This window comes from Heloderma suspectum, chromosome 3, assembly GCF_057233095.1.
Source record: "Heloderma suspectum isolate Gila_16-S chromosome 3, 16-S_ref, whole genome shotgun sequence".
NCBI lineage: Eukaryota > Metazoa > Chordata > Lepidosauria > Squamata > Helodermatidae > Heloderma > Heloderma suspectum.
Genome location: NC_139460.1, coordinates 21648710 through 21792888, shown reverse-complemented (window position 1 = coordinate 21792888; position 144179 = coordinate 21648710). Strand labels below are relative to the sequence as shown.

Sequence of the window (144179 nt, the reverse complement as noted above, 5' to 3'; positions counted from 1 at the left end):
CTGTAATGCACTGTATATGGGACTGCCTTTGAAGATGGCTCAGAAACTTCAGCAGGTGCACAATGCAGCCGCCTAAGTATTGGAGGGGGTGAGGCGATTTGACCACATAATGCCTAAACTGTGCCAGCTACACTGGTTACCAGTGTGTTTCTGAGCCCAATTCAAAGTGCTGGTTTTGTCCTTTAAAGCCTTAAACAGTTTGGGACCAAGTTACTTGAAGGCCACCTTCACCCATATCAGCCTGCCCACTCATTAAGATCAGAAAGAGAGGCCCTTCTCATTGGCCCACCTGTGACAGCAGTTAGGTAGGTGACCATACATAAGAGGGCCTTCTCTGCAGTGGCCCACAATTTTGGAACAAGTTGCCATCAGAGGTCTGCCATGCTCCGTCATTTTAAGAAGGCCTTGAAAACATATGCCATGACCATGGCCTTCTCTTGATATGACAGCTATGATTGCTGTTACTGCCATTGTTGTTGCTGGTTTTATTAGTTTTTATTGTTGTTTTTATTGCTATTTTATTGTGTTTATGTTTTCAATATTTAACTGTTTTTACGTATTATATTGAAGTAAGCCGTGGGGAGGGGGGGCTTCTGCCCTAAAAGGCGGCCAAGAATGGTTTAAATAAATAAAAATAAATAAATGTTTAGACAGAAAAAAGTCCTACAACTCCCAGCAGTGCTAGCCCGGGAATCCTGGGAGTTGTAGGACTTTTTTTTTTGCACCCTTAATTGCATTTAATTTCTGCATCTAATGAAGTGGGCTATATTCCACGACAGCTTATACCAGAATGAATTTGTTAGTCTTCATAAAGGGCCACAAGACTCTTTGATACACCCTTACTTAAGCCTGGTTACACTTGGCAATCAGGATTAAGAGGTCAGAGAAGGAAAAAGAATGAGGCACAAGGTGTGAGCAAGGAGATCAAGTGGCAAAAGGCCCAGGGAACAAATGGATCTTCAGGCAGAGGAATGAGGGAGTAGACGGAAATGGGAGAGTAAGAGGGGAAGGGAAACTCAAAGAATGGGCAGTGAGGAGAAGCACTCACAATAAGGAGCTGCAGAGATCAGGCAGGCCAAAGTTCACTTGCCGGTATGAAAAACCCAGCCAAATCTTTGACTGCAGCCTTCCTCGTTGCTGCCACAGTGTGTAAATAAAGATTCAGATTGCAAGGTTCTTGTCTTCCTGTAAAATGCTGTGGTAATATCAGCACAAAACAGGAAAAAAAATAATTCACATAGTATCTTTATGGATTTTTTCACCAGCCTGCAACAGGAAAATCGAGTCATGGATCTCCTAAAAATTTTTGCTTGGCATAGGATAGATAGATTTCACATTTTGGAAATGTGCAGGAAAAAGGCAGTAGGCCTATGCAGAGCTTGGATAGGCAAGAGATGGGCTGGGTTCAGAACCCACTTTCATTCATTGCCAGTTGTAGGCTTGACGCAAAAGGAACGAGAGGAGAACATAAGAAGAGCCCTGCTGGATCAGACCAAGGGTCTATCTAGTCCTGCATTCTGTTCACACAGTGGCCAACCAGCTGTTGGCCAGGAACACTCAAGCAAGGCATGAGCGAAACAGCACCCTCCCACCCATGTTTCCCAGCAACTGGTGTACATAGATTCACTGTCTCTGGTACTGGAGGTAGCACATAGCCATCAGGACTATAGCCATTGCTAGCCTTTTCCTCCAGGAATTTGTCCAACCCCCCAAATTGGTGGCCATCACTACATCTGCTGTGTGAAGAACTTCATCCCTTTCTCTCCCGCCAATCAGCTTAATGGGAAGACCCCGAGTTCTAGTATTATGAGAGAGGGGAAAAAATGTCTCCCTATCCACATTCTCCACACCATGCATAATTTTGTACATCTCTATCTTGCTCCCCTTATCCTCCTTTTTTCCAAGCGAAACAATCCCTGGTGTTGTAACCTTCTCTCATAGCGGAGATGCTCCAGCCTCTTGATCATTGTAGTTGCCCGTTTCTGTACTTTTTCCAGCTCTCCAACATATTTTTTTAGGTATGGTGACCAGAACTGGACACAGATTTCCAAATGTGGCCACACCACAGATTTGTATAGGGGCAGTATGATATTGGCAGTTTTATTCTCAGTTCCTTTTCTAATTATGCCTAACATGGAATTTGCCTTTTTTACAGCGGCTGCACACTGGGTTGACATCTTCATTGAGCTGTCCACCACAACCCCAAGATCTCTTTCCTGATCAGTCACCACTAACTCAGATTCCATCAGGCTATACTTGGTTGGAATTTTTGCCCCAATGTGCATCCCTTTACACTTGCTTGCATTGAACAGCATTTGCCATTTAGATGCCCATTTTCCCAGTTCGGAGAGATCTTTTTGGAGCTCTTCACAATCCCTTTTTGTTTTAACCACCCTAAATAATTTGATATCATTGGCAAACTTGGCTACTTCGCTTGTTGTTGTTCAGTCGTTCAGTCGTGTCCGACTCTTCGTGATCCCATGGACCATAGCACGCCAGGCCTTCCTGTCCTCCGCTCTCTCCTGGAGCATGCTCAAGTCCATATTCATTGCATCAGTGATGCTATCTAGCCATCTCATCCTCTGCCGTCCCCTTCTCCTTTTGCCTTCAGTCTTTCCCAGCATCAGGGTCTTTTCCAGAGAGTTTTCTCTTCACCAAAATATTGGAGCATCAGCTTCAGTATCTGTCCTTCCAATGAGCACTCAGGGTTGATTTCCTTTAGGATTGACTGATTGGACCTCCTTGCAGTCCAGGGGACTCGTAAGAGTCTTCTCCAGCACCACAGTTCGAAAGCATCAATTCTTCGGCGCTCAGCCTTCCTTATAGTCCAGCTCTCACAGCCATACGTTACTATTGGGAAAACCATAGCTTTGATTAGACGGACCTTTGTCGGCAAGGTGATGTCTCTGCTTCTTACTATGCTGTCTAGGTTTGCCATAGCTTTCCTCCCAAGGAGCAAGCATCTTTTAATTTCAGGGCTACAGTCACCGTCTGCCGTGATCTTGGAGACCAAGAAAATAAAATCTGTCACTGCTTCCATTTCTTCCCCTTCCATATGCCAGGAAGTGATGGGGCCAGATGCCATGATCTTCGTTTTTTTAATATTGAGTTTCAAACCAGCTTTTGCATTCTCCTCTTTCGCCCTCAACAAGAGGCTCTTTAGATCCTCTTCGCTTTCTGCCATTAGGGTGGTATCATCTGCGTATCTGAGGTTGTTGATAATTCTCCTGGCAATCTTAATTCCGACCTGTGATTCATCCAACCCGGCATTTCTCATGATGTACTCTGCATATAAGTTAAATAAGCAGGGTGACAATATACAGCCTTGTCGTACTCCTTTCCCAATTTTGAACCAATCGGTTGTTCCATCTCTGGTTCTTACTGTTGCTTCTTGATCCTTGTACAGGTTTCTCAGGAGACAGGTAAGGTGGTCTGGTACTCCCATCACTTTAAGAATTTGCCACAGTTTGTTGTGATCCACACAATCAAAGGCTTTAGCGAAGTCAATGAAGCAGAAATAGACGTTTTTCTGGAATTCTCTTGCTTTCTCCATGATCCAGTGAAAGTTGGCGATTTGATCTCTAGTTCCTCTGCCTCTTCGAAACCCAGCTTGTACTTCCGGTAGTTCTCGGTTCGCATATTGTAGGATTTTGAGCATCACCTTGCTGGCATGTGAAATGAGCGCAATTGTGCGGTAGTTTGAACACTCTTTGGCGTTGCCCTTCTTTGGAATTGGAATGTAAACTGATCTTTTCCAGTCTTGTGGCCATTGTTGAGTGTTCCAAATTTGTTGGCATATTGAATGCAGCACTTTAACAGCATCATCTTTTAGGATTTTAAATAGCTCAGCTGGAATACTGTCATCTCCGCTAGCTTTGTTGTTACTAATGCTTCCTAAGGCCCACTTGACTTCACTCTCGAGGATGTCCGGCTCAAGTTCAGTGACCGCACTATCATGGCTATGAGGGACATTCAGATCTTTCCTGTATAGTTCTTCTGTGTATTCTTTCCAACTCTTCTTAATCTCATCTGCTTCTCTTAGGTCCCTGCCTTCTTTGTCCTTTATCATGCCCGTCTTTGCACAAAATGTTCCCTTGAGATCTCCAATTTTCTTGAAGAGATCTCTAGTCTTTCCCATTCTGTTGTTTTCCTCGATTTCTTTGCATTGTTCATTTAGGAAGGCCTTCTTGTCTCTCCTTGCTATTCTCTGGAACTCTGCATTCAGTTGGGTATATCTTCCCCTTTCTCCCTTGCTTTTCGCTTCCCTTCTTTCTTCAGCTGCTTGTAAAGCCTCATCAGACAGCCACTTGGCTTTCTTGCATTTCTTTTTCTTTGGGATGGATTTCATTGCTGCCTCCTGAACAATGTTACGGACCTCCGTCCATAGTTCCTCAGGCACTCTGTCTATCAGGTCTAACCCCTGAAATCTATTCCTCACCTCCACTGTATATTCATAAGGGATATGGTTTAGGTCATACCTGAATGGTTTAGTGGTTTTCCCGACGTTCTTCAATTGAAGCTGAAATTTTGCAACAAGAAGCTCATGATCTGAGCCACAGTCAGCTCCAGGTCTTATTTTTACTGACTGTATAGAGCTTCTCCGTCTTTGGCTGCAAAGGACATAATCAATCTGATTTCGATATTGCCCATCTGGTGATGTCCATGTGTAGAGTCGCCTCTTGTGCTGTTGGAAAAGAGTGTTTGCTATGATCAGCGTGTTCTCTTGGCAAAACTCGATTAGCCTTTGTCCTGCTTCATTTTGTACACCAAGGCCATGCTTGCCTGTTACCCCGGTGATTTCTTGACTTCCTACTTTAGCATTCCAATCCCCTATGATGAAGAGGACATCTTTTTTTGGTGTTAGTTCTCGAAGGTGTTGTAGGTCTTCATAGAACCGATCAACCTCAGCTTCTTCGGCCTCAGTGGTTGGGGCATAGACTTGAATTACTGTGATGTTGAATGGTTTGCCTTGGATTCGTACTGAGATCATTCTATCGTTTTTGAGATTGTTCCCCAGTACTGCTTTTCTCACTCTTTTGTTGACTATGAGTGCTACTCCATTTCTTCTAAGGGATTCTTGCCCACAATAGTAGATATGATGGTCACCTGAATTAAATTCACCCATGCTTGTCCATTTTAGTTCGCTGATTCCCAAGATGTCGATGTTCAATCTTGCCGTCTCATGTTTGACCACCTCCAGCTTACCTCGATTCATTGACCTTACATTCCAGGTTCCTAAACAATATTGTTCTTTACAGCATCGGACTTTCTTTTCACCACCAGACACATCCACAGCTGAGTGTCCTTTCAGCTTTGGCCCAGCCACTTCACTCTTTCTGGTGCTACTTGGAAATACCCTCTGCTCTTCCCCAGTAGTATACTGGACACCTTCTGACCTGAGGGGCTCATCTTCCAGCGTCATATCTTATGCTCACTCCTAATTCCAGATGATTTATGAATAGGTTGAAAAATATTGGTCCTAATACAGATCCCTGATGGACCCCACTATTTACTTCCCTCCATTGGGAAGTACCATTTATTCCTACTCTCTGCTTTCTGTTCTTTAACCAGTTGTTGATCCATATGAGGACCTGCCCTCTGATTCCATGACTGCTAAGTTTCACTGGAGTCTTTGGTGAGGGACTTTGTCAAAAGCCTTTTGGAAGTCCAAGTAAACAATGCCTACTGGATCACCCCTGTCTACATGTTTATTGACACTCTCAAAGAACTCTAAAAGCTTTGCGGGAGCCATGTTGATTCTTTTTCAGCAGGGCTTGTCCTTCTATATGCTTACTAATTTTTATCTTTAATAATGACTTCAACTAATTTACCCAGAACAGACGTTAAGCTAACCGGCCTGTCATTCCCCGGATCCCCCCAGATCCCTTTTTGAAAATTGGTGTTACATTGGCCATCTTCCAGTCCTCTGGTATAGAGTCTGATCTTAGGGACATGTTACATATTTTTGTCAGAAGATCAACAACTTCATATCTGAGTTCTTTGAGAACTCTTGGATAGATACCATCTGGGCCCGGTGATTTATTTGCTTTCAATTTATCAATAAGGTTGAGAACTTCATCTTTTTTTGCCACTATATGCCTCAGTTCCTCAGTCTCCCTTCCTGAAAACATCAGTTCAGGTACAGGTATCTGTCCTACATCTTCTGCAGTGAAGACAGATTAAAAGAATTCATTCAACTTCTCTGCAATCTCCTTATCCTCCTTCAGTACTCCTTTAACTCCATTGTCATCCAACGGTCCAACTGTCTCCCTAGCTAGTTTTCTGCTTCTGATATATTTAAAGAATTCCTTATGTTGGCCTTGATGTTGTTAGCAATATGCTCTTCAAAATGCTTTTTTGCATCTCTTATTGTCTGCTTGCATTGCCTTTGTGCAAACTTGTGCTGCCGTTTGTTTTCCTCACTTGGGCAAGACTTCCATTTTCTGAAGGAAGCTCTCTTTTCTCTAATAGCTCCCTTAGCACTGCTTGTTAACCATGCCAGCAGCATCTTGGACTTGGTGCTACCTGTCCTAACCTGTGGTATACCTTTTAGCTGGACTTCTATTATTGTGGTTTTGAGTAATCTCCAAGCGTTTTGAAGGGATTTAATCCTCTTGACTCCCCCTTTTAACTTCCTTTTCACCAGTTCCCTTTTTGAAGTCAAATGTGACTGTGTTGGACTTCCTGGGCAATTTTCCACTTAAATATATATTAAATCTGATAGCACTGTGATCGCTGTTTTCAAGTGGTTCAACAACATTTACACCTCATACTAGGTCCTGGGTGACGTTTAGGATTAAATCCAAGGTCGCCTCCCCTCTGGTCGGTTCCATGGCCAGCTGTTTTAGGACACAATTATGTAGGGCAGCAAGAAATTTAACCTCTTTGTTGTGGCTGGAACACGCATTTATCCAATCGATGTGGGGGTAAATGAAGTCGCCCATTATTACAACACAGGTGATGAAGCTCAACAGGGGACCACAAAGGCACCAAAAGAACATGGAGACTTGCCTAGAATCAAGGAAGGGAAGCGTTGCAAGCATTTTTGAAGTGAAGACCTGCCTTTCACTTTGACCACTCAGAGCCATTTTAGTAGGCTGACAGCAAACATCCACTCCCGCCACCTCAAACAACCCCTTCCACTTACTCCCTGTGCTGAAGCAAACAGAGAAGTGGAATCTGAAGAAACAAGAGTGGGATTTGAACCCCTAACCCACCAAATAATTCAGAGCCCAATAATACTATTTTGCATTCCATATTAACTGAAACTTCTCCATGGCAGCTTCAGGATCAGTTTCCTTTTGTACTAGAGAACATCATAAACTTTATTGTATTTTTGTAATATTGATGTAGAAGTGTACAGGGTTGAGCAAGTCACAAGCAAGCAGCCACTGTTGATCATATAAAAAAAAGATATTGAAGAAGGTGAAGGCATTCTTACCTCAGGTCAGAGGCTGGTCAACAAGCTTATGAAATAGCTTAGAATTCTGTTTTGCCAGTAACTCAAAATTGCATTGCTTGGGTTTGCATGGGTCAAAATTGCATGGGTTTCAACACACCAATCCTTCCATTCTTGGATATTTTTCTTATTATCTAGAAAAGCCCCAAATGTCTACTGCAGAAGAATACAAGCAGGAGGTGCTTTCGGTGCACCCATTTCCAGATGTGAGGCTCAGTTGCATGTTCCTTGCTGTTGTCTCTAGTGACAGAGTACCGTGGGTTTCGGACATAAGAACATAACAGGAGCCCTGCTGGATCAGATCAAGCATCCACCTAGTCCAGCATTCTGTTCACACAGTGGCCAACCAGCTGCCCACAGGAAACCCACAAGCAGGACACGAGTGCAACAGCACCCTCCAGCCCATGTTCCCCAGCAACTGGTGTACATAGGCATACTGCCTCTGATGCTGGAGGTAGCATATAGCTATGGACTAACAGCCACTGATAGCCTTCTCCTCCAGGAATTTGTCTAACTGCCTTTTAAAGCCATCCAAATTGGTGGCCATCACCACATCCTGTGGTAGCAAATTCCATAGTTTAACTATGCGCTGTATGAAGAAGTACTTCCCTTCATCTGTCCCGAATCTCCCACCAGTCAGCTTCATGGGATGACTCTGGGTTCTAGTATAATGAGAGAGGGATCAGAGCCAAAACGTAATCACATCCATCGTTGTGGTACTGAGCCTATGAGCCTATTTATCACACAGCAGCCTCTGTACAAGCCCTAACATGGGATAACAGACTACTTTGGCCTTCTTTGAAAGAAGCAAACATTTGGCAACAGAGATCTCACGTTTTAACATATCTTTCATTTTACAGTTGCTGAAACAAGTGACAACTCTCATCAAGCTTTCACAGAAGCAGGACCAGGCTTGCATCCTTTGTATCACACATACATTGAATTCTGGGAAAGGTCTGGAAGGAGACATTGCTAAAAGGGCAGGGCCGAAGCTGCTGAATCAGAACAGGTTGGGTTGCTTCTTTCCTCCCCACGCCTCTTCGAAAACATTTGTGCATGCTCCATCCTGAACTGGCAATAAGCAGGAAAAATGAAAACCTTGTTACTGTTCAAACCTTCCACTTGACTGTCCCAGTTATGCACACTCACATATATTTGCTGGGTGGAAGCATTTATTTAAGAGAGTTGCTACGAACAGTAACTGTGTTAGCTCATTGCAGCAAAGTGCATGCACACATAACCACAGAATCATGCGGCATTTTGAAGACAAACATGTTTATTATGCCATAAGGTTTAGCAGGCAGATGCATAAAGTGGTCTAATAAGCTGATATAGATGATAGATGATAGATAGATAGATAGATGATGGATGATAGGTGTAAAGCAGCACAACTGCAAAGCAACAAGGAGTCTCTGGATCTACTGTGGATGCAGTCAGTCTTAAGGTAAAATGTATAAAAAAGATAGAAAGATTAACAACAGAGTATTATAAACATGTATTTTAAGCAGAATGTTTCGGGTTCCGCCCTTATCTGTAGCTGTGCTGTTAACTGGGTATCAGGAGTGACAGTTTGGAATGCTTGGAGATGAAAGTTCCTTGGGAGAGAAAACAGAGGTATGATTGGTGTAATGCCTACAAATGTCTGCTTTATACCGAGTCAGAACGCTGGTCCATTTAGCTCAGTATATACCCCAAGTATAGAGGTGAGGGCAAAGAAATAAAATAAATGCAAGAAATGCAACAGCAGAGGTGTCATAATTCTACCTAGAACATAAATTGAAATGAAGTGTTTGTATTTTGCATCCACATAGCCAGTGCAGAACTGGACTATTTAACGAAAGGCAAAGTAAATAGCAACATTGAAAGCTGCTTTATGCTGAATCAGAACATTTGTCCATTTAGCTCAGTACTGTCTACCCTGACTGGCAGCGGACCTCCAGTCTTTCAGACATGGGTCTTCCCAGCTGTCCCTAGAGATGTCAGAAATTGAACCTGGGACCATCTGCATGTAAAGCATGTGCCCTACCATTGAGCTACAGCCCTTCCCCAAGTCTTTCTCACCCTGGATAGGTCTTCACCCCTTGTCTGAAGGAGAGCTGTGTCTGCTCCTGGCAGACCCCCTCCCCAGAATGCTCTGTGGGTGCTGTAATTGGATCGGCTCCCAAACATCAGCTGGGAAGCTGACCAGGCCAGAAGCGCAATTGACCAACGGTGCCTACCTTTCACTGGATGCTTTTACAGCCTGAGAGGAGGGAATAACTGTTGTGCAAGATGTCATGAGCACAGCAGGTGGCATATCAGACAAGCCCTAACCACTGAACTGTGCTGTGGTTCTAACTGCCTAAAGAGGTGGTTATCTATAGCCTCCAACCACAAGATAAGCCGAGCTTTACACTTCCCTCTCCACTTTAAGGGTGATAGGGCTCGCCACAGCTTTTAAACAAGATAGTTTAATAGCACTTCTGCATTCACAGATGGCATATCCCTGAATGCCCAGATGCTGAAGACAAACAATTCTGAGTCCAATTGAAAGTGGTGGTGTTAATCTTGAAGGACTGCCTTCTCCTGTACTGTGCTGGCTGGGGTGCTGGAAGTTGTAGGACATTTTTCTGTCCAAAGATGCATAGGATTGTGTCCTTAAGTGCTTTTTTTTTTTTGACAACCATAGAAATGGCTGTGAAATATATCTTTATACAGCTAGTTCACACATTACTTTCTTCACATCATTCTGGGCACGTGCAATGATGGAGAAAATCCAGCTCTGAAAATAACTATGCAAACTGACCATGGGCTGCAAAGTTTTGTTGATTAATGGCTTATAGTAATCAGTTAAAATAAGTTGGTCCTAATAAATACTTTATTTTAAGCATATTTAAAAAAACATGGCAGGCACTATGGGTGGCAGGCATTATCTTTGAAAATAACATTTTTCTCACAAACAGGATATGCCTCTTCCTGCTGTGACATATGAATGCACCATTTAAAAACAAAAGTGTTTGTTTCTTCAGAATTGATTTCATTCATATGCACATTTAACTGCTCAGTTAATGTACAGTTAGTTAATTATGGCTGCAGTCCTATGCGCACTTACTTTGGAGTAAGTCCTGCTGAACAAATTGGACTTACTTCTGAGTAAACGTGCAGAAAATCAGGCTGCAATCCTTTGCACATTTATGTGGAAGTAAGTAGCACTGAACTTAGTGGGATTAATTCTGAGTCAATATGCATAGGAGTGTACTTTAAGATTTCTTTAAGCAGATGACTGACTGCTCTGCTATAAAGAGTACAGGGTGATGTGCGTCTTGCCAATATGTTGGGTGATGTGCCAAGGTGCTACAATTGATCATGGCTCCCGAATGTGCAAACACCACCTTCAGACATGTCTTTTTCGTACTTCAATGGCAAACATGTTGGCCATATAAAATTTGAACTGTTTCCCATGTAAACACAGCAGTTTACCTAATTTCCCACATTACAGTATCTCAATGACTCTATTTTGAAACTCTCTGGGGACCTCTTGTGGCTTCAGTGACTAACTGAATAGATTGGGAGGTTGCCATTGTTATTTTAGCATTTTGCATATTTTAAAGCTTTCTATGAAACACTATGCAGAGGAAAATCTGAGATAAATTCATGTATTAAACTATTTTTAAAGTAGGCTGTAGAGAGAGGCACAGAAGTGTTAGACACTTGAAATTTTAAGCTCCCACCTGAGTTAGCTAATTCAGTAAAAGCTGTTGGGTCCTTTGCGTGGCATTTCTTACTTGTTGTTCTTGTTTATTCGTTCAGTCACTTCCGACTCTTCATGACTTCATGGACCAGCCCATGCCAGAGCTTCCTGTCAGCCGTTGCCACCCCCAGCTCCCCCAAGGTCGAGTCCGTCACCTCCAGAATATCATCCATCCATCTTGCCCTTGGTCGGCCCCTCTTCCTTTTGCCTTCCACTTTCCCTAGCATCAGCATCTTCTCCAGGGTATCCTGTCTTCTCATTATGTGGCCAAAGTACTTCAGTTCTGCCTTTAATATCATTACCTCAAGTGAGCAGTCTGGCTCTATTTCCTGGAGTATGGACTGGTTTGATCTTCTTGCAGTCCAAGGCACGTTCAGAATTTTCCTCCAACACCAAAAGCATCTATCTTCCTTCGCTCAGCCTTCCTTATGGTCCAGCTCTCGCAGGCATTGGTTACTACGGGGAATACAGTTACTTTAACTATGCGAACCTTTGTTGTCAGTGTGATGTCTCTGCTCTTCACTATTTTATCAAGATTTGTCATTGCTCTCCTCCCAAGAAGTAAACGTCTTCTGATTTCCTGGCTGCAGTTAGCGTCTGCAGTAATCTTTGCGCCTAGAAAGACAAAGTCTGTCACTGCCTCCACGTTTTCTCCCTCTATTTGCCAGTTATCAATCAAGCTGGTTGCCATAATCTTGGTTTTTTTGAGGTTTAACTGCAACCCAGCTTTTGCACTTTCTTCTTTCACCTTCGTCATAAGGTTCCTCAGCTCCTCCTCGCTTTCAGCCATCAAAGTGGTATCATCTGCATATCTGAGATTGTTAATGTTTCTTCCAGCGATTTTAACTCCAGCCTTGGATTCATCAAGCCCAGCCCGTCGCATGATGTGTTCTGCGTACAGGTTGAATAGGTAGGGTGAGAGTATACAACCCTGCCGTATTCCTTTCCCAATCTTAAACCAGTCCATTTTTCCGTGGTCTGTTCTTACCGTTGCTACTTGGTCGTTACAAAGGTTCCTCAGGAGGCAAACAAGATGACTTGGTATTCCCATCCCACCAAGAACTTGCCACAAATTGTTATGATCCACACAGTCAAACGCTTTAGAATAGTCAATAAAACAGAAATAGATGTTTTTCTGAAACTCCCTGGCTTTCTCCATTATCCTGCGAATATTAGCAATTTGGTCTCTAGTTCCTCTGCCTTTTCTAAACCCAGCTTGTACATCTGGCAATTCTCGTTCCATGAATTGCTGGAGTCTACCTTGAAAGATCTTGAGCATTACCTTACTGGCATGTGAAATAAGTGCCACTGTTCGATAGTCTGAACATTCTTTAGTGTTTCCCTTTTTTGGTATGGGGATATAAGTTGATTTTTTCCAATCAGTTGGCCATTCTTGTGTTTTCCAAATTTGCTGGCATATGGCATGCATCACCTTGACAGCATCATCTTGCAAGATTTTAAACAGTTCAGCTGGGATACCGTCGTCTCCTGCTGCCTTGTTATTAGCAATGCTTCTTAAGGGCCATTCAACCTCACTCTTCAGGATGTCTGGCTCTAACTCACTGACCACACTGTCATATCTATCCCCAATATTACTATCCTTCCCATACAGATCTTCCGTATATTCGTGCCACCTTTTCTTGATTTCTTCTGCTTCTGTTAGGTCCTTCCCATCTTTGTTTTTGATCATACCCATTTCTGCCTGGAATTTACCTCCGATGTTTCTGATTTTCTGGAAGAGGTCTCTTGTCCTTCCTATTCTATTATCTTCTTCCGCTTCTGCACATTGCTTGTTTAAAAATAATTCCTTATCTCTTCTGGCTAACTGCTGGAATTTTGCATTTAATTGGGCATATCTCCCCCTATCACTGTTGCCTTTGGCTTTCCTTCTTTCTTGGGCTGCTCCCAGTGTCTCTGCAGACAGCCATCTTGCCTTCTTGGTTTTTTCTTTGGGATGGTTTTTGTTGCCGCCTCCTGAACAATGTTGCGAACTTCTGTCCATAGTTCTTCCAGGACCCTATCTACTAAATCTAGTCCCTTAAATCTATTCTTCACTTCCACTGCATATTCATTAGGAATATTAGTGAGCTCATATCTAACTGATCTGTGGGTCTTCCCTATTCTCTTTAGTCTGATTCTAAATTGTGCAATAAGAAGTTTGTGATATGAACTACAATCACCTCCAGGTCTTGTTTTTACCGACTGCATAGATGTCTGCCACCTTTGGCTACAAAGGATGTAGTCAATCTGATTTCAGTGTCGACCGTCTGGTGAAGTCCATGTATAAAGTCATCTCTTAGGTTGTTGGAAGAGAGTGTTTGTTATGCACAGTGAGTTGTCTTGGCAAAATTCTATCAGCCTATGTCCCGCTTCATTTTGTTCTCCCAGACCATGCTTGCCTGTAATTCCAGGTGTCGTTTGACTACCCACCTTAGCATTCCAGTCTCCTGTAATGAAAATAGCATCTCTTTTTGGCGTACTATCCAGTACGTGCTGCAGATCCTCATAGAACTGATCTACTTCTGCTTCTTCAGCATCTGTGGTTGGGGCGTATATTTGGATCACTGTGATGTTAAATGGCTTACCCTGAATTCGAATTGAGATCATTCTATCATTTTTTGGATTGTATCCAAGCACTGCTTTAGCCACTTTATTATTAATTATGAAGGCTACTCCATTTCTTCTGTGGTCCTCTTGTCCACAGTAGTAGAACTGGTGGTCATCTGATGTGAAGTGGCCCATTCCAGTCCATTTCAGTTCACTGACACCCATAATGTCTATATTTAATCTTGACATCTCCCCAATAACCATATCCAATTTGCCCTGGCTCACAGATCTTACATTCCAGGTTCCTATGGTGTGTTGATCTTTTTTTTTTAATATATTTTTATTTATTTTATCTTTATAAATGAAATATACAATACCAAACATACCAACAACCTGATCAATACTAAAATTTCCCAACAATACAGTATTCTGATGAGGACACCATAATAACAAAAAGAAAAGGAAAAAGAAAGAAAAAGGGAAAAAGGCAAAGGGAGGAGGAAAGGAGGTGAAGAAAAAGGAAGAAGATTCTTTCCCCTTCCCCTCTCTCTCCCTCTCCCTCCCCGTTAAAGAATTAAATTTAAACTCCAATACCCCCCAGCCTCCAATGCCATTCTATTATACAAACTATATCTATGACCTTAACAATCTCACAGTTTAATAAACAACCTTTAATAGTTTAATAAACAACAGAGAGCTTCGGCTATTGGGCGGTATAGAAATGAAATAAATAATAAATAAATAAACCTTACATTTCAATATCATATCATCAATCTTATATCCAAGAAACAGGTCTACAGTTCATTCCCAGTAGCGTAGATTATTATTATTAATAATAATAGGAATATAGTGTTATATAATAATAAAAATTAAAATAAACCTTCAACAGTCAGTAATATATTTTATATTTTATACTAGATATATAAGTACACATTGTACCCTCAAACATTTAATTTCAATACAGCATACCATATCTATTTTGAAATAAAAAATATATTGAAAAGCAAGAAAAAAAAAGAATAAAGGGGAATATATATATATATATATATATATATATAAATAAATAAATCATTTATCTTCTGACCTAGCCTGGATCATGTAGACTAAACACAAACAGTTAACAAAGCTTGTTTAAAGATTCCAGTTCATGGGGTTTTAACAGGAATCTCGCGGATTTTTACGTCCAGCCATGCCTCCGCCATATCATGATTTATAAACTTCTTCATCTGACATTCAGACACAATACAAAATGTAGCAGGATATTTTAAGTAATATTGTAAGTTCATTTGTTTTGCCATATTTTTTGCTTTGATAACTTGCCTTCTTATATTCGCCACCTCTTTAATGTAATCTGGAAATAACATAACTTTATCTTGTTTCCAGGAAAGGCTTCCACCCTTTCTTGCCAAATGCAGGATATAATTCTTTGTAGAGACTTTTGCAAATTGGACTATGATGGTATAGTCAGTCCCTTTCGCATTTGGCACACGAAATGCCTGCTCAATATCAAGTAAATAATCAGATGGGATAGGGAGTATCTCATGCAAAAGTTTATCCACAAAAATAGGGAATTTTACATCATTAGACAGATTTTTAATTCCAATAATACGTACATTGGATCTTCTTGTGAAGGCTTCCAGTTGAGAAATTCTGTCAGAGGATTTGTCAAATTAAAACAAATTTGTGTCGAAGTTTCATTCAATGCTACTCGGTCTTCTAGCTCGTTAATTCTTGTCTCCATTTTTTGCCATGACGCATTAATTAAATCGACGGCTCCTTGCAAGGCGGTGATGGAATTTTGGATTAAATCCAACCTTCTGGCTTGCTCCGTAAATTGCGAAGATAAAGTCTTTATCAGAGTAACTAATTCCCCTATATCTTCTGTTTTCGAAACTTTTGACACAGGAGGCACGGGGGGAGTTGCCGGTGAAGCCATCCCCTTTCTTCTCCTCAGTGCATTCATGTTTCTCTCAGACAGATCTTACAAGTCCTCAGATGTTTTCAGATGTTGTTAATATTTCTTAAATTATTCCACAGGAGTTGTTGATATTTCTTGAAGCATATATTATTATGGAACACGTCAGCCTTGTTTTCTCCTATGAAATAGGAGTCTCATCACAGCTTTTTGCGTTGGTAAAGCTCTGGGGAGATAATCCTGGAATCCAGCCCCCCCATTATCTCAAGGGGGGTACTTTTCTCCAAGATGTTGTCCAGTGCCGCCTTGCCCCCCTTTAATTCCAGGGGGGAGATGAAAAGGTTTTTCAACCTTTTAAAAAGCTGTTTGAGAAAGCTCCCACGGGAGAACCTGCCAGAGTGACACTGGTTCCAACCGGAAGTCCGGTGTGTTGATCTTTAGAGCAACGGATTCATCGTTCACCACCAGCACCGTTGGCTGCTAGCTGTCCTTTCGGCTTTGAACTAGCTGCGTCATCACATCTGGGGCTAGTCGAACTTATCCTCTGTTCCTCCCCAGTAGCATTTTGACCATCTTTCGACCTGGGAGTCCCATCTTCCAATGGTATACCGACATATCTCTGGTTGTACTGATCCATTTAGTTTTCACAGCAAGAATACTGGGGTGGGTTGCCATTACCTTCCCCAGGGATCGTTATTTAGTCTGACCTCTTTGCCATGGACAAAAACAGTCATACTAACACTCTGTAAAAAATAATTCAATACATGTTTAAGATGATTCAGTAGCACAGCAGAGCCAGTGTGGCATAGTGGTTAGAAAGTTGAATTGGGACTTGGGAGATCCAAGTTCTAGTCCCCACTTGGCCATGAAGCTCACTGGGTGACACTGACTTTGGGCCAGTGACTGACTCTCAGACTAGCCTACCTCACAGGTTTTGAAGATATAATGGAGAGGAGGAGGATCATGTAAGCCAGCTTGTGTTCCTTGGAGGAAAAAAGGCAGGGTATGTAATAATAAATACAATTAATTAATTAACAGAAAGAAGAAGGCATTTCTCAGAGGTCCATTTCTCACAAACACACATCAGGCCTCAGTTTGGAATCCTTCCAATTGGAGTGTCTTTTAGATGCCTTCTCGTTGTTGTTGTTGTTCAGTCGTTAAGTCGTGTCCGACTCTTCGTGACCCCATGGACCATAGCACGCCAGGCCTTCCTGTCCTCCGCTCTTTCCCGGAGTGTGCTCAAATTCATGTTCATTGCATCGATGATGCTATCTAGCCATCTCACCCTCTGCCGTCCCCTTCTCCTTTTGCCTTCGATCTTTCCCATCATCAGGGTCTTTTCCAGTGAGTTTTCTCTTCGCATTAGGTGGGCAAAATATTTGAGCTTCAGCTTGGGAAGCCCCTGCTCAGCAAGTAGGCTCAACGGGTCAGCGGCTCTGTAGCAGCTACTTATTTCTTCAACTCCCATCATCCCCAGCCACCAAGGCCAATGGTCAGGAATGCTGGGAGTTGTAGTCCAAAACATCAGGCAACTACCAAGTTGGGGAAGGGAGGCCTAATCTGTCCTCTGCAAGATTGCCTGGTTAATAAGATGGCACAATATAAAAACCTTACCTTGGGATACGCAGGTCTACGACAATACTGTTCTGGATGCCTAACTTCCCTGAGTAAAGAGATGACTGCCCTGAGTGGAAATTCCAGGGGTACAGTGCTTACCCAGGTTGGTTTCCTCTGGAAGAAGAGATCACTGGACACTTACAGTGCTTCTGTAATATGATGTAAAAATATATACATCAAGCATAGCTAAAGGCACAGCTAAATACCCCAACAGCAAGTTCACGGCTCCCATATCAGAGCTCCAAAGAGAGAGAGAGAGAATCACCCGGGTATCACCAGATGCTGTTAGTTTACAGAGCCCAGAACTCAGCTCGGGCCCCTGTCTAATTCTCTCAAACTGTTCCTGTACACCAGAGGTGGGCAACTTGTGATCCCTCAAATGTTTTGGCCTACAACTCCCACAATCCCTCACCATTGGTTATGGTGGCTAGGGTTGATGGTTATTGTAGGCCACAAATTGCCCACCCCTGCTGCACACACATACACATACCTGGATGACATCATCCTTAGCTGGCAGGGGGGATGAAAGTTATGCTCTCATTCAGAACAGTCCAGGACCTTCAGTTACTTCCTAGCTATTGAAAGACCATCAACTCATCAGCAATCTCCCTAACAAAATGAAAGTTCAACCAGACTTGGCCAGCAGGGTTGAATTTTTATTTATTTATTTATTACATTTATATCCCGTCTTTTTCTTCCTTAAGGAACCCAAGGCAGAATATATGATCCTCCTCCTCTCCATTTTATCCTCACAACAACAACCCTGTGAGGTACGATGGGCTGAGATGCGCTGTGACTGGCCCAAAGTCCCCAGTGAGCTTCATGGCCGAGTGGAGACTAGAACCCTTTGCCCCATTAGCTTTTTCCAATCCAAACCCCCCAAACAGTTTTTTTAAAAATTGATGGATTAAATGCTGGGAGCAACCTTTTGAGTTACACAGAACAGTTCTTCAAGCAGAGGGATTCCAAGGAAAGCAATACAACTGAAAGATGATATACTATATCTTAAGCTCTAATTAACCACGGTTTACTGTTGGAAACAGAAAGCTAGATTATACGGAGCCAGCAGAGCTAGAACATAAGAAGAGCCCTGGACCAAGCCAAAAGCCCGTCTCTTCCAGTTTCCTGCAGTAGCCAAACAAATGCTTCTGGGAAGCACACAAGTAGGACATGAGGGCAATAGCCCTTTCCTCCTGTAGTTCACCAGTGACTGGTGTACATAGGCATACTGCCTCTGATGCTGGAGGTGGCATATAGCCATCAGGACTAGTAGCCATTGATAGCCTTCTCTTCCATGAATTTGTCAGAGAGAGCAATCCTATGGCTGCTAGACAGTGGATAGACAGCCATAGGATATCTGGTTTTCCGGGAACCAACCTTCCCCCACTTCCGTGCTGCCTCCAGTGTTCCGCGCTGCCTCCATGCTCCATGCTTGCAAGAGGACTGCGGAGTGGCCGAAAAGGGGCATTCCAGGGCAGGGAGTGTGGCAATGCCTATATGACACATCCAATGTGTCATACAGCAGCCTCCTCCCCCACTCAGCCCTCCTGCGGCTAGACAGCGGCAATCGGCTGTCTAGCCGAAAATGCAGGGCAGGAGAAGCGCGGAGAGAACGATCCCCTCCGTGCTTCTCCTGCCCTGCACTGGATAGGCAATCGCCTATCTGAAAAGGCTGTTGTTCAGTCGTTTAGTCATGTCCGACTCTTCGTGACCCCATGGACCATAGCACGCCAGGCCATCCTGTCCTGCGCTCTCTCCCGGAGAGTGCTCAAGTTCATATTCATTGCATCGGTGATGCTATCTAGCCATCTCATCCTCTGCCGTCCCCTTCTCCTTTTGCCTTCAGTCTTTCCCAGCATCAGGGTCTTTTCCAGAGAGTTTTCTCTTCGCATTAGGTGGCCAAAATATTTGAGCTTCAGCTTCAGTATCTGTCCTTCCAATGAGCACTCAGGGTTGATTTCCTTTAGGATGGACTGATTGGACCTCCTTGCAGTCCAGGGGACTCGTAAGAGTCTTCTCCAGCACCACAGTTCGAAAGCATCAATTCTTCGGCGCTCAGCCTTCCTTATAGTCCAGCTCTCACAGCCATACATTACTACTGGGAAAACCATAGCTTTGATTAGACAGACCTTTGTCGGCAAGGTGATGTCTCTGCTTCTGACTATGCTGTCTAGGTTTGCCATAGCTTTCCTCCCAAGTAGCAAGCGTCTTTTAATTTCATGGCTACAGTCACCATCTGCGGTGATCTTGGAGCCCAAGAAAATAAAATCTGTCACTGCTTCCATTTCTTCCCCTTCTATATGCCAGGAAGTGATAGGGCCAGATGCCATGATCTTAGTTTTTTTAATGTTGAGTTTCAAACCAGCCTTTGCACTCTCCTCTTTCACCCTCAACAAGAGGCTCTTTAGATCCTCTTCGCTTTCTGCCATTAGGGTGGTATCGTCTGCATATCGGAGGTTGTTGATAATTCTCCCAGCAATCTTAATTCCGACCTGTGATTCATCCAACCCGGCATTTCTCATGATGTACTCTGCATATAAGTTAAATAAGCAGGGTGACAATATGCAGCCTTGTCGTACTCCTTTCCCAATTTTGAACCACTCGGTTGTTCCAAGTCTGGTTCTTACTGTTGCTTCTTGACCCTCGTACAGGTTTCTCAGGAGACGGGTAAGGTGGTCTGGTACTCCCATCACTTTAAGAATTTGCCACAGTTTGTTATGATCCACACAATCAAAGGCTTTAGCATAGTCAATGAAGCAGAAATAGACGTTTTTCTGGAATTCTTTTGCTTTCTCCATGATCCAGTGAACGTTGGCGATTTGATCTCTAGTTCCTCTGCCTCTTCGAAACCCAGCTTGTACTTCCGGTAGTTCTCGGTTCGCATATTGCAGCATTTTGAGCATCACCTTGCTGGCATGTGAAATGAGCGCAATTGTGCGGTAGTTTGAACACTCTTTGGCGTTGCCCTTCTTTGGAATTGGAATGTAAACTGATCTTTTCCAGTCTTGCGGCCATTGTTGAGTGTTCCAAATTTGTTGGCATATTGAATGCAGCACTTTAACAGCATCATCTTTTAGGATTTTAAATAGCTCAGCTGGAATACTGTCATCTCCGCTAGCTTTGTTGTTACTAATGCTTCCTAAGGCCCACTTGACTTCACTCTCGAGGATGTCCGGCTCAAGTTCAGTGACTGCACTATCATGGCTATGAGGGACATTCAGATCTTTCCTGTATAGTTCTTCTGTGTATTCTTTCCAACTCTTCTTAATCTCATCTGCTTCTCTTAGGTCCCTGCCTTCTTTGTCCTTTATCATGCCCGTCTTTGCACAAAATGTTCCCTTGAGATCTCCAATTTTCTTGAAGAGATCTCTAGTCTTTCCCATTCTGTTGTTTTCCTCGATTTCTTTGCATTGTTCATTTAGGAAGGCCTTCTTGTCTCTCCTTGCTATTCTCTGGAACTCTGCATTCAGTTGGGTATATCTTCCCCTTTCTCCCTTGCTTTTCGCTTCCCTTCTTTCTTCAGCTGCTTGTAAAGCCTCATCAGACAGCCACTTGGCTTTCTTGCATTTCTTTTTCTTTGGGATGGATTTCATTGCTGCCTCCTGAACAATGTTACGGACCTCCGTCCATAGTTCCTCAGGCACTCCATCTATCAGGTCTAATCCCTGAAATCTATTCCTCACCTCCACTGTATATTCATAAGGGATATGATTTAGGTCATACCTGAATGGTTTAGTGGTTTTCCCGACGTTCTTCAATTGAAGCTGAAATTTTGCAACAAGAAGCTCATGATCTGAGCCACAGTCAGCTCCAGGTCTTGTTTTGACTGACTGTATAGAGCTTCTCCATCTTTGGCTGCAAAGGACATAATCAATCTGATTTCGATATTGACCATCTGGTGATGTCCATGTGTAGAGTCGTCTTTTGTGCTGTTGGAAAAGAGTGTTTGCTATGATCAGCGTGTTCTCTTGGCAAAACTCGATTAGCCTTTGTCCTGCTTCATTTTGTACACCAAGGCCATGCCTGCCTGTTATCCCAGTCATTTCTTGACTTCCTACTTTAGCATTCCAATCCCCTATGATGAAGAGGACATCTTTGTTTGGTGTTAGTTCTCGAAGGTGTTGTAGGTCTTCATAGAACCGATCAACCTCAGCTTCTTCGGCCTCAGTGGTTGGGGCATAGACTTGAATTACTGTGATGCTGAATGGTTTGCCTTGGATTCGTACTGAAATCATTCTATCGTTTTTGAGATTGTACCCCAGTACTGCTTTTCCCACCCTTTTGTTGACTATGAGCGCTACTCCATTTCTTCTAAGGGATTCTTGCCCACAATAGTAGATATGATGGTCACCTGAATTAAATTCGCCCATGCCTGTCCATTTTAGTTCGCTGATTCCCAAGATGTCGATGTTCAGTCTTGCCATCTCATGTTTGACCACCTCCAGCTTACCTTGATTCATTGATCTGACATTCCAGGTTCCTAAACAATATTGTTTTTTACAGCATCGGATTTTCTTTTCACCACCAGACACATCCACAGCTGAGTGTCCTTTAGGCTTTGGCCCAGCCGCTTCATTCTTTCTGGCGCTACTTGGAAATTCCCTCTGCTCTTCCCCAGTAGTATATTGGACACCTTCCGACCTGAGGGGCTCATCTTCCGGCGTCATCTCTTTTAGCCTTGTGATATGTTCCATGGGGTTTTCTTGGCAAGAATACTGGAGTGGGTTGCCATTTCCTTCTCCAGTGGACCACATTTTGTCAGAACTCTCTGCCATGACCTGTCCGTCTTGGGTGGCCCTGCACGGCATAGCTTATGGCTTCACTGAGTTACGCAAGCCCCTTCGCCACAACAAGGCAGTGATCCACGAAGGGGATCTGAAAAGGATTGCGCCCTAAATCCCTTTTAAAGCCATCTAAGTTGGCCACCATCATTACATCTTCTGGTAGCGAATTCCATACTTTATCCACTGTGTGAAGAAGTCGTTCGTTTTATATATCCTGGATCTCCCACCCATCAGCTTCATGGGATGACCCCAGAGTTTTAGTATTACACAAGAGGGTTTTTAATATTACACTTCCTCCATATGCCATGCATAATTTTACACACCTGTCATGATTCCTCTTCCTTGCCGTTTGTCTAAGCAAAAAGCCCCAACTGTTGCAAGCTTTCATATGAAGCTGTCTTCTGCTGACTCAGACCATTGGTCGATCTAGCCCAGTATTATTAACACTGAGCAGCAGTGGCTGACCTGGGAGCTTCTGCATGCAGAATACACGCTCCACCGCTGAGCTTGGGGCCTTCCCTCATAGGGGAGTTGCTCCAGCCCCTCAACCATTATGGCTGCCACCCAACCCCTTTTCCAGCTCCACAGTAGCGTTTTTAAGGTGTGGTGACCGGAACTGTACACAGAATTCCAAGTGCGGCCACTCTCCTTATGACACCTAGGGTGCTCTGGTGTCTTACTTCACCAAGGACAGGCCTCTATTTGAACAGCTGTCACAGGACGGTCCTCTATTTGGTGAGTTGCCAAACCAAGGCCTGGTTTAAAGGGCTAAAGCGTTGGCCCCTGCGGACAGCAGACTGGGCAGGAACACAAGGCACCTCGTTGTTTACTCGGTCAGCCGCTCCCGACTCTTCGTGGCTTCATGGACCAGCCCACGCCAGACCTTCCCGTCGGCTGCCGCCACCCCCAGCTCCCCCAAGGCGCCTGCACACAGTCTTATTATATTTCTGTTGCCATTATCACAATCTCTGCATTTGCATTTGTTCACATAAACTATCCTATGCAAATGGGTGTCCTCTGTGGTGGGAATGCAGTTCCTGTCTTTTGGCCAGCTGACACAGGCCACCCTGAGGTGAAGAGGCGGGCTGAGATTACTGAGCGAGGACGGAAAGGCCTTCCGCGCGCAGTCAGGACGGCTGGTGGGGGCGCGGCTCCGTTGCTTCGGGGATGCTGGGAGTTGTGGTCCAACACACCCGGAGGGCAATAGCGAGTCACGCACCGTTACGCACAGCGCACTCCCACATCCGGGATACAACTTGCTCTCCTCTATGACTTCCAATACGAAGTCGCGAGGGCTTCCGCCATTGAGGCGCCTACGCTCAGAGCGCCGCAATCCGGCTTTCCATGCTGACCGGAAGTTCAGGCAGCGCGTCACTCTACCTTTTTTTCTGAGGTGCTGCGTCTTCCTTCTCCGCCCGCGGGTGGTTCGAGCGTCTATGTTTTCGGCGCGCGGTGGGTGCTGGGAGTATGGAGGAGTAATGGCGCGGCGGGCCTAGCGGCGCGGCGCCAACGACGGTGGGTCGGCACGGACTGTGGGGCCCATGTCGCGGCGGTTCCTCAGGGAGCAGGGACGTAGCCGGAGCCATTCTGGCTAAGGAAGCGGCGCTGGGAAGGGTGGTGGCCAGGTCGGTTGCCAGAGAGGTCATTGCTGGGTGTCACTATATATTATTATTATTAATAATAATGATAATAATAATAATGATATGTGTATCCCTTCAAATGTTGAAAGTGTTTGACAAGCATTATCTAGACGTAATCCTTACAACACCCTTGTAAGGTAGGTCAGTGTTGTTCCCCACCACCACCCTCCTCATGTGCAGATATGGGGGGGGGCACTGAGCCTGAGAGAGAAGGCCACCGCGTGAGTTTACGGCAGAGGGGAGATCTGAACAGGGGATTTCCTGATTCATAGCTTAGTGTTGTAGAGCAGCTTTCCTCAAGCTGATGCCCCCCAGATGTTGTTGGACTACAGCTCCCATCAGCCTCAGCCAGAATGGCCAGTGGTCAGGGATGGTAGGAGTTGTAGTCTAAAGCATTTGGAAGACACCAGCTATGCTGCTTCAGCTTACTTCAGCATAGACATGCACGGCATTATTTCTTATGAAGTACAGAATAGTGGTATTTAAAATGCTATATGAAATAAAGGGGATGGGATGTAATTGTAGTCTAATTTTTTTGAGCAGCTGAAGTGTTAAAATGTAGTTACAGTTACAATGCATTTCATGTTGTTTTGTTGACAAAAACAGAGACAAAAATGATTGTCTTAAAACATCTTGCACATGCCAGCTGTGCTAATTCTGAGGTTTATTCAGAACTCTACTTCTTAGGTGCTAAGTGGGGCAGTGATAGGCCCAGATTGATGATGGGTAAGCAGAGCCAAAGTTGTCTTGAGTATGAATGGGGATGGCAGAGGGGCCCCAGGAAGGGCTGGGTGGTACCAAGAAGACCTGAGTTTAAGATGCATCTTTCCAACAGGCGTCAGATGTGCAATCTTAGGGCATGGAGGCATAGGGCACGGAGATGTGCAATCTTAGGGCATGGAAGCAACCCTGTCTGCAAAATGGAAGTAACAGTGACCTACTTTGCAGAGCTATTGTTTGTTTTTTTGTGATTGTTCTAATTACCTGTGATTCCAAAGTCTAGTTTATGGTGGTGTGTGCTTTTGTAAGCAGGTGCTACTTCATTGGATACAGTATGAAGTAGACAAGAAGTGTTAGAAGTTTCTAGGTATATACACAGACGTACAATGTAGCCAATTACAGCCTACTGCTCTTCTGCAATTTGGCTTATAGGTGAAAGCGATCTATTTATTTATTCTTTTAATCCCACCCTCTCTCCAAGGAGCTCAGAGTGGTGTACATGGGGTCCTCTTCCATTTTACCCTCACAACAACTAGTCCACGATCAGGTAGAATACAGGAGACGGTGCAAAACATGCATGCACCTGATGCATTTGCAATTCTGGTATGGTCTTTGGCCATGGTTGTCATTGTCTTGTATTTATCTTCTGGAGACCCTAACTTCTCATTGGACAACTCAGAAAATTGAGAGAGATGAATGGTGAAAGATCATTTCACATTAGAAACCTTTTAGTTTTTGTTCTTTGCATCATTTCCCCCTTTTTGTCTCTGTAGATTAGAAGCAAAAGTGTAGGGGTGCTTCCAGACGAGCCTTTTTATTGTGCATTTGCACTGCTTCATTCATGGAATTGTATGGGGGGTCCAGACTACAACATTTTCATTTTCTAGCCTTCTCATGGTTCCCGCTGCTTCTTCTGTCATTTCTTATCAGAAGAAATCTATTAAGGAATAAAAGATGGAAGGAAGGAATAGCTGCACAATGCTTTTAATTAATAATGCTAGAAGCCTTTTATCTGGAAGCACCTTTTATCTGGAAGCACCTTTTATCTAGGTCACTTCAATTACATTTCATCTTCTTTTGGTATATCATTAAGGGCCTTTGGGTGAAGAAGTTGAATGAGGATATAAGCTTAAGGCTGCAAACCTATGCATCCTTCCTTGGGAGTAAGCCACCATTAATTCAGTGCAGCTTAATAAACCTTAGTAAACTTGCTTGGTTTGGTTTGAAAAGGTACATGGTTTAGTTTAATAAGACTTACTGTGCTTATTGATTAATGCTTTTTTGCTGTGCTAGGCTGTAACCTCCATCCATGATGTGCATTTGATCCCACGGTAATTAAGATGACTACCGCGGCTAGACCGACATTTGAACCTGCAAGAGGAGGGAGAGGGAAAGGAGAAGGTGACCTAAGTCAGCTCTCCAAACAGTATTCCAGCAGAGATCTTCCTTCTCATACTAAAATCAAATACAGGTAAAGGCCAATTTACATTTCTTGTGGTAACTGATTTTGGCAATAGTTGTTTGTTTTTGCCCCTAGCAGGCAATGGTTTTCTCCTTGGCTTGCAAACTACCATCTGCCCAGTCCGTTCGGCAGATAGGATTTGCTGCAGGTGAACTTTTGCAAACTGAAAGAGATTTGATTCTTTGTATTCTTTCTGACTGTGTGCCACAAATGCCAGATGTGCTGGCAAGCAGACTAATAAAAATTTGTCTGAGCCAGTACTTCTGTGGATTTCTTTGCAAGGTGGGTTTTACTGGCTATTACAGAATCTCTTCTGTGCATAGAGCTTCACAAATGTGTAATAGAAGGCAAAGCACCTGCCATGACCAGAAGACTGTGAGCATGCAATCTCAATGACCTAGCAACAGAATCCCCTTTCCTCTATTAGTGTGTCATGACAACTGGGAAAGGCCTTCAATGAGATTGGGCTGATAATAAGCTTTTTGGTCCTTCTCCCCTTTCCCATCCCTCATGTACATTTTGATGTCAAAGCAACACCTGTAAGTTGACTGAATTTCCTACCAAATCAAAAGTTGAGATCTAGTAGTTACTGTTAGCATTATTATCCCCATCCTGCAGCAGTGGGTTGAGTGTTACACTAGCTTGTAGCCCACAAGTAGAGCATGAGTGCAATAGCACCCTCCTGCTCATGTTCCCCAACAACTGGTGTACAAAGGCACACTGTCTCTGATACTAGAAGCAATATATAACCATCATGGCTAGTACCCACTGATAGCTTTATCCATGAATCTTTTAAAACCATCCAGGTTGCTGGCCGTCACTACATCTTGTGATAGCGAATTCCCTACGTTCTCCCACATGGACTTGCTTGGATATTCAGATCATTATCTGAGGCCCTTCTCTAGGCCCCCCTGCCTTTGGAAGTGAGGCAAATGATGACAGAGTTTTTTCTGTTGTGTCACCCTAGGTCTAGAATGCTTTCCCCAGGCAAGCTTGCCTGGCACCAAGCTTGATGTCTTTTTGGCGCCAGGTGAAGAAGACCTTTTTAGTTGGTCAGGCCTTTTGGACTGTTTAATCTTTTTTTTAATATTAACTCACTGTTCCTGCTGTTTTTAAATAATGTTTGTTTGATTATTATGTTAAATGCATGTAGTGATCTAGAAGTCTGTGGACTCAAGATCAGGATAGTAATTTGTTGTAATTAGTAAATTGTGAGTGGGTGGCTGAAGTGAGATTTGAAGTGGGGGCTTCTCCTTTTGCATTCTTGGCTGCTGTGCTGCACCAGCTCTAAGGGAATCTACACACATCCTTTAGTTTCTGTGCTTGTTTATTCTTTCAGACAAACCACTCAGGATGCTCCTGAAGAGGTACGCAACCGTGACTTCAGAAGAGAGCTGGAAGAGAGAGAGCGAGTTGCTGTGAGAGAGAAGAACAGAGACCGGCCTGCACGAGGTCTGTGCCACCTTTGCACGTCGCTGTTGCCTTTGTGGGGATAGTCAGTCCACGCCTTGGAAACCACCTGTGTCTCAAGGGCAGTTCCAGGGGATTTGAGAAAGTTATTCAAAGTAGAATTAAAAGAATGCCTTAAGGTGTGTGTGTGTGTTCAGAGAGCAAAAGAGAAACTTCCAATCCCTGGATTGAAAGAGTTGAGCAGGAAGATGCTTTAGTAGTAGTAGGATGCATGGTCCCCCTTGTAGATGTGCCCTGGAGAAAATATAAGGCAGGGGTGGGAACCTGTGGCTCTCCAAATTATATTGGACTCCAGTTCCCATCAGTCCCAGTGGTCAGGAATGATGGGAGTTGTATTACACCAACCTGTGGAGAGCCATGGGTTTGCCACCCCTGATATAAGGGGAGAGAGAAGCAGACAGTTGTCTGTCCGGGGTGGTGTTAGTGGCAAGGGACATGTTGGCAGCAAAAGGTGCAGGGAAGGTTATTGCAAAACAGTAGCAGGAGAAGCAGGGGTAACGGCTTCTGTAGCTTTTGAGACTCCCTCCAAAAGCAAGGTTCGCTATATCTGCTTAACGCAGGGGCCCTGGGAAATCCAAGACAGTTTGCTTCCAGGGGCAAGTTGGTGTCAAACTGGCTTGTAAATGACCATTTGCTTGTGGCACATTGCCTGCAGGCAGCCAGACACAGAGATCTTTATAAATTGTTGTTGTTGTTGTTCACATTTTTATACCGCTCAATAGCCAAAGCTCTCTGGGCAGTTTACAAAAGATTAAAACCTTAAAAATACAATATAAAAAAGAATAACCATTTACATACAAAACAATTTAAAACACTCAATAATAAAAATCCCAAGACCAAGATTTGAAGAGAATTGGCTCCTTTCCTCCCTGCTCTTTTCATTCCAGCTGTTGATATGCAGCAAATGACTTACTCTGGTATGGTATGTGTTGGCATTTAGATTAGTTACAAGATTTCTGTGAGGTAGTAACTTTTTTTTTTTAATAGTCAGTTTTGTAGTAAGTTCACCTCTGGTGACTCCCTTTCTGTGACGCAGTCACTTTTCCTTCATTGATGCTGGTCATGTCTGAGTTCTTCCATTTTTTTCCTGTCTTCCCCAGAGCATACAACTTCCTCTTCAGTTTCAAAGAAACCCCGACTAGATCAGATCCCTGCGGCTAACCTAGATGCAGATGATCCATTGACTGATGTAAGTATTCTCGGCTGTTGCGAAAGCTGCCTTATACCAGGTCAAATTACAGCCTTCCCCAACCCAGTTCCTTCCAGATGTTTTGAGCTACGACTCCCAGCATTCCTGACCATTGGCCATATTGGCTGAGGCTGATGGGAGCTGAAGTCCAAAACATCGGAAGGCACCAGGTTGGGGAAGCCTGGACTAGTTCATCTAGCCCAGTGTTGACTACTCCGATTGGCAGCACTTTCCCAGGGTCTCAGACAGAGGTCTTTCCCAACACCTGTTATCTGTTCCTTTTTTTAACTGGTGATGCCAGGGTTTCATTTCATTTATTACATTTCTCTATCGCCCGATAGAGCTCTCTGGGCAGTTTATAGCGATTAAAAACCTTTAAGATATAATATTGTACACAATATAAAAACACTTTGCATACAAACTTATAAACAGGCAGCGCGCGCACACACACACACACACACACCTACCTATATCGAAACAATTTTAACAATCAACAATAAGAAATCCCATTACCTGATTAAGAAACCTTATCATATGCTGCCATAGAAGAACAGAGGCTTTCAAGTGCGATGGGGAGGTCAGCATCATCAAGCACAAACATCTATTTCAGCACCACAAAGATAACAGATTTTTACCACTTTAATACAAATCATAGAATAGTAGGGTTGGAAGGGGCCTGTAAGACCATTGAGTCCAACCCCTGATTTGTATCACTTTTGCCTGACTAAGTGAGGTGATCTGCCTTAATTGGAATAAAACTTAATACTGTTACTTATACAGCACCATCTGTGGCCATGGCACTTGACAAAGAAGAGGTCCCTAACCCAAGGGGCTTATGATTGCATGTGCTTCCTGATAGTGGAAGCCAGTAGGCAGAGGAGTCTGTGGAGCATGGAGAAAGGCCTTCTTCGTGGTTAACGACTGGAAATGCCTGGAGTCCCTCAAGTCTAGGGCATCTATCATTTAGGGTAGGACTGCATGATCAGTGACCAGCTAAGCCAAATGCTGCCCAGCAGCCATGTATTGCAACCCACTGAGCCAGCCTCCTTTTTTTGCCCCCTGTCTAGAGCTGCCAGGGGCTGTCAGGCACCTGGTTGACCGCAATACATAACTGGTGGGCGCCATGCAGTTGGTGGGTCATGCCTGGGGCAAAGCTTGAATGTTAGGAGATGATGACTTAACTTTAAAAAGGTAAAGCCTTGGGCATGTAGAGAGAATGTGTGTGGTTTTTAATGGTTGAGTGCTTAGGGACGTGATGGATGCACTGAGCCATAATTCTTTTGATTGAAAGCTTTCTCATATTGGGATGAGTTAGGAAGCTTGGGAAATGTAGTTCTGTCTTGGAGGGTTGTGATCTGAATGAAGGAAAACATCGCAGCTTACAACGCCCATGACAGTGTATTAGCATGTTGCGCCGGTGTGCAGGAACTGCAAATGGCATATGTTTGTGTGTAAGGTGTTCATATATGCCCAGACGATGTTTAAGATCTTGTTGGTCGTTCCAAAATGAATGGAATGTCGCCATGAAGAACCTCGACAGCAGCCTTCTCTGTAGGGGCACCCACCCTCTGGAAAACCCTCCCTTGTGCAGTTCGGGAGGCAGAAAATGTGGCATCTTTCAAAGGCCTCCTGAAAACACACCTTTTCACACAGGCTTTCCCTAGGCTGTAACTGGTGCTGGGTTGTACTTTGGTTTTACATGGTACTTCTAGAAGTTTATTATGTCTTGTTAAGTTGCATTTTATAGTGTTAATTGTGAACTGCCCAGAGAGCCTTGGCTGTTGGAAAGTATAACAATGCAGTAAATAAATAAAAAATAAATAAAATAAAAATATAGAGCAGGGGTGTTGCACCTGAGGCCTGTGGGCCAAACTTGGCTCACATAGGGTCCCCAGATGTCCCTGCACCTTTTCTCCTGACTGTAGATTGTTTGATGGCTTCCTGGCTTTTGCACAGTTTTTCCCCCCATTCTGAAAGGTTGAAATGCCTCTCCTAAGGCTTAGGTACTGGCAGTAAGAGTTTTAAGGTAAAATACACTGATTTTTGGTTCCGGCTCTTTTGCCTTCAGCCCCACCTGCCACTGGAATGGGACTCCCAAGATCTTCTTGGGCTGAAAGTGTTTCAAGACCCTTTATTAGAGGTTTGCCTGTTCAGTTGCGTGTATGCTATGTACAAAACTCTAACTGAATGTTTCTGTGACGGGTAAGGAAGAGGAGTTTGTCAATTTTGCTGTCTTTTTAGGAGGAAGAGGAAGAAGAGGACTACGAAGAAGAGAGCGACGATGATACAGCTGCTCTTTTAGCTGAGCTGGAAAAAATAAAAAAGGAACGAGCTGAAGAGCAGGCTCGAAAGGTAAATGTACAAATTAAGTCTTATCGTTGAAGAAGTTGCCCTAGATGATGACAGACCAGTGATCCGCTTAACTTAGTGCTGTCTGTTCCAGCCTTCCCCATCCTAGTGCCCTCCAGAATCTATGCATTACAACTCCCAGCATTCCTGATGGTGACCATGCGGGCTGTGGCTGATGGGTGTGTTCTGATTGGCAGTGGTTCTCCTGTGTTTGCAAAAATCCTTCTAAGTCAAAGTGCCAGGCAGTGACCATACAGCTATCTTAAAAGCAAAATAGGCTCTGTCATGGAGCTATGGCCATCTTGTGAGGATTGGGGTTAATCATTACGTATTTAGAATCATGACCCATCCTAGCCTGGGTGCTGGTAAATGCTGAAGGCATTTTTCACACAATGCTGCAACCAAATAATGTCTTCATGCTACCCATCTTGTCATGGAAGCACTAAAGGCCTGTCTGCTCTGACTGGTTGCAGCTCTCTCAGGAGCCCAGGCAGAGGCCCCGGTTAGCTGTACTACTTCAGACCCTTGGGGTGTCTCTACATTAAGCGAAACCCGCATCCTTTCCAGGGCGTTCTGCGATCCCTTTCTTTGTAAGTCTAGGATGGGCTTCTATACACAGCAGACACATGGTTTGTGTAGAGGAAGTGCCTCCCTTCCTGGCATGTGTGCAAAGGAGTGGGGGTGGGGGGGAGACTTGCTTTCATTGCTTAACTTGTGCTGTACTGTTTCCTTGCAATCATAGGCACACTTACTTGGAAGTAAGCCCCACTGAAATCAATGGGATGCTCTGAATCAACAGAGGATGCTGATTCTGAGCTTTCTGTCTCCCTTAGTTGCAGGGAGGTATTTTACCCTCTTCTTCCTCCAATCAGTGATCGAGAGACATGTGGCTTGAACTAAGGAAAGTTCTTCCTCAGTAAGTTAATGGAGCTAAGCCGGCATTACACACTGCCAGTATGGCGCCATTAACTTTTATTAGTAGTTTATCTCCAACCTTTTTGAAAGCGCACTAAAGGGGAAAATATACGCGAGGAATCCTGGAGGTTGACGAAGTCACGTAAAGGACCTGCAAAATTCCATGAGTAATCAATCACGAGCATGCAATAAATAACTCGTGTAGATATATGCTTGAAGCCAGTGGGTGGGAAACCCTTTTCTTACAAATGCCCACTGACTCACAGGAAGAGTCAGCTCAGAGCTGAAGCTGATTTCCAGCGGATAGCCAGAGAGCTAGAGTGAGCCTTCGGCATCCAGAGAGCTGAATGACAAGCGAGGGCCAAATGAAACTAGTCTGGGGACTGCAGGTGCCTCAGCTGCAGGTTCCCCACCCTATCTTTAAGCTGACACGTTTTAAGGATTGAGGGCTGTATCAGCTATGCCCCAGAGCCTCTTCTGATTATGTGGCGCCAGCAGTACCTGGCCAGGGCTTCTTAGGGCGATCCTGGAACGAGCCCAAATGCTCGTTTCCAGATCAAGACAGGCTAGTAGAGCTCCCTTCTGCAAGCTATGCTGACCTGTTCCAGAAATGAGTTTTCGGCTCATTTTTGGCTGCTCTAGGAAGCACTCCTGTTGCACCGGCACATGGGCAGCATTGGATACTCCCCTGAACGTCCTTCATGCCAAGGATGCTTTGCTGATGCTGATTTTGTGTAGTGCTTAAACTGGCTTAAACTGTTTAAAAAAAAAAAAAAGATAAATCCCTGCCTAAATTTACAAGCAGCAAGTCTTTGAAGCAGCAGACAAAATGAATGGATTCTGTTACATAGGCAGGTATAACCCTTTCTTGATAATCCACTGGTATCAAAAGTGAATCCTTAGCCCAGGTTGGTGTACCTCAAATCAAAGCAGAAGGTTGTCCATGTATACAAACATTACAGGGAAACAATTTCTAGAAATGACCATTTGGTGCTACTAGAGGCCGCTGGAGATCATTAGAGAACCCTATCCTCTCAGTCTTAATGGCGGCCTTCATCATTACATTTGCGATGCCCCTTTGCGCATAGGAAGCTGCCTTATCGCATGTCAGATCAATGGTACGTTGAGCGTGGGACTGATGCTCTGATCGACAATTTGGAGAGTGGCTGCCAAACACAGGTCTTTCCCCTAGCCTTGCTTATTGAGTTTTTTTCAGTGGGTGTTGAATCTGGTTCCCTTCTGCATGCAAAGCATGTGATCTACCACTGAGCTATGGCCGCTCTGGAATTTTATGCTTGTCCTGAACCTTTTTGTGCATCAGGTAGTATGTATCAGATGTGGCAGTACGGTTCAGCAGGACAGTGTGCCTCTCTTGGATGTAGCAGAGGTGGTTAAATGCAGCTTGTCCATAAAATTGCTGTGTTGGTTTTTTAAAAAAACTTTATTAAAAAAAATTCAGTGCTGCCTTCCAGACATGGTGGCTCACAAAACAGTATAAAACACAATTTTAAAACAACAACAACAATATCCAAATTCAGTTAAAATTATACCAATAGTAACAAATACCAGCTGAAAGAAGACGCAAATGCAGCCATAAAACCAGCACCAGGAAAAATCAAACTGTTAAGAGGGATGTTATATGGAGTGGGGGGCGGGGGAGATGGCTGCTCCCATCAGTATATGGGGCAGCCCTCTTTTTTGGTTCAGTGATCCAGGAAGAGGCAGCACATAATGACATACCTTTGCCTCTTGGATCATTTTCACAAGGACTTTGAATCAGAGCCACAGGCACTATACGTTTAACTGCTTCAGGCAGCTCAAACTTGTGTAAAAAAGAAGAAAAAATTGAGGGCAGTCCTCGAACCACCTCATATACTGTAGATAGACAACCTGTATAGTGGAAACTCCGGAATAAACTGCCCATCTATGTTCTGATCCACATGCTTGTTCAAGAGGAGCAAATTGGCTAAGGTTGCCTCCAAATGCAACGACATTCTCACTCATCCCTACTCACCCTAAGAGGCTGCTGAGTATTTAAAACAATAAAATGTCCTTGAGATGTGGCCAGAAATGACTCCTGCTCTTTTGTCTTAGACAGGGTAATCTGGGTTTGCATCTCCATTAAGTCACAAAGCTCAAGTCACAAGCGATTAGGACGTTAAGTCACAAGCGGCGCGAGGGTGACCTTGCGTCGCTTGCTACCTTGCAACAGCCCTGTAAGGTAGGTTAGGTGAAAAAAAGGATAAAGTAGGGTAATCCCATGTGCACCTCTTTGGATGAAGGGCAGGATATGAATGTGATTAAATAAAGCAAGTGTACTGCTCAGTTAGAGGATACATACTGTTTTCTTTATCATTTCTATGGAGGTTCTCATCATACGAAGGTTTCCTAAAAGTCTTACTTGTCTTGTGGAGCAGTGAGCGTGAGAAGGTTGAGGTGGAGGCCATGTCCTAAATATAACTTTCTTTTTTTAAACTTGGATCTTTGGTGCTTACCTTGCAATATTTAAACTTGGCTGACCTGCCCCCAGCTCTAGGGAATTCTTTCAACCAGGGCAGGTATGTACTCCATTTCTGGATTACACAAGTGCATTCTGTTATCATCCAGGCAGAGCAAATTAGATGGCTTGCATTCTCCAATTTCATCCAGTGGACAAGCAGTCCAGCCAGTGTTTCTGTTCCAAGAAAGGAAGGGCTAAAAGTTGAATCTGCTGCACAAGGAGCTGAAGGGTTCAAACTCGCTGCTCTGAATCCCTGGGCCATCTTTTTGTGTACTTGCATCACCATTCCTACTGAAGACAAGCCTGATAACCTAGCTCAGCCTTCTTCCAAGCTGGTGCCCTCCAGATGTGTTGGACTGCGACTCCCATCATTCCATCAGTTCCATTCCAACACATCTGGAAGGCACCAGCTTGGGGGAGGGCTGCCCTAGCTCCCCTTCTGCTGTGTCAGCGTTCTGTGGTGGTTTAAAATACCAGTGGAGGTTTTGTCATGTTCCTTACAAAGATTGGCATTTAGAGTTACAAAGAGCCTTGTAAATAAGCCCAGAAAAGTTACTAGCTTGGAAGAAATGTAGCCTGCCAAGAGGCTAGTAACCTCCATTTCCATGCTGCCTGTGGCCAAGGGGAAGCCTCTTTCTTGCAGCCAGCACGGGAAAAAAACATGCTGCTAAAAAAACTGCCTTCTGCCAAGCAGACTGGTGGAGGAGGGATTGAGCAATCTGTCACCTACACACACACACACACGCACGCACGCACGCCTCTGCCAGCTTGCTGCATTTCCATGCTAGTTGTGGAACCTAGTACCCCCCTCTGCACCTAGCATGGAAATCAAAGAGATCCATCCCTCTTCTACCACCTCACTCGCCTGCATTGAATTCCTGGCTGCCTGTGGCCACCAGGTGAGCTGTTAAATACAACTTATAGTTGTATTTAAATACAGTCCATCTGTAAACTAAGGAATTTGCTACCACAAAATGTAGTGATGGCCACCAATTTGGATGGACTTAAAAGGGGGATTGGACAAATTCATGGAGGGTAGGGCTATCAATAGCTACTAGTCCTGCTGGCTATATGCCACCTGAAGTACCAGAGGCAGTGAGCCTATGTACACCAGTTGCTGGGGAACATGGGTGAGAGGGTGGTGTTGCACTCATGTCCTGATTGTGGGTTCCTGGTTGACAGCTGGTTGGCCACTGTGAACAGAATGCTGGACCAGATGGGTCCTTGGCCTTATCAAGTATGGCTCTTCTTATGTTCTTTGAATGCTGGTATAGGGCGCAATCCTAAGGCCGCTAGACAGCATCTAGGCAGCCATAGGATTTTTCGGCTTATGGGAACTGAGCCCAGAGCCAGCGCTCCAAGCTCGGTTCCCAGAAATACGACTTCCCACCCCTTCCCCTGCTGCCTCGTAGGAGGTGTGATTTGTCCCCGGCTCCACACTCAGAAGAGCAGAGCAAAGCATCCAAAAAGGGGGATTCCTGGGGTACGATGCTTCCTATGCACCATCTGGCCTCCCCACCCCTGCTCTGAGGCACCCTAGTTAGACAGCCAAAATCAGCTGTCTAGCTGCAATTGCTGGGAGGCCAGAGCATGGTGGAGAAGATGCCCTCTGCACTCTGTCTGCCCTACATTGGATAGTCTGCTGCCTCTGAGTTTGGAGGAGGCCAACTATCCCCATAGGATTGCTCCCTTAGTATCTATTCTGTTTGGTTCCCATCTCCACATGCCCAAAGGACTTCTGGACTCTGCACTAAAAAAAACAAAATTATTTTTCCAAGTAATCCAAATTGTGCGTCAAGAATCTGAACCTTATTCCGTAGCCCTTTGGCTATGCTAATCCTCCTTCAAGCATTTTCTTCACATTTATAAGGGCTAGGAACTTGCTTTATTATTTCTTATTAGGTTTCCAGTAAAGTCAGCAGCAACTGGAAGTGAGAGAGCTGGGGAGAGGCTTCTGTGCGCTAACAAACTGAATTGTCTTAATCGCTTTCTATTTTGTTCTTGTATTGTTTTTAATCTGTTGTAAGCTGCCTTGGAAATCATTTGTTCAAGAAGTGGGATACAAATCTTTAAAAGAAATATATGGTCTCACTATTCAGCTCCTCCGGAACCTGAATTGTGCACCCAAGTCCTCCTTTTTCTGTGTCCATTTGGTATAGCAGCAGATGCACAGTTCTGTATGTAAGTTAGTTAAATAAACATTCCAAAGAAGAGCAAATGGTCCTTAATTGGAGCAAAAGATTTTCTAGGGTTGAGATCTAGACTTAGCTATAGTGGATTTAATTTTCCATTGTAAGTGAAAGTGCTCATGCACATGAACAGAGAATGCTTACCGTCTTATAACCATCCCCCATGTGTCTGTGGGATCAGATTGTGATAAGATCTGTGACTGAGCTGCTTAGAGGGGAGCACAGAGCTTAAGGCTGCAATCCTATGCATGTTTAGCCAGAAAAAAGTCCGACAACTCCCAGCATTCCCCAGCCAGCATAGCTGACTGGGGAATGCTAGGAGCTGTAGGACTTTTTCTGTCTAAACATACATAGGATTGCGCCCTGAACCTGAAGGTCAGCTCTTCCCTGTTTAGAATCCTTGCTCTCTACTCAGGATATATGAAGCCCAAACCTCAAGCAGTTTCTGGCCGTAGTCTCGTCCCGTATTTGCGCTACACTTATTTTCAGAAATGGTGACAACTGCATGTTAAACCCGGTACTGCAAAATAAGAAAGACATCTAAATACATTGGAGAGGATGGCCAGGAATTCTTTGTGGCCAAGTCTCCAGCTTCCTCTAGATCAAGCTGAAAATGAAGCTGAGGATTCTGATATAACATCACTCTGGATCAACCTTTTCTCATCTTGACAGGAACAAGAGCAGAAGGCTGAAGAGGAGAGGATACGGATGGAGAACATCCTGAGCGGTAACCCTTTGCTGAATCTTACTGGTCCGGTACAGCCTCAGGCAAACTTCAAAGTGAAGAGGAGGTATGGGAGTGTTATTTTGTGATCTCTACAGTATACTAAAATACTTCCACCAGATTCCCCCCATCCCTTTATGAGTTCACCATTCCAGAGCTGTTTCACTGGATTCTAACCACATTGTTAAAAGGGCTGCTTCTTTGTCCCACTGTAAGCTATACCAAACCTGTAGGATGGGCATAGCCTACCCAAGCTCAGACTTTGATGGACCCCCCAAAGGAGAACATTCTAGAGATGGATAATAGTTGCTGGAAACATTGGGAAGGAATAGAGGAGAAGCTTGTGCTTTCCGAGTTCTTAAACTCCTCCCCAAGTGATCAAGGAGCTGCAGCAACACCCCTATGAGGAAAGGTTACACCATCTGGGGCCTTTTAGCTTAGAAAAAGGGCAAGTAAGAGGGGGATATGCATGGTGCAGAGAAGGTGGACAGGGAGAGGCTTTTCCCCTTCTCTCATAATACTAAAATTCAATGAAGCAGATTGATGGGAGATTCAGGACAAATAGAAGTACTTCTTCAGACAATGCATAGTAATATATGGAATTTGCTGTTACAAGATGTGGCGGTGGCCACCAACTTGAATGGCTTCAGAGGAGAATTGGACAAATTCATGGAGAATAAGGTATCAATGGCTACTAATCATGATGGCTATATATTACTTCCAGTATCAGAGGCTTTTTGCCAGTTGCTGGGATACACAAGCAGGAGGGTGCTGTTGCACTCATGTCCTGCTTGTGGGCTTCCCATTGGCATCTGGTTGGCCACTGTGGGAAGAGGATGCTGGACTAGATAGGCATTTGGTCTGATCCAGCATGGCTCATGTTCTTCTTGTATGTGTGAATTTATGTATATACAAATATTGGGTGTGATCTTTTTGTTATATTGACTGGCTTCACACAACACAATAACCCGCATTCAAGGTTGAGTATAGGTTGAGTGTGAGTTGTCATAGAACTGTGAGTTGTTGTTGAAATGTGGGTTGTTGTATTGTCTGAACCCAGCTGTGCTAACAAACTATGGTTTCTTAACCATGAATAACCCATGAAGAGAACCCATGGTTTTTTTGTTGGGTTGTGAACTAGTAGTTATATGTGGTTAACAGACTGGTTTGTTAGTCCAGCTGGGTTCAGACAATATGACAACCCATGTTTCAACAACCCACAGTTCAGCGTCAACCCACACTCAACCTTGAGTGTGGGGTTATCGTGTTGTGTGAACCCCATCATTGTGTTACACCATTTGTCAGCTGCGATGGGTCTGCTTTGTAGAGAAAAGTGGGTATACATTTTTATAACAAATACCACCTCCCTTGCCAACTCTGTTTTTATTTAAATTATTTTGGGGGACCCTTTAAGGGTGGAACCCTCTCAAGGTGGCCTCTACAGAGAGGTTTATCCTGCACTTTTAAGAACCATTGGACTACATGGGGTTTTTTTTAGTCCCTTTCAGCATGCAATTCTAGATGTAAGTAAATGTTTCTCTAAACTTTTTGTCTATTTGTACTTGGATTTCCAAAGTAAGCTCACAGATGTGTTCATAGGAAAAACCTCCTCTCCAGGGATGCAGGCAGTTGTATCACTGGCTCCATAGCATAAGTGAACCAGGATCCTCTGAGGGAGATTACATGATTGAGCATTTGTTCTATCCATCCAAGTGGCATGGGAGAGCATCCCCTTCCTGGATTGTGTTCAGGTTGGCCTGTTTTCTCTCAGTATGAAGTCTCAGATTAGTTCCTTGAGAGAATCTCCAGGGTCTACTGCGACCCAGAACCTCTGTCCCTGGACCCAGAGCTTCTCCTCTCTCTGCAACATTCTGTTGCTGCCAAAGATTGCTCCAGGGATTTCTCAGTCAGGGAGAAGTTGCTGGGCAACGCCGGTCACTAGTCTGGCTGTGATTCCAATAATGTATAGACTCTGATTGCTTCTTCTCCTGGTAGTCGTATCAACTCTTACTTGGGAGTAAGTTCCACTGAATTTGTTGGAACTTGGTTCTTAGTAAATATGCATAGGTTTGTGCTTGGTCCTCCTCTTTGAAAGGCTTACACCATCATTGGGTTAGTCTTTAAGGTGCGCAAGGCTCTCTTTTTGATGCCACAGACTAACCTAGCTACCCCACTGGAAACTCTTTGAATTAATGCATTGAGCTTTATATGCTTGGCCCTGCTGCCAACCAGCTAAGCCTGAAATTCTCTTCTGGACACCACTGATCAGGGCTGTCATAGCCTTCATGGGGCTTAGCTGGAGATGCCTGGGATTGAAGCTGGGTCCTTCTGCATTCGACACATGTGCTGGACCACTGAGCTATGGAACAGTTCCCGGTGGAGCAGACGTGCAGCCACACACATTGATGCAAAGTAAAGATGGACCTAAACATAGCATGGGCTAGTTCATTTATTTATTTGATTTGTACCCCACCTTTCTGCTGAAAAAAGGGCACTCAAGGCAGCTTACAATCAAAAATAAAACTTGATTAAAACAATAATAAAACAATGCTTTACAACACAATAAATCATGAATAATGTCTGCCTCTCGCCATCTCTTCATGCCATACCTTTTCTTCTAATTAGCCCAGCTGACATATTTTACTTCTCTCCCCCACTCCATTTTTAGATGGGACGATGACGTGGTCTTCAAGAATTGTGCAAAAGGGGTAGATGAGATGAAAAAAGACAAAAGATTTGTTAACGACACGCTGCGGTCTGAATTTCACAAAAAGTTCATGGAAAAATACATCAAGTAGTATTTTCTTTTTAACGTGCTGCGCTGCTGATAGACTGAATGGAGCAAGTCATTTGCCCTCCATCCAAAAAATCTCCTGGTTTTAAAGTGAGAATCTGTCAACAAGTAGCAGTTCTTCCCCATGGTCACCGATACTTTTTTTTTTAACCTGCATCTGGAACATTTTGTGCGTTTCTCATTTTAACTTGGTCAGCTTATTTCCCAGAAATGTTTTTTTTCCTTGTTTGATATGAATATATTTTTAATGCCCTTTCTGTAAATGGTTTGAAAATGGGTTGCAATAAATCCTTCGCTCTTAAGGCTGTGTCTTTATTCAACCTAAAATAGCAAATTTCCTGCTCTAGAAGGGGTTGGACTCCCCCTTCCCCCTGCCCCTAGGAACAGGTTTGCAGTTTGGGAGTGCTCCCATTTCCAGCTTTGTCACTGAAGGCCCTAAGAAAACAGATGCCTCTCTCTGCAGTTCTTAAATGTCGTGTTTCAGTGAGTGCTTTGATGAATACGCCTGCATCCTTTCCTGTATGATTTAATAGCTTCTTCGGCAAGCAGACTGAGCTCCTATTGCAATTAATTTAATGCACTATAATCCTCTCTTTTTGACTTTTTCCATCTCTAATCCATGCGCTTTCCTTTTGTGCTCCACCGTGGCTAGAAACAGGCTGCTGTCTCAGCTCACAGCAGAGCTTGTAATCTTCCTTCACTTTCTACAAACCCCATTGCAATTCCTTTCTTGTCGCTTCACACACACTGTGTAATTCTCTACTGCTGGCTCTTCATTCAGGTGGAATTGCTATTGGAACCGTTTTAAGTGGCTCTTGAGAGAAGCAACAGACCAAGCACTGGCTTGCATATTTGTAGAGAGATGAGAGTTGGTGAACTGTACAAGAGTGAGTGAGCGAGACGGGGCGAAAGAGGGACAGACAAGACAGACGTGTGAGCCAGGCCACAGTCCCTGGTTTAAATATCTTCTTTTGTGGATGCACTGGCTGCATGTATGCTTCTGAGCCCAATTCAAGGTGCTGGTTTTTGACCTATAAAGCCTTACATGGCTTGGGACCACAGTACCTGATGGAGCGCCTCTCCTGGTCTGAACCTACCCAAACACTGTGCTCAACATCTGATGCCATCCTCTGAGTGACTGAGGGATGTTCAGAGAATGGCAACAAGGGAGAGGGCCTTCTCGGTGGTGGCCCGATTATAAAATGCTCTCCCCAGTAAGTTGGCCTACTGCCAACATTGTCATCTTTTGGGTGCCGGGTTAAGACTTTACTCCCAGGAATTTGGCAGCATACGATGGGGTTTTTTAATTTAGTTGTTTTACTGAGTCTTGGCATTGTCTTTAGTTCTAACTTTTTGTATGTTGTAACATAAATATGTAAGATGCCTTGAGTCTTTTTTTTAAAGAAAGGTGTCTAATAAATTGTTAGCTGCCTTGGACATATTTTTAAAATGAAAGGTGGGGTATTAGGGTGACCACGTGTTAGTTTGCCAAAAAAAACCCCACAAAAGAGGATGGCAATTTGCAAAAAAAAAAAAAAAAAGCCAATTTCTATGTACAGCTGCAAATTTAGAAGGCAAAATTTAAATAGAAATACAGTACATCTCACGATATTGGGAAAAACTCTGTCCAGGTGATCTGTGTTCCTGCCTGTTCAGTCTACTCTTCAGGTGCTAACCGTTGATGGGCAACGATTCTTACAGTTCTGTATCTTTAAACCAGAACTGGACAGAGCAGCCCTTCAAAGAGGATTGTCCTCTGTAAAAGAGGACTCATGGCTACCCTATGGGGTATAAATGTAACAAATATCTTCCCTCAACTGTAAACTCACTACATGGTGGCTTTATGAAAAAAAGAAGTCTCAAACACCTCCCACCCCCATTGGAATATAGATGTATTAATTCTGGCCTAGTGTACACGCTGTTTTAACGATACCTGAAATAATGCGTGTGATGTCCTTTGAACAATTAAAATGTACTTTAAAAGTGCTAAGTTGTTACTGGAGTACATCTGGCATATGAACATAAGAAGCTAAGCTGCCTTATATGGTGCAAGGGCATTGGATTGTCTAGCTCAGTTTTGCCTAAGCTGATTGGCAGCAGCACTCCAGGTTTTCAGGCCACATCTTCCAAGTTTACCTGGAGATACTGGGGATTGAGCCTGGGACCTTCCGCATGCAAAGTAGGTGCTCTACCACTGAGCTATGGCCCCTCCACCCCTAAGCAGCACCATAGCCCCCTATTACAAGTAATGCCGTTGAGGTTACCACATTTGGAGAAATTGCAGAAGTCAAAGTACAATGGATGAGCCTCAGCCTGGAAATCCTGCCTTGCCATGGTGAGAGAATCTCCCCTGCCCAGATAAGCATTCAAATGTTCCATAATAAGTGAACCCTGGCCTTCAAAGTAAGTTCCAGTGCAAAGCCTAGCTGATTCTTGGCTCAAGTGAAATCCTTTGGGTTTAGTGAATGCTTGGGCTTTAGTGAGTTCCAGGTCAACAAGAGTCCCTGAGTTGTGGAATCGATTCTGATTCGAATCTGCGCTAGTGGTTGTCCGAGGGGATTAATTATGGATGCTGGAATCCTGCAAGCCAGATCCACATGTGCAACTGGTGCAGGTGCTTGTCCCGGCTAACCGAAGATGGCACCCTTCCCTCTTCCATACATAGAAGCGACCTGGACTGGCAGTAGACTCTTCCTTCAGTGTTGGTGATAGGTCAGTGCCCTCCTTCACACCTGAAGCCAACAACCACAACAACAAAGGCGAGTCCAGGGGAGACATGATAGAGGTGTACAAAATTATGCATGGTGTGGAGAAAGTGGATTGTTGTTGTTCAGTCGTTCAGTCGTGTCCGACTCTTCGTGACCCCATGGACCATAGCACGCCAGGCCTTCCTGTCCTGCGCTCTCTCCCGGAGCGTGCTCAAGTTCATATTCATGGCATCAGTGATGCTATCTAGCCATCTCATCCTCTGCCGTCCCCTTCTCCTTTTGACTTCAATCTTTCCCAGCATCAGGATCTTTTCCAGTGAGTTTTCTCTTAGCGGAGAAAGTGGATAGGGAGACATTTTTCTCCCTCATAACACTGAAACCCGGGTTTATATCTATATTACCAAATAGCCGAAGCTGTCTGGGTTCACCCCGTGGAGCTGATTGGTGAGAGATTCAGTACAGACAAAAGGACGACTTTACACAGTGCATAGAGACTAAGGAATTCGCTACTACAAGACATAGCAATGGCCACCAATTTGGATGGCTTTAAAAGGGGATTAGACAAATTCCTGTAGGAGATGTCTATCAGTGGCTACTAGTCCTGATGGCTATATGCCACGTCCAGTACTGGAGGCAGCAAACCTATGTACACAGTTGCTGGGGAACATGGGCAGGAGGATGTTGTTGTAATGTCCTGCTTGTGGGTTTCCTGTGGGCAGCTGGCTGGCCACTGTGTGAACAGAATGCTGGACTAGATGGACCCTTGGCCTGATCCAGTACAGCTCTTAAGCAGATTCCCCAAGCCTGAAATCGTTCAGCTCAGTACAAGGCAGCTCCTGTGTTCCTATCTGCTGGGAATGGAACAGCATTTTCCCATCCAGAGCCAGTAGCTGTATGCAACAAAGCATGACAAGAGCTTGCGGTGGGGGCGGGGGATTTACTTGATTTTCATTTACTTGATTGCCATTGATTTCAATGGCACTTTTTTCCACGGAAAGCCACTGAGGTCATTGGAGGGGGCTGTGGGTATAATCTGGCCTGCCTTAGGTAGATTTGTGGATGTTCAGCCACAAACCCTTGGTTTTGTTTTTCCGAAAGAAGGAAAGTTAATAACACCCTTTACACTGAAAGAAAAATGCATCTGCCCTTTTGGGTGGTTTTTCCATCTCTCAGTGTATGTCTTGGCAACCGGATTCTTCCATTCATCACTTTGGCTGTTGGCTCGGGCCCTGTTTGGGAAATTCCAGAGGAAAAACACTCTCTCAAACCTGCCATTAAGAAGAGGCTGTGCATTTCTTTGGGGACCCCAGGCCACTTCTTTCTCATGGTCCTTTGGCTCAGGATAGCAAATCCCAAAGGCAGCTTCCATCCTGACCCCTGTTATTATTGCAAACCAGATGAAGAGGCCCTGAAACAAAAAACAACCCCCTCCCCAACCCCAACCCTTTACATCAAGCAGAAAACAGAGGCTTCTGGAACTTTCCCCACGTATTTCATTAGTTGGAGGGGAGGGGTATGTTCTTCCTAATCATTGGACCAAGCTGGAATTATTTCCAGCAAGAGCTCAGATGGTTTAAGATGGGGTGTCAGCCCTCTTTCAAATCATGGATTGAATCCAATTTCAGAAATGCTCTCAGGAGCTGCCTTCCAGTAGGCAGGACTGAAAGCAAAAGGGGCGAGGGCCAAAACACAGAAAAGGCCATCATAGTTTAGCTTCAGGCTCTGACAGCCAATAGCTGAGCCTTGAGAGAGGCATTTCAACCTTTTTGAATGGGGCAGGGAGAACCTCACAAAAGCTGGGAAATAAAATGATCAGTGGTCTAGAGAAAAGGGGTGGGGCCAGGGGGATGGGACAAGACCATCGGGGAACCCAGATTTGGCCCACAAGGCTGAGGTTCAACACCCCTGGTGTAAGACGTTCCATTAAGGCCACAGTACAGCAGAAACATTGGAAAGCCAAGCGGTGCGTGTGCTTCCACGTGGTTTCTGATTCACTGGCAGGCACAAACTTCACACCAGGCCCTGTGCCCTGAATGGCTGCATGGCAGGCAGAAAGTCAACCAGCAAAGCATTCTCTGATCAGTGCATCTCCTTCACTCATCCTGAAGGAAGTGAGTTAAAAAAATGAGAGGAGAGGAATAGGATGCTCCAAATATCTACATGTCTTGCTAAAGGCATTGCTAGTCTCACTCAGACCCATTAACAACGTATCAATTTTGTTTTAGGGAACATTTTCTGACTCCAGGCTATATTCCAATGCATCGCAGGGTAGTAAAATGTCTTAAAATCAAACCAAGCATGTGATGTCACATGACATCTGCTTCCTTGGATCAGTTTTCGTCGGAAAAGTGCCATGGGTCATTTTCATCCCACTCCATTAACATGTAGTTTGGCCCCTAATTTCACCTTAAACTTCCCTCAAATGGGTGTTGTGACAATACAGTGGGATAATCCCACATTGTTTCCCTGAGAGCCTTGGACAGCGGGTGAGAAATAAATAAATAGGGGATGGGTTTTGACTCCCCCCCCCCCCGGAGGCAGGAGTTGCTATTATGGCAGCCAGCTGAATGATGCAGCTTGATTCAGGCAATTTGAGTTCATCCTACTTTTCTCACAATGAAGGGTTGGTGGGAGGGGGGCAATCAAAGATAAATGTCAGGCAAGTGACATCTGGCATGTCTCCCCGACTGAGGTGATTTTGTTGTTGTTGTTGAGCAGAGGATAGAGTTGATCTTTCTCAAGTTTGCTCCAAACAGATGGTTCTCATTAGAGATCCATCAAGGGCAGTTGATTTGGGGCCCAAATAAACATTAACTTTACCCAAGAGAAATTTGTCTTTATATAAAGAAGTGTGGGAAAAGCCTGAGGCTAGGGTGGCCATGTGTCCTACCTTTACAGAGGACAGTCCTCTATTTGACAGAGCCCTCTGTTTGAACCGCTGCCTGGTCCAAGCCAGGTGGAAAGAGAAAGCGCTGTAAGGGAATGCAGGCACCTTGAAGGTGTCCACCCATAGAGAGCACCTGGCCAGCAGATTGAGCAGGAACACAGGTGGTCACCTGGTCCCAGTCTTCCACCCTAGGGTGAGATACATTGATATCCATGTTTGGCGGAAAGGGCAAAAAGGAAAAAAAAACAGAAGCTATGTTTTCTTGTTGATTGGAAGCTTCACAGAAGCCTAGTGCAGGCACAGCGCTTTTAAATCTGGCACAGTACTTTTAAGAACGCACATCTGCAATCTTTCAAAATGTAATTTAAATTAATTAAATGTATTTATTTGCACAGAAACATTGCTTAACCTGTTTATTCTTCAGCCAGGCACTGGTGGGCTATAAATGCATTGCAGTGGATGGGTCTTGGAAAGAAAAGAGGTTGGACTCGGTGTCAGCATGCCAGGTCCTCCATGCAATGCAAACATGGATGCCAACATCCTAGCTGGTATTTCAAGGATCTCGGTGTGTCTGCTGACAAACACTCCCTCCAAAGATAGGGAGGAAAAGGGGCTGGATAAAACAGGTGCAGAACAGCCAGGCAAGAATGTGGCAAGGCAGTTGGAAAACGCATTCTCTGTTGCTGCCGTGCCTGACAAAGAAGCTTAGCATTTTTCCAATTCGTTTAGGAGCATGCAGTAGCCCACTTGAATCATCCCACTTCTCTTACCTCCACTTAACAGCATGTAAGAACATCATGTGATTAAACAGAACATAATCCAAAGGAAGAGGGAAGGGCCAGAGATGACTATGGCGTCCAGGTCAGGGTGAGGTCAAGGTCCAGAGGAATGAATGGCCGGAAGGTAAAAAGAGAGATGTATAATTGGGTCAGGCATAAATAAAGGTCCAGAGCAGGAAACAGCAATCGGAAGGGCTGGAGGCAGCAGGTATTACAAGCTGGACGACTGCAGTGTGCTGTAGGTAGTGCTGACTTTGAAGGCAGTTGAGCTGGTGCAGAATGCGGCGACCTCAGTGTTGGTGGGGGCGAGACAATTTGATCATATAATGCCTATACTACGCCAGCTGCACTGGTTACCAGTGTGTTTCTGAGTTCAATTTAAAGTGCTAGATTTGACTGTTAAAGCCTTAAACAGTTTGGGACCAAGTTATTTGAAGGACCGCCTTCAACCATATCAACTTGCCTGCACTTTAAAGAGAGGCCCTTCTCATTGGCCCACCCGCGAGAGCAGTTCGGTGGGTAACCACACAAGAGAGGGCCTTTTCCACAGTGGTGGCCCCACACCTCTGGAATAAATTGCCATCGGGGGCCTGCTAGGCCCCATCATTGCAGGCTTTTAAGAAGGCCGTGAAAACATATTGCTTTAGCCTTCCCAATACGTTTGCTGTTTTTATTGCTGTTTTTACTGTGTTCTTATCGCTTTTTAAGACCGTATCAGTTTTTATGTGTTTTATTATTGTACACAACTTTGGGCAGGCTTCTGCCCTGCAAGCCGGCCAAGAAATACTTTAAATAAAATCAATAAAAATATTACTACAACATCTGGAGGACCATACGTTCCCCACTCCTGCCATACAGGCTCCCTATTCCTTGCCATCTCCTCCCACCCAGACCATCAGCCTGCCCTTGATTGAGGAACCAAGGCTGAAGCAACTCTTATATAAGGCCAGCCAGTCCCTTATTGGCTCCCCAGATCACATGGCACAGCTGGACTGATGAGCTGCAATACCCATTTCTGCCCATTATTTGAATGGCGCTGCAGCCCAGCAACTCTCAGGCCCAAAGCTCCTTCTGCTCTGGAGCCCTACAACCAGAGTCCCCTGGTGCTTTTACACCATCTTGACAAACATGGTTTCCTGTCTGTGATTCTCATAGATGTAGCAGCCAGGCATTTTTTCTTTTAATGTCCCACTCTCTCCTTGTGAAGCACCATCAGGCAGAAGAGCCTTCAACCTGGTTGCAAGCAGCTCATACATTAATGCAGCTTTATCCAACCTGCTGCTGTTCAGATGTGTTAAGACTACAACTTCCAGCATTCCCCAGTCAGCATTATTTAATGGTTCATACTGGCTCATAAGCTACTTCTTCCCTGCTGGTGTGGCCCTGGCGCCATTTCATGCGGAGGGTTTTAGCGCATAGGAACCAGCTCAGTGTGTTTGCAGGCTCCATAAATGGGCAGAGTTGACATGTTGAAGGTTAGGGGGACATGCCCTCTTTGAAGGTATAGGGAACCCCACATAAAGAAGGGCCTGGTGTTCAGCTGTGGTGTGTCTTGCTCCAAGAAAGAGGAAGGAAGGCGTGGTCAACACGAACGTTTGCGATACGTTGTAAGCTGCTTCCACGGGTGTTTAAATCAGGGGTGCAGAACCTCTCGCCTGTAGAGGCTCACAGCCCCTCCCTCTCCACAAGCTGTGCTCCTATGGGGGGATGCATGGAAAATGAGGGGAGAAAAATCCCCCATTATCTCTGATCACAGATAACAGCAAGGATTCCCTTTGGTTGCTATGCTGTGCACGGGGCTTCCTTGACCAGGGAAGCCCCAGTGCAGTGACGCCAGGGCCGAGCCAATCGAGTTCCCTTTGCTTCTCTGTCAGAGGAGCAAAGGGGACATAGCCAACTTGGCTTTGCCTGCCCTGCCTCCTTGCCCCACTGTGGGGCAGGGAAAGGTGGGGCAGAGCCAGCTGCGTCTCCTTTATTTCCATGGCCAGCTTGGCTTCTCCAAAACCCCACCTCCTTCCCCCAGTTCTGCTGAAAATGGAGAACTTTGCAAATGTTGGTAAATTCTTATCAAAAGTGAACCAGTGCAGAATCTGCTCTGGGTTTCAGTTACAATCAGACAGAACTCTAAAGGAGCTATCCAAGGTGCGAAGCTATCCAAGGTGCGAACTCCTTTAGAGTTCTGAGTGGTTCTGACTAAAATCTGACTGAGCAGATTCACCACCCCACTGACATCGGAACCACCAGCCTCCGCTGAAATGAACTGAAACAAAATTCACACCCTTCCCTAATCACAGCTTGCTTAGAGCACTCAGTGTGGTCATGGATCAGATGAGAAATGTAATAAATAATGTTTTGAATAGCTCCAGCTCTTAAACTTGAGAGAACAATGCGAAGAAACCACCTAGCAGATCCATTTCCTCCAACATACTTAACGCCGAGAAGTCACGGATGGGGCGGGGACATCGTATACATTTATTATATACAATATTAAGGCACAAATTTAAGCAGCAAAGAACAGGAGAAAAATCTTTGGCTGGCTGGGGATGTCAGTATTTGTTGGGGGAGACGTTACACTCTGTGTTGTTCCCCCATGTATGTACAGAGACATTCCAGATGTATATCGCTCTACAGCAGCCATTCTGTACAACAGAAGGACAATGGGGGGAAAATGACAGTATCTTACAACCAGAATTTAACTACACGACACAAGTGTCACACAGCACAACATTGTAGCCCACGAATCAAGGTGTTGAGCACAGCAGAAAAATACGTTGCTACAGCTGTCACTTTACTAATGGCAGTATTTTACATAAACTCTCCTCTAACCTGGGGTGATCTAGACTGAGAACGTTTTTTGCATAAAAAATAAAATAAAGGTGTCCCCAACCAGTCGTGTCCGACTCTAGGGTGTGGTGCTCATCTCCATTTCTAAGCCGAAGAGCCAGCGCTGTCCGAAGCGTCCGTGGTCATGTGGCCGGCATGACTGAACACCGAGGTGCACGGAACGCTGTTACCTTTCCCGCCAAAGCGGTACCTATTTATCTACTTGCAATTTCTTGCTTTCGAACGGCTAGGTTGGCAGAAGCTGGGACTGAAGACGGGAGCTCACTCCGTCACGCAGCACTCGGGTCTCGAACTGCTGTCCTGCCAACCTTCTGGTCTGCAATTCAGCATCTTAACTACTAAGCCACCGCGGCCCCTCAAAAAAAAAATAAAAATAAAATACAACCAGATTAACAAGAATGGACTGTTTTGGCTATACATTTGAAAACTGTCTGCAATTTGTTTTGCGCACAAGGGGTTGGCTCTGGAATTGCTCATACCTAGAGTAGACCCACTGAAATAATTTAGACTTAAGTTAGTCATTAAGTCCTATTGATTTCAGTGGGTCTACTCTATGACCAAGTTTGGATCCAACCCAAGATCTGTGTGTAGCAAGTCATCTTCTGTATGCAAGTGAAACCTTACCTTAAGTGTGCAGGATGTTATAAGTGGAAGGACTAGTGCTTAATCAAGTGCCAGGAGTAGATATGTACATAAATATATAAAGAGGCCAGTGTAGGCTACTTCCCCTAAAAATTACAATGTGTTGCACCTCAGAAATAGCCCTGAAAGTGAGCAAATGATGTCACATACCGCCCTGGTCTCTGTGTTTGCCTCGTAACAATGCACCCTGCAGAGGAAAGTCTCTGCATAAGCGCAGCAGGTGCCAGTCCCCAAGACATGCCTTAAGATCCCCCCTCCAGCTCTTTTCTTGCCCTGCCCATGCTGCTGCTCTTACAATGCTGCCTTTGATAGAGGGACCAAGGAAATCCCTGTCCTGGGTGCGCGTGTGCAGCTCCCTCTATTAAAAGGCAGCAAGACCCTCTCCTCATCTCAAGAGCAAGGCAAGGAGAAAGGGAGATCTTAAGGCACTGCTGTCTGTAGTTAGCTTTGGGGACTGGCAGTCACTACAGGACTTAGGAGCCTACTTTCCACATAATGCCTCATGAAGAGGCAAATGTATGATCAAAGCCAATGCAGAGCACATTTTCATGGAATAAGTAGAGGAATACATGGAATAACTAGCAATGTACAAAAGCATATTAAGCAGTTCATCAGAAACAGTACAGCGCAGCTAGCACTAAAGTACTGAACCTGTTAGAAAAACACAAAAATGTTTGTACATATATTCATCCCATGTAGAAAGGGCAATCATGTCAACATTGGGCCAGCGTCAAGGGTCAGCATGTTTGGTCACCTGCCCAAGGCCCACACCCCAGCAGGAGGCCTACCAACAACAGCTCTCTCGACATGCACATTCTCTTCATCATTGCAACCTGCGTGTTCACCCTTCTCTCACTCTGGCCCAGACAACGGTTGTGGTATGAAAGGAGAAGGAGATGCCACTGTCTATTTGCTCACTGGTTCTCTGCCTGGCAAGCAGCCAGGTGGCAGCAGTGATGAGGTGAAGAAGCAGCTGATGACAATGCTGGTAAGAAGGAAGTCTCACTGAAAGCTGGCTCTACTGAAGGTGTCTTGCCCAAGGACCCTCCAAAACCGGGAGCCAGCACTGTGTGAACCACTTCCCACGCTGCATTTAAAGATGCCCCAACTGAGCAAGAAACACATACAAAGCTGGCCACTACATGTGCTAGACCCTAAATACTAGATTGGGAAGCACACTAACAGATCAGATGTGGATGATGCACATCAATGCTGAAGTGCGCGTCCGCATGCAAGGGGCATCCAACGTGGCCTCCATCTACATGGCACGTTGCATCTTCCAATGTGGATGCAAATGCACATTCCCAGCCATAGTCCTGGGCCAGTGGTAGCATGGAACACTCTGTGGCATGCAACTACCTTGGTACTGGTGACCATTAAATATCATAGGTGTATATGCAAAAATGTAGTTCGATTCTCCTCTTGTGCATAGTCCGAAAAACCTAGTTGCCGCTAGTGCAACGTTGTTTGTGCTAGCGGAATGCCAGTTGGATACTGCCCAATGAGACAAATTGGATGTGATTAAGTTATTGCCCATTGCTTTCAGTGGGAACTAGCTAAATTAGTCTGAACCTGACCCACTGTGTGTTGAATAATGCAGGTACGATACAGAGGCAACTGGCTATGTCTCCTTGCTCCATATACTTTTGGTGAAAGACACACATTTGTAGCCATGTAACATGTGAAAGCCCCCCTTTGGTGCCACTGTATTTTTAACAAAGGGTACATGCAACCTGGATAGCATGGTGTACAGGAGAATCATTACCGGTAGGAGTAAAGACCCAAAGCAGATGATATACCAATACATGTAAACAGCACAGTCTTTACATGTAAAAGTGTTTTTTTTTAATGAATGAAGTACTATTAAGCTGCCTAACATTTTCAAAGAACTTGCACAATATTGAAAGGCAAAGCGTGTAATATTTGCAATACATGCACTGCTGCGCATTGTACATTGTGCTCTTTTGTCAAACTGGTAGAAAAGTTAGGGAAAGGGACGCTGAGGCAAAACTGTTCAGTGTATATACAGATCAAACTAAATGCCTGGATTTAGCAGAAATGCTTACGTCAGGGCCAAGTTGCAAGCTGGACTTTTGGATCTTGGCCACAGTCACGTAACATGGAACGGATTAAGGTGGGGGAGCACCTGATAGTTCTTTTCAAAGAGAGCTGAAGGTATGGAACAGGCAGAGTTGCTCTTGGGTGCACAGTCATCCCACTTTTGCCTTTGGCACATAGGTTTGGCAGGTTTTTATGTGAGTTCAAAAACCTGCAAAACCTGTTTTGACCAGAGACAAAATTGAGGCAAAAGAAGTGCATGTATACACCACAGGAAGCAAAATCTCTCCCAAGCAACATTTAACTTAAAACAACAACAACAACAACAATAACAACAACTACTGAGAGTCTCCAGCCCAAGTTACCTTCAGAAAAAAATATTTCTTGGTGCTGTGTTTTTGGCCTTTTACCACAAGAATCAGCCACATGCCACACAGCTAGCATTAGGACTCAGGGAAACCCTAATAAAGCCAACAGCAAAGGCCACACAATACAACAGAAGGGAAACAACAGGTGAGTGATGAGATTTGGTTTGAGCTTGTAGCCGAAAAGGAGTTGCTGAAAACTCTGAAAGAACTGGGTATGCTTAACCTGGAGAAGACTGTGGCGTGGGGGGGTGGGGGGAGAAACAGGATAGCACTCTTCAGATAATAATAGTTGTTGTTGTTATTGGTGTTAGACACCGATAATAATAAAACCAAGTTCCCTGCGTGTCACAGTGAAGAGGTCAAAGACTTGCTTTTTGCAGCCTCAGAGAGCAGAACTAGGAACTGGAATTTTATTCTCAATTCCTTTAGAAAAGGAATTGAGAATAAAACTGCCAATATTATACTGCCTTTATACAAGCCTATGGTGTGATCACACTTAGAATACTGTGTACAGTTCTGGTCACCACACCTAAAAAAGGATATTGTAGAGCTGGAAAAAGTGCAGAAAAGGGCAACTAAAATGATCAAGGGGCTGAAGCATCTCCCCTATGAGAGAAGGTTACAACAGCTGGAATTGTAGCATGGTGTGAGACTGTGGATAGGGAGACATTTTTCTCCCTCTCTCAAAATACTAGCACCCAGGGTCAGCCCAAGAAGCTGATTGGTGGGATATTCAGGACAGAGAAAAGGAAGGGCTTCTTCACACAGTGCATAAACTAGATGTAGTGATGGCCACCAATTTGGGCTTTAAAAGGGGGTTAGACAAATTCCTGGAGGAGAAGGCTATCAATGGCTACTGGTCCTGATGGCTGTGTGCTACCTCCAGTACCAGAGGTAGTGGGCCTGTGTACACCAGTTGCTGGGGAACATGGGCGGGAGGGTGCTGTTGCACTCGAGTTCTGCTTGTGGGTTCCTAGTTGACAGCTGGTTGGCCACTGTGTGAACAGAATGCTGGACGAGATGGGCCCTTGGTCTGATCCAGCATGGATCTTCTTATGTTATGTTCTTATGTTAACTGGATCTAATGGATTTAAGTTACAGGAGGGTAGATTTCGCTTCAGCTTTAGGAGAAACCTGACGGTAAAAGCTGGACGAGATGGGCCCTTGGTCTGATCCAGCATGGATCTTCTTATGTTATGTTCTTATGTTAACTGGATCTAATGGATTTAAGTTACAGGAGGGTAGATTTCGCTTCAGCTTTAGGAGAAACCTGACGGTAAAAGCAGTTCAATATTATCTACATTAATGGAAGGAATCCATTATCTACAGCAAGGGTGTGGAACTGGTGGCCCCCCAGATGTTGCTGGACTCACAACTCCCATCAGCAACAGTAAGTATGGCTAATGGTTGCAGATGATGGGAGTTGTAGTTCATTATCTGGAGGGTCGCAGGTTCTCCATTCCTGGCCTGCAGGGATAGAGGGTTCTCCCTTGCTGAAGGTCTTCAAGCAAGGGCTTTACTAGATGACTTAAAAGCCCCCCTTCAGTTCTATGAGCCTTTCTACATGAGGCTTTTATTGTGCACTCATGATTGCTCATTCACGGTAGTTTGCAGTCCTTTACATAAAGTCGTCATCCTCCAGGGCCTCTCATATGTTTCACAACCATTACTGAAGGTTTTTTTAGATCGAGGAAAGTGCAGTATTTTTCTGAGTGGCATTATATTTATAGCGTGTAATTGTGCAATTCCGTTATAGCACAGCACCATCTAGTGGCTGTATAATATAAAACATATAGAAAGGCAGAGAAAGAAACCCCCAGAACAAAGCACGTGTCAAGGCGCCGATCTTAATCCCGCAAAGAATCTGGAAGCAGAAGCCCTGGTAAAGGTGCAGAATAAAAGCCTCAGGTAGAAATGCCTCAATAATTCTATGAAAAGAGGAGGAAGAACGAGAGTGCAAGGAGATTTTTTTTAATTTAAAAAAACCATCCCCCTGAACACAAAAATTCCAGCACATTGCAGAGAAGTCTATCCTAGAAGAACCCTCCTTCCTGACATGCTAGTTTTCTATGTACAGGGAGCATACAAATATGCTGGGCTGTAGTGCTTCAGCCTGCAGGTGTGTGTGTGTGTGTGTGTGTGTGGAGTACACTTAGCTGAATGCACATGAAAATTCACCCTACACACAGAAAATTAGCATGTAAGGGAGAAGGGGTTCTAGCTGAGCATAAGTTTTTCTCAAATGCAGTCATTTTCTACATTTAGGGTTTTTGTTTTTTTAACAGGAAGAAACATTTTTGCCATTCCCCCACCTTTGCACTGGTACACTTCTAGCAAGACCTGTGCCACCACAGTCTTGTGCTCATGACTTCTATACCATCAGAAGATCTAGGAATCTCTTCATGTTGAGCTGATCTTGAGTGGTTCTGTGGTAGCACAGGTGAAAGAAACCAGCGTTTCCTGGTTGAAGGGAAAGTCATGCACAAAATGAAGTTGGTGGAAGCAGTATCACTGGCCACATCACAGAGGAAGCTGGCAGCAGTGCCAATAAGGAGACAGAGAAGCAGGCAGATAGTACATTAGAAGGATGGTGGTACACTGTCAGGGATTTACAAAGGGGCACTAAATGACTAGCACTATCCACGCACATGCTCTCCGCCTCGCATATATTTTGGTGACAAGTACAATTGCTCTTGTGCCATTAGGTTCCTGTCTTGCTCTTTACAGGTTTGCATTCCACACTTCGAAAAAAACACCAGCAAAGGGTTTCTTGCAAGTACAGCTGGAGACAGACAAGCTAACAAGAGAGCTGGAAGTAGTTTGAGAAAGTGGTTTCCCTTCCCAATATGAACACACGTATTTCTTTTGCCCCACTTTTTCTTCTGGTGAGATGGGCTCCGCGGGTTTTCAGAACGATCCCACAAAGTTGAAAGACCTGTTTACCAGAGGCGAAAGTGTATTGCATACCACGAACGGCGATCCCTCTATCAAACTGCACCCAACTCTCAACCAATAACACCCCAAACTATCACCTGTCTTCAGCTTAAAATACAATTTGTACATTGGTTTTAAAAAACAGAGGTACAAAAACTACCTGGATTTAAATGGCAAAATACAAGCGCTTCTTAGTCAACAGCATCTAGCGCATGCATATTTCAGTGGCTGGTTTTTCCTACCCACCTCAATAAACATGAAGCACTGGTTGGGAAAGATCCAGGCACCTGATCCTGTGTTCACTGCAGGGAAAGTGGGACATTTAAACATGTTCGTACGCCACTTGCAACTGACAGTACTGCGCATGGTTTTTGCTTTGTTTGGGCCATTTAAATTTCGGTCCTTTTCATACCCCCATTAAAAAAAAGGAAAGCGTAAATCAGCATTAAGCACACATGTGAAAAAGTGCTCAATTCGAATTCATTCGAATTGAGCAGCAGGTTGGAACAGTGGAGGCTAGTGACTCCGATGTCAGTGGAGCAGTGAATCTGCTCCAGGTCTCAGTTGGCACCAGTCAGAACTCTAAAGGAGCTATCTAAGGTGCTTGGATAGCTCCTTTAGTGTTCAGACTGAAACCCACAGTGGATGCCCAGCTCCACTGGTATCAGAGCCACCGGCCTGGCGCCAGTTGGTTGGAACCCTCCCTATCAATGGATCCGTATGCAAGGAAGGGCTCTAGGCTTCCTTGTCCAACAGCAGAAGTGCCTATCCATGAGCAGATGAACTTGCAAGTGAGCAGGGTATAGTCTAGGGCAAGGGTGTCAAAGCTCTTTCAGCCTGGGGAAACCCAGAGGGCCAGACTGTGACCTCAGGAGGGCCAGATTTGGCCTGAGGTTCTGCACCAAACAGGTCCTAGCCCATGAAGGCATATGCCAAGATAAATTAGGCTTTAAGGTGCTGCAGAATGCTTTGTTTGGTGGGCTGGCTGGTTGGTTCCTTGCCACAACATACTAAGAGAGCTCTTCTCGAAAGACAACAGTAAGTCTCAACTGTGTTTAGAACCTGGGATGTTAAATTCAAAACCATCTCAGCAACGATCGCGTCACTTCTGCATTGTCAACAGCACTCAGCGTACTGCTGTTGCATGCATGAGCATGAAATATAGGCGGGGAGCTGTGGAAATTTGTGGAAAGGACATGTGATTTAGCTCTCCGCAAAGGCAGAGCACGTGCATGTCTTCAGACTTAGAAGCAAAAGGTGGATGGTGGGGAGGAGGAAAAAAGTAAGAAGAAGGCAATAGATAGCATCTAAAATGCGAATATCTGGAAGTCGTGCTCCCTCAATCCCAGGTGTGTATGCGGCACAGGGCACTTCATGCAGGGAATGTAGCAGCTCTAGCTAACCAACAGGTCTCGGTGGCTGTCACCATACTGTATTGGTTGTTGCAGAACAGTACTTGCACACTGAAGATGCTGTTTCTTCACAATAAAAAACACAATTTCACTCCTATGTCTTGCTGCTGTCACTGTTTCAAACCCTCATCCACCTTTTCGATTCTATGTAGCAGACATCCCAAATGGTCCATCTCCGACATTTTGTCCCCCTCACCCCCCATACTTTCTGAAAGAGTCGGATTCAGCTGGGGTTTCCTTCTAGATTTAAACTTTCTTGGTCCAGCATTATGGCACCCTGCGGAGTTCTTAAGCTTTGGACAGCAGCGGCAACATCAGCGCCCCCTTCAGGGGTTTTGTGCCCTTGCACAAAAAGCAGAGAACGCTGCCATCAGGTTTCAGATAAGGACTTCCATCATGTCTGGATCGGGGAATTCCGGCTTGTGAAGGAGACTGCTTACCCTGCCTTTGCCGTCGGGTAGCTTTCCATGGCTGGGAGAGTTCTCTGTGGAGAAACAAAATGTAGAGAAACAACACTGATCTGAGGGCCAAACGACACGTCCTCCAAGTCTTTCCCCTGTTTGTTGCTGTTGAATGGGTGTCGGTGGCTTCAAAATTGAGCTGAGGACTGGGGGCAGGGTGGGGGGACTGCTCCAGTGGTGAGGAACCTCTTTCAGCCCAAAGGCCAAATTCAATACACCTCCTTGAAATCCAAATTGGGTGAAGGACAGAATGATTTAAATCAGGGTGGGGAAACTTTTTTCAGGGGACACATGCCAGCAGTGCGTGAAGCCAGACCTCCTTACTTATTCAGTTAAAGTATTTCTTGGCTGCCTTTCAGGGCAGAAGCCCTCCCAAGGCAGCGTACAACAATAAAATACATAAAACCGATACAATATTAAGAGTAATAAAACCAGAATAAAACAGTAAGAACACAATAAAAGCAGCAATAAACACCACCAACAAAACCAGCAATAAAACTTTTTCGCTCTCTTTCTAATGAATTTATTTATACTAGGGGTGGGGAACCGTCTGTGGCCTCCAAGGAAGGACACTGCAGGCCGCAGGCCCACGTGAGTGGAGCTATCACACTCTTTCTCTCCCAGTCCCATCCCGTCTCTCTCACACACCATTCACAGAGCAGTTTCCTCTTCAGGCTGCTGGAGCGGCGAAAAGGGAGCTGCTCCATTGGAAGTCACTGTTTCAAGGGCCCTGGAGCTCCTTGAAGCAGTGGCTCCCAAGGGGGAGAGGAAAGCCAACTGGAGCACTGCCTCAAAGCCCCAGCAGTGCCTTCAAGCAGTGGCTCCTGATGGAGCTGGCTTTCCGCACCCTTGCCTTTCCTGTTGGGAAAAGTCAGGGGCAAGCAAACAGAAGCCAGCAAACAGAAGCCAACCAAGCTGCTGCCCCAAGGCCCCAGAGGCGCCTTGAAGTGGCAGTTCCCCTCTCCCTGCTTTGGGGAGGGAGTGGGCTTGGGGAGTCCTCCCATCCCTGATTTCTACAATAACAATAAAAGTAATAAAAGACAGCAGTTAAAAAAAACGTTACAGAGGCTAAGACTTCAGCAAGTTGAAACGCCTGGGTAAACAGAAATTGTTCAGCCTGGTGCCAAGAGGACAGCAGAGGGACAGAGCCTCAGGCCTGGGGTCCTAATCCAGCTCCCTGGGGTTCCCCAGAAGCCACGCCCATTCTCTTGGCCACACACCCTTTCCCAGCCACCAACGGTTTGATGGTTTCCTGGCTTTTGCACAGTTTTTCCCCATTCTAAAAGGTTGACATGCCTCTCCCCAAGCTTAGCTGCTGGCAGTAAGAGTTTTAAGCTAAAACATGCTGCTATTTTTGGCCCCGCCCCCTTTGCCTTCAGCTCCGCCCATCACTGGAATGCAGCCTCTGAGAGCTTCTCAGAAACGGAATGCGGCTCTCCGGCTAAGAGAAGTTCAACATCCCTGTACTGCAGCATGAATGCCAGGTGAGCCCCTTTTAGAAATCTTGTGGCTGCTCATGTCTATGAAGCTGGAATTACTCACCCAGTCTCTCTCCAGTGCCTTTGCCTGCAGGATGCTTCAGGGCAGGGCTGCCACCAGGAGTGTTACTCAATTTCCCCCTGCCCGGAAAAGAAGCTGAGTTTGGCCAGAAAAGTTCAGTGCCTTTGTCCGTCTGAGTGCTGTTGTCTTTGCTGCCCATTTTCATATGGCAGACAGTCACTGGCCATGAGGATGTTACGGAGGATAGAGAGGGTGGCGGAGGGGGCAGCAAAGGGATGATCGAATGGTCGTGGGAGTCCTTCCCCAGGAGCAATCCTAGAAGGAGGAGGAGGACACAAGGACAGAACACATTTAAATTAATTTAGGGCACAATCCTATGCATGTTTGGACAGAAAAAGTGCTACAACTCCCAGCATTCCCCAGCCAGCCATGCTGCCTGGGGAACGCTGGGAGTGGTAGGACATTTTTCTCACTAAACTCGCATAGGATTGCACCCTTAGTGTCGTTAAATTTCTGCCCCATCTTCTAAAAAGCTCAAATTGCTTTAAATTAAACACACAGAATCTTACAACCACACAAACAAAAAGATACAATACACAGTACATGAGCCCTAGAGCTATCTCTCCCCTAAGTTTTGTCTTTGTTAAAAAGTATTTCCCATCCAAGTAACTCACATTAAAAATGCAAATGCCACGGATAAATCACAGTATAATTTTGTTGGCCCTTAGAACATGCAAGCAATTGGGAAAGGATCAGAACCACACACCTATACTGTATTGTGCTTGTGGCAATAAAGGCTTTTCATACATACTGGCTGAGCTGGTGTGATGGCACAGAATGTTCATGAATATTCCAGTTGCTCAGGGAGCAAAGTTGACGGAATGTGTGCAAGGAAGGGGAAGTTGTCAATTTGTTTAAAAGTGAGTAAAACTTCACACAGACCCTAGAGAGAAAAGCAGCTTTGTAGGGCAAACTTAGAAGAGGTCCCATAAGAATGGGAAGCTAAGAGAGAGGGAGCTCTGAACCAAAACGAAAAGTACAAACAACAATGGCCAAAAAGCAGCAGAAAAGTTGGAGCTGAATTTCATTTCTCGATCTCAACTAACAGGTTATTACTCTATTGCAAAAAACGTAATCATTTAAATGTGCATGCATCACTCAACTGACAGTGCTTGCATTTAAATCTGCCATTAGAATGGAAGTATTTTTTGTACCCAAGTTCAAAGCATTATGGGGCCGTGGTGGCTTAGTGGTTAAGACGCTGAATTGCAGACCGGAAGGTCAGCAGGACAGCAGTTCGAGACCCGAGTGCTGCGTGACGGAGTGAGCTCCCGTCTTCAGTCCCAGCTTCTTCCAACCTAGCAGTTTGAAAGCAAGAAATTGCAAGTAGATAAATAGGTGCCGCTTCGGCGGGAAAGGTAACAGCGTTCCGTCCACCTCGGTGTTCAGTCATGGCGGCCACATGTCCACGGAAGCGTCTTCGGACAACGCTGGCTCTTCGGCTTAGAAATGGAGATGAGCACCACACCCTAGAGTCCGACACGACTGGTTGGGGACACCTTTACCTTTTTATCAAAGCATTATAAAGCGTGAATCCCTAGCTATCTTCCCAGTGACTGAGTGCTTTCATTCAGCTAATCTTGTATTTTTATGCCATTTTATTTATTGCCATTTTCACCTCTGTGAAAGGTGAAAGGGACCCATCATTCAAGGGTCCCCAGAGTGGCTTGCGATCAAACAAAAAACCAATACAAACAATAACACAATAAAACCATCAATCAATATAGAGTAAGCAAAAGCAAAACACTTTCATCAAAGCAAGGGCAAGAAAAGAAGCAACAAGAACCAGCAAAATCAACAAGCCAGCAAAACCGGAACCAGCATCAAGCGATGTTATGAGAGAAAGTGACGTCTTCGCCCTCTTCATGAGCCCACCAAGAGACAAACCTGGGGCCAAATCAGGTCCGCGATGCATGTTGACGCCCTGGGCGAGGCACAATTTTGCCCCACACGGCCACCATCAGTTCCTGAACAGCTTGAAATGATGCCATGGGGCCTCTGACCGCTCCAGGGCCCTCACTGGCTGCGCACTCCCCAAAGTTAGTGAGCTGATTGGTTCAGCTTGCTTCTTCACACACTGGGGAACATATTGCGATTTAAAATGGCACACAAGTACAGCCTGGGCTGGCTAATGCAGTGCTTTCCTTTACTGCATCCAAGCCTTGCCCGGCTGCTTTTGCTGCTGCCTGCCTGCCTGCCTGCCTGGGGGCGATTTGGCACCCTGGATCTCTTGGCATGCTAGACGACTGCCCAATTTGCCCAGGACAGGAAGGCCTGGCGTGCTATGGTCCATGGGGTCACTAAGAGTCGGACACGACTGAACGACTGAACAACAACAACAGAAATAGCCCTGGGCTAACCTATACGCTGTGTAAAATGCATAGCATATAACTGATCCCAACTCTTCTTTTACTCTAGTGTAAAACTTTACTTTTTAAAACTTTAGTTTGCTTTACTAAAGTAAAATGTAGAGTTAAAAAATCCAGGGCCCTGATCTGGATTAATTGATTTATTTACAACATTTGTATACCGCTCCACATCTAAAGCAGTTTCCGGAGCAGTGAACAAAAATGGTAAAATAGCAAAAAGGTAAAAAAGATTAAAACACCATTATTAAAATGATTCTTTTAAAAAACAGAATGCCAATAAAAACTGTGGCTGGTCAGCTAAGGAATGCTTCCTGGAACAGAGCTGTTTTCAGGAGGCGCCAAAAGCAAGACAGTGTTGGTGCCTGCCTGACCTCCAGGGGCAGGGAGTTCCGAAGGGATTGGGGCTACCGTGCATGGGTGGACGGAGGGTTAAATCTTCCCACCCAGCCACTCTCCCCATAAAATCCCCCCCTTGTGTCAATGGAGTCTATCTGTCTGTCTTTCACCACCACATGTGTGTGGGGCCACATTGCGGGGAGGAACTGGCTGGGTGGGAAAATTTAACCCCCCTACCCACACACAGGGTTCCCAATCTAGATCAGGGCCCCATGCGCTTACACTAAAGCAAAAAAAAAAAAAGTTAAAATCAGCTGCATGCTGTGCATTTAACAGCCCGGAGAGGGCAGAGCCTCTAGTTACCGGGACCTGACTTACAAGGAAACTCACCCATGCTCCCTTTCCAAGTCTTGTCTTCTTTCTTCTCCTCAGCCATCTGGTTGCTGGTGAGGGAGGTCTGGCGGGAATGAGCTCCCGTCGCTGCGGCGATCGACGGGACCGACCGAGCGGGCCTCAAGCTTGCAGAGTCGGTTTTGCCAGGATCCTTCCTGGACCGCTGCCGAAGGACCTTGATCATAGCATCTTTCTCAATGATTTTTGCATGCAGATTCTTTATCCTATTAAATATAGAGATAAAAGTATTTCAGAGGTAAGATGAGCCTTGAAAATAGAGTTTATTTGGCCCCAGCTAGCTTTCCCACAATGGGGTTATGATGAATTTGACTCATATTGGCTAGTTGGTGACAGCAAAGACTGCAAAAATTTTAGCAGGAGCTATTGAAATAAGATCCATTATTTTATCTGAGTCTTAATTTTACACAGTCCTTTTGACTGAGGGGCAGTTTAATTTATTCACGTGTAAAGGACTGTGTATCAATGCTGGTGTTTGTGTTCGATGCAAATTTTTTTAATCTAACCTCGGTAACTTCATTCACTTGCTTTTCTGTTTTTATTCCTTGTATATCATGTTTTAAATGCAAAGGCTTGTAGCTGATGCAAATAAAGAAATGAATGAATGAATATTATTGGTATCCACTTTAAAAAGTGTCCAGACTCCATCTGTAGGAGGTTGCAAAGCCAATCTCATTGGACTTGTATATTTTAATTTCCTGTGTGTCTCACAGAGAGAGCATATTTGTCGATTCTACTCACCTGCAAAATAGTAAGAATGCCAGGAACCTGCTCAATGTATAGAGGTGACTGTGGACAGCTTTTCTTGGCTCAGAATTTGTAATCTCTTTAGTGAAGAGGGCACACAGCCCTGCTTATTGGAAGCTTACATGTCATTTTCACCCCTGGTTCCTTGCAGAAAGCAATCACAATATCACATCCTCCCAAGTCCTTCGGAAGGCAGGTGAAATACCTTATTCTCCATTACTTTTAATAACTGAAAACCAGAAAGTCTGAAACTCAAACTGCAGTCTGCCCCTTCACACACACACACACACACACACAATGCTACCATGCAATTTTGGAATACTACAGCCCTATTTGGGCATTACCAAATAGGTAATGAGGGGATAACACCCAAACTTTAAAAAAAATCACTCACTCACATGAGGGGATAACACCCAAACTGGGCTTATGTTAGCCTTCCCCAGCCTGGTGTCCTCCAGATGTTTTGGACTACAACACCCAGCATTCCTGACTATTGGCCAGGTTGGCTGGGGCTGACAGGAGTTGAGATCCCAAACATCTGGAGGGGACCAGGTTGGAGAAGGTTGATGTAGTGTGTGTCATGGCCTCCCTCTGACCTCCAAAATGGTGCCCCTGATCTGCCATAGAGCGTGTTTGACCTACTTTCTAAAGATATATTTGTGTTCAAAACAAGCATTCCCATATATAGACAAAGCAGACAATGGAAGCACGTTCACAAACATCCAGAAAAGACCTGGCTGCTCCAGTGAGACAAGGAAATTAGGCCACTCCCAGCAGCCCAGCCAGCATGGGCAATGGTCAGGAAAGCTGGGAGGTGCAGTCCAAAACATCTGGAGGGCAACAGGTTGGAGAAGGATGGCCGAGGCGCTAAATGACGGGCATGCTGGCATATCAAGGAACCCAAGAAGAGGCTTCAGTACTACGGATCCACACACAAATCCCACAGTAGGTATCTAACCACGGTTCCTCCTTACGTGTACTCCATGTCCTGACACCTCCGTCCGGCTTGCAAAATCTCCTCTTCTTCCTGCCACATGCGGACCTCCAGGGAGCTCTCGCTGTAGCTGCCGTTCCGTGAGTGATTGGTTGCTGAGGTATCCCTGGAAAAAGAAGACCAAAACAAAGACATCACCCTTCAATTTTACTTGAGCAAAGATGGGAACTGAGGAAGGTTCCCATCTTTCTACTAGGCCTTATACTAGACTATTTGTCCATCAAGCTCATTACTGTTATTATCATCATCATCAGTAGCAGTAGTAGTATTATTTACATTTCTATACCGCCCCATAGCCAAAGCTTTCTGGGCAGTTTACAAAGATTAAAAAACATTAAAAATACAATATACAAAGTTTAAAAACAATTTACATAAAAACACACAAACAGACAGTACATACAGAGGCAACATATATTTAAAACAACTGTGAGCAATCAACTATAACCATAAGACAAACTCGTCATATGCTGCCAAATGCCTGAGAAAAGAGAAAGGTCTTGGCCTGGTACCGAAAAGATAATAATGCTGGCACCAGGCAGGCCTCATCAGAGAGATCATTCCACAATTGGGGGGCCACCACTGAGAAGACCCTCTCCCTTGTTGCTGTCTTCTGAGCCTCCCTTGGAGGAGGACCTTAGATGTGGAGTGGAGTGTACGGATAGGTTCATGTTGGGAGAGGCAGTCCGTCAGGTATTATGGTCCTAAGCCGTGTTGTCTACTCTGATTGGCAGCGGATCTCCATGGTCTCAGGCTCAAGCCTCTCTCATTAGCTCTTACCTGGCCCTTTTAACTAGAGACACCAGGAATTGAACGTGGGATCTTCTGTATAGCTCTACCACTAAGCTATGGTCCCTCCCCAATCACAGAATCATAGAATAGTAGGGTTGGAAGGGGCCTACAAGGCCATCGAGTCCAACCCCCTGCTCAGTGCAGGAATCCAAGTCAGAGCATCCCTGACAGATGGCTGTCCAGCCTCGTCTTGAACGCCTCCAGTGTGGGAGAGCCCACCACCTCCCCAGGTAATTGGTTCCATTGTTGTATTGCTCGAACAGTCAGGAAGTTTTTTTCCTGATGTTCAACTGGAATCTGGCTTCCTGTCACTTGAGCCCATTATTCTGTGTCCTGCACTCTGGGATGATGGAGAAGAGATCCTGGCCTTCCTCTCTGTGACAACCTTTCAAGTACTTGAAGAGCGCTATCAGATCTCCCCTCAGCCTTCTCTTCTCAAGGCTAAACATGCCCAGTTCTTTCAGTCTCTCTTCATAGGGCTTTGTTTCCAGTCCCCTGATCATCTTTGTTGCCCTCCTCTGAACCCTCTCCGGTTTGTCTGCATCCTTCTCAAAGTGTGGTGCCCAGAACTGGACACAGTACTCCAGATGAGGCCTAACCAGTGCTGAGTAGAGGGGAACTAGTACTTCCCAGGATTTGGAAGCTATGCTTCTATTAATCCAGCCCAAAAGAGCATTTGCCTTTTTTGCAGCCACATCACATTGTTAGCTTATATTCAGCTTGTGATCGACAACAATTCCAAGATCCTTCTCGCTTGTAGTGCTGTTGAGCCACGTATCCCCCATCTTGTAACTGTGCATTTGGTTTCTTTTTCCTAGGTGCAGAACTTGGCATTTATCCCTATTAAATGTCATTCTGTTGTTTTCTTCCCAGTGCTCCAGTCTATCAAGATCACTTTGAATTTTGTTTGTGTCTTTCAAAGTATTAGCTATCCCTCCCAATTTTGTGTCATCTGCAAATTTGACCAGCATTCCCTGCACCTCCTCCTCTAAGTCATTAATAAAAATGTTGAAGAGCACTGGGCCCAGGACTGAGCCTTGCGGTGCCCCACTCGTTACCACTCCCCAGCTTGAGAAGGTCCCATTGATAAGCACCCTTTGAGTCCGATTCTGTAGCCAACTGTGGATCCACCAGATCATTGTTTCATCTAGCCCACTTTGAGCTAGCTTGCTCATCAGGATATCATGGGGCACTTTGTCAAAAGCTTTGCTGAAGTCAAGGTATATTATGTCTACAGCATTCCCACGGTCCACAAGGGAGGTTACTTGATCAAAACATGAGATCAGATTCGTCTGGCAGGATTTGTTCTTGACAAAGCCATGTTGGCTTCGAGTAATCACTGCATTGTAACCACCTGGTAACTCCATCACTGCAACAACCAGCCACATAGGATTTTTTTTTTAACCAAGTATCTGCACCCAATCAGAAACCAAAAGCAGCAGCAGAGTGGCAAAATTTTCACTATTAGGCAGGATTACAGACAATTTACCCATAATTACATGCTTACTGTAGTAAATTTCCACCTCCTAAATTGTCACATGTAGAAGTTGGAGAAGATTTGTTCTCTGTTGCTCCAGAGTGCAGGGCTGGAACTAATTGTGTGTGTGTGTGGGCGGGGGATTGTAGGAAAGCAGATTTCAGCTAAACATTAGGAGAAACTTCTCAACAGTAAGCATGGCAACAGAACAAATGACCTCAGGAGATGGTAGGCTTTCCTTTGCTAGAGGTATTTAAGTTAAGGCTGGACTGCCATCTCTCAGGGATGCCATAGTTGCAAGATTCCTGCACTGAGCAGAGGATTGGACTAAATCACCTCCAAGGTCCCTTCGAACTTGACACTTGTATTATCTGTTTACCTATATTCATCTACTAAGTTAGGGGTCCCCAAACGTTTTGGATCTGTGGCCCATTTGGGAATCTGAGAAACTGCTGTGGGTACCACCACAAAATTCCTAATCAGTAAATCACCACTTTGGCATCTACCTGTCATGTCTATGGATCTTAGGCTGCATCTTATTCAGCAAAACTTTTGTTCCATGTCTGTTGGACACCACAATGTCTCTTTAAGAAGGGATTGTCTAATTTGGCTAATTGCCGGCCATGGAATACAGCTAATGCTTCTTTTAAACATATGTTTTGGCATTGTCCAGTAGTTACTTCTTTTTAGGGGGAAGTTATTACCCAGATAAATTCTGTACTGGAACAGTCTTTAATATTCACTGATGTACACACTCTTTTAAATTATTTACCTGCTTCATGGAAATTAACAAACGGTCAGCATAAATGGATTTCCTGCACTCTTTTGACAGCTAAAACACTGATACTACAACATTGGAAGGATAAACACTCACCTCCTATAATGCAATGGATTGAGGGTCTTACAGTGCTTTCAATATCTGAATGGGTGGCATACAGACGCTACCTTCAAATAGGTACATATTTCGGTATTTGGTCCGCTTTTGTTGAAGCCTATGTATAATTGCTAGAAAGCTGTATGCATTTCATACAAATCCATGTATGCATATTTTAAAAAATTGGGGGGAAAATAAAAAAAGTCAGATCAGGTCTTTCAACAACACATTGGGTTGAGTTGATATTTCTGTAGCAAAAGTACAGTATATGTGCTTCTTTATACTCAGTCATGGTTGTTCTCCCTAACAATGTTATACTCTATTAATAATGGTCATGACCCGAAGTTAAGCGCTTTAAAGTCACATTAGTATGAGTTCTTTCCTGTTAAAATTAACGGGACACAGAAGCGTCATAGAATAGAATAGTAGGGTTGGAAGGGGCCTACAAGGCCATCGCATTAAATACAAGCACTAAATTAAGTGCTTAATTAATTAACTACAAGCTACTTAATTAATTAACTACAAGCACTAAATTAAGTGCTTAATTTAGACTTGATTGTGCTCACTGTCATTATTAGAAGCATCAGTATGTTCATTTCACAGTTACTTTATCTATAACAATAAAGGAGGGTGTGTGTCAAAAACATTTTTAATTAATTTTTTTCCCGGGTGCCTGTGGGCACCACACTGGGGACCCATTTGCAGGTGCCGCTGGAGGTGCATGGTGCCTGCGGGCGCCAGATTGGGGAACCCTGTACTAAGTCAGTGACTAATGTGGGACTTCCCAGAGCCAAGCCTCTATCCATTGAAGAGCAGTGCCGCTGCCATGCAGATGATGACTCATTCTTCCCTCAAGAAGAATTCTGTGGAACGAAAAGGCCTGTTCCAGATTATCATATCCCAGCTTAATAAACTGACATACGAATGAGCTTTTGCCAACGCATGCAGCCCCTTTGCTCCTCCCTTTCTGGCAGGAGCAATCAGACGAGGAAGACTCTAAATTAATAGTAGGTTCCCATTGTATTTATTTATGTATTTGTTCGATTTATTAGCCGCCCGTTTGTCTGAACTGGGAAACTACAGTTACAAGCTTTGAAATAAGCCAGGATCCTAAACCATCTTCAATCCACAGTTTAGAATCCTGGCTTGTTCCAAAGCTTGTTCCTCAGTTTGGACCAAACTATGGTCAATTAGAGACTTCCTAGTTTAATCACAGCTTGCACTAAGGGAGTAGTGGAGGGGCTGAATGCATGGGCAAAACGCTTATTCGTATTAAGGTGAGATCGCATTCAAACGCCACCAGAGGCTATCTACATAGGTTGTGCAATAACACTGATCATCTGTACCATTTGGGATTTTATGGCCATCCTTTTTATGTCTGTCCTAAGGGGGAAAAAATCACTTCCGTAATGGTGACAGAGCATGCCGCTGGTTGCCCTATTTAGCCATTTCCTACTTTTCTATCGCAGTAGCAGCCGCAGCATTCATGGCAAAGTGTCGGATCGCGCTCTCCTCCAGGTACTTCTGCTCCCACTTGGTCATGTCGGCTTCCAGAGCCAGTATCCTCTCCTCCTTCTCCCGCACTAACTCCATTAAGGCAGGCACATTGTACTCTGGCAGGGTGGCAGCCTGGTAGTTTCCTTGCCTCTGGAGTAAAGCAAACGAAGACACAGTTAAAGATGCTAATCCTAAATGTAACAAAAGAAGAGCTCTGCTAGATCAGATCGGTGGTCCGCCTAAGCCAATATCTTACTTCTCACAAAAGCAACACAGCATCTTGTAGCATCTAGAAGACCAACAAATTTATATATTTCAGTTCATATCCTGCCTTTCTACATATGTAGTATCCAAAAGCATTCATGAAGTTACCTTCAGTTGGCAGGTGTGTGGGTGGATATATAGCATGGCTAAGAAAATTAATACATGTGGTAGCAAACTATTGTCTTTCTTCAGACCCAAACAATGGAATCTAGTTTTATTATCAGATAATCAAGGGGGACTACCGAAAAAGAGAAAGGGTTAAATCGCCCCTTTCTGTGGTCATAACCCTAATCAGGCAAGTGCCTCCGAACAGACGTGTAGCTCAGCCCCCATCCACTCCACCCTCATTGCTGGACCCCAGTGGTTGCTTGAAGGAAAGGTGCATTTTACATGCTCTCCTTCACCCCAGAAATGCATTTTGCCCCCTCTGTGACCAGGGTGTGTATGTATAATTAGAAGGCAGTGGCAGCAGCAGAAAAAAAAATATGAGGGGTATTTTTTTTCCTGCTACTGCCACTGCCTTCTAATGATATGTGGTTTCTTAAACTGGGCTGGTTCAGACAATAACTGCAGCCCACCATAGCTTATTTAAGCGACTGTGGGTTGCAGCACATGCAGGTGGCCATTTTCAATAGTGAACTCCTGGTAGGGTGTTGCCATGGTCAGGCGTGATGTTCAAACCTGGGCGGCAGGGGTTATTTGAGGGTTAAAGAACCCTTAAATAACCTACAACAGAACACTGGTTTGGACAACACAACAAATGATGGCAACCCCGCCACTGGGGACTGAAGATTTAAAATGACCACTCACCCACCCACACCACAACCCACCATGGCGTAATAGCCACAGTGGGTTGTGGTAATCGTGCGAACCAGGTTTGTAAGTCAACAGTTCTTTAAACTGTAAGTCAACTCCCATTTCTTTCAATACCTCGAAGTGGTACCTATATTGAGCTTTACTACTTACTTAATTTATATTACACAGTCAGTGTGCTTGGCACTTTACAGAGTACAAGGTACAAAAGCCAGGCCCCTGCCCCGAGGAGTCTGCGATCAAAACTTCGAAAAAGGGGAAACAAACCGAGGGAGGGGAGGTGTTGACAGGGAAGGAATATGCAGTTGTTTTGGTTGCATGTGCCAGTGGAGACTGGTGGCTCTGATGTCAGTGGGGTGGTGAATCTGCAGCAGGTGTCAGTCAGAACTCTAAAGGACCTATCCAAGTCCACACCTTGGATAGCTCCTTTGGAGTTCTGACTGGTTCTGACTGGAACCCGGAGCGGATTCCCTGCCCCACTGAAATCGGAGCCACCAGCCTCCACTGGCATGTGCTGAGGCTTAGTTAACATGCAGCGCTTTTGGGGATAGGCACATTTTCAGTGGTTAAAAGTCAGCAGGGCCAGCCCAAGGTATTTCGCTGCCTGAGGTGAAGGACAAAATGGTGGGCCTCCCCCATTCCATGAGCAAAAACTAACAAGATTACTAGCGGAATCTTACTCCAATACTGCTGATAAGACAGTGTCCTCCACTAAATTAGGCTAAATTAGGCAAGGCCGGGCCACGTGGCAGACACATCTGTCACTGAACACTTCACTGCAGTTCCCCATCTCTTGGCAACCGCAGTGTAAGGCAGCCGCCTCACTGTCTCATGGTATGCAAACCAGAGCCAGGTCAGCCGCACTTCAGGTTACAGACTCAGTCTGTATACAGCAACACAGAGCTATGTTCTCTAGTCAGCTCTGCATAATACTGATCAGGCTACAAGACGCTACCTTTGATGAAATGCAATGAAAACAGTTGCAATGAAAACTGGCACCTGCCGACTGTACAAAACCTGAGTAGCTTTTCCAGTCCCATCCTAAGGGAGAGTCTTCCCCTAGGGACCCCTTTGGAGTGGCCAACCTTTTAGACCGCCTCACATCCCGAAGTTGCGCCTCCCTCCTCACCCGATGTCTGATTGTTGGGTGCATCACTCCCAGCTCCCCTCACACCGTAAAATCTGGCATTCCCACAGATGGTCTCTGGCTTGCTTTGATCCACCTGATTAGCCAGCATCTGGAAGGACTCCTCTCTGCCACTGTTAGCTTGCCCCAACTCCTGCGACCTTGGTAGCCCCACCACCCCTTTGCCCTCTTCCTCATCTGACTCTGAATCGGTTCCCACACCTTCTTGGATTGCTTCTGCAGAGATGTGGTGGGGCCCAATCTTTACACCCTGAGAGACAGATGGTTTGCCAGCTGAAAATCAAACGGAATCTCTTTCTATGAGAGCCTGTGTGGTGTAATGGTGAGGGTGTTGGACTGGGAGCTGGGAGATCCAGGTTCTAGTTCCCACTCAGCTGTGGATGCTCACTGGGTGACTTTGGGCCAGTCACAGACTCTGAGCCCAACCTACCTCACAGGGTTGTTGTCATGAGGATAAAATGGTGAGGAGGAGGATAATGTAAGCCGCCTTGGGTTCCTTGCAAGAGGAAAACAGGCGGGATATAAATGCAATCAGTCCGATTTGGCCAGGACAATGTCAGGGTGCCAAAGCAAACCGAAGACACAGGATTCCAGTCTAGAGTGGCCATGTATCTTACTTTACAGAGGACACTCCTTTATTTGAAGGCGTCCTCTGTTTGAAGGGCTGACTAGTCCAAGTCCAATTTAAAGATAAGGAATTATATGAAGACAGAGAAAGGGTCTTCAAGTTTTCCACCCACAGTTAGCAGTTGGACATCAGACTGAGCAGGCACACAGGTTACCCAGTTACAGTTTTCCCCACTATGGGGAGATGTGGTGTAATGGTTAAGTCTTTCTAAAGGTGCATTGATACATCTAATGTTTGCACAGGCAAACGTTATGCAAATCCCTGTCCTCTTTTGTGGCGATGTGGTTCCTTTTTTCTTTTTTTTAAGCAATGTGTCAGCAGCTACCCTATTCCAGTTGCTTTAAGCAAAGGCACCTTTCAACATACAGTGACCCGTAACAGGAGAACCTCTTTCAGGAGGCTTTACCACACATCTGACAAGGGCATGTAGGTCTGCGTCTCCAGCCAATTACACAAGAAAGAGAAAGCGTGGTTACATCTAAGCTAAAAGGCAAGGGAAAACAGCAGGCGGCAAAGCATTTCTGGCTTACAGAGCGAGGCCTGCTGAGGACCTGGCAGGACATAAATAGAATAGCATTTAAATAGCTGTTCTAGAATTTGTCTCCCTTGAGGATATGGGTATCCATAATCACAAGTTCAGATGCAGCATCTTTCCAGCACACAGCATATTAACGGCCGTTGATGAAATAAGACACACTCTGCCTCCTCACCCCAGCCAAGACAGTTTTGAGCACAGGCCCTGATTCAGCTACATTTAGTCATGACTAACAATGCAATCCTTTGATGCCTACACGGAAGGAAGCTCCACTGAATTTGATGGGACTTACTGCCAGGTTAAATGGGTATTCCCCAACCTGTTGCCCTCCAGATGTGTTGGACTACAACTCCCAGCATGCCGCAGCCAGCCCTGTAGTCCAACACACCTGGAGGGCACCAGGCTGGGGAAGGCTGGGTATAGGATTACAGCCAAAGTCCCATGGAAACCAATGTGAATTTTTTTTCAAAAGGGGGATAAATGGCCCCGCAAGTGACACCCTAGCTTGTGAAGAGGTGCCCAAAGACTATTTATATACAGAGCTAGGATAGCACCAGGACAAACCATGCAAACCTTTGTAGGTTTGTGCAGAAGTACATTCCACCGTGATCAATGGGGCTTACTCCCAGTAAGTATGCATAGGATTGCAGTTCCAGAGACTGAGCTGTGACACTACAAGCCCCCAGTTCAAATCTCAACCCACAGTCTCTAGGTGGCCTTAAGTTAAGCAACTCTCTCTCTCTCTCTCCATCTCAGCCTTTCAACTGCTTTATGAGGGTAATAACACTGGCCTACCTTATAGGGCTGTGGCAAAGATTACTGAGATATGTGCTTCGAACACTCTCACACCTTATAAAAGTACTAAGTTGAAAGCCTCTGAACTGGAGTGTAGCAGTTAGAGCAGGGGTGCAGAAACTCAGGCGCAGGGGCCAAATTTAGCAGGGGTGAGCTAAATTCTCTCCAGATATGCACATTCTGGAAGAGCTTGTTCCCTGAACACAGAGAATTAGCTTGCAGGCATGTATAGAGGCACATGTTTTGAACAAGCATGGCTAATACAAAACAGCAAGAAATAAAACCAACCGGATTGCAAAGCAGCAGAAGATATGTCATCCTATACAGCCCATAAAAGAACACATTGATAATCCAGCTTGTATTCCAATCATGCTAGGTAATAGGTGTCCAAATTACAATTTACTGTATATGAAACGAGATATTATTGCTGTTGTGGTTTTGCACCTGTCAAGGCAAAAGGTAGCCACAATTTGAATGCCCTCTGGCCTTTATCCATCAAACAGGATCAAACCAATCTTTCAATACACTGGGAAAGAGACCTATTCTGCATGTTATGCGAAAGTGAATAAAACATACAGGCTGCATTCAGACAGATCAGCAATCAGTGGTCTGCAATTTCAACTACGAGGCATGGGTTTGTGTGCTCTCTCCTATCCTTCCCTCTACACCAGAAGAAGAATGGGCAGAAGGTAGATCTGGATCTACTGGTACAACCCTGGACGATTTGCAGTAGATTGGCAGGCATTTCTGACTCCTGGTTGCTGATGATAACAGCAAGAAAATAACTCCCCTCCTGCCTTAAATTATACTGCTGAAATGAAGAGGGGCCAGGGTAACCAGGCGTGGAATTTTGTGTGAAAGGTCTGTGAGCTCCACTCAGTTCTGGTACTCAAATCAAATTCCTGGGCTCAGAATTCTTTAATGCTGTCTTTTGCATCAGGCTCCGGTTGGTGGATCATAACAACAACAACAACAACAACAGAAACTAGCCTGAAGTCAGCTCACCCTGCTCTAAACTTGATGAAAGGAGATTAAGAGCTCCTTTCATCAAGGAAGCCTTTTCTGGAAGAGGGCCTTCTCTGCTGTGGCACCCCGGCTGTGGAATGAGCTCACTAGAGAGGTTCGCCTCTTGTTAACACAGAGAGGTCACCCCTAACCTCAGGGGTGGAGGCGGTGGAGACAGCCCACACGTTAGAAATCTGTAACGTCTGAATAGTTTGCCATCAAACCAGGACCCCAAACCGCAGTTTGATCTTGGTTTACCTTTGTAGACACATTATGGTCTGAGAAAAATATATTTTGCTGTGTCCAAACAGAACTGCAGATAAACTGTGGTTTGCATCAACTCTCCTCCCCTAGTGTGTGGAGAAAGTAAGATGGAGATGGGAGAGTACACCCATGGTTTCCTGTTACATCGGAATGTACATGTAGCATGGAATCCTCTTCCCCCCAAATTTTTTATTGTAAATTTTAAAATATCTCACAATAATGTCCATCCAGAATAGTAGAGGGAATTTGTTGGAAGGCGGAAAAAACCTTCAACAAAGTTGGAGTTCTCTTAGGGCAAACTTAAAACAGATCTAGTATGTAATTCCCTAAACCATGATGAAATTCACCGATGTATGCCAGGGTGCTGTTTTTAACTAGCTCGTCAGAATAGATAAAATAAAAACATCCCTAAGGCATCTTTTAAATTCCAATTTGGCAGCTGATAACAACGTTCCTTTAAAGGAATTCATAGAAAACCCATTTAATTGAATCAAAGGAGCTGTTTTCTGAAGCCAAGTAACTGAATTGGTAGAATTTAGTTGGATTTGCCCCCCAAAAAGCTAGTTTCAGGAGCCTGCCTTCTGGCATATGAATTAATATAAGCCAGGAGCTTTCTAGTTTTTAAACAATGGGGTACCCCTGGGAACTCCTAGGCCCCATCTACACTAGGCTTTTATTCTGGGGCAGGTGCAAGTTGAGGTCCCTCGTGATAGATGACACAATTGTGACTTTGCAACCATCTGTGGTTTTCGCCCGGAAAAAGTGGCGTTCCAAGGAGTCGTTTTACTGAGATTTTGGGGGTTTGCTGCGGGTTCCTCTGCACTTATGGGCAGTCTGTTCCTTCCCCAAACTGACTTCGCATCTTACAGTGGGTGTGTTGTACACATGCATAGTGCCTGTATCACCCTGTGATGCCCCTTTACTCCCCCATCCCTTCGCAGCTGCGCACTTACAGAGGCACAGAAACGCGTTTTCATATTTAATCACACTTTCACACATTATTGCAGCTTCGTATCTTCGCAACGGTTGCTTTTGGACTCAGTACCCAAGGGCTGGGGAGGTTCTTGGGGGAGGAACGACATCGTTCCGGGCACCATTTCAGAGTGATGGCTAGGCATGTAGCGCGCACGCTTGTGAGTGCGAACCACTGCGGGAGTCTCAGGCTTGCGAACTGACAAACTGATGGTGCAGAAATGAAGGGGCACAGAATAACCAATTTTTACCTAAAACAGGGTCCGAAAGACACAGTAGAGCCCCTCAAATATAAAACAGCCACTGAAGTGTCGCACCCCCACACTCATGAGACTGCACAGCTGTATATTTCAGTATAATGGCAAAAAAAAGGGCACGGTGAGTTTCTTAGGGAAGCTCGCAGTACATCATGAGTGTATTGCAGGGCATGGTGATTCGAAGCCACATTGCTGCGCAATTGCGATGGGGGGGATCAAAGCAGTGCCATATAGATGGGGCCCGGATATGGATTTTTTTAAATATTAAAATTTTATAAGATCACAATAACTCCTTGATAATTTGATAGTTTACGGAAGAATCTGTGACTACAACTTAGTTTCTAAGATTTTAAAGACCCGTGCAACCCCGAGAGTCAGCTAAATTTTTAGCCTACCAGAAACAGACTACTCCATTTTCAAAATGGCCTTGAGCCAAATGGCTTTTCCAGATGCCTATGCTAGAAAAGAGCAGCCTGGATCACAGCAGGTTTTAACTTGCTCAATTTTATACAAGTTGAAGATACGGAGTGTGCTTTGTGGGCCTATAGCTAAAGACAATCACAAGACTTTTTTTCCTGTCGAAAGTGGATCAGGGCAATCCGCAGACCCACCTGTCTATGAAACACGAGCACTGTGGACAACTTACATTTGCTGAAAACCGGTGGGCAAAACCAGTATTGCTTAATTCAGAAATCTCTTTATTTATTGCCTTCTTTTATCCCATGCTTCCTCTCAGGAGCACATTGCTTCTCCTCTACCCCAATTTTATCATCACAACGACCCTGTGAGGAAGGTTAGACCAGCAGAGAGCATCTGGCACAAGGTCACCCAGTGACGTCAAGAAAATGCCATCAGAGGAACATCTGCTGGAGACTCAAGAGAGGGCCTTCTCAGTGGCCGCTCCCAGTGCCCGGAACTCCCTGCTGAGGGAGGCTAGGTTGACCCCCTTTCTCATCTCCTTCTGCTGGCAAAAAAATACATTTTTATTCAGGCAGGCCTTTGGCATGTAAGCTGGTCTGTTGCTGAAGGGCTGGGGCTGTTTATTTCTGTTATTGTTGCGTTTTTAACTTATTTGTTTCTTGTTATGTTTTAATCAAGATTTTATTTTTAATCTGGATTTTATTGTTAGCTGCCTAGAGCACCATTTTTATTTTATTGTTAGCTGCCTAGGGCACCAGGCAGTATACAGATAAAATAAAATACATCAATGAAATAATTAAGAAGGGCCAAGGGCCCTCAAACTGAGATTCTAGTTATAGCAAACAGCCCTGTGGAAGTAGTATTATCCTCAAGCGAGGATGACAGTGCAGAACCTTTATTAATGTTAGCAATCTGCAATCTATGTTGGCATTTAATTTCTTTGGACAACCAAGAAAGAAATGAGAGATGGGTCATGCGTGTGAGCAGAGCCAAGCCGCTGGCCACAAGGATCCAACGGAGGCTGCTTAGACGGTTCACTAGGCAAAACTGGCAGTGGCCATGGCATGGCAAGAGAGGGGATAGAAGCATTCCTCCCCTTGCCTTTTATGCCCTGAAGGGTGCCACAGCAAGCACTGTGCAAGCCCATGGTTACCGAGTGGGACAGTTGTCCCGGTGCAGATTGGCTGAGGAATCCCCCACTGGGCATTGCTGAAACACTCCCTCCCACAGTCCCTAGAGCAGAGGCGCAGAACCTTTGGCCTGGGGCACAAATCCGGCCCTCCGGGGTACCTCAGGGGGCCCCACCCCCTTTCCCACCAATCATTTGGTGGTGTTCCAGCTTTTGTGAAGCTTTTTCCCCCATTCTAAAAAGTTGAAATGCCTCTCCTAGGTCTTAGTTACTGAAGTAAGAGCTTTAGGGTGCAAACCTATGCCTGTTTAGACAGAAAAAAGTCCTGTAACTCCCAGCATTCCCCAGCAAGATGGGGATGGCTGGGGAATGCTGGGAGTTGTACAACTTTTTTCTGTCTAATCAGGCATAGGATTGCACCCTTAAGCTAAAATATGCTGGTATTTTGGCCCTGCCCCTTTTGCCATTGGCTCCACCCACTACCAGTACTTGGCCCCCTGAGAGCTTCTCTGAAGCGGAGTTCAGCCCTTGGGCTGAAAGAGGTTCAACACCCCTGCCCCAGAGGCAGGGCTGGCTAGGTTGAAGCTGGCTCACCCCTTGCTGTCCCTGCACTGCTGGGAAGGAAGGAGTCATATGAGACGCCCCCTCGGCAAGGTAGCCCTAGGTGTTGGAGGGGCTTTCCCCTTCCTGAGGTTATCTCCCACTACTAATGTTGCCTAGCAGGGGGGAGGGGGAAGGAGCAGCAAAGATTAGCTGCTTGTGAGGTAACACAGGAACATGAAAAGCCTCCAGCCAGCAGCACGGCCAGGTCTCTTCCCTGGTGGCAAGAAGTTATCCATGTGACTTTGACATTCTGGGGCTTGTTCCTTCCTCAGAGGGCAGGGAAAGGCAAGAGACAAATAAGGCCTCCAAGTTTCTTCCACTTTTCCTGCCTGTAGAGACAGCTCATGACAGAGAGCTGTGCCACTGTTGATACAAAGCAGAGCCAAGCTATTTGCCAGACTAATTTCAATAACAGGTAGCCTGGTTTTCATGCAAAGCCTCTAGAGCAGGTTAGTAGCTTTTGTGGGCTTATTTACAAGGCTGGGCTAAAGTGTTTGGGGCTCTTTATTTGGGAAAGAAAAAGACACCAAGAAGGAAGTTTATAAAATGATGAATGGTGTGCAAGGAGTGAATGCAGAGAAATTCTCCCTTCTCTCTTATAAGACTAGAATACAATTCACCGAACTGAATTGACTGGCGGTAGCATTCTAGAGACCACAGTCCTTCCTATGGGTTGGATCCAAGCTAAGTTAGTTGAACTCGGGTCCCATTGAAAACAATGAGACAAGTTAATAACAACCTCAGTTCTCACTCCAACACACCTGGTCTAGATCCACCCCTAAAGGAGACCCACATGCCCCACAGGATGCATGCACTGCCCCTTATACTTCTTGTGTGACTGGCAGCGCAGCAGCAAAAACACTCCGGCAGTTTCCCACTATAGGGCATTAAAAAGGAACATTTAACTTGTTTTCAAACTAAATTTGACGTTTCTAAGGCTCTGTTGCACTTGGCTGCAGAATACTGGTGGCAAACACCAATTCCTTTTGCTGCTACACCACTGAATTCAATGGCAGGGGTCAGCAGGAGTGCAGCCCGCAGAAGGTGTGCGCGCCTGGAAAGCGATCTGCAGGTCCCTGAACTTGGCCACCCCCTACTAGAGGTCCACGTCGAAAGGCGTTCTTTCTGGTAACACATGCAACAACATCCTGCAATAAAACAAAACGAAGCCAACAACCCAGTGGTGGTGTGGTACCTGTGTGCATGCAGTTAGGGGAGGGCATGTACCTCAACACATGCTTTGCAAGCAGAAGGTCCCAGGTTCAATTCCTGGCAACTCCAGTTAAAAAGGGATCAGGTATGATGAGGAGGAAAGCCTCTCTCTTCCACTGACAATTTCAGCAGACAGTGCTGGACTGGATGGACAAATATTCTGACCAGGTATAAGACAGCAACCTAGTAATCAACATGGCTGAAAAAGACCCAAAGCACCAGCCATGGTCAGAGGTTTGTGCAAACCCACCAACACTGTAACAGTACAGGGCAGCAGCTCAAGTGATGGGGACATGGGGTGACCTGGATTTGAACTGGGGGCTCCAAAAGCACCTTTGGGAAGTGCACAGTCCTGAGAGCCCAGGGTCCCAAGAGTCTCACCTGCTGCAGCCTCAGAGATTCCAGCTCTCTCTCCAGCCTGGTCCGGAGCCGGCGCTCCATCTGCTCTCGTTTGTCATAGGCTGCCTGAAGCTGAGTCAGTGCCTGCTGAAGCTTCTCTACCTTCTCGACATGTGCTTGCTTCTTCCGCAGCTGAGGGCAGAACACAGAATGTCAGAGCTGGAAGATGCTTTAGAGGTCACGTAGTCCACCCTTCAGAGAATTTATGTTTAAGATTAACTTCAGAGAAAATGGGCAGTATCCAACTGTATCATTCTATTAGTGCAAATGACACTGCGTTAGCAGAAACTAGGTTCTGAACTATGTGCAAGAGAAGAATCCAATTAAAGTTACCTTTGCACAACCATGGTTGCACAAGCACTTTTACATTATGCAACCCGTTGCCTTAACGCTTGTGCAACTTGTGCAACCGGTTAAGCAATTGCTTGCACCCACTGTGCAACCCGTTGCACAACTGCTTTGCACCCACTGTGCAACCCGTTTTGCAAACTGTTGTGCAACAGCTTGCACAACCAGTTGTGCAAGTGTAATGGCCAAATGCTTGTGCAATGGAAAGATTCAGCAGAGCTCTGCTAGCGTTATTTCTGTTTGCAAAATGTCACCGTTGGATACTGCCCAATATGTTTAAGATTAAAGTGAAATAAGTCCTTGTTTCTCTTTCAGAAATTTAATATGTGGGACAAAGCTCCGCCCACCCCACCGAACTTCATTTTGTTGCTTCTCTCTGCCCACTGCCCTTTAATTTTTTTCTGGAGCTGCTACTGCCATCCAGAATTAAATCAACTCTCCAATCCCCAAGGCTGATGTCCCCACTGGGGGGTGTAACAAGCACAGTTTGCGGCTTATCAATGTGACCGTGCTGCTCTGGAAAGCAGAGTTCATATTCTGACTTAGGGATTTTATATTTCTCACTCGTTTCTGCCAACCATACAAAGCAAAGGCTGAAAAATATTTAGGAGCTGCTCCAGAACAGGAAACCTACATATACTTATCTGGAAATAAGTCCCACCAAACTCAGTGGTATTTCTGAGAAATCATGCTGAGAATCAGGTTGCAGCTTTCAACAGTAATAATAAAAATAATAAAACATGGGGTGTTGGTGCGTGTGACACCGAGAGAGAGAGAGAGAGAGAGAGAGAAGTTAAAGGATGCTCTGGACTCACCTCTTCTTCTAGTCTGATGACTTTGGCTTGTGCACTGTTCAGAGCCTGGTCCAGGATTTCGATGTGCCTTCGCTGCTCCTCACTAGTCAAGCGCACAGCTGTCAAATCCATTTCCAGCTTCTCCTTCTCCTTCAAGTGCTCTTTGCCTGGAAGGGGGATGGAGGACAAGGCCAAGATCAGCTGTATCAGAACAACTCACAGATTCTAGGCCACATAACAGAAGCCAGTTCAGAGAACCAGTATAGCCTAGTGGTTGGAATATTGGAGTAGGACTTGGGAGACCCAGGTTCAAAGCCCCACTTGGCCATGGAGCCCACTGGGTGACTTTGGACCAGTCCTTTCTCTCAGCTTAACCCACCTCACGGGGTTGTTGTGAGAAAAAAGTGGCAGCGGGGACGGGGAAACCACCTATGCTGCCTTGAGCTCCTTGAAGAAAAGCTGGAATATAAATAAGTAAAGCTTGTAAAACAAGTATTTTCACAGACTTGTTATAGGAGGTCATCTTACTGCAGCTCGCCCCTTCTGAAACTTTGCCACCACTCACTCCAGTGTTCGTGTTCTTTCCAGAGCAATTTGACGTTTCTTACCTTACCGCCAGTCACAAGCGAGGGACGCTTGAAAGTCTTCCAAATTAAGGCTGAACTGCTGCATCTGACCATGAGCCAATGAAACTATGTGCACACATGAAGGAGAACCCTCATGCAACCAGGCAGGGGTTTCTTTTAATGTTTGCATTGCAACCATTTACATTACTGAAGAGGCAAGCTGCTTTTACACATAAAGATTATAACGTATGCTGGCTTGCTTCTTCAGCATGTAGTAGAAACTTCGAAGAAGCCCCTGGCTCGTCAGCATTTCCTTGGTTATTTCCATGTGGTCTTGGGAAGCAGTGGCTCCGCTAGGGCTGGGATTTGGGGCATGAGTCCAGGACCCCGGAGCCCACCCTTCCCCACACCATAGCCAGAGGAGACAGTGGGGGCAGATGGTGGGGTGGGGGCAGCAGTGGCAGCAGGAAACAGCTTAGGGTGGCCATGTGTCCTCCCTTTCAGAGAGCATTTGATGGGCTGTCAAATCCAAGTCCAGCTTAAAGTTAAAGAACCACAAGAAGGGAGAGCAGTGGGCTTGAAGTTGCCCATCTACTGTTAGCACCTGGGCAGCCGGCATGCAGGCCACCTGGTCTTCCCCATTAGGGTGCAATGTACTGTATGTCTATTTAATCATAGTCATTATTTCTAAATTTGGATCTATACGAATAAATTAGCATATGCAAAATTTTAATGAAAATGTATGTCCTCTTTTCTGGTGATGCATTTTCTCTTTTTGGGCGATGGGTAAGTAGCCCCACTTAAACAGACATAACATCAGGAACCAGTGTGGGCAGATGGGTACTGGGGCTGATGCCTGCTGCCACCCAACAGCCTTGTTTCTTTTTTAACATTTCGTCAGGCCGAAATGCCTGAAGCTAAGGGTCCAGCTACATAAAAATTCCACCCCATCTTCATTTCCCTAGAATGCCTCAGGGCGCCATGATGCACTCTGGGAAAATGAAGATGGTGAACAAGGTGGCAGCTTTGGCAGCAGCCACTTTGCTGCACAGTGTGCCCACCTGACTAAGGGCATAATCCTATGCAAGTTTAGACAGAGCAAAAGTTGCTGGCTGGGAAATCCTGGGAGGACTTTTTTTGGTCTAAACATGCATAGGATTGCACCCTCAATATTAAAAAAGAAAAAAAAGGAGACCCCTGCTTGCCACCACTTAGTAAGCTTGGGGAGGGGAAGAGAGTAGAGTGACCAGGGCACTAGGGAAGAGGACAGTGGAGGATGGGGGCCGGGGGGGAGGAGAAAGCAGGGCATCAGATGTGGAGCAGCCGGGGCAGTGCATGGGGCAGGAGGGGCCAGAGGGCACTTTGCCCAAGGCCCCCCAAACCTGGAAGAGCCACTCTTGGGAATTACCTTTACAAAATGCACCTGGAACTGCAGTTTAACTAATTAAAGGTGCAATCCTATGCATGTACACAACCCTGAACTCCTTGAAGGAAAATCAGGACACACACACGGACACACACATACACACACACAAACACACACCCCTCCTGACTTTCCTTCAAGGAGTTCAGGATGTGGTGCATGGTCCCCTCTCCCCTTTTATCATCACAACGACCTTGCAAAGGCGGCGACGTTAAGAGACAGTGACCCGCCCATGGTCACCCAGTGAGATTCACAATGTGAGCAGGATGGGAGAGAATTCTGAACTGAACCTGGCTCTCCATGGTTCAGTTCTGACACTCTACCCACAACAGCAAACTGGTGCTTAACTTTTATGAACTGGTGGTGTAGCTTATTGCTCTTTTATACCAGCTGTTGATTCTGCAGATGCCTTGCTAGTACTAACATCCTTTTTCCAGAGGGTGTTACGGTGCTTTATTTAGCTTTGCGCCATTCAAAGCGAGCTTTGCCGTGAGTCATCCAAAAGCTGAAGAATCTACATAGCTTCAGCTGTTGCCAAACATTCCCACATAGCTCTCATGCCCTGGAATGAGCCGTGTGGATTACAAGATATACCTCTCTGCCTGCTCATTCAGCGACAGACTTTTATTTGGAGGCCTCTCGACCTTGACAAAATGAACGACCCCCTCCACAGCAGCAGGAGGATGAATTGCAGAACCTGTGAATTCAAAGGGGTGCTGATGCGCATTAGTGCTGATGCGCATTAGCGCAAATAGAATGATATTCTGGTTTTAAAAATCCAATTCTGTCAGTGAGTGGACGATGGAATGAAAGAAACCTGACAATCCGCAAAACACAGAAGGAATGGATTTAACAAAATCTGTAATCCCTACTCCTGCTCCTTTCCTTATAGTTTTTTTCTGGGCATGGGTTGCCCTGGTACCAAATCCAGTGGCCACATTTCCTCGTCACACAGTACATGCACATCTAAACAGGCTTTTTCTTCATTTTCATTCTCTATTGCTGCTGTCCCCGACCCAGTGCCTTCCTGGCCATCAAACAACAATGCCCATCATCCCCATCTTCAAGCATGATGGGAGTCATAGTCCAACACACCTGGAGAGCATCGGGTTGGGGAAGGCTGCTCTACAGCAAAGATCACACACGATACAATACATTTTATGCTATATTTTGTGGTTTTAATTTTTGTGAACTCCCCAGAGAGCTTCAGCTGGTATAGAAATGTGATGAATGAATGAATGAATAAATAAATAAATAAATGCACCATGTGAGGTATGCTACATGGGAACCTGATGTTTACCTGAAATTTAATTTAAATCAAATGTAAGATAAAGATAAATCTAATTAAATTTAGGCTTCAGTGTTTCATGTCTGAGCCTGTTGGGTGTTGAACAGGGGTGTTGAACCTCTTTTAGCCTGAGGGCTGAATTCAATTTCGGAGAAGCTCTGGGGAGCCACATTCCAGTGGTGGGCAGAACCAAAGGCAAAGAGGGCAGAGCCAAAATACCAGCATATTTTAGCTTAAAGCTCTTACTGCCAGAAATTAAGCCTTAGGACAGGCAGGTCAACTTTTTAGAAAGGGGAACAATGTACAAAAGCCAGGAAATCACCAAATTATTGGGGGAAAGGGGGCTTCGCCCATGAGCGTTATGCAGAAAACCAAAGTGGTACGACGCCTATGCAGAGGTGGCATGGCCTCTATGGCACAGAGTCTATGCACAAGTATCCCACTGCTATCCCTTGGGGTGGAAGCAAAGGCTTGCACCGGATCAGCTTCAGTAGCCTTGCAAAGTAAGCCCACACAGTGACGAGAAAGACACTGCTGCCCATACCTATATTAGCCTGCTGCCCATATCATTTGCTGCTGGGGAAGATGGTAAAATTTCTTTAGAGTGGTGCTATCTTCCACAAGACGGCACTGCCCTAGAGAAACCTTGCCAGCCACTCTAGGACAACAGAGTTCGCTCCCTCCTCGAGGGCTACTGCCTACATGACATATACACAGTCCTAGCCGTTGGTATCTGAGAATAAATAAATGCAGCTTGCTCGCAGAGGTCTAATATAAACCTTTTTCTATTCTTGGAAACACTTTATCTCTGATTTGTAGCATTTAGCTGTCAGGCCTGGATGGGGCTACGTATGCCAAACATCCTTGCCATTTTATATGGGCTTGTCTCAAGGAACTATATTTGCTCCTATGTTGTGAACCGATAGCTGCAACCAGGCTGAGAGCAGTGCTGTGTAAAGAGAAGCATATTTCAGAGAGTGTGCCTGTGATCAGACAAGAAACAAACAACCAAGCAATACTGCACCGAGGTGAAGTAGAAGTTGCTCTGCAAGCACCAGGTCAGATGCCTAAGGACGGTCTGTCACAGACCCCCTCACGCAACGTGGGATAAATCACTGAAGGCGCAGTCCACAAGGATCTTGCTCTGGAATTCCCAATTTAGAGCAGTGGTGCGGAATCTCAGGCCTGTGGGCCACATCTGGCAGGCCTGCAGGCCAAATCTGGCCCACCAGGGCTCCCCAGAAGGCCATGCCCTCACGCCCTTTCCCCAAACTATCAATTGTTGGTGGGTTTTTTGCCTTCTGTGCAGTTTTTCCCCCCATTCTAGAAGGTTGAAATGCCTTTCCTAGAGCTTAGTTACTGGCAGTAACAGTTTAAGTTAAAATATGCTGGTATTTTGGCCTCACCCTTTTTGACTTTGGCCCTGCCCACCACTGAGATGTGGCCCCCTACAGCTTTTCCTAAATGGAATTCAGCCCTTGCGCTGAAAGAGGTTCCCCACCCCTCCTGTAGAAAGTCAGCCTGACCACTTTGTGACCCCACTGATCCTACTACTTGCTGTGTACATCAGCCCTCTAGAGCAGCCTTCCTCAGCCCCTTCAGGTCTGCCAGACTACAACTTCCATCATCCACAGCCAACATGGCCAGCTGGGTTGTCATCTGACCTATCTGGTGAGCCTGCTCTAGAGGACATGATGAACCTCTTGTTTTTACAGCAAGGAAGGAGGGACATCAAGCAACTGGCAGGCCACGTTATGTCGCTCTGTGCTGCATTCAACATGGTGGAACATGTGGGGAGTGCCCTAGAATAAGGTAAGTTTTCCTCAAGGTTGCACAGAAGTGGTTCACGTCTGTAACTCTGTTCCCTTTTGGCTCTGGCCACACCCACTTTGGCTCTGCTCCCACCTGCTACTGGAATGCAGACCCCCTGATAGGTTTTGAACAAGGCAATGCAGACCTCCCTCAACAGGAAAAAGGTTCCCCACACCTTATCTAGAATTTATGAAAAGGACGCATGAAGAAATGCCTAAGAAATAGCTCCCACAGGGCTGCTGTAACATACAAAGAAGGCCCGTTACAAGTCGTGAAACATGTAGCTAAACTCTCCTCCTATTTGCACCAGTATGAGTGCAGAATTATCCAAAGAGAAGAATTTTATCTCCTAGGAGGTGCTTTTCTCCTGAGACTTTTCCCTGACATCAAAATATTTATGCAAAATGTTCCCATTTCCCCCGCTACCATTAACGCCAACTTAACAGCTCCAGCATACGGTACAACAACTCTGTAGAAAGAAACCAGCTTTCAGTTGCAAAAGCTGTTGAGAAATGACGCAAAACCACACACACACACGCCCAGCACAGATACCTTCAGTATATACTAATACAGTACTCACTCTGAGAGGCATAAAGACCCTCTGTTGCCTTATCTTCATGCCCATCGAATTCTCTGCTGGCCAGCTGCCTGTTGGCAGTCTCCAATCGTTCTACACAGAAAAGGGAAATGGTTTAAGAACAAAAATATATGTATATGAAACTGGAGCCCAAGCTCAGAAAATAAGATGCATGCCAAGAGAAAGGATATAAACAGAATCTCCAAAAAGACATAGAATGAAGTGTGGAAGGACCAATTTACAGAACCACAACAAACTGGAGAACTAGAGTAGTATAGTAGTTAGAGTGTTGCACTGGGACTCAGGCGATCTGGGTCCCCACTCGGCCATGGAAGGTCACGGGGTGACTTTGGCCAGTCACTGATTCGCAGCCCAACCTACCTCACAGGGTTCATAAATCAAAGAATAGTAGGGTTGGAAGGGGCCTATAAGACCATCGAGGCCAACCCCCTGCTCAATGCAGGTTGTTGTGAGGATAACAATGGAGAGGACCTCCATGCAAGCCGCCTTGAGGAAAAAGGGTGGGACATGAATGTAATAATAAAATAAATAAAAATGAGAAGCACAGGAATGGGCTACCTGCATTTCTGAGGGGCCCCCTATTCTGTAAACATTGACTTGGATCTGAAATTGGCATCCGTGAATGGAAGACGCCCTTCCATTCACCGATGGGACAGAGCGCCAGCAGAGGGTCCTGCTCGTGGAAGTGGGGGGGGAGAAGCAATCTTCGCCAATTCCCTGCTCACCCTGCAGCCCCCGCCCCATTGATCCAAGGGTCCCCCAGTCATTCAGAGCAGATTTTCAGGGGCAAAGAGGCTGCAGGGGAACGGGGGAAATAGCCCAGATCTGATGATGAAAAAGAACATGGCCACTGTAGCCATGCGGAGTAAAGGTGCAGCCAATAGGTGGTGCTATAGCTGGCCAAACCTGTGACATGGCTGAAGTTGGCCCCTCCAACTACGATGTGGAATTGGATGAATTATGTACATAGCTAGGAACACAGCTGTGGTGGAGAACATAGGAAGCTCCCTTAGACTAGGTCAGACTACTTGTCCAAATTGCCTACTTTGGCTTCCCCATCCTTTTAACTGGAGACGCTGGGGATTGAACCTGGGACCTTCCGCATGCAAAGCCTGTGCTTGACCACAGAGCTACAGTCCTTCCCTTCCTTAACACAAGACCCCATGCACTATTCATTTCTTCCACCACATGTCACAGGTTCCATGAACTGAGAAGGGGGGAGGGGGGTGTCCTCCTAGAGTAAGGTGTTAGATTAGACTGCATGGACCCAGACTTCAGGGATTGTCTTCCATGATGGCCAAATTTGAGGCCACGGGGTGGGGGGTGGATTCTTCCAGTCAAACTGCTCAGGGGCATGACCCATCTCTCAGCAGCTTTGCCAAGAAATATCTCCCCACCGCCACCTTAAGAATTAGGCAGGGCCCTCTCCCTTCGAGAAATGAGAGCTCATCTGGAGCTTATCCTAACAGCTTCTATATCAGTGCAGACTGGAGGGTGCAACTGTCGCTCCGCCACCGCCCCATCATACCTCCCCCCATGCCAAATTGGGAGCATCAGACATGCTGCTGCTTTTTACCTGGCAAGCATCCTTCTCATTTTCCATATTAGAGGGTACCTGCCTGGCATGAAGCACCACTGCACCTCATACTTAAAATCTGGGCTGGCATGGGGAGGATAAGGTTTGGTAGAAATCAATGAAGGCCTCAGAACCCACCCATTGACCTCAGAGTTCCTAGAACACTTTATCTTCCTTCATGCTAGAGAGACGTACACTGCCATCATCGTCAAATGAGATGCTCTTTCTGCCGAAATCCCACCAAAAGATACTTCTGCTCTTCCAGAAGGAAGAGGTACCAAACATCCACAAGAGCAAAACCATTGGTCCATCTAGCTCCCAGAATTATCTGCTTTGATTGTCCACTACTCTCCAAGATCTCAGACAAAGAGGGATCTTTCCCTGCTGGAGATCCTTTAACTCAGGGATGAGCAATTTCAGGAGATCCAGGGGCCATTTTTGCCCCACGGACCCCAACCCACAAGTGCCCCCGCCTCCCGAAAGCACCATTTTCCACAGAGAGAATTAAGTCCAAATGTTCAACCAGACCCAGAAAATCCTTTCCGTGGCCAACTGACAATAGCTCTCTAAAAGTCAGGACAGAAAATGGTTAGTTCGGTCTCTGATGTGGCAGTCTGGAATTAGATAGTTTAAGGGGCAAAATAAAAATGGAATGAAAACATTAAAAGACTTTTGGGAAAAGGACATACCACGTAAGTCCCTGTTGAAATCATGGAGCCTCCGGATTTCACCTTCAAGTTTGTTCCGCATCGCCTTGTCCAATGACTCTCTCTTGGTGGTGGTCTTCACCAGGTCCTCATAAGCTTCTGAAATCCTCTGAATTTCAATTTCAAACTGAGGAGAAAGACAGAGAGAATGACATTCCATTTAGAGCTGGGCAGGGATGCATGTCAGTGACTGGCTTGAAGCTTTTGAAAGAGAGTCTTGTGCGGTGGCCAGAAGTGCACACCAACTTTCACACTAGCCTGATTCTGCAGGAAAAATTCTCCTACAATGAGGCCAAAGTGAAACTCCTCCACAGACACAAATAATCCCATTGCTGCTGGAAGCAATCAGCTCCCCACTCGTCGTAGAAGCTCATGACCATGCCAACGGAAGGGACATCACTTAGTGGTAGAGCACATGCTTTTCCATGCAAAAAGTCCCAGATTCAATCCCCAGTATCTCTCCAGGTAGGGCTGAGAAAGACCCCTGCCTGAAACCCAGGAGAGCCACTGCTGGCCATATCAGGCTGCTTTCTACATTGGTCCAAGTAGCTCAGTATTGTCTGCACAGTCCTTCCCAACCTGGTATCTTCCAGACATGTTGGACTACCACCTCCATTATCCCCAGCTAGCATGGCCTGAAGGGCACCAGACTGGAGAAAGATGGTCTACAACAGGGGTGTCAAACCTCTTTAAGCCCTAGGGCTGAATTCCATTTTGGAGAAGCTTTCAAGGGGAGGGCTGAAAGCAAACGGGATGGGGCAGAAAGTATTTAAAATACCAGAATATTTTAGCTTGAACTTCTTACTGCCAGTAAGAGAGGCATTTCAACATTTTAGAACTGGGGGGAAACTGCACAAAAGCCGGGAAAACACCCAACAATTGGTGGCTGGTGGAAAGGGAGTGGAGACACGGGAAGGGGGTTGTGGCCGTCTAGGGAACTCCTGAGGGCCAAATTGGGACTCTAGGAGGACCAGGTTTGGCCCTTGGCATGAGGTTCTGCACCCCTGCTGTACAACCATTAAGTCCAGTGCCTAAAAGCACCTAAGTGCACCACTTCAGAAGCCCAGAACATTTTGCTGCCTTGATCCATTACGCATAGCACGAAACACGACCACCTGCCCAGAGACCCATTTTCTGGATCAAGGCAGCAAAATGTTCTATGCTTCTGACGGCGGTTTTCATAAGGTTTTTGTCCCAGTGGACAAACGTGTTGTGCAGCTTTGTGCAATCGTGCTGCTTTAAGTCTGGAAATCTGCAACTGGACACTTCCCAGAGAGTTAAGAAGCGATAATTAAAAAGGACGGCAGGCAAGCCAACAAAGCAAACCCCCCGCCAGCTAGTTCAGGAAGGAAAATCATGCTGACAAAGGCTGAGGACCCCCTTCTGTTTGGCATGGGGCAGTCCGTGGCTGTATAAAAGCAGAGTGTTTGGTTAGAATTTGGCGCGCACTGGAAAAACCCTTGCCATACAGAAAGACAGTCCAAGCTGTACAAAACAGCATCACAGAACTTTACCCTGAACTGTGCTATGGGAGGATGGGGGCTGTCAGGCAATTACAACAACAACAACAGATTAACGACAACAATATCATCATCATCATTTATGGCGCAACTGAGAGGTTTCAAAGAAGATATTAATACAGTAAGCAGCAACAGCCCTGAGAGGAAGTCGAAACAGTGCCTGCCCTAAGGGCATGTAGAAAGTTCCAAGGCATAGTCTGAAGGCATATGAGGCAGCCACCTTGCTGAAGCTAAGCAGGTGATGCAGGTCTGTATCTGGTCAGTGCTTGGAAGGGAGACCACCTGGGAACCACATGTAGCCACCTTGAGTTCCACAATGGATGAAAGGTGGGATATAAACGCAATCAATCAATTAATTAATTAATTAGTCTGTGGCTGAAGAGAGATTTGGTCTGAAAACTTCAGATCGTACTTCATTATACTACATCAGCTCCAGTTTAAGCGAGTCCCTGAATTTCTCATGTTCTGGACCGATCAGGCAATCCTGTTCTTCCCACCAAGCAAGCTAAAAAGTACTCTTCATCAATCACCAAAGAGGATCGAGAATATAAGAAGCTGCCTTATACTGAATCAGGCCATTGGTCTAGTTAGCTCATTAATGTACACACTGATTGGCAGTGGCTCTCCAGGGTTTCAAGCAGGGCTCCAAGCAGGGCTCTTTCCCAGTCTTAACTGGAGCCGTCAGGGATTGAACGTGGGACTTTTGACATGCAACGCATCTGCTCTGCCTAGGGATGTCAGAGGTATCTGTCTGGGGTGTGGAGCTCGCTGAGCTTTCATCAGCTCAGCCCCCTGGACTTCAGCTTGTTCCCCCACGAGCTGGCCCAACTCAATCTGCATCAAGTCCGGCCAGCTTGTGGATTTTCTGGAGTTTTTTCGTAAATGGATATTTGTGCAAATTGCAATTTGCGCAAATTATGGCCGCAATTTGCACAAATTTCTATTTATGGGGGGGGGAGTTCCCAGATTTTGGGAAAACCCCGCAGCTTGGCTAGGGAATGCAAGCAGATCCAGGTGGACTGCGGGAATCCATTGGGCTCCAAAAGGGCCAGATTTGCAGACATCCCTAGCTCTAGCCACTGAGCTACAGCAAGGGCCCATCCCACCCAATCATGCTGCACACCTTCTGAAGCTTGTCCGCTTTCTCGTAGTAGCCCTCCAGCTCCTTCTGCAGGGCCTCGTTGTCTTCCGATAGCATCTCCACCATTTGCTGGGCTCGTTGCACTATCGTAAACGCATCTGGAGTGAGCTGTGGTGGCTGGCTCGGTGGGGTTGCGGGCAAAGACTGGGATGCCGTGGCCATCGGGAGAGGCGGCAGAGATGCGGAGTGCAAGGGGCCGCTAAGAGAGGAGGCCTGCGAGGACATTGGGCTGTGCTGCTGTGGTGCTGGCATCGACGGATATGGCTGCTGGCACTGACGGCTAGGTGGGGGGAAAGGGTGGGGTAAAGATTCATGGAATTATTGCTTTTCAAGGGGGTGGGTTAAGAATAGTGTGTGGATAATCAGCCTGCCAGAAGAGAGTGTTATTTATTATTATCATTACATTATATGGTGCTTTATTATTTGTTTGCTTGTTACATTTCCATACTGTCCAATATCCGAAGCTCTCTGGGCAATTCACAGGGCAAGACTTGAAACCATAAACTACAATAGCATAATAAAACATAGTATAAAAACATTAAAAAGTTTAAAACAGAATAAAACTAGGATAAAAAACCAAAGTAAAAGCCAGCAGCAGTGTAAGGATTTTAAAACACACTAATACCATTTTTTTTAAAAAACCCAGAAAGACTAAAATGCCTGGAAAATAAAAAGGTCTTCACCTGGCACCGAAAAGACCACAATGGAGGCACCAGGCGAGCCTCTTTGGGGACAGCATTCCACAACGAGGGTGACACCACTGAAAAGGCCTTCTCCTTAGTGGCTACCTGCTTCACCTCATTTGGTGGGGGCACCTGGAGGAAGCCTCTGAAGGTGACCTTAAGCTCCAGGCAGGTAAAGTAGGTATACTCTGCCTTACAGAGTAACAACAGCAAGAAAGAAAGAGAGAGAGAGAGAGAGATCTGCCCTCTGGACCTTACAATCTAAAATTCAGCAGTGGGAGAAAAAACAAAAGGATGGAGGAAGGAAATGGAGCGGACAAGATAACAAGGGTTGAATGTGAGCAAAGACAGTGACATGTACTTAGGCTCTATTCTAGTTGCAGATGAGGGAGACAATACAAAAGCAGGAGGCAATTTCTCTCTCAAATTCTATTGGAGTGAGTTTGGGGTGGGACCTGTCATCACAAGCCTGTTTGCTGGGGCCTCTCCCACTGGCTGCTACTACCACCAGCTGACCAGCCACTCCTCTTCTTCACAGGTATTTCAGAGCGGGGCCTGCCAGAGGCAGTGCCTCGGTGCCACACAAAATGCAACGCTAAGTGCGACACTACGTGCATGCTTAGCATCGCACTTGGAGACGCACTGAGGAGCACATGACGACCTGCCCACTGTCTCTCCAGCGATACCAGCAACCAGCTACTAGCAGCAAATAGCAGCAGCAGAGGGCCGCAGCTTTAAAGACCAGGAAGAAAGGGGCAACTGCAGATTTTACCTGCTCCTTCTTAGCTGTTGCTCTCTCTTCATACTGTTTTATATTTCATATTTTAACTTTTTTAATATGTGCCTGGGAAGGCCGTTGAGTAACTCAGGGGGCTGGGGGGTGCCACCATAACTGTGGTCATGGGTAGGGGGGAGTATGGCATTGGGGGATTAACAGGCCAGCTGAGGAGAAGAGGGGCTAGACACCTTATGGCAGTCCAAAATAAAATCTCCCTCATCCACTATTTGATTGTGGATGAGGGGGCTGACCTGCTATGTATTACTGAGACCTGGTGGGGGCACTGGGAGGGGTTACTCTCTCCCAGTTGTGCCCTCTTGGGTAGTCTGTGCAGCACCAACACCAACTCGAGGGTCGGGGGGGGGGTTGCTGTGGTCTATAGGAATTCGATCCCTCTCTCTAGGCTTCCTGCTCATTTGAGTGCAGATCTTGAGTGTTTGTACCTTGTGTTGGGTACCCGGGACAGATTAGGGATTCTGCTGGTGTGCCACCCACCCCGTTGCCCATCAGACTCCCTGCCTGAGCTGATGGAGGTGGTCTCGGACTTGATGTTGAGGACCCCTAGGATGATGGTCCTGGGGGATCTCAACTTCCATGCCAAGGCCACTGTATCCAGGGCGGCTCAGGACTTCATGGCCACCATGACAACCATGGGGCTGTCCCAACATGTCATCGGCCCAACACATGTAAAAGGACACATGCTTGATCTGGTTTTCTTGACTGGGCAGGAGGATGGTGATCTGAAAGTGGAGGAATTGACATCTGTCCCTTTGTCATGGACAGATCACTTCCTGCTGAGGTTTAGGCTCTTGGCAGCCTTTCCCCTCTGCAAGAGTGGGGGAGCTATTAAAATGGTCCGCCCCTGGAGGCTAATGGATTCTGATTGATTCCAGAGGGCTCTGGGGGATTTTCCTGCTGGTATGGCTGGTGCTCCTGACGAAGCCCAGGTTGCTCTGTGGAATGCAGAGATGACTCAAGCAGTTGACATGATCGCGCCCAAGTGCCCTCTCCCTCTGAGCAGAGCCAGCTAGCTCCTTGGTATACACCTGAACTGAGGGCAACGAAGCAAGAGGGAAGATGGCTAGAACACAGATGGAGGAAAACTCATGCTGAGTCTGACCAAACACAGGTTAGAGCTTATTATCGAGCCTGTTCTGTGGCGGTGATGGTGGCAAAGAGACAGTTCTTTTCCACCAGCATTGCATCTTCTCAGTGTCGCCGAACGGAGTTTTTCCGAGTGGCTGGTGGTCTGTTACATTCTGGGCCAGGGAAAGAGACTTTGGAACCCTTGGTTGCACGTTGTGATGAGTTTGCGTGGCACTTTGAAGATTCATTAAAATTAAAAATCGCTCAGATTCATTATGAATTGGACACCATGACTAATGCAGTTCCATTGGCAGAGGCATTTAGAGCACCATCTGGTCCAGTTTTATTGGATGAGTTTCAGTTATTGAGGCCTGAGGATGCGGACAAGGTGCTTGGCCATGTCTGATCGACCACTTGTGTGCTTGACCCTTGGCCTTCATGGCTTATTAAATCAAACAAGGAGGGGATGTCTGGCTGGGTCCAGGAGATTGTAAATTCCTCCTTGACAGAGGGAATGGTGCCAGCCACTTTAATAGAGGCAGTAATTAGACCACTCCTGAAAAAGCCTAACCTGGACCCAGAGGATGTTAACAATTATAGGCCAGTGGCCAACATCCCCTTCCTGGGCAAGGTGCCTGAGCGGGTGGTTGCAGGACAGCTCCAGGCACTGTTGAATGAAACGGATTATCTAGATCCATTTCAATTGGGCTTCAGGACTGGTTTTGGAACAGAAACTGCCTTGGTCGCCCTGTGGGATGACCTCTGCTGGGAGAGGGACAGGGGGAGTGCAACCCTGTTGATTCTCCTGGACCTCTCAGCGGCTTTCAATACCATCGACCATGGTATCCTTCTGGATAGGTTGTCTGGGTTGGGAGTTGGAGGCACTGCACTGCAGTGGTTCTACTCCTACTTGGATGGCCGATTCCAGAAGGTGGTGCTGGGGGATTATTGCTCTGTGCCATGGCAATTGTGCCATGGGGTTCCACAGGGCTCTATTTTATCCCCCATGCTGTCTAACATCTACATGAAACCGCTGGGGGAGGTTATCCGGAGGTGTGGGCTGAGGTGCCATCAATATGCGGATGACACCCAGCTCTACCTCTCTTTTTCATCAAATCCAGGTGAGGCAGTGGCTGTTCTGAATTAGTGCCTGAGCACGGTAATGGACTGGATGAGGGCCAATAAACTGAAACTCAATCCAGACAAGACGGAAGTGCTTTCAGTGGGTGGTATGTCTGCCCAGCTAGGTGATATTCAACCTGTTCTGGAGGGGGTTGCACTCCCCCCAAAAGACCAGGTTCGTAGTTTGGGGGTGCTCTTGGACCCAGAACTGCCACTTGAGGCACAGGTGAACTCAGTGGCACGGAGCACTTTTTATCAGCTTAGGCTGGTATACCAACTACGCCCTTATCTGGACAGAGATAGCCAGCTACAGTTATCCATCTCTGATAGCTTCTCATTTGGATTACTGCAATGCGTTATATGTGCCTTTGAAAATGGTCCGGAAACTTCAGCTGGTCCAAAATAGGGCAGCAAGATTGTTAACAGGGACTGGCCTACAAGCTTATATTGAAGGTGTCCCCAACCAGTCGTGTCCGACTCTAGGGTGCGGTGCTCATCCCCGTTTCTAAGCCGAAGAGCCAGCACTGTCCAAAGACGCTTCCGTGGTCATGTGGCCGGCATGACTGAACACCGAGGTGCTGGTACTTTTCCAGCTGCACTGGCTGCCAGTCCATTTCCAGGCCTGATTCAAAGTGCTGGTATTAAAATTTAAAGCCCTTAACGGCTTGGGGCCAGGTTATCTGAAGGATTGCCTCCTCCCATATGTGCCTGCCTGGACCTTAAGATCCTTAAGTGAGCCCCTGCCAAAGGAAGTGAAGCGGGTAGCTACTAGGAAGAGGGCCTTTTCTGCTGTGGCATCCCAGCTGTGGAATGAGCTCCCAGTGAGGTTCGCCAGGCACCTACATTGTATTCCTTCCAGCGCCAGGTGAAGACCTTTTTATTTTCCCAGGCATTTTAGTATTTTAGCTTTCTAGTCTTTAGCTTTGCTGTTTTAAATCTGTATTTTAAATCTCTGCATTGGTGCTAGGTTTTATTCTGGTTTTATTCTAGTTGTTATATTGTGGTTTTAATGCTTTTATATTTTTGTATTGTTTTACTGTGTACTTTTTGGTTTTAATTTTTGTGAACCACCCAGAGAGCTTCAGCTATTGGGTGGTATAGAAATGAAATACATACATACATACATACTGCATCTGGAAATGCTTAATCCTGTGGGATCTTATTGACTGGTAGAAATCTTACTCAGCAACCATTCTGGTTGCTGCTGACATTTCAGCAAGAATTGCAGCAATAGGCTAGCAACTTGATTTCTTTTCTTTTTTTAATTAGAAGTGGAGACTCTCAAGAAACCAAATTCTGCAACTAATACCACATTCTGCACTTTTTTGGCACCCCGTGGAACTGCAGCCTCTGCACAGCCCAACTTGTAGCTCAAAAAAGAAAGAGGAAACAAAGGATTCTGGTAGGGAGCAAACCAGTCCTCGGCCAGAACAGAACCAGGCCTTGTACTCTGTACTGAGTAAGAGACTTTATTCTGCATAGGCTAGGGGTGAAGCAGACATGTCCTTAAATGATTTTCATTGTGTTGCTTCTTTTGATATGTGCCTGTTCAACATGCTATTCTACAGGATGAATAGTTCTTCCTCTCCTGTTTACAACCCTCATTTGTCCTGGGGTTTGCCTTTGAAGCTTTCCCCTCTTATTGTGTATATAACTGTGCTGAGCACAGAGTCTCCGCCTGCCCGTACAAGGAGCTCAATGCACCTCGCAGTAGCAAGCCAGCCGATTTTAGAAAGCACGCTCTCTCCCGGCCACGAAAGATGTCCAGCCAATATCCAGCCTCTCACAGAGCAGTTTTTAAATAACTAAACCTGAAGCCACAAGAGGCATCCTGTCCTACATAAAGGATTTTATTAACTGCCACTCCTTGCAACTTGCTTTCACCTAGGGTGAACTGCCATTTCCCCCAGATGGACACATGGAACAGCTGCTGTCATACTGATTTTCCCCAAGTTGATTGGATCCTGCAATTTAAAAAAAAAAAAAAAGGTGAAAACAGCTGTACAGGCACCCTCTGAGTGGACTGCGGAGCTGGGGTAGTGTTGTTAACCCTATCCTCCTGTGCTCAATAGAAATTGCTCCAGGATGCTTCCAACATGGCGGCAGCATCAGGGAGCAGGCAGAGAACTCAGATTTCCCTCCCTCCAGCTGTATGATAGGACAGGGCAAACTGCTGGTCTATCTAGCCCAGGGGTGCTGAACCCAAAGGCTGCATTCTGTTTTGGATAAGCGCTCAGGGCTTGCATTCCAGTGGTGGGAGGAGCCGAAGGCAAAAGAGGAGGGACCAAAGCATCAAAAATGGTAGCATATTTTAGCTTAAAGCTGTTACGTCAGCAACTAAGCTGTAGGAGAGGCATTTCAACCTTTTAGAATGGGGGAAAACTGCACAAAAAACAGGAAACCACCCAACAATTGGTGGAGGGGGAGGAGCCAGTAGAAGTGGGCGTGGCCATTTGGGGAACCCTGGAGGGCCAGATTGGGACCCAAAGAGGGCTGAATTTGGCCCCCCAACTGAGGTTCTCTCTAGCCAATATTGTCTACCCCAAGAGTATGAAACCCCAAATCCATCCCTATGAGGATTCCTAAAATGCCACGCCCCCTCTTCCTGACTCCACCGCATTTCCCTGGTCCTTTGATGGTTTCCTGGCTTTTGTGCAGTTTTGCCTCATTCTAAAAGGTTGTAATGCCTCTCCTAGGGCTTAATTTATTTATCAATTATGCATTTAAAATATTTCTTGGCCTCCATTCAGGGCAAGGCGACATACAGCAATAAAACACATAAAAGCAGTACAGTATTATAGTGATAAAAACAAGAATAAAAACAGCAGTAAAAACAGCAACAAAAAAATGCAGCAATAGTTACTTGCTGTAAGAACTTTAAGCTATGATATGCTGGTATTTTGGTCCTGTCATTTTTGCCTTCGGCCTCACCCACCACTGACTGGAACGCAGCCCCCGGGAGCTTCTCTGAAACTGAATTCTGCCTTTGGGCTGAAAGAGGCTCAACACCCCGACCCACTCTGACTGGCAGCAGCTCTCCCAAGGTCTGAGGCAGAGGTCTTCCCCATCACCTGATCCTGGAGATGCCAGGAGCTGGTCCTGGGTGCTTCTGCATGCAAAGCAGCTGCTTAACCAACTGAATTACGGCTCCTGCCCAAACTTTCTGCCTGCTGTTATAACGCAAAAGATGTGGCTACTGTAGCGATGCAGAGCGAGGGTCTCGCCAACAGGTGGCGCTCCGGCTAGCCGAACCCCAGAGAATCAATGTTTGATGTGGCTGAAGTCGGTTGGCACCTTGTGAACTCCAACTTGGGTGGTGAATGATGGGAAATTTGTGCATAGTTGTAAACATGGTTATGGTTTAGGAACACATGTGGGACTTCCTTTGAAGAGGGTTCAGAAACTTCAGTTACTGCAAAGCAGAGCTTCTAGATAACTAAATGGGACCGCCTGATCCTACCATGGGATGTCAGTGCTTCATCAGCTGCACTGGCTTCCAGTTCATTTCAGAGCCCAACTCAAAGTGTTGGTGTTGACATTTATAGCCCTAAATGGCTTGGAACTAGAGTATCTAAAAGCTCGCCTCCTCTTGCATGTACCTGCTTGGACCCTTCCGTCATCTTCAGAGGCCCTCCTCTGGGTACCCCCACCAAAAGAAGCTAGGCAGGTGGCTACAAGAGAGAGGGCCTTCTCCGTGGTGGCACCACACTTACAGAATAAACTCCCCAAACAGGTTTGCCTGGCGCCTACATTGTTCTCTTTTCAACACGAGGTAAAGACCTTTCTTTTCCCCCAGGCATTTCAGAGACCTAGTTCTAGGTTATAGCTATATTTTTTACTTAAAATGTCATTTCATTTTTTTAACTGGTTGTGACTCACCCAAAGAACATTAGTTATTGGGTGGATTAGAAATGGACTAAATAAACAAATAAATAAATTTAAAGAAAACAAGCTGCCTTGGTCTGTTTGTCCATCTAACCCAGCATTGTCTTTCTGGTTCCCAGGGTCTCTGGCTGAGGAACTTCCCCATCACTTGAGATCCTTCTACCTGAAGACGCTGTGGATTGAAACAAGGACCTTCTGCATGCAAAGAATGTGCTAGGCCACCGAGCTATGGTCCTTTTATCCTTTCTTTTCTTAAACCCACAGGTAACCTGATCACAGATCTCATGACATCATGGCTAGTTTGGTCTTTAGACGGACAGGGAAAGTGCCATCTTCTGTGCATGGCTTGAGTGTGTCTGGTGCAATGAATCCATGCGCTTGACACTTGAAAAAGGCTCAGTCTAAAAGGATCCTTGCAGATGGAATCCTCTTACAACTTCCGGAGATGATAGCCCAAATCTGACCCTGTTTTCTTTTAGTTTCCCCACCCCCTTGTCACCGCCTGGCTTACATAAACAGAGGTTTTTGCTTTTCCTTTGAAAGCCATAATTTTCTGGCTGGAAAAATGCACACAAACTCTCAATGTGTTATTGATGGAGGTTCAGAACATGTGCTGATCAGATGGAATGCGAAAGCCGTTTCCTATGCATTGAGAACACAAAATCAACAGCCTAGAAACCATGAGCTTAAAGGGCCACTTCCATGATATAGAATAGCTTTCCCCCAACCTGGTGCCCTCCACATGCACTGCACTGCAACCCCCATCCTCCCCAGCCAGCATGGCCAAGGCTACTATAGAATCATAGTAGAAATACATTTTACAACGATATAATCCTAAAAGCAATTTAAGATAATAAAAAAGACATATGAAATCCATTAAAACTTAACATATGGGCAGTAAAACATCCTAATCCAGACCAGCAAAGAGAACGCACCAGCAACCAGTGTAGCTGATAGTGAACCAGTGTTAAGTGTTCAGAAAGCCTGGCCCCAACAAGCAGCTGGGGAGCTGCATTCTGCGCCAGATGTAGCTTCCAAACTTTCTTTAAAGGCAGTGGAGGCTGGTGGCTCTGATGTCAGTGGGGCAGTGAATCTGTTCCGGGTTCCAGTCGGAGCTCTTAAAGGAGCTAACCAAGCTGGAGCAGATCCAATACCCAACTGAAATTGGAGCCACCAGCCTCCAGTGCCTTTAAAGGCACTCCTATGTACAGCACATGATGGTAGTCTAATCTGGATGCAAACAAGGCACAAATAACTGAGGCAACATCCAGGCTTGCAGTTGGAGAATCAGAACAAGGGAGTTCAGGGCTGGATGAGCCCAATCTCGTCTGATCTCGGAAGCTAAGCAGGGTCAGTTCTGGTTAGTACTTGGATGGGAGACCGCCTGGGAATCAGGCTTTCTGCATTGAGCAGGGGGTTGGACTCGATGGTCTTGTAGGCCCCTTCCAAGCCTATGATTCTATGAAAAGGCTCTCCTGGAAACTGATGCCAACTAGGCTTCCATCAACAGCACCGGGTCCAGGAGGATCCCCAAGCAGTGGACTGGGTCTTTCAGGGAGAGCACAACCCCATTCAATGCCAGTGGCACACATCCCTCCAGATCAGCACATTTCCCCACTAAACTACCCCATCTAATCTGGATTCAGCTTCTTTCCCCTCATCCCTCCCAGAACTACCTCTGCAGACTTATGCGGCGTTCTCCCAGCCCTCTGGGATTAGCAAGTGGAAACGAGAGGCGGACTTCTGTGTCACCTGCATATTGACGCCCCTGGAGCCCAAACCTCTGGATGAGCTCCCCCAGGGGCTTCAGGCAGTTGTTAAGCACCACTCTCCTGCTGCCCACTGCTTCTCCTGGTGACCCTCCTCCTCTAGGCACTTTGTTCCCAGATGTATGTGTGCCACATCCCGTACGACGGGGTGGGAAACCTCTTTTAGCCTAAAGGCCAAATTCATTTGGGAGAAGCTCTCGGGGGCCACATTCCAGTGGCAGGTGGGGTCAAAGGCAAAAGGGGCAGCCCCCCCCCCCCCCCGCATATTGTAGCTTAAAGCTCTTATGCCCAGTAACTCAGCCTTAGAAGAGGCATTTCAACCTTTAGAATGAGGGAAAAACTGCACAAAGGCTAGGAAACCAACCAACGATCAGTGGTTGGTGGAAAGGGTGTGAGGCCAGGGGAAGCGACATGGCCATTTGGGGAACTCTGGTGGACTGGACTGGGACCCCAGGAGGGCTGGATTTGGCCCCCGGGCCCAAGGTTTCCCACCCCCAAAGCAGGGGAAAGCTGCTTGGGGGTGGGGGGGGGAAGTCATGCAGAGAAGGACGTGGCACCACACTCAATTTGCTGCAGTGCCGTGATTGCTGCTGAACGCTTACTTCTGCCCTTAAAAATTTTCCTTTTTTCAAAAAGCTCTCCATAACTCTGAAGGAAGGCAGTAAGCCAGCAAGGATTCAAAAACTACCTGGTCACACCATATTCTGGGGGTGGCTGATATCGGACAATGGCAACTTCGCTCCTCGCTGGCTGTGGAGCCAAAAAGGGGGGCTTCCCCACTTCCTGGATCATTCCGGAATGCTGGTCGTTAAAGAACCCTCCGTGCTCCTGGGCCTTGCTCACCGGGGAGACCACCTGCTTGCTTTTGAACGGATAGTCCGGTGGCGGCCCCCTCAGATCCATGCCTTTCCCGGAAGCCTGGGAAGGGGGCGGCCCGACTGTTTTGAACCCTTTGCTTCTCCCCAAGGTGGGGGGATGCTGTTTTGCGCCATTCCTCTCCAACGACAGCTGCATTATCCTCTCGCTCAAGGAGCGCACATGGCCTTGTTTCAGCTCCTTCAGCGCTTCGTCTTTGTGCGCTTGCCCACTGTTGGCGCGGGCCAGAGTTGGCCTGCCTTCGGTTCTAGATTTTGGACAGGAGCCTCCAGACATGTAAAAACTGGGGCCAACGGAAGAAGGCTGCTGACCCCTGAAAAACTGAGACTGGGCTTTGGCCTCTTCGTAGGTCGGTAGCTCCTCATTGTTCTGTTGAGGCTGGGCGCCCCTGGACTGCTTCTCCATCACAGTATTATCCCCCTGATACTCCTGGCCCTGTGGTTCCTGGCGCGCTGACTGCTGGACCATTTGTGGGTCTTCCGGCACCAGATTTTCCGTGGAAGAAGAGAGTGTGCCGGCAGTGGCGTTGGACGGTCCCGCGCTCCCCGTGGCCTGGTGCTGGATGGCCAGCAGGTTCATGTTCTCGTTTGGGTTGCCATAGCGCAGCTCCTGGATCAGCCGCTGTAACACAGTGCCAGGGGTCACATCCTCTGAACCTCTCATTTCCACCTCTGAGACCTGGAGGAAGCTTGGAGGGTGGAAGTTGCAAAGAGAGTCTTCAGCTGGGGCAAAACGAAACAAAAAGGAACAGTATCATCATCATCATCATCAACAACAACACAACAACAGAAGGAGGAGGAGGAAGAAGAGGAAAAAGGAAGAGGAGAAAGAGGAAGAAGGTGGAGGAGGAGAGATGAAAAGAGCAGAAAGAGGATGAAGAAGAGGAGGAGGAGGAAAAGAAAAGAAAAGGAAAAGGAAGAGGAAGAAGTAGAAGTAGAAGTAGAAGTGGAGGAGGAAGAGGAAGAGGAAGATGAAGATGAAAAGGAGGAAGAAAAGAAAGAGGAAGAAGAAGAAGTAGAAGTAGAAGTGGAGGAGGAAGAGGAGGAGGAGAAAGATGAATAGGCGGAAGAACAAGTGGAGTCATAGAATCATAGAATAGTAGGGTTGGAAGGGGCCTACAAGGCCATTGAGTCCATGGAGGAGGAAAAAGAGATGAGGAAGAGGAAGAGGAGAGGCAAAGGGTAAGGGCTGAGCGATTTTGAATTACTGCGGCTTTTCAAGAATGCGTATTTTTCCCCTTCAATTGACCTGTTGCCCATCTGAGTTCAACTCCCATCTCAACCACTTACTTGTTGGCTTTAGACATTTTCATTATCTCTCAGCTTAAACTACCTCAAAAGGATGTAGTGAAATGGGAGAACCCCATGGAAGGGGAAGCCGGTAAAGAAAATGGTATACCTTTGTACCATTCTCATTGTTCTCCTCCTCGCTCATTTTCATTTTAAGCTTCTTGTACATGGGGTCACGAAGAGTCGGACACGACTTAACGACTGAACAACAACAACAACAACTTACTCTCTAATGGCACTTCCTCCTCTTTATCTCTCTCCTCTCTAATCTTCACTTCTCCTCAGACCCTTTGCTCTGGTCTTCAGGTACCAAACTGCTGCTAGTTAAACCTAAGAATTCTTTCCCTACTCCCCAACAACATCACTTTTCCCTTGCAGCTCCCCAACACTGGAGTGCCCTTCCCATCTGAGGGTCATACTGCATGATACATTAAATAGAATCATAGAATAGTAGGGTTGGAAGGGGCCTATAAGACGATCGAGTCCAACCCCCTGCTCAATGCAGGAATCCAAGTCAGAGCATCCCTGACAAGTGGCTGTCCAGCTTCATCTTGAATGCCTCCAGTGTGAGAGAAAAGAAAAAGGTCTTGGCCTGGCACCGAAAAGATAATAATGCTGGCACCAGGCAGGCCTCATCAGAGAGATCATTCCACAATTGGGGGGCCACCACTGAGAAGACCCTCTCCCTTGTTGCTGTCTTCTGAGCCTCCTTGGAGGAGGACCTTAGATGTGGAGTGGAGTGTACGGATAGGTTCATGTTGGGAGAGGCACTCCGTCAGGTCTTTTGGTCCGAAACCGTGTTGTCTACTCTGATTGGCAGCGGATCTCCATGGTCTCAGGCTCAAGCCTCTCTCATTAGCTCTTACCTGGCCCTTTTAACTAGAGACACCAGGAACTGAACATGGGATCTTCTGTATAGCTCTACCACTAAGCTATGGTCCCTCCCCAATCACAGAATCATAGAATAGTAGGGTTGGAAGGGGCCCGATCTCATTTGATCTTGGAAGCTAAGCAGGGTCAGCCCTGGCTAGTACTTGGATGGGCGACCGCCTGGGAATCAGGCTTCCTGAATGGAGCAGGGGGTTGGACTTGATGGTCTTGTAAGCCCCTTCCAACCCTACTATTCTATAAATTGACCCTCGGAAACACATGAATTATTTTTAATTAATTTAAATGTATCCATGCGGTTGAAGCCTGCAGTAACAACTTCAGCCACTAGAGGCAGGCTTCCCTAACCAGCACACAGCCTTGCAGTCCATACAGTCTGAAGCCAGGGGAGATTAGTAGGCCGAGGGACAGACTCATACGCCTGCCCCTCCCCTCTGCTGAGGGGCATTCCTTCCCCCAGGGAATGGAGTGGGCAGACCCCTCCCTCAGGGGCTATAGAGTTACACCAAGTCAGGGGCTGTGTCTAGGGGTGCCACTGGGTGTGGCTTTGCTAGGACAGGACAGGCACAATGTGTCTGTGCTGCCCCCAGCTCTGTAGTGTATGAAAGTATAAGAAATGCATATGTTTATACTGTGGGTGGAGATATCAAGGATCATAGAATCATAGAATAGTAGGGTTGGAAGGGGCCTACAAGGCCATCGAGTCCAACCCCCTGCTCAATGCAGGAATCCAAGTCAGAGCATCCCTGACAGATGGCTGTCCAGCCTCGTCTTGAATGCCTCCAGTGTGGGAATGTCCACCACCTCCCCAGCTAATTGGTTCCATTGCCATATTGCTCTAACAGTCAGGAAGTTTTTCCAGATGTTCAGCCGGAATCTGGCTTCCTGTCACTTGAGCCCATTATTCCGTGTCCTGCACTCTGGGATGATGGAGAAAAGATGCTGGCCTTCCTCTCTGTGACAACCTTTCAAGTACTTGAAGAGCGCTATCAGATCTCCCCTCAGTCTTCTCAAGGCTAAACATGCCCAGTTCTTTCAGTCTCTCTTCATAGGGCTTGGTTTCCAGTCCCCTGATCATCTTTGTTGCCCTCCTCTGAACCCTCTCCAGTTTGTCTGCATCTTTCTTAAAATGTGGTGCCCAGAACTGGACACATACTCCAGATGAGGCCTAAGCAGTGATGAGTAGAGGGGAACTAGTACTTCACGCAATTTGGAAGCTATGCTTCTATTAATGCAGCCCCAAATACCATTTGCCTTTTTTGCAGCCACATCACATTGTTGGTTCATATTCACCTTGTGATCTACGACCATTCCAAGATCCTTCTCGCTTGCCGTTTTGTTGAGCCAAGTATCGCCCATCTTGTAACTGTACATTGGGTTTCTTTTTCCTAGGTGCAGAACTTGGCATTTATCTCTATTAAATTTCATTCTGTTGTTTTCTGCCCAGCGCTCCAGCCTATCAAGATCACTTTGAATTTTGTTTCTGTCTTCCAGGGTATTAGCTATCCCGCCCAATTTTGTGTCATCTGCAAATCAGATAAGCATTCCTGCACCTCCTCCTCCAAGGCATTAATAAAAATGTTGAAGAGCACTGGGCCCAGGACTGAGCCCTGCGGTACCCCACTCTTTACACCTCCCCAGTTTGAGATATGTGGCTAGCAACCATGATACAGGAGTAAAAAAAAAAAAAAATACTGGGCGTGGAGGGGGTGTGATTTCCTTAAGGACCACAGCATGCTCTTCCCTCCCCAGCTGTGATCCCGACAAAGATCTCCCCTTCTGCAACAATTGGCATTTGAAAAAAAGCTCTCACAGGGACCAGCGGGAGCATTTCCCCCACCTCCCCAACCTTAACTGCAGTGCAAGACATGACATGCCAACCCCGTTCCCATTTAAACTGCAAACATCAGTCACACTCCACTCCTTCTCACTTCAGCAAATGCAGCAGGCGTGTTCAATCTCTTTCAGCCCAAGGGGCGGATTCCATTTTGGAGACACTCTCAGGGGCCACAGTGCAGTGGTGGGCGGGGCCAACACCAAAACATCAGGGCCAAAAATGCCATCATATTTTAGCGTAAAACTCTTACTGCCAGTAACTCAGCCTTAAGAGAGATATTTCAGCATCTTAGAATGGTGGGAAAACTGCATAAAAACCAGGAGACCACCAAACAATCATGGGCAAAAGGGAGTGGGGCCACATGGAAACACCGAAGAGCTGGATTTGGCCCCTGGGCTTGAGGTTCTGCACCCCTGCAATACAGGGGTGCAGAAAACGGATTCAGCTGCAATGCTGTGATAGAGAGAGTGCTACAGATACGTCACACAGATGCGGCATGAACTGTCCTTGTGCCGCTGAAATCCTAAATGTTGTCAACTGGTGGCCACAGGGTCAAAACCACTTGATTACAGAAACTTTCCCCTCCTGCCTCAAGGATTGAGATGGAAGGAGTTAGTGAGGAGGTCAGTAGGAACTGAATCCTTTCTCTATTAACATACATTCATTCATTCATTCATTCATTCATTCATTCAATTTAGAGATGCTGGAGAAATTCGAGATAGATTAAAACGAGCTCAGATTTCTAATAATCCGACCTGCAGAATCCGCTGCAGAGTGACTCTCTCAGGCTGTGCGGAATCCGTGGACTTTCAGATGATTTTTTTACTTTCCCAAAATGTACGCATATAAATCCGTAGAACAATACGTAAGTTTCCGCTACGGAAACGTTGAATGGGATGGGTGACAATACACTAAATGTTATGTACTGAGGTAAATTATGTAAATACTTAGGTAAATATTTACATAATTATTTCTGTATTTTTCTGCATGACGAAAAATTGCATCTGTCTGTGGGCGGATGACGGAACAAATGGCACCTGACAATCCGCAAAACACAGACGGAGCGAATTTTACACAGTCCGTACATCCCTAATTCCATTTATTATATTTCTATATCGCCCCATAGCCGAAGCTCTCTGGGCGGTTCACAAAAATTAAAAACCATTAAAATACATTATATAAAATATAAAGAACCATTCACATAATGAAATAAAACAAATAACACACAGCAACAACAACATATATCTAAAACAATTTAAAACAATCAGCCAGAGACAATGAAGAGACTCATATGCTGCCAAATGCCTAAGAGAAAGAGGGCAGTTTTAACCTGGTGCCGAAAAGACAGCATTGGTGCCAGGCGGGCCTTGTCAGGAAGATTATTCTATAAATGGGGAACCACCACCAAAAAGGCCCTCTCCCTTGTTGCTGCCCCGGAGGAGCACCTCAGATGCAGAGCATAGTGTCCCAGTTGGTTCACACCGTGAGAGGCGTTCTGTCAGGTACTGTGGTCTCAAGCTGTGTAGAGCTTTATAGGTTGAAACCAGCACTTTGAACTGGGCTCAGACATGTATGGTCATACTTTCTTTCTCCACTTTCCATCTCTTGAGGAAGCCATATGTGAAGAAAATACAATGCGAAAATCCTAACGGTAACTGAGGAAGCAGTTAGAGCAGTCTTCCCCAACCTGAGGCCGCCCAAATGTGTCGAACCACATCTCCTATCATCCCCAGCTAGCATGACCTGTGGCCATGTGGTTGGGGATGGTGGTAAATGTGGTCCAACACATCTGGAGGGCCACAGGTTGGGAAAGGCTGAACTAGAGTTTAGTTTTACAAGCACAAAAACTCACCTTCAATATCGCTGACCACCTCTACCATTAACGTGGAACCATCTTGCCTGCTGCCAAACAGCTGGGGATCAGAGTTAGGATAGCCAATTTCTTCCAGTATCTGGACAGGAGTACTGGAAGTGTAGCAAATTGATGGGGGGCCTATAGGGGAAAGTTTAAAAGAGAAAAGGGGGGAAAAGGCAAAGTTATGTATCAAGAAATTATTCACGTGGGGAAAAACCCCTTTTTCTCCTGTACTGAGTCACGCTTATGGCTTCTGAATTATCTTTAAGCATTACTGGATGAGTAAAGCAACTCTGAAGAGATATCCGGTGTGTTCATACTTCTCAGTGATTCAATCAGTTCAGATGTCCACCTACATGCAGAATTGCATGCAGAAACACATTTTCGTGCAGTAAGAATGGGGCTTAACACAAGGAGCTTGCCACAGAACTGCAACAGAGAAGAAGCCCTAGAGATTATGAACTTGCATACACACACACAGTGGCAAATACCACCCTGGCACTACAAGAGTTCAAAGCCACCTCATACAGTTTAGCGGAGATAAGAATTGTCACAAAATTAAACAGAAAAGAAGTGGATCTACTGGAATACAAACTCACTTCCCCATTTCTCTTGATGCCATTGGTTGAGGTTCTCTAACATTAATTAATTTTTTTAAAATAGGTCTCCCGATAACAGACGTTCTCTAGGTTGGATTACAAAACCTAAAAGAATAAAATACAGCAGCTCTGTGCCGCAGAAAATGTGGACAGCCTTAGGTTAGGCAACTTAGTACTAAAAGGGCCCTTGGGAGACCTTAGAATTTGAACCCAAAGTCCACAAGCAACACTGTTAACTACATCACTACTGCTTGCAAGCCACATGCTTTTGAACAACATTTGCATTGGTTTCAGAGACTTTGGAAGACATAGGGCTGGTTTGGGTGTAATGGGAAAACATGGTCTCCCACTAGACGCTTATGTATGATACACACACCTCACCTACTGAGATATTGTTAGGTATACATAGCATTTTCTTAAACAATAACATAATACCGGGACAGGGCTCCTGAAATAACATACAGGACATTCATACTTGCCAGACCACTTTCACAAGGAAAACCTATATACATATCTCCTGCATCTGTGCAACATCATGCCTGCCCACGCTATACACATTCAGACGTTAATGTTTCCATGCGCCTACAAATGCTTTACATTTGCTAATGTAGAAAGGGCTGTGTCCCCCAAGAAGAAAACTTGGATGCCATGTTCTTCTATTCCCCCCCACCCCTGAAATGGCAACAGGCAACAGATAATGCATATCTTTCTAGAAACGATCATTTTGAATTAATCTTGCCAATTTCCTGCTTTACATGCTACTTTTACATGCCAAAGTATTGGGGGGGGGGGAGGCATTCTTAGCATCACTTGTGAAAGTACCCTTAGATTATATTTTAAATACAATCTCTCTATTGCAAATTGTCAATAATTTAAATAACAGGAGAAAAAAACCCAGCAGCATTGTCTCCAAAGTCAAATTCTGACAGCACAATTTACACCAGCCTCAAGTAAGCCTTTTGTGGAATGTGCCCCTCTCTTGATTTCACTGTTTATTATAGTAACCTTGTATATTTAGTTACTGGAAGTTTAAATGAAGCTCTGGAATGAAATTGCGCAGACAACATTCCCTAGTTTGCATGAAAGAGATAATAACAATGGCTTTGAAAGTTCAGCGCTTGGCAAAAGACCACAACCCAGACTATGCACAAGAATGCAAACATGGAAGTTATTTTTAATACAGTAAATATTGCAGAGAGACAAGGAACACCAATCTGTTCATTTGCCCCATGGCAGGCCACAATTTTTCCTTCCTTTATCAGATCTTCCTCTATATGCTCCCTGTCACCAATTTAGCACAATCCCAGTTGTGCTGGCTCTTGGCATGAATGGGAGTTTTTCTCCTGATGCAAACAGAAGCAGGGCAGGGGAGAGGAATACCTTGGCAGGGACCATACTTGTGGCAAAAGGTTGCAGCCCCTTCCTTCTGCCACAGTCCTAATACGGATCTTTTTCACGCACATTGAGAGCTATTTATTTTTAAAATTAATTCAATTTCTAATTGCATGAATAACATAACGCCTGGTTTGGCTCTAAAGCTGGGTTAACACTGCAGTGCAGAGAACTCAACCTGGTTAGGAGAAACAACAGAACACTGGGAGATACCTTTCCTATCTCTCCTAGACCCTGAGAAGTTTGAATGTTCATGAACATTCCATAGCATCACAAAACCTCAGCTTATGGCTAGGAGGAACTTTGAGACAGGCATTAGCTTATTTGCACATATACACAAGATATAGTATTTATTTTTAAATGTATATACACTGCCTTTCTGCACTATGGAAAGGATCAGATGGTTATCAGTTTGACCCATCCACTCACCCTGAGGCAAGATTTCAATATTGCCCCCCCGACACACACACACACACACATACACACACACTAAACCACATTATCTACCCCCCACAATTTTTGCCACCAGTCTCACAGAACCACCAGAATAAAGTCAGCTAAATGAAAAGCTGAGACGACATTGAAGGAACTTCGCCCACACAGAAAAGTGACATACCCTGCCTGTGTATTCATGAAATCTGAATGAATGGAAGGGTGGAGTACGTATACATGTTTAGTCTAGAGAAAGCATAAAATTGCTCTGCCGGTCAGAACAAGGTTCTGATGCTCTGTTTCCAAGAGGGCCCTATTTCCCGAACTGACCAGACTAGGCTTCAGCAATGGCATGCTGATGGGGAATTATGGGAGTTGCAGTCCGACACATCCGGAAGGGACCAGTTTCCGGAATGCTGGACTAGACTAATGTTTTTGGTATTTCACAAAAGCAGCATGATGAAAATTATGGCCATCCCTCCAACATCTGGCACTCAGAGAGGGGTCAACTGCCTCTAAACACGGTGGCTTCCAAAAAGTCAAAAACAAAGCACCAAAACTCATTACCAAAAAAGTGGCACTGAATAAAAAAAACCTGTTCCCTCCTGTATTTTAGGGGATGTGCTACTTGATAATACACAGGTCCATTCTAAGCTCTTATGGAGAAGCACTGGCCATGCTGGCAGGGAATTATGGGAGTTGCAGTCGAAGACATCTGGAGGGTGCCTGGTTGGGATAGGCTGCCATAGGTATTGATACTCTTCCCCAACCCTTAAAGAGAGAATCAGCAATGATAAGTTACCTGTTTCATTTATTTATTTTAACACTTTATACCCCACCTTCCAGCAGAAAAGTTTCCCAGGTGGCTGACAACATGAATTGAACCATCCAATCACCATTTTGTTTTGTTTGCATCCAAAAACGCAATCTTGCTTTCCCAGCACCAATTCACATAGCTGTATTGGTGAGTTGAGAAATCCTTGGCCATTCTGGCACCCAGTAAAGCGAACAGCCAATCCCGACCCCACACAGCCATTTTTCTTATGTCAGCTCCCATAGATCAAGGGCACTGCTCACCCTACTCTTGGCAGCTTTGTAGTTCACAATATAGAGTCAGGGCCAGGAATATTGGAACAAAGATAACTGTTTTGGCAGTTGGCCTCAGTACACCACCACATTGAAGTTCAAAGGAAACACACCCAGATGGGAGCAAAGTCAGGACGTTCAGCTGTAATTCAAGGGGTTTGACAAAAGTGGGGCACTAACCATTCAGGAAGGACAGCCAGTGGCATACACACACACCCATCGTTGGGGGCTCATAAGTAATGGAACAAACCAACATCATTTCAAACTTAAGGATCGCCTTTAATACCTGGAGGAAAATCCTTTGCAGTCAATGACTGCCTGAAGTCTGGAACCCATGGACATGACCAAATGCTGAGTGTCCTCCCTCGAGATGCTTTGCCAGGCCTTGACTGCAGCTGCCTTCAGCTGCTGCTTGTTTGTGGGACTTTCTGCCTTCAGTCTTGTCTTCAGGAAGTGAAAAGCAGGCTCTGTTGGGTTGAGATCAGGTGACTGACTTGGCCATTGAAGAACATCCCACTTCTTTGCCTGGAGAAACTCTTGGGGAGCTTTTGCTGTATGTTTTGGGTCATCATCCATCTGCAATATGAAGCAGCGTCCTATCAGTTTGGCAGCATTCGGCTGAGTCTGAGCAGAAAGTATAGCCCTATACACTTCAGAATTCATCCTGCTGCTTTGATCAGCAGTCAGGTCATCAATAAACACCAGTGACCCGGCTCCATTGGCAGCCATACACGCCCATGCCATAACACTGCCTCCACCATTCTTCTGTCCTTTGGACATTCTTCTGTTCTTTGGACACCATTCTTCTGTCCAAAGAATCTTATTCCAGAACTGGGCAGGCTTTTTTAGGTGTTTGCTGGCAAAGGCTAATCTGGCCTTTCGGTTCTTGAGTGTTACCAGTGGTTTGCACCTTGTGGTGAAGCCTCTGTATTTACATTCATAAAGCCATCTCTTGCCTGTAGATGTTGACAATGACATGCCTACCTCCGCAAGAGCGTTCTTGACCTGGCTAGATGTTGTGAAAGGGTTCCTCTTCACCATGAGCAGAATTCTGCTGTCATCCACTTTAGTTGCCTTCCGTGGTCTTCCAGGCCTTTTGCTGTTGCTGAGCTTGCCAGTCAATTCCTTCTTTTTCAGGATGTTCCAAACTGTTGTATTGGCCACTCCCACTGTTTTTGCTATCTCTCTGATGGGTTTAGTTTGTTTCCTCAGCCTAATGATGCCTCCTTCACTAGCATGGACACCTATTTGGACCTCATGTTGGGAGTTCCAGTGAACAGCTACCAAATGCAAATGTAACACTCAGAACCACCTCCAGGCCTTGTATCTGCTTGCTTGCTCATGGGGTACCCAGGAAACAGGCCACACCTGGCCATTCAGCTGCTTGTCAGCCATTCGTCCCATTACTTATGAGCCACCAACGATGGGTGTGTGTGTATGCCACTGGCTGTACTTCCTGAATGGGTAGTGCCCCACTTTTGTCAAACCCCTTGAATTACAACTGAAAGTCCTGACTTTGCTCCCATCTGCGTGTGTTTCCTTTCAACTTCAATGTGGTGGTCACTGGCAGTTGAAAGACTGTTTTGGCAGTCTTTCAACTGCCAAAACAGTTATCCTTGTTCCAATATTTCTGGCCCTGACTGTACACCTGCATTATATCAGACGGGGCTTTTTCACATGGAGCTTTTATCCTGCTATTGAGACTGGTTACTCACGGAGGTTTGCAGGCCCTTTAGATGACGTTGTTAACCTCCAGGGAGTCTCCTGCACTAAATGACCTTTATTCCTTTTTTTAAAAGATCGGAGGTAATGAGCTATCAAATTACCACGCTTGTGTTCCCTTGTGAAAAAGGAAAAACTGCAATAAGAGGAGCTAGACCATAGCGTCATCTAGCAGCTGTATAATGAAACATATGGAAGACTCAGATAAGGGGGGAGGGGGGGGGAGGGAGGAGGAAGAAGCACGTGTAAAGGGAGTCCGTTGTGATCCTGCATTTAAAACGGAAGCAGAAAGCCCCATTTAAATGAGGAAGTTTTGGCTGGTGTAGAGATGCTCATGATGGCTTGTGTTTGTGAATGGGCTGTCAACCAATGAAGCTCTTTCATTGGGCAGTATCCAACGGCGTCATTCCACAAACTCAGATAGAACTAGCGGAGCTCCGCTGAATCTTTATAGTGTACGAGTGGTTGCCCATTACAATTGCACAATGGGTTGCGCAAGCAGAACGCGCAAATGGTGAACAATGAGTTGCACAAGAGTTATGCACAACGGGTTGTACAACGGGTTTTGCAAGCATAATGCACAACTGCTTCTGCAACTGCGCTTGGCAAACATAACTTTAGTTGGATTCTCCTCTTGCGCATAGTTCAGAACCTAGTTTCCACTAGTACAACGTCATTTGTGCTAATGGAATGACACAGTTGGATACTGCCCATTAGCACCTGAAGCAGCCTTCCCCAACCTGGCCCTCTCCAGATATTTTGGCCTACAAGTCCCATAAGCCACAATCAGCACAGTCAGTGTTTATGGACGATGGGAGCTGGAATCTCAAAAGTCTGAATGGCGCCAGGTTGGGGAAGGCTGATCTAAAGTCAATTAAAATACCAATGGAACCACTTCATACATTTTTGCCAAGAGTCACAAAGAAATCAAGCGAAACAATCAAATGAAATCAAGTGAAGTGAGCAATTGATGGATGAAGGATTAAGTGAGTATGGCACGTGAACCACTCCTCGAAACTGCACACAAATCTGATTCCAGTCACAAACACACATACACACACACACGCAAGACAAAAGCAGCTTTCCACAACAGTGTTTGGGTGTGGTTACTATTAAAGTGGCAAATTACATCTCACTAATATATATTCTGGAATCTTGCATTGGATAAAAGCAAAGCAGGAAATAGATGCCTATGGGTCTTTTACTTTATAAAGCCAGTCCCTCCCTCCCACCCACCCACCCCCGCCGCCCTTCTCTTGATCAAATTGCAACAGCCAGTCATTTCGTTCTATAATCATTTGATGAAAAAGGACAGGAGTTTTACTACAGCATTGGTGTTTTTTTAAACTGGGAATTATCGAGAAGGCGGCCAGGGTTAGCATCTGGAGAGACAGAAGTAAATCTAGCTCCAGCTGACTCATATCCTTTTTGTCAGGATTTCACTCTAGGTGGGAGCTCTCCTACTGCCTCAGGGCAGTTAATATTTAATTTGACTTATTCTGTGACGGATAATGTAGGTATTAGTTGGGGAAATTCTCCACAGCTGAATTAAGAGGCCCACTCATGAGATGCCACTGATCCATTAGGAAGCTAACAAAATCACCAACTTAATCAACAAAATCAACCAACTAAATCAAGCTCGCACAACAGTGCCAGAAGGCTTTTACAAACCTATGGCCTAAAATAGCTTTTGAGGCATGACTGTCTTCAGACTGGGCCAATGTCTATACAGTTAAGATATCCAAATTGCCTTAAGGTTGCAATCCTATACCCATTTACCTGGGAGTAAGCACCATTTAATTCAATGGGATTTTCTCCTGAGTAGACATGTAAAGGATTGTGCTGTTACATTCTGTTCCACGAATCCATAAACATTAAGACCATCTAACAGAAAATGTACCTGTTATCTTGTCCTTCTCTCACTCTCATAATCTAATTTAATGGATTTCACTATTCTCCATAAACCAATCATCTGTACAATGCACTTGCATAAACCTCTAGCAATTTCTCTTTGGGTTTTTTTTAAAGAAAATTTATAATGAGTTCTATAAGGAATTATTTATTTGTTTTACGTGCAGCTATAGATTCCCCAGCAAACAAAAGGTTCAGGAAGACTAAGATTTTTCTAATCTTTATTTCATAATGTTTCCATTTGTTATGAGCCTACAGAGACAGGGCAAGAAAGTAATTTAAAATAAAATATGCAATCTGCCCATCAAAGTTCGAAAGATCTTATGAGACAGGCTGGCAGAAATGGCTGCACAGGAAAACGTCTGAGATCCTGGCTGGTGTATTTTCTCCAACTCTAAATATCTGGCCTTGAATTGTGTCCTCCACTTTTGGGGGGAAATAGACTTATCTTTGGCCCTATTAATGGCAGAACAAGTGTATACATCTATAATAATGAAAGCGGATGTTTGTCTGTCTAACAGCACCATAGCGACCTCAAACCTAGACTCCTGAAACTTGGCATGCATATAAGGAAACCCTTGGGATGTGCACCACAGTATTATTTTTGTGAAGCACCCAGAGAGCTTTGGCTATTGGGCAATATAAAAATGAAAATAAACGGAGATGAGAAACAACGACTTTGCTTTTTAAAATGCATTAATTAATTCTAGGGCACAATCCTACACATGCTGAGACAGAAAAAAGTCTTACATGCTGGCTGGGGAATGCTGGGAGCTGTAGGACATGTTTCTGTCAAAACATGCTGCAACCCCAAACACACTTACCTGAGAGTACTTACTTACTTCTGGGTAGACAACTCTGAGATTGTGCAGTTAAAAAGGAGTTGATCTAAGACAGTGGTGGACAACCAGTGGCCCTCCAGCTGTTCTTGGACTACAACTCCCATGCATAGGATCGTGCCCTTAATTAATTGTAATGTCCCCATGTAGGTTGAAGCTTGCAGTAACATCTTCAGCCACTAGGGGCAGTCTTCCCTAATCAGCATATAGCTTTCAGTCCATGCAGTTTATGGCCAGGAGAGATTAGTTGGCCTAAGGATAGAGTTAAATGCCTGTCCTCTCCTAGCTGCTGTGGGGCATTCCCTCAAGGGAATGGAGTGGACAGACCCCTCTCTCAGGGGGCTATAGGGATGCACTATGACAGGGACCGGGCCTAGGGGTGCCAGCGGGAGTGCCTTCACTCAGATGAGGCAGGCACAATGGGAGGGTTTGCACATAGTCACCATGGGTTGATTGCTCTCTTGCTAACCTGACAGACCATAGGGCTTGCTGTGGCTTGTTTCCCTCTTCGTTCCCCCTCAGTCCTCCCACTGACTCTGATATGTATCCCAGGTGCCTTTGTGGCAGATCTCCTCGATTCCTTGATCCCTACTTCGGTTTTTGCCACTCTGGCTGGCAGACTCCGTAGCCGTTCCGACAATCCACAACGAAGTCACCCAGTCGGGTTTGGACAACACAAGCCACCATGGGTATCGACAATCTTAAAACAAGCGATGGGTTCTCAGGGTGGCTTTTTCATGAAATATAAGCCACCCTGCAGAAACTGCACCAGGTTCACACAACACAACAATCTACCATGTGTAATCAGCCATGGTGGGTTGTTATGTTGTGCAAACCATGTCAATGCGACCCATCCTGACAGTTATGTACATTTGCTTGAAGGCTTTGCTGAGGGCCATTCCAACCTGGGCAAAGCCAGGTCCTTTTGGTACGATAAAACATAACCCAACTAGCACAGAGAGTAATGTGCTTGAGCCTCGATTTGAAGCCTTGTAGCACTTTATAGCCCCAGAATGACACTCTACTGGGGGAGGCGGGGGGGGGGGAGTATTGTCAGGTAGGTAGCTACTAAAATAGTAGCCACCCAGCTGACACAAACATGGCTTTCAGGGGGGCAGAGTTGGGATCTGTGTGTGTGTGTGGGGGGGGGTGTCTCCAGGTGCCTTTGGAAAAAGGAGGTGGATTCCACAGGGACATAATCCATGATGCCTTCATGGAGCTCCTGTTCATTTCAATTAGGCCTATGTTGGTGAACTTCCCAGCTGATTGCATCAAGCATCAAGGGATGGGGGAGAAATTCATCTGGTTTGCATTTTAAGGCAAACTTCTCTAATTTGCACTTCCCTAACCAATACACGAACAGAAACCCAGTTAACTTAGATATTCGCACTTTTCCTAATTTTGTGATGCAGTTCTCCAAGCACAAATATACCTACAAAAATGTATGTATTAGAGAAAACGTTAAAAAATGCATTACATTAGAGAAAACTGCTTGCAAAAATGCATATATGAGACAAAATTGAGTACAAAAATACGTGTATTTCGAGAAAAGCACATAAAAATGTGAAAGAACTTTCATGTGCACTTTTTAGAAAATTCACAAATTGATGCAGAAACAGGACAAAATGAAGTTAAATGAGAAACAGAGAGAAAGTGAAATTGAGAGATTCATTCACCCTTAATTGCATCCCATGTTAATTAGCATGTGAGGAGGAGAAGCCATTTGGATTTTCCACCTCAGGCACCAAAAACTCTTCAGGCAACATTGTTCTCATCCAGCTGCATAAACTGAGCTACTGCCCAGAGACTATTTTCCTGGGGCTTTAGCAACTAACTCCACAGGAATTTCTGCATTCAGCTGTCTAGCTACCATTTCTTGAGTAGCCTGTGGATCGCTCATATGTATTGGCTGCCAGGAGGCACACTAGATCACTGTGTCACACTGTTCTTTGTTTATGTTTGATCTTAGGAGGAAACTGAGGTAGAAATTGTTTATTCATCTGTGAAAGCAAAAAAATAAATAAAAAATGGAACTCCAGAAAAAGAAAAGGCTCTTTGTTAAACAGATTATTTGCAAAATTCATCCAGGAGTGACTTCTTGTTTTAGATGCACAGCGAAAATGACCCTTTTGGAATGATCCTCCAAACAAGATGAAAGTGTGTGCTTGTTCTCAATAAACATCTAGCACCCCACTGCAAAGTCAAGGAATATGCCATCCTGAAAAGTCCTTGGGAGAAAGGTTAAACAAAACATTAAATATATAGGCTTTTTCATTCTGCTGCAGCATCTGTATAAACTGGAGTGGGTGCGCATGCATGTGAGCACATACATGTGTGTGCACATTTTGCATGTGCTGTTAATCTAAAACAGCCTTCCCCAACCTGGTGCCCTCCAGATGTGTTAAACTACAACCATGGTGGCCAGGTGTCCTTCTTTACAGAGGAGGGCCCTCTATTTTGGAGAGCTAGCAGTCATCTATTTGCAGGTGTCCTCTACTTGATGGGCTGCCCAGTCCAAGTCTGGGTTAAAGTCAAAGAACCATAAGGAGGGAGAGCAGCTGGGGCCATCACCAGTTAGCAACTGCATAGCAGATTGTGCTGGCAGTGTGTCACTTGGTCAGTCCTCTCCCCTATGGTGAGATGTACGGTATTTCTATTTAAATTATTATTTCTAAATGTGCACCTATACATATAAATTTGCATATGTAAATGTAATGAAGATGGGTGTCCTCTTGGGGGAGCTGCAGTTCCTCTTTTTTGCCAATGCATAAGTGACCATCTCAACTAGAGGTCCCATCATCCATACCCAGAACGGCCATCCTATCTTAAGAGCCAGACCAAGGCCTGACAAGTTCTCACTGCAACCCATGATTTGGCTACTGCCTACCTTCTCCGAATTCTGGGCCAAATACCAAGTTCTGCACTTTATGTGACAAACAGACAGCTAAGTTCAATGGCCTCATTAGGATTACCACTATGCAGACAAGACTGACCATATGTAAGTTACCATATATAAGTATTCCTAACTCGTTATAGGGGAAAACACGCTGTAGCAAAAAAAAAAAAAGAATGCTTCGAAAAGAATGCCAAATCTACGCTGTAAAACCCTACGCAGCTGGCTTTTATTCCAAGAAACAAGTATAAAAGCGGCCTTTTGCAGCATTTCATTTCACCCACCCACACGCCAGCTGGGATGGGCCTTTGAAAGCACACTTGCCAACACAGTCCCGTAGAATGCACCATGCTGCAGCACCACAACTATCATTATATCTTCTGAAGAAAACAGAGGTGGTGACAGCCACCAAATTAAGACAACTCTAAAATGGGATCAGACAAATTCATAGAGGATAAGCCTAACACTGGCTACAAGTTATGATGGCCATACTCTACCTCCAGGATCAGAAGCAGCATGCCTCTGGATGCCAGTTCACTGGGGAACATGAGTGGAAGGGTGTTCTTGCCTGCGCATAAATGATCTGGAATTCGGAATGAGCAGTGAAGTGGCCAAGTTTGCAGATGACACCAAATTATTTAGTGCGGTTAAAACAAAAAGGGATTGTGAAGAGCTCCAAAAAGATCTCTCCAAACTGAGAGAATGGGCATCTAAATGGCAAATGAGGTTCAGTGTAAGCAAGTGTAAAGTGATGCACGCTGGGGCAAAAAATCCCAACCTTAAGTATAGCCTGATGGGATCTGAGCTAGTGGTGACAGACCAGGAAAGATATCTTGGGGTTCTGGTGGACAGCTGAATGAAGATGTCAACCTAGTGCGCAGCCACGGTTAAAAAGGCAAATTCTATGTTAGGCATAATTAGAAAAGGAATTGAGAATAAAACTGCCAAGATCATATTGCCCCTATAGAAATCGATGGTGTGACCACATTTGGAATACTGTGTACAGTTCTGGTCAACACACCTAATAAAAGATATTGTAGTGCTGGAAAAAGTGCAGAACAGGGCAACTAAAATGATCAAGGGGCTGGACAATCTCCCCTAAGAGAAGGTTACAACAGCTGGGATTGTTTAGCATGGAAAAAAGGAGAGTAAGGGGAGACATGCTAGAGGTGTACAAAATTACGCATGGTGTGGAGAATGTGGATAGAGAGACATTTTTCTCCCTCTCTCAAAATACTATAACCCAGGGTCATCCCATGAAGCTGAATGGTGGGAGATTCAGGACAGAGAAAAGGAAGGACTTTTTCACACAGCGCATAGTTAAACTATGGAACTCGCTGCCACGGGATGTAGTGATGGCTACCAATTTGGATGGCTTTAAAAGGGGGCTGGACAAATTCCTGGAGGACAGGCTAGTGGCTACTACTCTTGATGGTTATGTGCTCCCTCCAGTACCAGAGGCAGTGAGACTGTGTACACCAGTTGCTGGGGATCATGGGTGGGAGGGTGCTGTTGCGCTCATGTCCTACTTGAGGGTTCCTGGTCAACAGCTGGTTGGTCACTGTGTGAACAGAATGCTGGACTAGATAGACCCTTGATCTGATCCAGCATGGCTCTTCTTATGTTCTTATCTGGTTGGCCAGTATGGTCTGGTCCAACAGGGCTCTTTCTGTATTCTTATGTTGCATATGAGTTCAACAATACTGTGTTTGGAGTATATTAGCATAGGCTTGAAAGGACCAAACAAGCGTGTTTTTATTTAACATCTTAATGCATATATGAAGACGTGCCCAAATCATAATAACAGGATTAATAAAAGTATTTTTTCTAAAGGTGTTTTTTTAATTACAATTCAATTAAATGTCCCTTAACATTAACCTAGTTTAAAATTAAATCTGAGTTTGATACAACAAACATACTGAAGTCTTACGCTGCAATCCTACACCCACTTACCTGGAAGCTGCGTTGAACTCAACGCGACTTACTTCTGAATATGCATATATAGCTCTGCACTTAAACCATACAATCCTATGCATTTCTACTCAGATCTAAGTCCCATTGTGTTCAATGGAATGTACTTCCAGGTAAGTATGCACAGGATTTCACCTTAGGGTGCAATCCTATCATGTTTAGACAGAAAAAAGTCCTACAACTCCCAGCGTTCCCCAGCCAGCATGCTGACAATTGTAAGACTTTTTTCTGTGTAAACAAGCAAAGGATTGCACCCTTAATTTCTTAATACTAAATCCATGAGCCTCTGGCAAAGACACTGGGCTGGTTTACAACCAATATGAATGAGCCTCATTTTCATGTGCTCCCTCCTTCCCTCACCTGCTCTGATTCAGTGAATTCCTTCCTCTTTAGAACAAACCATAGGTTTGTGTCATTCACATGTAATGCCAAACCATGGTTGACTAAACCATGGTCGCTAAGAAGTAGTCAGTACCAACACAATGGTTTCAGATCTGGGCTTGTTCACACTAACAATATGTACCAGCCAATTAATGCTCCCCATTCTGGCTTAGGATGATGGGAGTTGTAATTCTGTTCAACACATCTAGAGGGCATCAGGTTGGGAAAGGCTGAATCCATGGGTTGATTTCAACTAAATTAGTTGCATTCAGGCTTCATTGAAATCAGGAACTAAGTACCACTAACATCGCCTGGCTCCAACCCATTATTTCAAACACCCTGTTTAGAATAAATCCATCCTATTTATATACAAACAATAACAATGCTGTTATTATATCACCAAATCATTTCCATATCCCTTAGTGTGCAGTGTGTTACAATACTCTTTAACTCATTCTGCAGCACTGCACTACATTTCTCTGTACTGAGCCGCTTCTGGAGTCCCTTTAACTTCAGTTGCAGTTCCTAGTATGAAAGAACTCTGAAAGTAAATAATAGAAGGATAATCCCTCTTGTATGTTTGGCATTTAAAGCAGTCAACACACAATTTGCCTGCTCTTTTCTCTCTCTATTTTCAGGCCCTTTGCCAAAGAAAAAGACCTTTTAGGATCATTTACTTAGAATTGTTCGTACAATTAGCCAGCCTATTGTTAACACCAGTGTGTGGTTTTTCTTATGCAAACCACACCATTCTCCCAGCAGAAGGTATTTAAAAAAACAGTAGCAGTTCAAATCTGACTCTTTGGAAGGGATTTGGTACCTGCTATTACAAAGCACATAAAAGCTGCCTAAACAGGAGTGTGTTACAGAATGGCAATTACTGGAATAGTTGTTTTGATTAATGTGGGCGGAGGGTGGGGAGTAGAATTCTGTTCTAAAAATATAAAAATCAGCAGTTGCATTGGGGCAAATGATTAAATATGTATTAAATTGCTTACACTGTTCTGCTCGCTGAATAATAGGGTTCTGCAGAATCTGGAAATGGAGTACTAGAAGCAATACAACTAAACTTCAAAAAAGTTATCAGCTACACTATGGCAGTGTCAGGACTCAGAATATGAGACCACCAAGCACACATGGCACATTGTCAGAAAACACTTTTATGGCAACACAACACTCTTCAATGAAATACTAAAAATATACATGTTAATATCCAGGCCTGGTCCAAGACATTTTGCAAAGAGCAAGATGGCGCCCCCTTCCATTCCATGTACAAAAGCTGACTGGACTGTTTCTTCAACACTGGCAATGGAACGGCATCTTCTACTGCACCTGAAGGCAGCAAGCTAGCTTAGGCAGGCTGCTTGGCACACAGCGCTCACCTCCAACACCTTGTTGCCAACTCCCGACATCTGCCGCCTGAAGTGACCACCTCACTCTGCCTAATGGAAGGGCTGGCCCTAACAACATCAACTGAATGAATGTTGTTTGTCACTTTTCTTACTATCCACTGAATTGTTATTTGTAAAAAATCCCCCCCCCCCAATAATATTTTAAAAAGAGGGAGAGAGAAGTTTAGGGCATGCAGAGTACTCTTGAGTTGGTGGAATAATAAGTGTGTAAAAGCAGAAATTTGTTGTTGTTCAGTCGTTCAGTCGTGTCCGACTCTTAGTGACCCCATGGACCATAGCACGCCAGGCCTTCCTGTCCTGCGCTCTCTCCCAGAGCATGCTCAAGTCCATATTCATTGCATCAGTGATGCCATCTAGCCATCTCATCCTCTGCCGTCCCCTTCTCCTTTTGCCTTCAGTCTTTCCCAGCATCAGGGTCTTTTCCAGAGAGTTTTCTCTTCGCATTAGGTGGCCAAAATATTGGAGCTTCAGCTTCAGTATCTGTCCTTCCAATGAGCACTCAGGGTTGATTTCCTTTAGGATGGACTGATTGGACCTCCTTGCAGTCCAGGGGACTCGTAAGAGTCTTCTCCAGCACCACAGTTCGAAAGCATCGATTCTTCGGCGCTCAGCCTTCCTTATAGTCCAGCTCTCACAGCCATACGTTACTACTGGGAAAACCATAGCTTTGATTAGACGGACCTTTGTCGGCAAGGTGATGTCTCTGCTTCTTACTGTGCTGTCTAGGTTTGCCATAGCTTTCCTCCCAAGGAGCAAGCGTCTTTTAATTTCATGGCTACAGTCACCGTCTGCGGTGATCTTGGAGCCCAAGAAAATAAAATCTGTCACTGCTTCCATTTCTTCCCCTTCTATATGCCAGGAAGTGATGGGGCCAGATGCCAGGATCTTCATTTTTTTTAATGCTGAGTTTCAAACCAGCTTTTGAACTCTCCTCTTTCACCCTCAACAAGAGGCTCTTGAGATCCTCTTCGCTTTCTGCCATTAGGGTGGTATCGTCTGCATATTGGAGGTTGTTGATAATTCTCCCAGCAATCTTAATTCCGAGCTGTGATTCATCCAACCCGGCGTTTCTCATGATGTACTCTGCATATAAGTTAAATAAGCAGGGTGACAATATGCAGCCTTGTCGTACTCCTTTCCCAATTTTGAACCAATCAGTTGTTCCATGTCTGGTTCTTATTGTTGCTTCCTGACCCTCGTACAGGTTTCTCAGGAGACAGGTAAGGTGGGCTGGTACCCCCATCTCTTTCAGAATTTGCCACAGTTTGTTGTGATCGACACAATCAAAGGCTTTAGCGTAGTCAATGAAGCAGAAATAGATGTTTTTCTGGAATTCTCTTGCTTTCTCCATGATCCAGCGAACGTTGGCGATTTGATCTCTAGTTCCTCTGCCTCTTCGAAACTCAGCTTGTACTTCCGGTAGTTCTCGGTTCGCATACTGCTGAAGCCTAGCTTGTAGGATTTTGAGCATCACCTTGCTGGCATGTGAAATGAGTGCAATTGTACAATAGTTTGAACACTCTTTGGCGTTGCCCTTCTTTGGAATTGGAATGTAAACTGACCTTTTCCAGTCTTGTGGCCGCTGTTGAGTGTTCCAAATTTGTTGGCATATTGAGTGCAGCACTTTAACAGCACCATCTTTTAGGATTTTAAATAGCTCAGCTGGAATACTGTCATCATCTCCGCTAGCTTTGTTGTTAGGAATGCTTCCTAAGGCCCACTTGACTTCACTCTCGAGGATGTCCGGCTCAAGTTCAGGGACCACACTATCATGGCTATCACGGACATTAAGATCTTTCCTGTATAGTTCTTCTGTGTATTCTTTCCACCTCTTCTTAATCTCATCTGCTTCTCTTAGGTCCCTGCCTTCTTTGTCCTTTATCATGCCCGTCTTTGCACAAAACATTCCCTTGAGATCTCCGATTTTCTTAAAGAGATCTCTAGTCTTTCCCATTCTGTTGTTTTCCTTGATTTCTTTGCATTGTTCATTTAAAAAGGCCTTCTTGTCTCTCCTTGCTATTCTCTGGAAATCTGCATTCAGTTGGAGATATCTTCCTGTTTCTCCCTTGCTTTTCGCTTCCCTTCTTTCCTCAGCTACTTGTAAAGCCTCATCAGACAGCCACTTGGCTTTCTTGCATTTCTTTTTCTTGGGGATGGATTTCATTGCTGCCTCCTGAACAATGTTACGGACCTCCGTCCATAGTTTCTCAGGCACTCTGTCTATCAGGTCTAATCCCTGAAATCTATTCCTCACCTCCACTGTATATTCATAACGGATATGATTTAGGTCATACCTGAATGGTTTAGTGGTTTTCCCCACGTTCTTCAATTTAAGCCGAAATTTTGCAATAAGAAGCTCATGATCTGAGCCACAGTCAACTCCAGGTCTTGTTTTGACTGACTGTATAGAGCTTCTCCGTCTTTGGCTGCAAAGGACATAATCAATCTGATTTCGATATTGACCATCTGGTGATGTCCATGTGTAAAGTCGCCTCTTGTGCTGTTGGAAAAGAGTGTTTGCTATGATCAGCGTGTTCTCTTGGCAAAACTCGATTAGCCTTTGTCTTGTTTCATTTTGTACACCAAGGCCATGCTTGCCTGTTATCCCGGTGATTTCTTGACTTCCTACTTTAGCATTCCAATCCCCTATGATGAAGAGGACATCTTTTTCTGGTGTTAGTTCTAGAAGGTGTTGTATGTCTTCATAGAACTGATCAACCTCAGCTTCTTTGGCATCAGTGGTTGGGGCATAGACTTGAATTACTGTGATGTTGAATGGTTTGCCTTGGATTCGTACTTGAGATCATTCTATCCTTTTTAGGATTGTACCTCCAGTACTGCTTTTCCCACCCTTTTGTTGACTATGACTGCTACTCCATTTCTTCTAAGGGATTCTTGCCCACAGCAGTAGGTATAATGGTCACCTTAATTAAATTTGCCCATGCTTGTCCATTTTAGTTCGCTGATTCCCAAGATGTCGATGTTCAGTCTTGCCATCTCATGTTTGACCACCTCCAGCTTACCTTGATTCATTGGTCTTACATTCCAGGTTCCTAAACAATATTGTTCTTTACAGCATCGGACTTTCTTTTCACCATCAGACACATCCACAGCTGAGTGTCCGTTCGGCTTTGGCCCAGCCGCTTCACTCTTTCTGGCGCTACTTGCAAATTCCCTCCGCTCTTCCCCAGTAGCATATTGGACACCTTCCGACCTGAGGGGCTCATCTTCCGGCGTCATCTCTTTTAGCCTTGTGATACGTTCCATGGGGTTTTCTTGGCAAGAATACTGGTGTGGGTTGCCATTTCCTTCTCCAGTGGACCACATTTTGTCAGAACTCTCTGCCATGACCTGTCCGTCTTGGGTAGCCCTGCACGGCATAGCTTATGGCTTCACTGAGTTACGCAAGCCCCTTCGCCACAACAAGGCAGTGATCCATAAAAGCAGAAATACCAGTACAGTATCAGCACACACCAGCCTTCTCCAACCTCCCCCCATGTTTTCAACTACAACTCCCATCACCCCTGACCATGTTGGCTAAGGCTAATGGGAGTTATAGCAGTGTACACAATTAAAAAATAATGCTGATAGTATATACCAGCCTTCCCCAAGCCTGGTCCCTCCCATCAGCCCTGGGCAGCATGGCCAAGTCAGGGATAATGGGAGTTGTAGTCTAAACCATATAAAGGCTAGGGGAAGGCTGGCATATACTATTAACATCATTTTTGCATTGTCTACAGTGGTATATTTCAACCTTCTTTTAATGAAGTGTTGGTTTGTGCTGAACTTTTTCTGTACATTGATTTCTTTTTCTTCATAAATAAGCCTAGGTAAGCTCACATCTTTCGTTATGATAAAATGTACTACCTTCCCAGTGCGGTGTAGTCATTTGAGTGTTGGACTGGGAAGAACCAGGTTCTAGTCCCCAGTTGGCTATGAAGCTCACTCGTTGACTTTGGATCAGACACTAACTCTCAGCCTACCTACCTCACAAGGTTGTTGTGAGGATAAAATGGAGAGGAGGACCCTCATGTAAAGTGGCCTGGGTTCCTAGCAAGAGGGAAAGCGGGGGTATAAATATAATGACACATAAATAAATGCAACTATTATTTATTAAAATATCCTGTTGGCTGCCTTATAGCATTTTGCCCCCTGAGGCAGAGTGGCAAATGGAGCCCCAGCTCTGCTCCCCCCGCAAATCAAGGGCATGATTCTCACACACCCAGGGTTGGCGTACAAAAGCTAAAACAAATCAATTGCATCCCCTCCAGAAAGGAACAAAACAAAGAGAACAAAACAAAAGAGCACCAAACTAGTCTATATATATATCTGCACCCTCCGCAGAAGACCAGTAGGGAAGGGGAGTTACAACCTTCAGGGGGAAATTTGTTCCACAGCTTTTAGGCAACTGATGTAAATGCCCTAATTTTTGTCACTATTATGCCTCAGTTTCTCAGTCTCTCTCTACCTCTCTCTCACATACCCCTAAGAGAGATCATCCTAATGGGGTCCCCCAAAGCTTCTGGATAATGTATTTATATCGTATCTTCTATCCCCCCAGCCTCCAGACAGTACAGGTCATCCTATATGGGATTATCCCATTTTTGTCCTCGGAAGAACCCTGTGAGGTTAGGTGAGGTGAGACTATGACTTGCCCAATGTCACTCTACCCAGGGAGATTCCTGCCACAGCAGAAGGGATTTGGGACCACCAGGATTTCCCCCTGCCAAACCCAACACTACGCAATCTCGTGTCTCTGAAACATCAGATCACTGGAGCACACTTTTAAATAAATCTGAATAACTGGAAGCACAAATCACTCTTTCTGCCTGAAAAGTTTTACTTTTCGAAGGACAGCTGTTAAGAATTACTCAACCTTAGCGAAGTCCATCTCTATATTTCTGTGTGAGTCCCTGAGACCTGGGCAGGACTTCTAATAGGAATGTGGACTGCTCATGCAGAGATCCAACAACGAGCCTCCTACAAAGGCAGGTAATTTTGCTCTGTCTATATGCATTTCAGTCTTATACTAGATGGAGCGACACAGCAGAAATACCCAGCGCCACTAAAAGCTAACTGAAAGTAAGCAGAGGTAGAGCCATGAGTCAGAGGTGACCCTCCTAGCCCACAGGTGAGTGTTTTGGGCTCATGAGAGCTTTTCAGAAGTTACATTTCCCACAGAACTCAAATAGTTATTTGGCTAGAATGCTGGTAGTTGCAATCCTAACACTTACCTGGGAGTACTTACTCCTGCGTAAAAACACACAAGTTGGTGCAGTTAAGAAGGAGTTGATCTAAGACAGTGGAGGGCAACCAGTGGTTGCCCTCCATCTGTTGTTGGACTACAACTCCCATCATCCTTGACCCATGCTGCCTGGGTTTGTTGTGAATTGGAGTCTAACATCTAGATGGCCAGAAGAGATTAGGGCAAGACTTAAGGCAAAAAGGAGGCGATCTCCAGTCTTCTGCAGCTGCAAAATTCGATTGCAAGATTTGCAGGTAAAATACAACTTTAATTACATTTATGGCCCACCCTTCCTCCAAGGAGCTTAGGGTGACAAACGTGGCCCGTGTCCTTACAGCAACCCTGTGAGGTAGATTAGGCTGAGGGATAGTGACTGTGCCAAAGTCACCCAGTAAGCTTTTTAGCCGAGAGGAGGCTAGGATACTCGTCTCCCTGGTTAAAGTTCAGTACTCTAGCCCAGCCTTCCCCAATGTGGCACCCTCCAGATGTGCTGAGGCTGCAACTCCCATAATTCCCAGACAGCATGGCCATTGGCCACTATATCCGCTGGCTCTGCTAATGGAGATACTGCAGAATCAGTGGTTCGAGTAATGTAATGACCCTTGTCCAAGAGATGGCTTATGATCTCAGTTGCCAAGAGCTTTTGGAAATAAACTGCATGAACCAAATGCTTCCTCCCATCTATACCTCCATGGCGCATTAGGCTCATTTTTGTGGCAGTGCATGTCAATCCAAAACTATGGGATGTCTGAAATCTTTCCTCCACTCTTTGCAGACTAAACAAACAAGTCAACTGAACTGGTAGGATCACATACCAGAATTTTACAGGCCGGGACAGAATTCTACCTTATTAGCTCGTTGCCAGTACTGGAGAATGATATATATATATGAAGCCAGAATAAACAAACATTTTTCCTGTTAGTCAGGATGCAGGAGCTGCCATAGCACAGACTTGTGCACTACGTTAACACCCAGAAGAAGTGGCAGCATTTGTAGTGTAGTGTAGATGCATGAACCTATGAAGCTGCCTTATACAGACCACTGAGCGATCTATCCCTGTATTGTCTGTTCTGGCTGATTATGGCTAACCTCAGGAAGAGGTTTACCCCAGCATCTGTTACCTGATCCCTTTTTAACTAGAGATGCTGAGGGATCGAACCTGGCACCGTCTGTGCCCAAAGCAGGTGCTGTGCTACTGAGCTATGGCTCCTGCCAAAGCTTCTGTATGTGTCCTACTGCAGAACTATGGATCCTGCAAACATCCAAGGTGTCATGCCCAGGTATCTCTGAGCCCTGTTGCCTGAGCTCCTTTTAACTGGAGGTGCTGGGGACTGAAACAGTGACCTTCTTCACGCAAAGAAGACGCGCTGTCATTGAGTTACAGCCCTTCCAGAATTGTAGGTCTTTCTCCTGTCTAAATATGCATAGGATTACACCCTAAAATTGTTGTACCAGTAAAGTCAATGCTCTAAAATACTTGACCATTTTTGATAATATTTGACCAGAACTAAATCTGGGGATAGGAGGCAGGGGAGACTGATCAGATACCCAATCTTAAGCAGAGTTATGCAGTCCGTGTTGCCAAAAGGTAGCGATAGCGTATTCACAAGATTGTAAAAGCAGTTCAAACCACATCTTCCAGAAATGTTACACATAAACACAAGAAACAAGCTATGCAATTTTCCAATAACTAATCATGATTATCTATCTATCCATCACTATTTGTCTGACTATTTATCTAGAAGACTAAAATGTGAACCGATCCTTATGATATTACAATACTTGTGCCATCATTTTGAGCTTTTTGGTGAGTTAACCTGAAACAAGACCTTCTAGGTAGTGGCTCCATGGCTTTTGAATTGATCAGAATCTCTCTTTTCTGTTTTTTAAACAGAAACTAAAAACATTCTTATTTTTACAGTATTTTAAATGTATAATTTCTGCTTCTGTTTTAAATTCATTTTATTTTTTTAATTGATTGCTGCTTTTAGATTATATTGTTTTAAAATCTATAATGTATTGATCTGAGTTTTGCTTTTAATTGTATTGTATGTGACTTTGGGTGCTCTACAAGAAGAAGAGAGGGGGAAATAGTAGTAATAATAATACACGGAGGGAGCAATCCTATGGCCGCTGGACAACGGCTAGATGGACATAGGATATCGTGTTATCCGGGAACCAACCTTGGAGCCCGCACTCTGAGGTCGGTTCCCGGAGAACCAACCTCCCCCCACTTCCGTGCTAACTCGGAGGCAGCGCGAAACAGCTGTGTCCTCCGCTCTCTCAAGATGAGTGCGGAGCAGCCAAAAAGGGGTGTGGCTGGGGGTGTTCCGGGCAGGGAGGGCAGAAATGCCTGTATGACGCATCCTATGTGTCATACAGCAGCCTCCTTCTCCGTTCCGTGTTCCCGCAGCTAGACAGCCACAATCGGCTGTCTAGCTAAAAATGCAGGGCAGGAGAAGCACGGAGGGGATCAGGAGAAGTTCGGAGACAGCCGCCTGTCTGAATAGGATTGCGCCCTAAGGGAACAACCCTGTGGCCGCTAGTCAGTGGCTAGACGATCATAGGATATATGGTTTTCCAGGAACCGACTTCCCCCCACTTCCACGCTGCCTTGCAGGCAGCGCAGAACAGCTCCATGCTCGCAAGAGGAACACGGGGCGGCCAAGATTGCCAATGTGTCATATGGCAGCCTCCTCCTCCACTCTGGCCTCCCGTGAAGGGCAGGAGGAGCGCGGAGGGAATGATCCCCTCTGGGCTTCTCCTGCCCTGCTTTGGATAGGCGGTTGCCTCCAAGTTCGGAGGTGGCCGCCTATCTGCATAGGATTGCGCCCTAAGGGCATGGTCCTATACGTGTTTAGACAGAAAAAAGTCCTACAACTTCCAGCATTCCCCACCCGGCATGGCTGGCTGAAGAATGCTGGGAGGTGTAGGACTTTTTTCTGTCTAAACTTGCATGAGATCACATCTTAAAGCTTAACTTCACTAAAAACAAACAAACAGAGGAGTGAATTCCATTTTGGAAAAGCTTTTGGGGTCAATATTCCAGTGGTGGGCGCAGGGCTGGCCCTAGGAGTGGGTGAGCTGGATGGTCGCCCAGGGCATCGAGTTGAAGGGGGTGCCAAGCTGAGCTCAGAAGCTGTGTTTCTTTAATGTACTGTCTGCAGTGAGCTAGAGTGGCAAAAAACAGGTGCCTGTAACCTTTCCTTCAAAGTTCTATAGGTTGTTTGGGTACTAGCTACAAAATGATCTTCTTTCAATTAGCGTAAAAGCATGTTTCTTTTTCAAATTCCACTTTCACGGCATTTGCGCTAGGTAAAAATCAGTGGAACACAGCTTTACTTTGAGGCAACGTTTCCAAGCACTTAGTACTTCAAATAACACTATAAGCACTATATAAATAATAAAATAAAGCTGTAAGCTGTAAAAGGTCAGCTGCATGTCTTTTATTTTTTATTTTTTCTTTACTATTTTTAAACATAAAAATAATGGGTATTCTAAAGTAAAGAATGCCTTCCAAAAATAGGAACTGCTACAAAACAAAAACATATTATAAGTAAAGCCTAGTTCTGCTGTGTTGCATAGTGCACTGAACAGTGCTCAGAATGTGGCTTCTCGAACTTTGGCTTGTGCAAACTGTAGCGCAGTGGCTGAGAGATCAAGGTTTTGAGCAATGTCGTTCACACCTGTACCAGGCCCCATAAATCCTCTGGCCCTGCAAAACTGGCTACCAGGGTGGTGGTGGGGGAACCAAAGCCACTCCTCACCCAGAGCGCTATTTATCCTAGGACTGGCCCTGCATGGGCATGGATGAGGGCAAAAAGGGCAAGCCAGGAAACAAAATTGCCAGCATATTTTAGCTTACTGCCAGTAAGAAAGCATTTCAACCTTTTAAAATGGGGGGGGGGGCCCTGCATTAAACGCCAGGGAAACTGTCCAACAATCATTGGTTGGTGGGGGAAGGGGGCTCCAATGGAAGGGGACATGTCTTTCTGGGGACTGCCAGAGGGCTGCATTTGGCCCCCGAGGCTTGAGCTTCTAGACCTTGATTTAAATTGCTGCGAACACCCAATTGGCAAGGATATAAACTGGCCTGGCCTGAGGCAGAATATCCACATTATTAGTCCCCAAGTTAATAAATTATAATAATAAATCACAATATGTCCCCCCCACACCCTTAACAGCACCCAAAAGCGGCCTCCAGAAAGCTGACTCACTCTGCTTCATAGTGCCCACCTTGGATATAAATTACTAAATATGGAAGTATATAATTAGAGTCAGGGCTCTGGGGCCTGTTCCGAATGCTACAGATGAGCCCTAGGAACGAGTGAGGTAATGGTGAAGAGTCCACCTCTGAACATAGGCAGAGTGCCTTTTTTCCCTCAACACTGAGTAAGCATTCCCAGCCTCCATCACATCCAGAATAAGAGGAAGAGTGGCTAGAAGAGGTGGTATAACATCTTAGCAGGCTTGAGAAGGCCTAGCCCCGTCAGTTTTAGAAACTGAGCAACTTCCACAGCTATTCTTTCTGTGTTGTAGTCCTTGGATAGAGTTTATTTGATTTATACCCCGCCTTTCTACCAAAGAAATGACGTTCAAGGCAGCTAACAATGATAAGAACCAAAATTAAAGTGAAAACTTAGTTAAAACAGTCAAAACAAATCCATTAAAACACAGTGAAAAAACCCACAAGAATAAAAACACAAACAGCACTCAATCCAACAGACCAGCTTGCATGTCAAAGGCCTGCTTGAATAAAAACTCTTTTGCCTGTCAGCTAAAGTCTAACAGAGAGGGAGAAAACCTAGCCTCCCTCGGCAAGGAGTTGCAGAGCCTGAGGAGCATCAGAGAAGACCCTCCACTAAATATGCCTCCAATGGCAGAGGGACTGAAAGAAGGGCCTCCCAGGAAAACCTTAAGACCCAGGCAGGCCTGTAAGGCTCATTGACACATTTTTTAATAGACATACCCCTGTCTTTAACAGCCACAGGAAAGGCCACCAAACCAATTCCCAACATGGAGACACAGCAATGGGAAAAGATTCCATTATGGAAGTCTGCCTGTCACAAGCCTCTTCAAGGCCTAGGAGCCTGTCAGTAAAAACAAAAGGTGACACCCTACCTTGGACCCCCACCTCCCCAATCTGATATCACCCTGTTTTGAAAGACACCACGTTATCCTGAGCCTTAAATCACTAAGGCTGCAATCCTACGCAAACTCGCCTGACAGTAACTGAACTCAATGGGGTTTACTTCTGAGCAGACACGTATAGTATTGCAGTAAATTTGGCAGCCCTGGGATCAATCCAATGTTTCCCTGAGTAATTCATAGAATCATAGAATAGTAGGGTTGGAAGGGGCCTATAAGACCATCAAGTCTAACCCCCTGCTCAATGCAGGAATCCAAGTCAAAGGCAGAGGGGAATCCCATTATATGACAACGCCTATTTCTGAAACCACAGAATGTAAATGCGCTGCAAGAAGGGGTGTAGAAGGGAGCTTAAGCAACCTCCTCCAATGCATAACAAGGAGGGGAGTAGAGGGGAGCTAAAGCAACCTCCGAACACTAAAGCAACCTCCTCCAAAGCAACCAAGCACATGCAGACATGTTATCAACTGCTTTTTCAAGAACACTCTCAACACATCATTAATATTTTCTTCTACGTGCTAACATGTGACAGCAACATTACTGTTTGGAGGTGGGATTGTTTAAACAACAACAGCAACCATACTCTTGAGTGAGAGAAGAGTCCCTCTCCTCCCTCTCTCTCTTTAAGCTACTTATCTGTCCCAGTCTACTGAACAATTAAAAAGCCTGAGTTTACTATTACGATCAGAGGGGGAAACTCGTGCACCACCATCCGTCAAAAAGTCTTCCATGGTTACAGCTAACTCCCTTGGCTTTTTTAGATTGCTATGAACATCCGGGGGGCGCGGGGGGGGAAGGGAAAGAAGCCCTACGCGTGGCAAGCAACTCATCACTTTCCCATCTTCTACATAACAGCCTTCCGTCAAACCTGGCTCCCTCCAGCTGCGTTGGACTACAACCCTCATCGGGCATGGCCGGGATGATGGGCCTTGTAGTCCACCGCAGCTGCGGGGGGGGGGCCTGCTCTGCAGAAGATGGTGCGGTTGCAATCGACGCGATTGTTTCTCAGTCAACGGGACGCGCGCAGGCGGAGCTGGTGCTCGTTTACCTCTTTCACGCCGAACCTTCCCGTAGAGAGTTCGCAGCGCGCGATCCGCACGCAGCTTAGCGCGGCTCAACTTCCCACCCTTCAGCCCAGCCCAGGAAATCCAAAAAGAAAAAAAGGGAAAAAAAGAAAAAGAAAAGAAGAAATGGGTGTGTGTATGTGCGCGGGGCGGGGGGGGGGGAGAGCAATGGCAATCGCAGTTCTCAACGCGCAACCGAGAGGCGTTGCGCGTGGACAGGCTGCGTTTGGCATCCGACCCCGCCACCGAAGCCAAAGGAGGAGGGGTCGGAGGAGGGGTCGGGGGGGGGTGGAGCTGCAGAGGAAGCAAATAAAGACCCCATTTCTCACGCTGGAATGAACGGAATGTCCGCGCTGTTTTACCTACTGCCCAAATCATAGCAACTTCTCCGGGTCCTAACGTTGGCCCATGTCGTGCATTCGCCCTCCGGAGGCGGCGACGGCTCTCTCGGCGGACCCTCCTCCCCGAACGGGAGCCGGTCCCTGCGAGGGCTGCGGCGCGGAGCAGAAGGGGCCGGGATCGCCGGCCCGCTCGCCGCCGCCGCAGACATTCGAAACACGGCGCGCCGCCTCGGCCGCCGCCGGGTCCTAGCGCCCTGGGCTCCCGCAGCGGGCTGTGCCTTTCGCCTCGGAAGTTTCCCACGCGGGGAAAGCGCGGGGCGGCGGCATCCGCATCCCTCTCCCGCCCTCCTTCGGTCTGCCTAGGCAGCGCACGAGGTGGTAGAGAACGTCAGAGGAGTCCCCCGCCGCCCCGAGCCGCGTTTAGTTTAGGGTCTTCTTTATTATTCCCCACCAAAAAACAACACCACCGAGGTGGCTTCTTGTGGCACCTTGCAGACGTTAGCGCATGTAGGGCGCGGGCCTGTGCATGCTTCTGCGAAGCAGCCGGAGAGCTTCGGCTACTGGGCAGTATAGAAATATAACAGATGGATGGATGGATGGATGGATAAAACGTTCAGGCCGGGGGGGAATCCTTGCAGTTCCCAGCACTGGCTGGGGGGCACGGGGAACTGCAGAATTTCCCCCCCCCCGTCTAAACATGCATAGGACTGCACCTGTATTGTTCGTTCTATTGCCGCAAGTGGGGCCTGCAAAAAAATGTTGGCAGTGTGTACTAGCCTGGGGTGCTCCTGTTCAGTGCTTTAGCCAGCCATGCCCTCTTCCAGGATACTCCATTCCATATAACCAGTTGTATTATTTTACGTAGAAAGTTATTCTAATAATAAACACACTGTTCACCCATCCTTCTCCACCCCCTCCTCATTATTCTATCACCACTAAGCGTTCTCTGTCCGCATTGGAAAATTTTCATTTATTTGGTCCCTTAGTGTGTGTCGTCCCCCCTGCCCCGAATTTTGCTATTTTTGGAAACTGAGTTCCCTAGATCATCACTTTTGTTTTTCAGTGGCCCTGTTTTGGCTACAAACATGCTGGCACTCACCAGCTGAGTTTGCTATTGGAAGGGCGTGATCGCACACCTTCTCCAAGAAACTCAGGCAGTTTACATGGCTCTCTCCCTCTTCACACGCCATTTCATCTTCACAACAACCCTGTGAGGAAGGTTAGGCTGAGGGGTGTTGGGGGAGAAAGAAAGATTGGTCCAAGAACACCCAGTGAGCTTTATAAGTGACTGAGAAATTGAACCTGGGTTTCCCCGGCTTGGCATACTAACCATACTGACATAAGCTTTTGTGGACTAGATTTGATTTCAAAAGATGCAAATTCATGAATGCTTATGGCTTAATGAATTGGTTAGTCTTTCAGGTGTGCTAAGGCTCTTTGGAGTTCATCACACAAGGCTGAAATCCCACATCCTTACTGGGGCTTTCTGCTTCCAGATTCTTTGGGGGATTAAGATCAGCTTCTTTACACGGGCAGACATGTGCTCTGAGTCGAGGACTTCCTTTCTCAGGAAGTTCTATACGTTTCTATATGTTTCATTTTACAGCCACTGGATGGCCCTCTGATTATAGCACAACGCTATCATTACACACAGCTGACAGATTGGATTAACGTCTCTTACTGCATTATCTCTGATCTATTTAAAAACGGGATAAAAGTCAAAAAGTTTGAGGAAGAGGCCCTGGAGGTTGATGATGTCGTGTAAAGGACATGCAAACTTCCGTGAGCAACCAATCTTGATCGCATGATATAAGCCACGTGTACAGAAGCTCTTTGTTGGTTTTGCTGCAACAGACTAACGTGGGTGCCCTAGGAGAAGCTGTTTCCCACAGTGGCCAATGAGATGAATGAAAGCAACACCCCTCTTTGTAGTATGGCCACAGCATCTAGAATTTTGAGATATACTGCCACAGAACATGTTCAACTTAGCGATCACAGCTGATAGCTGTTGATGATAAAAGTCCATTAATTTGTCTAATTCCCTTTTTACATCATCTCATGCATTGTGGTAATGAGTTCCATAAATGAATTGTGCATTGTGTGTGAAGAAGTACTTTCTGTTGCCCCTCTTGCCAATCAAGTTCATAGAGTGGGCTGGTCTACTTCAGACTGCAATGGGGAGATATAATTTGGGAATCCTCCCCATATAATTGCAAGCAGAAAATTAGCTCAATAATGGTTCTAGCCAGCACACTTAAGTTTTCTACTTGAAGGAAGCTTTGTTTTGGTTGTATCTGTGTTTTTACATAGTGGAGCATTCAGAAATGTAATTCCCCATTTACAGTCTGAAGTGGTGCAGTCCATTCTACCACCTCAATTTAAGCTCATAAATACTACATTTGAAGGAATTCCAAAGATGGGGTGCCACAACAGAGAAAGCCCTGCTTCTGCTACCATCCACCTCACTTCAGAAGGCGGTGGGACTCAGTGCAGTGCTTCAGAGATGGATCTTAAGGCCCAGGCAGGTTAATGCAGGAAGAGGCAGCCCTTCAAATACCCTGTTGCCCAACAGGTCCTACATTATTCTGTTACTCCCACCAGTTGGTACAGGACAGGGGTGGCGAACCTTCAACCTTGGGTGAACCTTGGCCCGAGCTCCAAATTCCATTTCAGAGAAGCTCTTGGGGGCCGCATTCCAGGGATGGGCAGGGCTGAAGACGGGGCGGGGGGCAAAAAGCGCAACATATTATATCTTAAAGCTTTTACTGCCAGTAACTAAGACTTAGGAGAGGCATTTCAACCTTTTAGAATGGGAGGAAACTGCAGAAAAGCTGGGAGACCACCAAATGATAGGTGGTTAGGGGAAAGGGTGTCAGGAAAGGGGCATGGCCACTTGGGGAACCCTCTAAGCCTGGATTAGAACCGCAAGAGGGCCAGCTGTGGCCTCCAGGCATGAGGTTCTGCAGCTCTTGTATAGGAGATGGGGTATGGGAAGTGAGAAGCTAGTGCATGTATGTGATTTGATCTGATATTTGTTATGACAGCTTTCCAGCAACAAAGCTAAGTTTTGCTACTCGTGAAAATAACGAACCACTATAATCATATCAAAAAATACAGCAAAGCCTCAATAAAGCACAATAAACCAATTAAGAACTAATACTGTTCAATACAAACACATAATTTAAATGGCTACGGAGCAGCAGCCCTGTGCCAACTGACAGTACCCCTCTGGGAAGGGGTTCTCCCTGTGTAGATAGCCACAGCTGTGGCCAAGAAAAAAAGGGGGTATAATCTGCTGCCCAAATGTCACCCATACGCTCTTCCCATCCAGGAAGCCCAGCCACAAGGAAGGCAGGGCTGATCTTACTCACATTGGATAATAAGAGCAACTCTGCATGTTTCCAGACACCAGGGGGGAGATAGAGAATGTGTTGCATCAACAGCTACTCGTCTTGTTCATCCCCCTTGTTGTGTGATCAGTTCCTTTTCCTGCTCCCTCCCCTTCCTCTGCTTCGGCAACAAGGAGCACCATGCAGTCTCTCCCTGAAGGAAGCAAGTAAACCATATCTCATGCCTTTGCTTTACTTCCACTCACACACCCAGCTTTAGGGGATGCTTGTAATTAAACAGTGTTACATAGCCTTCTCTGACAATGTGTATAAAAGCACTAATGAAGTAAGTTGATTTGAACTTCCTGTAAACTAGCTCTAGCTGGTGTTTATTGCTTCCAGTACTAAATGCTGTGTTGCCGCACTTTATCTGTATAAAGCAACTCTGCTGGAAGTCACACCACACTTTCCAAGAACTCAGCCCTAGACGGAACACACACTCCTTTGCAAATAAACCACAATCTAGAGCAGCAGCTTTTTTTATGGCAGGGGTGTTGAACCTCTTTCAGCCTGAGGGCCAAATTCAATTTTGGAAAAGCTCTTGGGATGGAGAGCGGTGTGGTGTGGTAGAGGTGCATTCCACTGGTGGATGGGGCCAAAGGTTGGGGCAAAAAAACCAGCATATTTTGGTTTACTGCCAGTAACTCAGCCTTGGGAAAGGCATTTCGACCTTTAAGAATGGGGGGGAAATCACACCAAAATTGCACAAAAAATTGCACAAAAGCCGGGAAACCCACCAAACTATGGGGGGGGGGGCAAGAGAAGGGGGCATGGCCATCTCTGTCCACAAATTTAGGGTACAATCCTATGCATGTTTAGGCAGAAAAAAGTCCTACAACTCCCAGCATGCCTAAGCCAGCTATCCTGGCTGGGGAATGCTGGGAGTTGTAAGACTTTTTTTTCTGTCTAAACGTGCATAGGATCGCACCCTTAATAATCCAGTTTTAAATGCCTGGACAATGCTCAGCCCCAGATGGAACACACCATGCATCATTTTGGAAAAACGGTGCAGACAGGAAGAAGGAGGTAGGAATGATCTAGCTCCTATAAACTACCAGCTCCATCTTAATTGTTTATAACACACAGTGCCACCCCCACCCCCATGTCACAACCACCTAATGCTTCAGGCAGAACATCCTAATCACTCCTGCTGGTGGAAAAAACAGAATAATACATTAAATAATTGAGCACTTTATGCTCTTTAAAGGTATCTCTAAAATCTTCTGTTTGAGGCCTACCTAATGACAGGGCCAGTCTTGTCCACTCCATCCTCAGGAAGGCCTTGCAATAAACAATCTCTCCCTCAACACATACCCTCCCTGTCCTAAATAATGATTGGCATTTTGCCAGTCCATTTTATAATAAATTTATAATAAAAGAGTCACTTACCATCCTTTGCATCCCATGATACATGTACTAAAAGAGCGCTTCAGTCACAAACCTCATTTCCCAATCACCCCACTACACAGAAACACAGCTTGCTGGAGCACATCTTACGGTTAGAGAGCAATCAGCCTGCTGAAACTGTTTTACAAGCAGACACAACTCCTCATTGCACGTCCGGTTCAACAGTAGTTGTGAAGTTCTAACTGCAAGATGTGCTTAAAGCAGCCCTTGCTACCACATGGCCCGTTGTCACCAGAATCCAGCAGGCACTGAAAGAGACCTTGTATTCTGCCCCTAAAATTAATTGGCACCATGAGATCTTTGCCATGGTGATGAATGTACATATTTATAACATACTCCTCAGTGTGCCTTCTCCAACGTGCACTGCTGCAGCTGAAAAGAGCACCAAAAAAAGTTACTGCACATCTGTTTTCTCTATTTGGACGAACAGCACTCAATTCTTTCTTCCCTTTAATAATTTGACCTCTTTTGTTTCTGACAAGAGGATGCTGTGAGGCAGAGCACTGGCTGCTCGGATTCATTCCAAGCTCAGATGAGGTCAGGATGAGAGGGGGAGAAAAAAGCCAATTCTCACAGCTGGATGTCCATAAGTAATCTGAACAAACAGTTTGGGGATTATTATTATTATTTTTTAAAGTATACCAAATGGAATTGGATGCCAAGTTATAATAGTTCTATGGCAGACACAAGAATTGCAAAAGCTTTTGACTCCTGTCATCAGCATAGCTGCTGTTGTGTCTCCTTTTACATGTGTGTCCGCATCAGTGTTTCGGTCTGTTCTGCATCAGCTCTGTACAAAATGCACAAAGGCCCCTTGCAAGCTCTAAACTGCTAACTGGAGCGATCATTACTGTGACTGTTCTGCCGTTGCCTCTGCTGGGTTAGGGTTGATGTTGAGAACGCAGACGCTCGGCACCAGTGGACAGGGAGCGCAGCTCCGGGACAACCTTGAGAGCAGGACGACGTTATCTGCTGGAGGGCCAGTTTCTTGACTGACGCTGGGGCCAAATCATAAATCAGAGAGGCAGATTAAGATCAGTTCCCAAAAAGGTAGGTGAGGAAAAAGGATCGCTTAGGTAGCAGGTTGAGGACCTAACAACTCTGCACTATGCTCATCAGGGCTGTTAAACTTGTTCATAAAATGATCTGGAGGCTGGAGTAAATAGTGAAATATAGCCATGTTTGCAGTGTAGATGACACCGCATTATTCAGCATTTGTTTATTTATCATTTTTATATTGCTTTTTTGCCACCCAAAGCAATAATAAAAATCACCACAATAAAACAAATCTAAAAAACAGCAACCTAAAAATGATTCAGAATTATGATTGAAAAGCAAAGCCACTGAGCTAGGAACATAGGAAGCTGTCTTATACTGAGCCAGAATATTAGTCCATCTAGCCCAGGATTGTCAGTGCTGACTGGCAGCGGCTCTTCCAGGGTTTTAGGTAGGAGTTTATCCTACCCTACCTGGAGATGCCAGGGATCGAACCTGAGTCCTTCTGCATGTAAAGCATGTGCTCTACCTGTGTGCTCTGAGCTACAGTCTCTGTGCGCTGAGCTACAGTCCCCTGTGGCTTCCTATGGCCCCAGATGGCTGCAGCTACAGCCCCCAAAAGGCAACAAAAAAAGCATTAGAATAAAAAGGAAAGCCAGGCTTTCTGCCACTAACAACCAGCACGAAAAGCCTTCCTGAAAACAACAACACGATTTGGCTAGCTGCTGTGATTCCAAGAGAGAAGTGGACAAGTGCTCCTCAACTGGAAACGCATTCCAGAGCACGGGAGCGTGGGCACCACTACTAAAGAAAGGGCTTCTGAGCTCTCATAGATCTCACCTCTGTAAGTTGGGGCACAGAGCAAAGCGTCCCCTGAAGGTAGAAGGAACAGGGAGGTAGAAGGACAAAAGAGCCCGAAGAAGAGTAACCACTTATGCATCACCAAAAGAGAGGACAAAAGTGCGGACATATCTGCATAATATTTGTATGTGCTAATGTACAGTCAGGACCAGAAATATTGGAACAAGGATAACTGTTTTGGCAGTTGGCCCCTGTACACCATCACATTGAAGTTGAAAGGAAACACACCCAGATGGGAGCAAAGTCAGGACTTTCAGCTGTAATTCAAGGGGTTTGACAAAAGCGGGGCACTAACCATTCAGGAAGGACAGCCAGTGGCATACACCCCCTCCATCGTTGGTGGCTCATAAGTAATGGAATGAATGGCTGACAAGCAGCTGCATGGCCAGGTGTGGCCTGTTTCCTGGGTGCCCCATGACCAAGCAAGCAGAGAAAAGGCCTGGAGGTGGTTCTGAGTGTTATATTTGCATTTGGAAGCTGTTCACTGGAACTCCCAACATGAGGTCCAAACAGGTGTCCATGCAAGTGAAGGAGGCCATCATTAGGCTGAGGAAACAAACTAAACCCATCAGAGAGATAGCAAAAACAGTGTGAGTGGCCAACACAATAGTTTGGAACATCCTGAAAAAGAAGGAATTAACCGGCAAGCTCAGCAACAGCAAAAGGCCTGGAAGACCACAGAAGACAACTAAAGTGGATGACCGCAGAATTCTGCTCATAGTGAAGAGGAACCCTTTCACAACATCTAGCCAGGTCAAGAACGCTCTTGCAGAGGTAGACATGTCATTGTCAACATCTACAGGCAAGAGACGGCTTTATGAATGTAAATACAGAGGCTTCACAACAAGGTGCAAACCACTGGTAACGCTCAAGAACCGAAAGGCCAGATTAGCCTTTGCCAGCAAACACCTAAAAAAGCCTGCCCAGTTCTGGAATAAGATTCTTTGGACTGATGAAACCAGGATTAACTTGTACCAGAATGATGGGAAGAGAAAAGTATGGAGAAGGAAAGGAACAGCTCATGATCCAAAGCATACCACATCATCTGTCAAACATGGTGGAGGCAGTGTTATGGCATGGGCATGTATGACTGCCAATGGAACCGGGTCACTGGTGTTTATTGATGACCTGACTGCTGATCAAAGCAGCAGGATGAATTCTGAAGTGTATAGGGCTATACTTTCTGCTCAGATTCAGCCGAATGCTGCCAAACTGATAGGACGCCACTTCATATTGCAGATGGATAATGACCCAAAACATACAGCAAAAGCTCCCCAAGAGTTTCTCCAGGCAAAGAAGTGGGATGTTCTTCAATGGCCAAGTCAGTCACCTGATCTCAACCCAACAGAGCATGCTTTTCACTTCCTGAAGACAAGACTGAAGGCAGAAAGTCCCACAAACAAGCAGCAGCTGAAGGCAGCTGCAGTCAAGGCCTGGCAAAGCATCTCGAGGGAGGACACTCAGCATTTGGTCATGTCCATGGGTTCCAGACTTCAGGCAGGCAGTGACTGCAAAGGATTTTCATCCAGGTATTAAAGGCGACCCTTAAGTTTGAAATGATGTTGGTTTGTTCCATTACTTATGAGCACCAACGATGGGTGTGTGTGTAAGCCACTGGCTGTCCTTCCTGAATGGTTAGTGCCCCGCTTTTGTCAAACCCCTTGAATTACAGCTGAAAGTCCTGACTTCGCTCCCATCTGGATGTGTTTCCTCTCAACTTCAATGTGGTGGTGCACAGGGGCCAGCTGCCAATCCTTGTTCCAATATTTCAGGCCCTGACTGTATATGCATAGATGCAGTTCAGAAGTACTGTAATTGAAACAAAAATAGGGGCCAATCTTCACAGGTGATTTACTGCAGAGGGGGAACACTTTGAGGTTGTATGCGACAGATGACGTCAGTACTGATCCACAGCAAAGCAGCCACTTCCCTCTGAAAAAGGCGCCGTTTCTGAAAGGCCTTTTACTGCATCTTTATCAAAAAATGCGGCTTGTCCCCCCTCTCGCATTAAATCTGGGGCATGCCTCTGTGACTTGGCAGTGACGTGGTCAAGGGGGTGGGACACCCCATTCTCTCTTGTTTCCCCAATCTAAGTAGCTTTTCCCATTGAGAAAATCCCCAGGACTGCAGCAACGACCCCTCACAATACCTCAGTAGTCGGGACACTCATTTACCTTAGGTAGCCTGCTCTTAATCGTTAACATTTCCCTCCCTTTCTGTGGATGTTTACTCAGAAGTAAGAAATAAATCTTGCTCCCCTGGAGTGAACATTCAACATATCCCAGTGCATATGAAGGCAGGGTATATTGCTGAAGCATTAAAGCGTTAAAGCACTAAAGTGCGTTAGCACTTTAAACACTTTAGTGCTTTAACCCTTTAACGCTTTAGCAATATAGTGTGGCTCTGTATGCATTGGGATACGTTAAAGATGCACTGCAGGGGAGCAAGATTTATTTCTTACTTCCGAGTAAACATGCACAGCAGCCGGGAGTCTTTACAGAGAGTCTCCTCCAGCACTGGGATATGTTAACGATTCACTGCTTTAATGTTTTAACAGTTTAACGCTTTAGCGATATGGGAGTCTTGTTTCTGCGGAGAAAGACTGGCAAGCACACTTGTTGGTGGGATGTAGGCAAACTTCCAGACAAAAGGCTCTGCGCCTTTTCTCTGGATGCCTGATATCCCTTACAATACATTTGCTGTCCCTGAGCAGGCGAAAGAAGGGGGCAGGGACCAAGCCTCTCATACGTGGTTGACTCTGCCCACCCCACCCCAAAGTAAGGCAGCTTAGAGCGCAGTGTGGCCTGTGAAAGCCGTTGGTTTGGGAGGGGTATAGTCCGTTTTTTTCAGTTTAGTGTGCTGCTGGTGGACCAAAGCCAATTTCAGGAAAAAATGGAGAAAAGCTGAAAGCGATTCTCAATGCATTTCCATGAAGATTTCCCCCAAGATACATCTCGCCATCGTGCGGGGAGACTGTGACCAGGTGACGACTACCTGTGTGCCTGCCTCTCAGCCTGCTGTCCAGGTGCCACTCTTGGTGGGCAACTTCAAGACCCCTGCCTGCTCTCCCTTCTTAGGGTTCCTTTAATCCAGATTTGGACTGGACAACTCTTCAAACAAAGGGCCCCTTCAAAGAGAAGACTTCCTCTGTAAAGTAGGACACAGTTACCCTATGCAAAAAATTCCAACTGGGACTGGCTTTAAAGGTAGTTCCCACCATCTGAAATTAGCCCGGAAGCATACAGTGCAACTGGGCTCAACCAAAACAGGGGTCTTCTGCTCCCTGTAGCCTGTCACAAGTAGGAGGTGAGCTGCAGCATTTTGCACTGGTTGTAGCTGCCAACCCATCTTCAAAGCCAGCCCTACCAAGAGCATGTTGAAGTAGTCAGTATGTTAGCATAGCAAAATCCCAAAAAGAGATCAGGGTCCAAATACAGGGAGGAGAAAAGGTACACTTTGCCTCGGCCTGGAGATCCCCCATTACCACGAAGAAGAAAAATAGAGGCTAAATTGTAGATCATAACTTGAGGATATTTATGGAAACTTATTTCCCTATGCCTATGTACTTTTTACCCAGATCTTGTGAGATTTCCTAGAGCCAAGCAGAAGGATTGCTAGAGCAGAACAAGCAGCATTCTGGACACTGAACTGCTGGCCCAGATCCTTCTCTACAACAGAGAAAGTGTGCTGCTTGTGCAGTTAAACTAGGACTTGTTGTTTGAAAAAAAGAGATTTGTGCTTCCCTGTGTGACATGCTCTCTCAAGAACAACCAGTCCCAGAGTTCCTTGGGCATAGGCAGGCAGGTGGGACAGCTGGTAGGGGGGGCAAACACTTTAATAACCAGGGACATTTATCCCAGGGACAGAGGGAGCCAGTGCTGCTAGTAGGATTTACAGCCCAAAATATATGTGAACTAAACGTCTAGCTCACACACCCACATAAACACACCATACTGCCATGTCCGGCTATAAATGCAGTGTTCTACTATGGGGCAGGAACAGTTAAGGCATCCAGCTATTTTGTCTATCAGGTGTGAAATTGACTTTTGGAGAATAATTCATAATTCCTTCTTTGCTGAGGTTCTGGCTGCCTATTCGCTACTGGGCCAGGTTTAATTAATTAATTAATTAATTAATTTCATTTCTATACCGCCCAATAGCCGAAGCTCTCTGTGCGGTTCACAAAAATTAAAACCAAACAACACACAATAATAAAGGTTTAAGGTATTAGTACTAGTGTACAAAGCCCTAAACAACTTGAGACCAGGATACCTGAGACAGCGCCTCCTTCTTTATCAACCTGCCCAGTCACAGAGGGCATGTTCCTGGTGGTTCCACATGGACCCATGGCCCAGTTGGAGTCGACCAGGAAAAGGGCCTTCAGTGTGGTGGCCCCCTTCCTGTGGAATTCCCTGCCTTTGGAGGTCAAGCAGGTGCCAACGTTGTGTTCCTTCTGGTGCCTCCTGCCTTCCTTGCGTGACCAACTGTGGTTTATTAAATTCAACCTTATTGGAATTTGTTGTAAAAAAAAAAAAAACGTTTTAATTGTTTTAACCTGGTGTTTTATTCTTTTATCTTTGTTGTACACCACTTCGAAACCTTTTGATGTGGAGCAGTATATAAATATTGTAAATAAAATAAAAGTAAATAAATAA

General features: G+C 45.6%; 2 protein-coding genes across 5 annotated transcripts; one reads left to right on the top strand and one right to left on the bottom strand.

The window, feature by feature from the left end:
* The first annotated feature begins 23503 nt into the window (after positions 1-23503).
* CWC15 (CWC15 spliceosome associated protein) lies at positions 23504-40306 on the top strand. 4 transcript variants are annotated; one of them, XM_084842631.1, is made up of 8 exons: positions 23504-23567; positions 25706-25883; positions 27214-27326; positions 28445-28533; positions 30775-30885; positions 37159-37277; positions 37827-37891; positions 39879-40306. In XM_084842631.1, exons 2-7 carry the CDS (start codon positions 25753-25755, stop codon positions 37888-37890), a joined length of 627 nt encoding a protein of 208 aa, XP_084698757.1. In that variant the 5' UTR covers positions 23504-23567; positions 25706-25752; the 3' UTR covers position 37891; positions 39879-40306. The 4 variants fall into 4 exon arrangements, with proteins under 4 accessions (XP_084698757.1, XP_084698758.1, XP_084698755.1 ...); XM_084842632.1 differs by having other exon boundaries at positions 23504-23677; XM_084842629.1 differs by lacking the exon at positions 37827-37891.
* Positions 40307-54246: 13940 nt separating this feature from the next.
* Positions 54247-133068, bottom strand: AMOTL1 (angiomotin like 1). Its single transcript, XM_084842627.1, has 13 exons — positions 132897-133068; positions 106433-106573; positions 100379-101288; positions 90350-90647; positions 87689-87833; positions 85406-85495; positions 79758-79903; positions 78577-78726; positions 68111-68301; positions 63495-63620; positions 61753-61979; positions 58640-58912; positions 54247-57120 (listed from the first exon to the last, which is right to left on the bottom strand). Exons 2-13 carry the CDS (start codon positions 106458-106460, stop codon positions 57014-57016), a joined length of 2691 nt encoding a protein of 896 aa, XP_084698753.1. The 5' UTR covers positions 106461-106573; positions 132897-133068; the 3' UTR covers positions 54247-57013.
* Positions 133069-144179: the final 11111 nt, after the last annotated feature.

What these genes read in the sequence shown, in the direction of transcription:
- CWC15 (XM_084842629.1), top strand. Translation starts at nt 25,753, where the DNA reads ATGACTACCGCGGCTAGACCGACATTTGAACCTGCAAGAGGAGGGAGA. An exon ending in CAGAGACCGGCCTGCACGAG is followed by an intron (nt 27,327 to 28,444) that starts GTCTGTGCCACC and finishes TGTCTTCCCCAG; the next exon opens with AGCATACAACTTCCTCTTCA. An exon ending in AACTTCAAAGTGAAGAGGAG is followed by an intron (nt 37,278 to 39,878) that starts GTATGGGAGTGT and finishes CTCCATTTTTAG; the next exon opens with ATGGGACGATGACGTGGTCT.
- AMOTL1 (XM_084842627.1), bottom strand. Translation starts at nt 106,460, where the DNA reads ATGGTAGAGGTGGTCAGCGATATTGAAG. An exon ending in CCAGAATATGGTGTGACCAG is followed by an intron (nt 90,648 to 100,378) that starts GTAGTTTTTGAA and finishes CCCCCCACCTAG; the next exon opens with CCGTCAGTGCCAGCAGCCAT. An exon ending in GACTTGGAAAGGGAGCATGG is followed by an intron (nt 58,913 to 61,752) that starts GTGAGTTTCCTT and finishes TCCTCCTTCTAG; the next exon opens with GATTGCTCCTGGGGAAGGAC.